Below are 144,179 nucleotides of genomic sequence, written 5' to 3'. Positions count from 1 at the left end.
AGGGGGGCTAAGTTTGTGATACAGTTTAATATGACAATGCTTTGAACTGGCGTCACACCGGCTTTACCCCCACACCACAGAGCACAGGGATAAAGATAAACATGTTTGTAATGGTGTAGATTTAATTCTGTCTTTGGCCTGCATTGCAATTACTCTCACCCACGCAGGATGGTATAAGGAAAAAGCATTCCCAACTGATTAATTCCCCGACAATTATTCCCCTGTCTCCTTCCGTCTGTCTCTGTTGACATGCTGCCACTCCAAGCCGTTCCACTGATTTTTATTTCCCTAACGCAGGCACAATCTAAAGCACTGCATATGTGGTGCGCAGGGTGGGGAAATACTCCGGCTTTTTCCTCTGGAACGGAGTGCCGCTCACAGAGACAGATTGTCATACTGGAATGGGCCACCTAGCCTTACAATCTCCATCTGCTTGGGCAAACCGTGGATGAGCGGGGGAATGAAAGAGGGATGGAGAAACGGGGGGAGAGAGAGGAAAGGAGGCAGAATGATGGAGTGGCTATTAAATATACAGCAGGCAGTGAAGAGCATGTGGGATGTTGTTGGGAGACTTTTGAATCGTAGTAGCTACTGAGCGCTTGTTTTCTTTCATTTTTGGTACGGTTTTGTTGTTTTCTTCCATTTCTTCCTTTACTTATAATTTTTTGCTGGCTCTTTCCTTTACTAGTACCAGGTTTCTTTGTTTTTTGTCATCTTTTGCCCTCATTTGTGATTTCACTTCTATTTTCATGCTGTTGCTCTTTCTGTTCATTATTGTTGCTTTTTACCTTTTTTCCTTTTATTCATCTGTTCCTCATGTCCAGTTATTTATAATTATGCTATCACATTCTTTATCATATGTTTATATATTTATCATTTTTTTCACTTTATATTTTAATAATAATACTATTCTTCTCCTGCCTTTGTGTTGGCTTTACCTCAGTTCCTTTTCCCCTTCTCTTTTATGGTCTTTTTTTTTCTTTTGCAATTATTTCCCATCTACTCTTTCTCCTTTACTCTCCTGGCATGCTCATTGGGATGTATGGCCATCTTTGTAACATAAATCAGTGATGAATCCCGCCACAGGGTTTAAATGGAGATGTTTTATTAGAATAAGTCCTTGAGTCCTTGGCGGCAGGAGCCAGTTCATGTGAATTGAGTTGAGTTGAGGCTAACCTCGATGTTAATTCAACCTTTTATGAAACGGCTCTCGCGGTGGTTGGTTTGGGTGCCGTCTTGGGCTTCGTGACAGCTCGCTAACGCAGCTCCGCTGAGGTGTCTCTGCCACATTTTCTTCCCGTTTGCCATCTAATTCACACTTCCCTGAGGTACACTCCACAAAAATTGGATGGTAAAACATTGTGAAAACATCCTTAAATGACAGTCGAACCATGGCAGCGGATGGGTGGGGCAAGTGAAAGGGTATGTGGGTCATGTATCTGTGTCCAGATCACTTGGCAGATTTTTTTCTTCCCCCTCTTTTTCTTTCATTCCAGCAGATTTCTTCATCAGGTTGTAAGGAGGCCAGCCTTCTGTCTTGAAACACAGTACGTGCTGTGTAGTGCGGGTGGGTTTGGGGAGGATGTGGGTGGGTTTGGGGACGGCAGTGAAGCAGCCTGACTGGAAAACCATGTTCAGATATTTTTAATTCATGGGATACCACCTGGCTAATGGTGTTCTTGGATCCGCCAGTTCCCCGCAAGCCCAGAACAGAACTTGTTTCAAATAATCTGGTCTCCACCAAATGCACCGAAATTATTCATGCAGCCTGCATTATGAGCCGTTGATCATAATATTGGAATAAAAAAACAGTTCAGAAATGTCAGATAGCATTAGAATGCACTGATGGCAACCCAAACAGCTCATGTAAATTACATGGGAGAAGATGGACAGATATTCCTCTCTTAAGATTTTATAAAATAAAATATCCTCTGCATACAGAAATTTAGTCAATTAAAGGCACACAAATGGTATGTATATATATATAGGTATGTATATTTTACATAGCATTTTTATTAATAATATTATTATTGTTATTATTATTATTATTGTTATTTTTACCTCAAGATTATTTGAATAAGACATTTTAAAAAAAGAAAAATAATTTTCTTCTGTCAAACATTAAGAGATTCTGTAGTCTCATGGTTACTGTTAAAAACATATTGCTGTATCCTAAATCCTCCCTCAGTGGGTCATAACAACATTGTGATGTCAACATTACAGGAAACGTTAACATAGTCATACTGAACTTACAGTAACCAGCAGGCCACTGATTGTTATCCTGCCCATTGATTTCCTCTGTGGCCCTAAGTACTGACGGCTTCAGCTTAAGATAGCATGAGACCATAAAAGAGAGATTGACCAAACACAACATCATATGATTTTATGAAATATTGATAAGAGTGGTCTCCACTCCCATCAGGCCTTATGGACAAATAAATGGACAACTGACCAGCGCTGGCTGGACTTGAGCAGCTTGTATAATGAACCGAGGAGCATAAGAGCTAAACAAAGTACAGGAAAACAGCAACTGAAAGCTTTTCTGGAGCAGATTTTTCAGATATATTTCATCTTTTGGCATTATTATTTAGGTATTATTGTCTTTTATGGTTGTTTATTGTGTCATACTAGTTTTTCCATGGCTTTCCAGTTTATTAGTGTAATGGATAAAAAATACAATATAATAAGTCCCATATGTCTATCTCACAATAAATAATGCATACAGTACATGGTACAGTAATTAGATTTTCTTCTTTTCATTTGAATCAGTCAGTTAAATTAATAAAAATAATTATAAATACATGTAGAAGGAAAATGGTAAACTAATACATGTCTTATATTAATTAATGAAATTCTAATGTTTGATCCGGGATGTTTTAAATTGATATTCTGCAGAATGCTGGGAGCAAACTCAGTTTGTAATGTTTTGGATAGCAGGATGAAGGAGATATTGGGGTGTGAAGTTACTGCAGGGAAGTTTCATAGATTTGAGTTGCCCATATGTAAACACATGAAGTCTTGGACACTGTTGACATTTTGTCCATATTGATATTTTGCCCACAACTTCTTTTAATATTTTTGTTCAATTAGGAGACACTGATGCACACTACTCGACAGAGATGCCTTATCAGAGATCTTTATCTTGATTTGTGCTGCAGAGTGTAAAATCTCAGTAATGAAAGCTAGACTTATCAGTCTAAACAATGTTATGTCTGTCAAAGAGATTATCGTCACTGTTATCTGCATTTTATCTAAAGATATAACAGTTGTTTTAAAAGTATAGTACATTTTTTATTTATTTTTATTTTTATTTTTGGCGGGGGGGGGGGCAATGAACGCTGCAGTAATTCTGTAATTTTGATAAATTTATATTGCATTATTTGGAAAGATTTTGAATATGTTTTAAAAACCCAGAGGATATGAGATCTGCACATGCTAGAAAATGACTGTCAGTCAAAGTAAAAACAACTATTTTATTTCTTCAACATCAAAACAGAGATTTTTTTTGTTTTTCGAGCTTTTCAAAGAACGTGATTCATTAGTTGCACATATTCTTTTTTTTCAACCGACAGATAGGGAAAAGCAGTTTTTAACAAGCCTTTAGTTGTTGAGGGGAATAAGTGTAAGCAGTCTTCCATCAACTGCACACATTCCTCTGATGAGACGATAGTGGCTAAGATGTTTATGCAAAGATGCAACCTCACGCTTTCAACTCTCCCAGTCACATGGACGACAACTTGGATGCCATATTAGACGTGAGGCAACAAACTTGATACGGGTATTTACCAACAAAGCTCTATTCTCACTTGTCGTGGTGCAGAGTAAGAGGATTAGTTTCCCGTTTTCTTTTTTCTTCTTTTGCTGTCAGGATTTAAGAAACTACAACTTTTGAATTTAATTGTAGTTCTGTTGTTTTAAACACACAAGACTCTGGCTTTATGCTATAATAAAAGGGGTGAATTTGATAGCATAAATATATTGTATTTGTACATAAACACTTATTTTAGGCATTTAGTGATGGCTGACATTTTCCTTAAGTGAAAGCGCTGTTTTTCTCAGGGCAGAAAAATACACTACATAAATGAGGCGAAAGTTGTTCGACTGATCAAGGAAATCAAAAATTCCAAAGTAATGTTTCTCTGCGCTTTCACCTCGCTGGTCATTCGATTTTTTTTTTTCACTTTTTTGCTTTCTGATCATTATAGAAGTTTATCATTTTTATTTTTATCCCATAGGTTCTATTTGAATACTTCTTTTTAAATGCATCATCTCATAATTGCCTCTTTAAAGAAAGTTTTTGGCTTCCATCAACCACTTTATCATCAGTTTATTATTTAAAAACTTATGTAAACATAGCAGAGAGAAAAGACAAATGAAGGTTGAAGATGAAGAGGAACGGGAGTGAAGAGGAAGAGAAGATGAGGTGGGGTGGGGTGGGCTAGGAAGGAAAAGAGGGGGTTGTGGCAGATTTTTTACCTGAAGGCAAGAGAAGGCAGAGGAACCCGCAGGTTCAGCAGGGAGCAGCCGTGCCCGCCACAATTCCAGGAAGGCCCTCTCCACTATGATCCATTATTCAGCACCAAGCACAATTAGCCTCTGTCAAGCTATTTTTACATGCTCCGATAAGATAGATTCAATGTACAAAAGAATGTGCAACATCTCCCTCCTGCTCCTCCTCTTGCACATCACCACTTATTTATTTATTTGGCACGTTAATGCGTTAGAATGGTATCGATGTAGCTTTTATCCCTTAAGTTATTCATCAGGGCTTTGAAAGAGTTTGTTTAGAGCTGTTTAGTGCGGCATCATCGGCAAAGCTGGAGGGATGAGCTATGCTAAATTGGCTCATCTATCTCGATGTTATGATATGTGGGTATAATTTGTGTGTTTGAATGCAGATGGTTGGCATTCAAAAATGAATTGACCTCAAGGACCTTAACAAGCACTTAGCATCAAAGGAATAACATTAATACAGCCACACTAAGTGCCGCTGCCAATTACCAGGGGAGGCTGACTAGGGTTGAGATGGGTTCAAGTCAAATATCTATGTATGATCTGCTGATGATATCACTGGCATTTAAAATTTAACAGCACAGAGTATCATGTTTACTGACAAACTAACCTTTTAAACTAAAACTTTGAGGTTCAGTGTCCGAAACTTAGATTAAGTCTAGTTGTAGACCAAATATGTCCAGGAACCATGGTGTAAATTTCCCATCACATTTCATACTTTTAAGGAATTCTTCAATGTTTTGAAAATATACTATTTCAGTCAAGATCGCTGTTTGGATCTGCATTAATTTATATTTGGTGTTATGGTTCAGTTCTTGGGCCTCCCCATGCTTACATGCACAAACACAGAATGCCTAATGGGGGGAGGGTACACCACACTGCTGTTTTATGGCCATGTAAGTAAGAGCCTGAGGTGGAATGAGCAGCAGCAAAAGCCCAGCACAGAGCAGGCATCTGTACAAACAAATATGATATTAAGGCTTAAAACGGTTTTATAGTTTCCATATCTGCAAGTCCACTAGGGTCTGCTTGGGTCCCAGTGACGTAAATGTTGTCATTGGACAGTGAGCATAGGGGTCGACACCCACATGATTGCCTGTTTTTCTGCGACCACACAGACTCGTGTGCAGAGATTTTCCATTAGAATGCATTACGCATCCAGGCAGACCATGGAAGGGGATTCAGGCGGACTCCAAAGAAGTATACCGGGAATCACTACTTGGCTGTCAGGTCTTCAGCTGACCATTGCCATGCCCACGACCGGCTGGTGAGTAGTTGTTGGAAGTTGCTGCCAGTCGTTGTGACTGCTGCTGAAGCCCCAGTCACACGCCTGGAGACAAGTTATGACCCCTGTCAACCACAGGAACTGAAAGTGAAACTATGGAAAGCTAATGCAAAGCAGAAACGTTAGACCACTTGCCTTCAAAATAAAGGTTGCACCTTTTGAATTTTTTTTTTTTTTTTTTTTTTTTGCAGTAGCAGCAGTAGGACAAGTTCTACTTATGGTTTCTAGTTTAATTTTCTTCAATGCAAACATTAAATTTGTTGTCAACTAAAGCATCAGATATGCAAAGAGGTTGCTGCACAAAAAACCCCAAAACTCTTTATGACTGATTTTACCTAGCAACAATCAGCAATTTCCAATTGGTTGGGAACACATTTTTTTTCCCTTAGCAACCAGGAGGTCGCTGACTGGTCTCTAGGCCTATGTGGACTAAATCAGACTCAATATAAAACGAGAAGCTGAGGTGGACATGGGTTCTGAAGTGGCTTGCAGGCTTTGGATATTGTAAGCAGGCTAAAGCAACTTAAATTGTGACCCCAAGATGAGATTAGCAAACTGCATAAGTAGATGATGAGCTATCAGGCAAGTTATTAGCTGATGTGGCATCAGTTGATCTGCCAGGGAAGCAGCTGAGGTTGACTTCATGGTCTGCCTGAGTTTACCTCTGTGCTTGACAGAGAAAGATTGCCACTCTAGTTTTTCTCTATTGTGTTTTGAAGAAATGGTAAACTCCAGTTCAGAGCAAAAAGCCATCCCTCTTTCTCTTCTCTTGAAAACTTGATGCTGCTGTCCACTGAGTTGTTCTGTTAAGACTTAGCATTTCTTGAGAGTGCTCAGGATCACTGTGTAAGTATGTTAAATCATAGCATTTCTGCAGCCCAACCAATTCACAGGCGGTGTGAGGATAATTTTTCACATAAGCATACCTTAGAAGTAGTAGTTGGTAGCGATTGCTGCATGGTGTCATTATTCATGAGATGTGCTGCAATAGAGAATAAATGTATGATAAGGTTAGGATGAAGAGTAGAAAGTGCCCGAGCTCTCTCCACATTTCAGAGCTTTATGTGCATATTCCAGACTTATATGTACAACATAATTCAGTCCAAATTGGCTCTCCTGCCATTTTCGAAGAGGGAAAAGGAAATGTTTTGGCTGCAAGACTCTTTTGCCAAATGACACTGGCTCTTTGTTTCATTTCCATCCCAATTTTGTCTAAATTTACCTCATCACTTCCTCTGAAAACTTTGTATTTGGTCACGGCTTAGGGCCTCGGGGAGTTTTTCTTCTCCTGCTTGAAGTGAGATGAGGATTAACTTTGCTGGTGTCACACACTTTTTATCGCTACATCATTTTATCATAATAAACTTTAATTTGATGAGATTCAGTTAGGAAGCTTGAAGATGAGATGCAGTCTGGAAGCTTCTCTATCTATGATCTGCTCTGATATCTTCGATGTCTAGGAATACATTTCCTGCATATTTACAGCACATTTACTGCATAAAAAACTGCTTTATGATTTACTTAAGGAAGAGGGATTAGTTTCAATCACATGACACAGTTAAATATACTGTACAGGTAAGGACCTTGGACTAGGGTTTTAAACTGAGCTAATCCAAACATATGTTCACTAAATCATTTCATTTTCTAGAGAAACAGGACTTTGGTGACTCAAATTGAAATAATAGAGCAGAGTTTTTTTCTGGGGTCATTCAAGAAATCAAAGAATTCAGGTCTGCACCCATATTTTTTCTGCAAATGCAAATTAACCTTATATGGTATTTTTTTTCTCATATCAGCTCCTGATTATAATTGCTATGTATGAATGCATGTAATATACAGTACATTCACCCATGTAACACTAATACCAGGACCCGTCTTGTGAAGCCAGCGTCCTGTGCGGCACTGCTTTAAAGATGAAAAGGTATTGCCTGGTCTATGGATTATTAACAATCTTTTAAGTTCACATACTGCCCCAGTACCATGAATCTAAATATGCAACATGATTAGCTCTCATTAACATGAGATATTCCTTAACAAGGTTGTTAGCACATCCCGGCCAAGAGCCTGGACCCCTCTTTGCAGGTGCTGTCATTGCATCGGATCAGGCAGGTAATTAGTCTTCTTAAATGCGGGTGTATGTAGGGTTTTTTTGTGCGTGTGTGTGTCTGTGTGTGTAGAGGTATTAATGGGGTTCATTAGCCCTAACCCCCACTTATCCACTCCTTTACCCAACCCCAGTTGATCTTTACAAGACCTGCCTTCCTTTTTATTCTTCTGTTCCTCCTCTCTCTTATCTCCAGCAGTGTTGCCCCTGACCCCCTTCAGCCCATTTATTCCCCACAGTAGTAGGATGGGTGGGGTTAGAGGTGTGAGTGGAGGTGGACGGGTGCATACAACGGGGGCGGCTGATCAAAGCCCTGGGGATCCCCAGGGAGGACATTTTCAGAGGCAGGAGGGAATTTAAACAGTGGTTTAAGCCAGGAAATCAGAGCTGAGGTAAGAGGCGAGGGGGTTATTGTGGCTGTTTGTAAGCCAGGAGAGGGGCAGCCCTGTCCTTAATCCCCTTAATGAGGGAGGGGATCTAACCAAGGCTGCTTTCACCTGGAAAGGGTCTTAATGTGGTTTGCATGGTGATAACCTTTGAAAGCTATTGGTTTTTTTAAAGAGGGAATAAGAAGTGTGCGAAGTGAGAAATCTCTGGATTTGTAAGAGCAGCGTGAAGTGTATTAAGGATGACAGAAGCATCAGAAACAACAAAGTGGTCTCCAGAGGCTGACAATATCCTGTGTGTGTGCAGTAGTGTGTGAGGATGCATGTGTGCCTGTCTTCTGAGCTGAGCCTCTTTTTGAAAGTGTTTGTGCACGTTGCAGGATGGGATGTGTGTGCACAGTTTATATGTGTGTGTGGGGGTATTTTTGGACTGTTGTGCATCTGTGTGTGTGTGTGTTCTGTCATGTCAGTGACATGACAGGCGCGAACGCTGATTCAGTCTGGCGGTGGTAGCATCTGAAAGCGCCAGGGAACCTACCGGGAGCAAATGATATTCATTGGTCTTAAACGGTCGGGTTGGCCGGCCGGCCTTGTTGCAACCACCGGTGTCATGTTACATTATGACCTGAAGATGACGGGGGACGACGCTGCTCCAAAGAGAGGAGAGAGAGAGAGGAAGAGGAGGAGGTACAGGAAGGGCAGGGTGAGGAGTGGCAGTCGTACAGCTGAGGTCATTTAAAGTAATAATCCAAAACTTGTAAGTTTTTAGTGACACATTGTTGAAGAATTGTCTGCAGAAATTTGAATACTCTCCATCTGTATTTTCTATTCATTTTGCCTGTTCAGTTGTCTTAATTTTGTTTATTTTGAAATGTTATTCTAGTTTATATTTTTTCTTCTTTTTGAATTATTTATCACATGTGAAACAAAGTAATTTTTTAGAGAACATTGCAGTAAAGCAGAAGCAAAACAGTTTTCACACTGACCCTTCAGTATGCTTTTGATTCAATTAGCTGAGAAAAAAAAAACATAAATAAAAACTTTGTGGGTAAGTAATGCGTCAACAGGGGGTGCTGCACAGCTGCTTAATCCTTTGAGAAAATTTAAGCTGTTACTTTAATAGTTTTTTTTTCTCTCAATGGAAATGTTTTTGATTTATTCTATTTTTACATCATCTGCATCTTTATCTGTGTGTGGCTTTTTCGTGCTCTCTCTCTGAGTTCATGCCTATCCAAAAAAATGGCTTGAGCGATTTTCAAGTGTCTGGAGTCCTCTGCAGTTCTTAATGAGCCTAGCCTTAGCTTTACACTTACAGATTAAAGAATAAAGGATAAAAGAGCCAATGTCTTTTGATTACCCATTTATTAGGCTGCTAAAAGCAGTGTGTGCACAGAGACACTGCCAACATCTGTTTGAAAAGCTGCAAACTTCCTGCTTTATTTCTGTTTTGTGTTAATTAGCACTTCTCTCTCAGAGCCACACACAAAAGAAGATACTTGCAAACTGAGAAAAATGCCTGTAGCTGCTCCACAGAGAACCCACTTTTACACCTAAAGTGTGTTTGAGCTTTGATACTTTAATGAGCTTATTTTAGTGATGAACATGTAGAAAATGTTCCTGGAAATTCAAAGTGTAGTTTTTGTTACAGTTTAAAGTATTAAGTGCATAAACACTGTTCTTGGTTTATTTTAAGGGGATATGTGTGCATAAAGCAATCAGCACAGAGTATGGAAAGGAAAAAACAAACAAACAAACAAATAAGTGAGTGTCATTGTTCCAAAGAAAGAAAAGAAACTGTACAGTTTGGTTGGAAACTAAACAAAAAAGCATCTGTGCCATAGAAGAAAAATATTTATAAAGACAAAACAATGGTGTCAAGCTAAAACAAAGGCAGCATTTATTGGTTTGTGGCACTGAATGGCAGAGGTTTGATTGTGCACAGAGGGGTTGGGGGGTGGGGGGAACAGCTGTGTGGCTTTATAAAGACGAGACACTGAGATCCTCCATTGTCAGTCCATACCTTGGCATAGATCGGTTTTGACAAAGCACCATTATTCGCCGTCACCTTGCTCGCATGGTCAGATAATGAGGATGTTTTCACAGGCGAACGGAGAAAACAGACTGCGAGAGTCACCACATAAAACAATGTCATTGTGGCGTTTCTGTTGTAGGGAGGCAGAATGAATGGATTTGTCTGAACATTTTGTGTGGTGATAGCTTTTTTTTCTGTGGGTTGTTTGTGTCTCTGCCAGTGTTGACAGGCTCAGTTTCATTCCCGGCCTTGGCTCGACTTTCTGCCAAAGCTTCTGCTGGAGTCTATTAAAATGTTGCACTGCAAGACCTATCGCCCGCGACCATCAGTAGACATTTCTGGACTTTGCGGGATATAGAAAACCAAGTGGGATTTCTGGAGATGGAGAAGAAATATGTGTTATACTGGAAAATGAAAGTTTTAATCTGCATAGGAAAAAATTGATTGTAGCTTTAAAGTGTATTGTGAGTACATAATGGAGGAGATAATTCAGTTTTTATGGGCACCCTGGACAACTTTGCATGTTTGCAGCTCCAAATGGCAATAAGAGAGGGTTTGAAAAAATCTGAAATCCTGTAATGTGCTGCTCTGCTGGCATTCAGCAACACTCACTGATGCCAAAGTAAAACAAAGGGGAAGAAAGGCATTAGATAAAAAAAATGTAGCTGTTTATAGATGAGATTATACTTTTAAATTGTTTGCTTTGGAGATTTTGATTTGTAAATTATTGCCGGATAGGATTATGGCACTGATGCAACCGGACACATGGGAATAAGACAAACGGTGAGGATATATGTAGTTGACCATTGAGCGTTACTACATGAATATATATGTATAATGCTATACCATTGTTCTGTATAGCTTTGCTTCACTCTGGCAGATTTGACCTCCATTTCGACCTCCAAATCAGTCAGGTGTATGAGCTAGTGCTACGGTTAGCACCCCAGTATTCCGCTCACACAGTCTGTGCACGTCTAGCACTAGCCGTTAACCCGAGCATCTCCTCGGCACTGCAGCTGCGCCAACATCTGTGCTCACTGTCGTCTTGATCCGCCCCATTCCCTCCAATAACCTGCCCTCCCTCTGATGGGTATGAATAAAGGAGGGAACAATCTGGATACTCTGTTGCACAACATGCCTCTGGGACTGAACAAATATCAATAATAGATTTACCAGCATTCAACTTTTGCTTAGTTTGTTTTTGTATCACATTTCCTGAGTGGTCCCACACTACTGATACTAAATGGTTTATCATTGTTATTATTTAAATCTCTTCTTGAGCCTTTTTCAAGCTACATAGAGTCAAATTAACCTTCTACAATCGAGATGTGTTTAAGGTAACGTAGGCGTTTGTGTTTGAAAGAAGAGTGTACAGAAAACGTTTGCTGCCTTCTCAGGAGGCTGTGATGACGAGTGGCTAGTAGTTTGGGCTTGAAATCCAATGTGAATTAAAGTTTGCATCTTCACGTTTTCTTAGCGTGGCGAAGGAAAGTATTCATTTACTAGCCGTAAGTTGGCTTCTTCCAAATATTGCTCCTAAAAATAAAAGAAGCAGAGTAATAGCAGAAAAAACTGATATTCTTTTAGTTTAATTTCCTTTGAACAGGTTAAATTTCTTGTATATTTGCTGTTAAGATGTACTTATAATGTGATGTCTGAAAACGTTACTGTAAATAAATATATGCAAATAGATCACTATTATTATTGTTGCAGCCACTATTTTGTCAGATGATTGAACACAAGCAAACATCTTGTCTACGTTTTCATTGAAGTGCTAGTGAAGCTAATCCTTAGCTTGCTTATTTTACAGACTGTATTTTGTGTTACTAAACCAGAAATTTCAAGCAAGTGGTGGACCTGAATGAGGGCCTGTGGATACCACACACTCACAGAGCAGACGCTGTGAGCGGGATTTGAACCTGTGCGGGGAAATTCCGTCGGATTTTGAGTCTAACACCTTAGCTACTCCATCACAGCTCCCTGATGTGGCCAAGAAACCCCCAGAAGGACCATATGCTGGTCACAGATTATCAAACATTTTCTGCACATTCCTCTTCCTTGTAATCTTCGTAATGCATACCCTGCTTTACTTTCATTTTAATTCCATAAATTATACAGTAAACATCGTATTGTATAAACTAGGGCTTGACAGTAATTAATGGGAAAAGAAAGTATTTAGTCAAGTCATACATAAAGTGAGAAGTATAATTTTCACATACAGTTACAGTCTTTCTGGTGGCCATGAAATACAATTCAGGATTAAAGCACTGGCGTCATGTCACTTTGTATTAAAGCTTAGCGTGAATTTTTTGGAAATACTGTGTCCTTGAGATATGCTTCCCTTGTATTGAAAGAAACATGTAAATGGTCTGCACACCACTGTATTTTCTGTTAATAAATGATTGCTCATAGGGTGTTAAATGGTTGTTGGGTTTTCTCTGTTTATTCTGTATTATTATTGGGTCTTTACCTCACAATATAAAGCGCCTTGAGGCAACTGTTGTTGTGATTTGACTTTATAAATAAAATTGAATTGAATCCCATTATGTATTCTCTACCATTACTGTTGTGGCACTCATTTGTCAGTGGCACAAAGGATGATTTATAGGTACCTAAAAGCTTTTAGTCAGAACCACTTAAGCCAAAGAGGATTGTTATACCATCTCCAGTCATTTATATTTGGAGGCATCGCTCGTTTTTAGAAACCGTGAGCGTCTTCCTGACATATGTGAAAAGGTCGAGGCAGGGCAACCACTTCTTCCTGCCCTTATAGGATGAGCAGCAGCCAAACACTAGAAAGCAGGCATCACTGGCAAAGAAACGGCATGGTAATGACAAACTGGAGTGTAGGTGGGTTGCAAAGAGGCATTAGAGCAGAAGAAGAAGCGAACACAAGCCTGAATATAAGACACATTGCTTGTGTTATTTGATAAACTAGCATTAGATACATAGAACTTAAAAACGCACCACTTTTAGCGTTGAAGGTTTATACACTTGCAAAGAACTATAATCACTGCTTTCAAAAGTACGTTGATGTAGGTGCAGGAATTATTTAAAAGCATGTGACTGAACTGCTCATGAGCTTTGATTATGACATTGAATAAATGCAGCTGCTGTTAAATCCTATTTGCAGATCTTTTATTTTGTTCTTAGAAGCCAAGAAAAGCACAGTCTCACCCTGCATGATACCACGCTTGGTAAGGTAATATACTGAAAAATCCTTTCCAGTTGCATCTTGGCACTGCACAAACAGGCATGTAGGCGGGACCATGTTAATATGGTGTGAGACTGCTAATGGCTTTATGATTGGATAATTAGAGGAAGGTGGGTAATTAGGAGAGTAGTCTGTGCTTGGCTTCTCTGCTGGAGTGAGTAGGAACAGGAAGACTCCATGCTGGCTGTTGAGGGGTGTTTATGTGTGTGAGCGGGGAAGTGTGTGTTTTTGGATGTCATTGCTACTGGCTAGTAGTATAAATCCTTGCTGTGCCAGTTTAAGATTCCAGACTTTAAAACAGGGTAGCACTGAGTTCAAGAAAAGTGGTTCTTACTGCATATAATGCAAAGCTGGGTGATGCAAAGCCTTTAAAGGGTGAATGCATGACTGAAAATCTTAATGTTCTTAGGAGTTTAGTTCATATAGGAGACGAAAAGACTCTTATTTTCCGTTGTTTTTTTAATCGCATGTCCAGTGTCCACTGTTTAGCTCTTGTTTTAATCACTTAGTATTACGAATACATAATATTATGCTAATTAGCATATTCTAAGGACTTAACTAATGCTATAGGACCTGAGACCCAAACCAGAGAAAACATTCATAAAAAGATAAAATAAAATAATAGAAAAAAAAATTTATAAATATGATTTAAGTCTTTATGTTTTAGAGATCTCAAGTCATACGTTTGTATGAAACACTTCAAAAAGCTTCAGCTGTGTTACTTTTGGCTTTTACTTTACTTTGTATTAAAACATAGTCACATGATGACCTAAATCAATGATCACTCTCCAGAATAAAATAAATGCTTTTTTATCTTGCTCCTCCTTTTTATGAGAATATGAGTCAGGAAATTCTCAAAATCTGGCAGAATTTTACGTTTTCACTCCTTTTAGACCCTTTTAGTTTACCGGTCCACCCTGCTGCTTTAAGAGTGTGTTTTTAATCCTTGAGAAAATGACTGTGAAGCTAACGACTTCTCCCTCCACCCGTCCACCATCTCCAGACATCATTAAAGCTCGGCTATAGCCCCAGGCTGCGCATGAACCCCTTCTTCAAACTGTACACTTTATCCATAATTCAGCTATCTATCCTGAATTATTCAAGCAAATAGTGGGGAAAATAATGGAGTTCACTGAATCTTACTTACACATAAAACTGTTTTAATGTTGATTTGAATTTTTGAGGCTTTCTGATGCGGCAAGTGAGGGGGGCTTAAGTAGCACATGTGGCCTGCTTTGCCTCAGCCCTGATCAGGGCAGGGGAGGATGGGTTGGCTCATAAACACATTAGCACAAGCTCAGAGTGGTAAATGGATGCACATGAGTGTATAAATAGCATGTATAGCTTTAAAGATGCAAAAAAACACAACAAAACAGGTTTAAATGAAGACAAATGTCACAAAAATCCAACCTTTTTGTGCCTGAATAAAAAAGTTGATCACAAATTTCTTGTTTCTTCAATGTGCTTACAAGTAAAGTTTTTTCTTCCCTAACCTGTACCAGTTGACACCACAACTTTACTGTATACCTAAATATTCAGTGCATGTGATGACTGATGGCGTGACACAGTGAGGTTCCCTTGCTCTCTACCCCTGTGTAGCCTTTCCACATGTTTTAAGGAGAGAAAGTGATAAATGAGCAGCAGCCTCCACTTGATATCTTATCAGAAAATGGCTGAATTAACATTAGTTGCTTGCTTACCATACCATAAGCCTTCGTGTTAAATCATTTACTCCCTTTGGAGTGGGTAAGGCCATGCAACTTTTATCGCGGGAAAAGAATCAGAATTCCCCCGGATAGGAGAAGGGTGGCTCATGCATAAATAAAGCATACAGTACATGCGAGCACTATAACCTTGCTCAGGGGTTTCGCTGGAAGCACAGAGCACATTACTTAGAGGTTTTATACTGTATCATATAGAGGCTGTAAGGCTATGCTTTATAACTGGGCCTTTAGAATAGCGGGGCTGAGTTGGAGGAGAATACATTTAAAGCAAACTCAGAAACACGGGACGCACAACAGCATATGTCTGCATACCTTCACTTTTTTTTAGCTTTTGAAAACTATGATTTTTTTTTATATGAGGATATAAACACAATACTGATTTGTTCTCTATCTAACTGCATAACAGAATATTTTACTAACCTTACAGTAGTAGTAATTTAAAAGTTTCAGTGGGTATTCAGTGTTGCTGATTACAGTTCACATAAAACACTTTTAGTACAAAGTCCTGCATTGTTTCATTGTTTTTGTTTTCTATCTTTGTTGGTGCAGTTTTGGTGCTTCTTAGGATGTTAGTCATGGCTGTAGATCAGTGGAGAAGTACATTTATTATAAATCTGTATTATGTCACCTATGTGATTGTGTGTGCCTAAGAACAAATAAAACAAGGGCTCATTGAAATATTGCTCCATTACGCTCCTAGTGGACAAAAAATCCACAGGGCCCCTTTGAACCAAGTGTTTCCCTGGATTAAACATTACACTGATTTGGAGCTGGCAATAAGTGAAAAACAACCACAGGGGTGTGATGAATACATTTACTGCTGTAGCACCTTCATGTTACAGTCTTGCATGTGACTGAAATGATAACACAGGAACATTGGAAGCAATAATGCATCCAAATTTCATCGCTTTGTTTACTGCATGCTGTTCTTGTTTGCCAATTTTCAAAATAAACAACAAAAATTATTTATGAAAGTATATCATAAATATACTACAGCCATGAAGTAAATCAGTAACACAATAATAACGTTGAATTTTTAAATATTATTTAAACACTGGGTCTTCTGATGTTCTATAGTTTAATATTTTATAAGATTTTAAGTATAGCTTATAAAAGAATTGTTTTTGTAATGCTAATGGAATGCTAATACTCTCTTAATCGTCTATTCCTTCACTACGCCTTCAACATTTGGCAGTTGTCACTCAAAGATGAGATGTGAACTTGGCTACTATTATGAAAAATCAAGCGCACATAAAGAAAGATGTCCCGATTTTGTTTGACTGCAGTCCAAAACCAGTTTTCATGGGGATCCATATGTGAATGAAGAACTACACTCTAGGAGCTCTACCTTTCTCCTGCATACCATTTAGCCCAGTCTCTCTAACTTGCTGTGTATGGATGTAGAGGAGAGAAACAAGGGACAGGGTCACAAGAGGAATGGAGACGTGGATGTGGGAGGAGCGAGGGATAGAATGACTGGGGTGTAAAGAGCAGCAGAGAGAAGTGAGCAGTAGATCACAGCAAGGTGGAGAGGAATGAGACCCAGACGTGAGAACTAATTTGACACATTTGCCCAGAATTCCAGCACCGTCTGCCACTATCAACACATTTACCCTCTTTGTCTTGTTATCGAGGGAGATGAGGCCTCTGAGGTCTAGCATAGGTCTGGCAGATCAAAGAAGGCACTTTTCCAATGGAGGCAGTCATCCAAATGCACAATCCCTTTCTCTCTATTCATAGAGGAGAAAGAGAGATACAGCTAAAGAAAAGTGAGACTGACAGTCATTTTCCTGTACTAGGTAGGGGGTAACATGTGAGTACCTTGTATTTCACCATATTGGAAGCATATGAGGTTTTGCTTGGTTTTTCCCCCCTTCCATCTGTTTAGATCACACCAAGTCGTTATCTGACTTACTTTTCTGTCTCTGAATTATTGTCTATTACAGTGTTCAAACAACTTCCAAACTTCAATCTTTAGTGGGGGCTTTCTTTAATTTCCTTCCTTTCGCTATTATCATAATTTCTCCATTAAGAAACCCTCTTCGGAAAGATAATCAGTGATGGTGCTCAACACATACAAGCCTCTGATAGGATGCCACATGTGGATGTGTTTTTGTTTGAAGGTGATCCAACTTTTTCTTTGGATACCGTCCTCCTGACCCTCATATGGTCAGCTTCCTGCTACAAAATTTGCCATACATGCCGAAAAGCTGTCTTTCTTGAAGTGTCAGCTCAACTTAAAACAAGCTGACCAGTATTTATGAAGGCACCATAGGCAGGGAGGCAGCAGATGATGAATGCATGCAGTTTCTACTGGTATTTGTACAGTTGCTTTCAAACATTGCTGGAGTAAGGCTTCTGTGAAGATACAAGGCCAAACCAAGAGAGGCATTGTAGGTAACTGTAGCTCTCAGTGTTCCCAGAATTGAACCTACACTCTAAGACCATGCATGTGGGCACGAGAAATAACTCTGAGATGTGCCAAAAGGTTTACAGAAAGTCCGAATAAAACTCCGCATATTAGGCGCCAGGTTTTTCTCTCCTGGTCTTTGAACTCAAAATTATGTTCTAGTACTAGGCCAGAAATTTGGTTTGTGTGTGTGTGTTGCCTTTCATAAGCAGTTATTCGTTATTTTTCATGTCTCAAACTAGTATAAATTTCAAGCTTTTATGTTGCTAAGTCTTAACTCAAGTGTAACTGACTGGCTCCTTTAATACTTACCAGCCACTCATGATTCACTAATCATTTCAGAAGTCCAAAAACAGTTTTTTTCTGTAAATACATATAAATATTAAAAGAAAGAGCAGAAAATGTTAAATTTTATTTTTTTTATTTTTTTACACAGGGGACTGGACGATGTTAATCCTGGATGCTAGCCACTGTGTTCATTTATTTTTTCACCTAGTCTCCACTTTACAGCAAAATTTTAATTTATGTGAGTCAAGTTAGAGCCATGTTCTAAGAGGATACTTGGTAAGAATGCAATGTTCACCATTAAGAAAATAAAAAAGTGCTATTCAACAGTTGGTGAGAAATTTTCATCAGAGCTTAAAGCTAGTTCCAACACTTGCAACACCATAGTCAGGTAAAATCATCATCTTGGAACTGTGTGATAGATGTATAACATTCCATGCTGATCTATCTGAATTTAAAAAAAATATATATATATACATATATCCTCCGAGACCCAAGCTCTTATTTCAAATCTATTTTTAATTTGTCCTGCCTCATTGGGATTAGTTGGGCATAAAAATTAAGCTTCATTGTGGATCGGAAAGGAGTATAATACGTTTATTTTATATAACATACAGTATAACACAATAAAGTCAACCATTTTTAAGCAAACTATAAAAAAAAATTAATTGGGCAAAATGAAATATAAGGTTCAAAAAAGCCAAAATGTAATGTTCACATAATCAAACATGAGGACCTAGGCTCTGAGTGTCTGGAGTGTCTGAGAAGCTGTATTTTCTAATAACAACAATTTAAAATCTTATCTGCATACTAGTCATTTTGTGGGAACTTTGCCCTTGCATTATCCTTAAGGAACTTAAAAACATTGTATTACAACCCTTTCCAAAAATATCTGCCCTGTGATTGAATTCCATGACTGATTGCATCAGACTAAAACTGGAGGGTTTTGTTACTTCAGCTCCATGTTCTCACTAGCTGAACTGCCTATTAGCAACCTTTGTCTCCCCTAATGAGATATTCTCTGCAAAATGTTAATTACTAAACACAGGGCCGAGTGGCTTCCAGTACTGACCCCATTCTGATTGAACTTAATAACAATTACTGTAGTTCCCTGCAAAAGTGGGTTAAGAGAAAATGAGGCTGTACAGTGACAAGCAACTTAACTATTGAAACAAAGGAAAAACCATGGTCCAATTTCATTTAAGAAAGACTTTAGAGCCAAAGTTTTCTCAGTTCAGCGTTATCTGACAATCATAATGATGCAGAAATTGTGTAAAACACACAGCTATGCATTTTATTTTTGTAGCCTGTGTAATGATTGTTTACACAAGCTTGATCTTTCTTTTTTTTCTTGGATTGCTTGATTGTGTGTTTTTAGCTTAGTGCATATGGCTATATTCTGTATTTGTACTGAATCCATGAATCCAGCGCTGTGTGCTTTTTAATGGCACAGACCTTCTCTGTTGGCTCAGCTATGAATAACAGTAATTGTTCAACCCACTCCCTGTCTGTTCTCTTTGTGCCCCTGCCAGCTGGCATCTGGAGGCCACCGACAATAATATTCACCCTCTGCCACGTCACCATGCCCCCTCCCCCACATACACACACTCACACACACACACAGTATCACATGCCACTTTACTCTATCTACATGAATGGTCACATGACCCTCCAGCTGTGTACACACACGATTCCTCTGTCATCATAGAAATTTAGGCTGCACTTGGTTTTGGTCACACCTGCAATCATATGCACAAAGAACAAACAAATATATTTAATGTAAAGTGTGTACATCCTGCATGCATTGTGGGAACGAAGAGGTCTACTAAGGCTAGTGTGTCACGCTGTACAATATGCATATATTGACCTGTAAATACATAAAAGGTTGCTTAACATTGTTGTGTACAAATCCTGATTTCTGTTGCCATAGACAACTTCACTCGCACATGCCTGCGTGTGCTATCACAGGCGCACACACATACACATACAAAGCTCTCCTCTGATACTCTCAACCCCCAGTCCAGCTTTTTCCAAATGATCTCATCAGATTAGCCCCAGATTGCTACCTATTACAGCCCCGCTACTTATTTAGCAATTTAGCTAGGGGGAAAATTGCCCCCGCTTGATGGCTAATTTTCAGAGGTGACATTTTACCACATTGGGCTGCAGTGCTCAGGGTGCACTGTTGTTGGATAGACAGGGGGTCCAGTTGTAGAGGAGCCATTAGGGCTAAATGATCCCCTCTGACTTGATTTACTGACGGGAGTCTTCACATTGTAAGTAGTGTGGACAGAGCACACTGGAAGGTGAGGGACATGGTAGTGCTGTTGTTGCTTGGACCAAATGTGTTCAAACTTAATGCATCTCAGTCTTGTCTTGGTCATGTGATACAGGTTCTGGTATGTCTACAGGTCTAAATGTTTTTGATGATTTCTTACTGTAACTAAAAAAACCAAAAAAACCAACAACAACCAAACAATGTAATTTTAGAAGAAACTACAGTTAAGATGGATTGGTTACTATGTGGATCAGCTTAATAAGTTTATTTGTAGCACTGAAAAATAATTGGATTGTAGCATCTCTATTCTGAAATTTGTGTGACAATGGGGTAGTCAATAACAAATTCAAATATTTATTAAACAGTGACCGATAAAATTCAAGCTGGGTGCTATGTATGTATGTACTGATACATCTATTTGCAATATATTATCCATATTACAGATAACACAGCCATGACAGAGAAAACACCTAAACTATGAAATTTGAACTTATAACCACAAATGCTGCTATAACATTGGAGTAAAGGCCATTTGTCAAGTTTAAGTCATTTTTATTTGTAAACACCAGTAACGTGGATTGGTGTCTAAATATGTGATATTAATTTTTAAAGCAAAGCAAAAGAGGCCTTAAAAGGCCTGTGGAGGCCTATTGTATATGAGCCAAATTATTTCAATCTGAAATAAAATTGTTTTTCTGCACACATAACTGACATGCTACCTAATTTAGTTTTCATTTGTAATTTTGCCATCTTAATGATTAGTTTCAGGAATCACTTTTTCATTAATTATTATTATTTCATCCATATTTATAAAAAATATATAGATTTCTAACTCATATACATTAAAAAAATGTGCTGTAGCAATAATTTATTGTAACTCCAATTTTTACTGAACATGTAAGGCCCAAAATCTTTCATTTCTGTTCCTGACAGTGGTAAAATGGTAACATCAAGACTTCCCGCTTTAGTGGTTTTGGTCTGCTGCCACCCACACTGAGAATGCATTTCCCCCTGATACTGTAAGGTGCACTGGCTAATAGCATCTGCTGCACCAAATGGGATCTGTTATGCTGATGTGAAAGTGCATCAATAATCCCTGGTGAGTTATGAACTGACCATGATTATTGCCGAGAGACTGCAGGAAATCCGTTTGAGGCTGTAAAATATAAAACCATGACATTGTAAATATGCAGCCCATTAAAAACAGCCAGCTGACATTGCCAAAAATAACCCTAACACACTGTCCAAGGCAGAAATATGGATTATCGCCTCATGCAATACAATTCTCTTTATATCTTTCATGATCTGTAAAACTCCCTCTGCTCTCATTTATAATGAATGGAAAAACCTTATGTACAGCGTGTTTTATGCTATGCTGATGATGTCCATGGAGGGTGGCTTTACTGCTGTGTGTGTTTTTGTGTGTTGCTGAGTGTTTGTCCTTACTGCCTTTGAGAGTTTGTGTCAGTTGAATCATAGGTAGATAAAGACTGAAGTAAATTTAAGGCAGAATAGTTATTATCAAGAGGGGCTACTATAATTTTATTTAATATGTCCACAGGTAATTACACAAAAAAGCGTGAATCCTGCATGACTTTGGCCATATTAATATGTTAAAGTCACTGTGAAAATGAGAAAACTCTGCATTTTTCTATATTTTACCATGTGAAACCAGCGAACGGAGCTACACAGTCAGTTTTAAGGTCTCGGGTTGTTTAGTAATGTAAAATTGCACTTCACCTCACCGCATCTGCAGCATTTGTCCAGGTTAGATGTCTTTTGCACACAGGGTCACACCCCATCAGTGATTGATTGTTCCGGACTGCATTTCTACAACACTTCAAACTACTGTAAGTCATCAAAAATAGGATTTGTAACATGTTCATGTTATTTTATCCTTGAGTACTCCTTTTGCATGTTTCCTTAATAATTTTGGTTTGAAAGCTCATTCCTGGCCTTGAATACAGCAACTGAGAAGACATGTTTACTGCATGGTATGAAGCATAAAAATCTAATTTATTTTTTCTGGTTCAGAAAAGGTAAACAACGAAAACAAAAAGACAAATGTAATCTGTCTTTTTGTTTATTTATTTCTTATACAGTGCAGAGGTTAGAGGGTAATTTGTTAATTATGTGATGTTCTCACATATCACAAGTGGATCAGACTAAAAGCAATGAGAGACAGAAAAGCAGGCACAGAAGTATCCTTTTTGCACACTGATTAGCTGCATTGAGGCATTAGTAGAAGCAAAACAGTGGCATTATGGCCCTAATGATGACCAATTTGAAGACCCCTGAGGACCTCAGCTGTGTCCAGGACCAGACGTATTGCCCCATGATGAGCTTAACCAAGCCTATTTATCCATGCACTTTCTTCCCAGTCTGTAACAGCCAGCCACACGCAAACACATATGCATAATGGAGAAATAATGGAATCGTCTAATAATTTGTTTGGGCCAGGGAGGAAAGTAAAGGGATGGCGAGCTGGAGGCTGGGTTTCTAAATGACATGCCCCTGTGGCCTAACACGATTAGAATTTAAACTATGAAACCGTGGAGCCCTTCTTCAGGGGTCGAGATGAAATATTGAGATTGCTGCAATGGATTTTGCGCTCTTCCCAGCTTCCCGCGACATTCCCTCACCCTGACACTTGTCTGCCAATCAAAGTGATGGACAGCTAACACGGCGGGAACAAAGATGAGGTCCACTGAGCCAGTTTGTTTTAGTCGGTTTGGTGGCGAAGGAGATTGAGTGACACCTTGGTGCTTGGACGCGCTCTGCTTTACTGAAGTGATGTCCCGTAGTTTATTTTTGTGGTTTAAATCATCAAATCAATTCATTCTATTCAATATTATTCCACTCTAAATTGTTTCCATCACACACGTGTCCTTCTCACAACTGTAACTTCACTTTTTAAGAAAACTTTATCTGGACGAGCTGGAGGGAAAGGCAGTGGAGGATAGACTCAGTTAGTTTCTCACTCTCGCTCTGTCTCGCTTGCTCTCGTGGTGCAGTAGGAACCACAGAAACTGTGTTTGGCACAGAAGCAGAAGCTCATGATTATTTGAATATTTTCTCCCTCATGAATAATACAAAATATTGCTTGCTGGACGGGGATCTCTCTCTCTCTCTCTCTTTCTTTTTTTTCACTCTCTATCCCCGTGTTTGCATGAAAGTGTGCATACATGTGCACCTGTGCATAAGCAAGCAAGTATTTTGTGCATTGCAGTCTTTCCCTGCTTTTGCACCTGTGAGTTTATTTTGTGCACATCCTTATGTTTTATTGTGTTTGTACGTGTTTAGAGAGAAAAAGTGTGCAGGGGTTAAAAGGTTGCCAGTCTCCTTCCTCCAGGGTTCCAGACTGCCAATGAACATATGTTTATCTCTGTGATCTCTTAGCCCACCAGCCATATATGCTCGCAGTGTGTGTCCCCACAGACTCTGCTTGTGCCAGGAGAGCAAACATGTTGATGTGGAGTCTGAGCAAAGATGAGGGAGCTGCATCCAAAAAGGAACCATGGCAGCTACTTGATGTAGTGAGGTTTAAACCTTTAGTCTGCTGTTGTTTTACAACACCCTTTCTACTCACCAAGGGTGGTCTGATTTAAAGTTGTGGTCCATATTTTTGTGTTTCTGTTCAATCCAGATCTGATTATAGATCAAGTGGATTATATAAATCAAAAAAAAAGAAAAGAGAGAGAGAGGGAAACTGGTTTCATCACGGAAACCTAACTTTTGTCTTCTTCCAAGTGTTTTGATTGCAACATGGGGAAACACTAACTTAAAATTGTATTTCAGACTTTAAACTGAGGTTAATGGTGTAAGAGTCTGCTGAATAAGATAACAGCTACACCCTGACTGTGACACGTGTCCTTGGGCATAAATAGTGCAGTCTTTATCATGTGCCATGTCTTTGCCACAGTCAGCTGGGTTTTGGCATCTATGTTGCGTAAAAGTTCAGGCTGTGTTTTGGACTTTTTAAAAAAACATTTACTCACAGAAAAATCAAGAAGGGTTATGAAAATGTTATTAATGCAGGTCCTGTTTTAGTGTTACGTGTCATTCACGTTACACATAACTAATATATTTAAGTAATGCAAGCAATGCTGCAGTGTAAACAAGGTTAAGGATAATATCGGCAAATTGAACAATTTCAGTTACAGCTACTCTAATCAATATATGTTAAACAATCAGAGTTGTGTTGTCAGTCTCACTGATTTTACTTTTAATCTATACACTTTTACTTTTTGCTCTTAACAACTTTATGATTTTGGTGAAAAAAAAAAACCTTGAGTGACTCAAAGAGCACATGGAAATATTTAGCAACTATTTTGTGAACACATGGCAACATTTATTAGCTAAAAAGGCCAATATATCCTTCAGATGTTGTCCAGAAAACATCTTAAATTAGAGTGAATGGATTGTGTTGAAACTTCAGTAAATGGTTAAAAAAAGGGGAAACAACAATACTAAATAGCAGCAAAACTAAGCACTCAGAAAGTTGTATTTATATACTAAAAATGTGGGCTGTGGTTGTGTGCTTGCACCACTGAAAGTCCACAAGCTGATTATCATAACTAGCGGGATTTTACATAAAAAATATCTTTTGATAGATCAAGCTTAGTTTTTCTCCCCCCGGACTCATGTTACTCTGTAAAAACAACAGCAGGACAATAACTGCTGATTAACATTTACTGTTACACAAAGGGCTGGAAATGTACAGTAAATGCCAGTATTTTTTAATTCAGTCAGCAGTACTTGACAAAGCTTAAATGGTAAACTTATTTTAAACCCTTTGTGAATATTTTGCCAGAAGAGGGGGTCGGGATCATTGCAGCTGAGCATGACTTGCTGAAATGTGGTCAAAAAATAAACCACCTTAAAAAAGAAAATGAAACCTCAAGGACAGCCTGAACTTTAGCTCCAGTGATTATTTTCTTTTGAGTATGACTCAGTTTATGTCAGTTTATTTTCCAGTTTTCAAGTGTTTAATCAGTGTAGTTATTGTACTCGAGTTTACCGGCCCCATAGGAACTCTGATTAGAATCAGATAAGTCTCGTTTTTTTCCCAGAAGTTCTTCCAAACCCAGGCTCCTGGCCACTTTAGAGAACACTTTGATAGAGACATCCAGCTCGCTTTCAGTGGAAGTCATGTCACATTTGTGCTAACCTGCCCTCAATTCGCCCAGGAAAATAAAAGAGAGAGAGAATGAAGAGAGAAAAGAGGAAGCACATGAGGGAGGGATGGCCAGAAGACAAGAAAAGAGCCATTTCTTATTCATCTGATTCTAATTTGGATGTAAATTGCAGGCTGATGTCACTGCAGAGATGCATGTTGCTGGGTAATCACAGAGGAATCCAGGAGAATGATGCCAGAAAAAAAAGTACTGCTAGACAGGTGCACAACAGAGCTGCTCAATAGAGCTGTCGCTTTATCTTCATGATCTAGCTTGCACACGATAGAACACAGGCGACAGTGCATATGGTGGCACTCTAACACGCTGTCATACAGTACAAGCCTCTAGTTCAGTCTGAAACTTTGGGCATTGAGGCCCGAGCAGCTGTTAACTGCCAACAGCTAACTCTCTTTTCTTTCTTCTTCTCCCTTCCCCTCACTCTCTTTTGCAGTCTCTTCCATTCAAATGAGTCCACATCCTCATTCTTGTTGAACTCATTCACTTGTTTTATTTCCTCTGTTTCTTTTTTCTTTTACACTTCACTGCCACACCTCCACCCATCTCTGGGCAATGTGCCACCTTCCCAGTTCCAGCCATCACATCTGCTCATGATAAGTTTAATTTCACTCAATTGCTGTTCATTAACGAATAATGATCCACAGTCTATTTGCTACACCAGGGCAAAAAATTTGACATGAAATAGCTTGCCTCTTGTAAACATGTGTGATATTGCTTTCTTGTTGACACATACACTCGAACAAAAATTCCTTTGCGTTGTGTCTACTTGATGATGTCAGAGGTTGATTGTGGGTTTTGGTCGGGGGCAGCTTATAGCTAAGTGACTGCAAGAGCGCCTAATAATCCCTCTGTTCCAGATGGGCCCCGCTGGGGCCAAATGAAAGATGTAATGGGATCCCTCTGTATGCCTGCCTTCCTTGCAGGGTTAGAGATTAACACTAGTGTCAAATTCGGCTCTGTCTACCACAGCTACGTCTCTTTATCACTCTCTCTTACAAACCTGAACATTTCACAGGTTTGAGACAAATATCTGCTAACATGACTGGACATTTTTTTACCATCGAACTTTCTTAATTTATAAATTCTACTTTAATGTGAAACTTATCAAAACTGAATTTTGAGCATTATCTGTATTTGTACAGTGTATATATATATATATATATACACCAATAACTCACATATACACAGAGAAGTATCCCATGTGATGTTAACTTGTCTGTCATTTTGGATGTGTCACAATGTAGTCGTGAAGTGACTAGACCACTCGCAAAGGCCTACAGGCTGGTTCAAGACCATCTGGCAACCACCAGTCATGAGCGGAAAATATGACCATTCCCTGACCAGTTGGTAAATCGTTGTTTTTCTTTAATTTAGTGTTAAAGTCCCACTAACAAAGGCCTAGAGACCTATCAGTCTTCACTGGAAGCCACAAGGGAGAAATATGTATTCCCAACCGGTTAGTGAAAACCTTCTTTCAATTGCTTTGGCCGCTAACAGATTGGCATGGTTGCCAGTTGGTAATTTGCACAGTGGCTTGCATGGAAGACACTGACTTGTTTGTAACCACTTGGCAACAAGGGGCAACAAGTGCAACACAAGTGGGAAATGGAGAATTTTGCCTTTAAAGTAAAGGTTGAGCCTTTTGAAAAGTGGTTGCTGCAGCACTGAGGCACAACTTTTACTCTGAAGAATAATGTTCTCTGTCTCCTGTCTTCCATGCAAACTACAAGAGATTACAGCAATTAGCTATAGTGACCAAGGCAACCGTAAGGAGGATGTTGGTGCAGCACCCTCTTTGCAACCACTTTCACCTAGAGACTGCCAGAAACCTCCAGGAACCACTTTTCAGCCAGTCAGGAAATATAAATTTTTCCCTTGCCACCAGTGGTTGCATCACATCCAATATTGTGGACTCGAACAATGCGCGGATGATGTCATATGAGAACCCTGTATGGGCTTTGCTCCTGTGTCTTACTTATTTTTCCAAGTCTGCTTTTTGTGCCAGAGAACAAAGGGCCTACAACATAATTTCCTTTAGGCTGATGATGTCTGTGGGGGAAAAAAAAGAGCAACAAATGAAAGAAAAGGTGCTGGATGACGGCAGCTGATTCTTTGTCAAACTGGCACAAGGTAAAAGTAAATAAACAGGACTGGCTGGCATTACAATCAAAATGTCTACTAACCAGAGCATGTGTGAGGCCCTCCGTTTCCATATTTTAGGTGCCACTAGTTTTAGTGAATAAAAATGTAGACATGCACAGAAGCAGGAATGAGTAGGAGTAAAAAAATACAGTATTACAAGGCTGCCAAAACTCACTGCCAGTAGTCCTAGAGCCACTAAAACAGCCAGCTTTGACCAGTTTCGGTGGCAACAGTGACAGAGTGAGGAGGGGATATTGCTTCCAAGTAGAAACCCAGTTTGCTTCAGTTTGGCAAACCTCTGCGCCTTTACAGTTTGAGCATGTGTGTGTGTGTGCACAGAGTCTCCAGTGCTGGAGAGGCTTCAGAGAAAAGAGAAAGTGTGTGCTTGTGTGTCAGAGCATTGCCACAGTAGTCTGGCAAACAGAACTTGCATACGTGCACATATGGGCTTAGTGGTGGGAAAACTCCTAACACATGAGCACGCAAAAACACACAGACACACAGGCGCGCGCACACACATAGTCAGGAGTCAGCTGTCTACTCCCGCTTCTCAGCTCATTAAACCAAATCCCAGGGACTGGACTGAAGAATTTAAATGAGAACTCCCCTGCCCCCCTCCTTTGAAGTTTTGCCCCTTTCAGCTCACCGTAGCTGGAGCTGCACTTGTAGCCTCTAACAGGTATAACACGCCCACTTTCTCAGTACTCAGTGCTTCTTCATTAAGTACTCCGTGCTGCCTCTACTACACCTTTGGGCATCACACCGGCTGTTTGAGCTGACACTGATGGCCCTTTTTGCTTGGACTCTGACCTTGGGGAGTTTAAAACCCTGAAATCGTATATGTGTAAATCCGACAAAAATCCCCCATCCAACACTCCCACCCAGCCCTTGTTTGTCTGTGCCTTGTAGCTCCAGGTCCCCACGGAAACTGGATAACAGCAATGTTTAGAGAAGCTTGGGATTCATTTGGGATAACAGAGCTTGCCTGACAGGCCCAGGGACTCTTGCAACAGTAACCAGAGAGAGACGGGTGAAAGAGTGCAGATTAGAGACTTTCAATGAGGACTTTAGGTAACTGTTTTGCCAAAGAGTTCTCTTATCCTCTCATTTACCTAACCGCCACTTTTGGTTGAAAACACAAGACAGTAGTGTTTGATTATGCCTACTGTGTTAATGTCAGTGGCTGTGCATACACCAATTTAAGTTTGTAAAAGTGTTAGTTAAAGGAAAGTTGTGTGCACTAACCTTTTTTTGCAATAAGAAGGATATAGAAATAAAACACAAGTTTCATCTGAAAGTTTTTGCCAACAAGTTTTCAAGCTGCTTCTATATAATTCTGACCATTGTAAAGTTAAAAGCAGGCAATAAAAAAAAGGCAAAAACATGCTAATGTTTATTCATTTCTTAAATTTCTCATTTTTGCTTTTTATTAAAACTAACTGAAACTTAACTACATTTAGTTAAAGAACACCATCTCAAAAAGCCACAGAGTTGGATAATTGTGTTAAAGAATACAAAATCTGCTTCTCTCACCACTCTTCATTTGTCACCAACTTCATAAGACACCCGTTCCCCGCTCTCTCACCCATGACCTCTGACCCCAACCTTGATTTGTCCTTTTTAACTATTTGCCAACTTTTTGGGGAAGAGGCCATCTCTGGCTGTTTCTCTATGGAACTATCCTATCCTCCCACCCCCCCTTAGCTAGGCATCATCCAGTGGCCCTTGCTCTCTGTATCAGCTTTTTGTCGGGGATTTGCCTCCTCAATCCCACAAATCAACAGAGGATAGATGCCTATTGTGCGTAATCAAAGCACTTCCTCCTGGGGTAATCCCTCAATTTGAGCAGGAAGAAAAGCCCAGTGAAGGGGGGATGTTCTGGATCAATCCTATGAAGGGCCCATATTATACACTCTTATTTCACCAAAGAGACACAGCCAGGCACCATTCTTAACCCCCTTTCCCTCCAACCGCCTCCAACTGCTCTCCTTTCTGTTTGTGTTTATCTTTATTTTACTCCCCTTCTCTCTTTATTAATCTGTTTTTCCTTCAGTGTTATTGTCAGCGAGTGTCCTGGCATGTTGGCTGGTTAGCACGTGGCAGCTCTTTTATCTCTGCTTGTTTACCCAAGGAACATTGAGGATGATTGACTTGTCGCTGGCGAAAGCTTTTTTGTACATTGGATGTAGGATGACAGAAGCATTAGCCTAAATGTTTCAGTCAGCCTGTACACAAATGCCTAGCCAGCTTTCATCTACTAGGTAACAATGTAAATACATTTGGCTGGTTAGCTTCAGTGTGAACTTATGATATGTCATTTTGGTCATTCATGCTCAGGTAAGAAGAAGCTCTCATGGGATTGATTCCATTTTTGTGCGTATTTACTACCTTTTCCCAGTACCACAATCAACAACAATCTCACCGTGACTCAAATGCCGATAGAGGATTTCGACTTAATTATATCTGTCAGTCAAATTTATTGCCATCATTGGTAGAAAGGTATGGTAGAAAGCCTGGAATATTTACTAAAAATGCAAGGCTAAACAATAAGACTATATATGAAAAAAGTGGATGTAGCTTGGGTGTATAGAGCAATTCAGTTATGTTATTTGTAAAAGTGCTACATAAAAAACACCAGCTTATGCTTGAAACCACATTCATTTGCATAAATAAAGGCGAAAGGTATTCAGCTTTTGCTTCCTGTTTGCTGTTATTTTGGTTCAGCACTCAGTGTGTCCTGCTTGTACAGAGTCCATGGTTATTGCTAATTGGAGGATGGACATAGCTTTTGTGTCTGAAAACTGAAGCTAGCATGGAAGTGCCTTAAAGTTATTCTTTTTAATGACCAGCAGGGGGTGACTGCTCTCACTGCAAAAAGATTAGATATATTGATATATTGAAAATATTTAGGAAACTTTCTTGTTTACACTTTGATCACATTATTGGTACAGCTGCTAGTTTTTCATTATATTAAGTAACATCCATCCATCCATCCAGCCAGCCTCATTTGGTCTTCGAAACTAAGCAAGGCTGGGCCTAGCTAGAGCTTGGGTGGAAGACTGCCTGTGAATACCAGGTGCTGTAAGAAATGAAGTTAATTTTGTAAATTATTGTCATTATAAGAGTCAGAAAGGAGGCTTAGGTTGATATGGTGCTGCTGTAATTGGCACTGGCACCTCACAGCAAGAGGGTTCGAACCTGCTGGTTGACTGGTGCCTCTGTGTGGAGTTTGCATGTTCTCTTTGAGCTTGCGTGAGTTCTCTCTAAGTATTCTTGCTTCCTCCTACAGTCTAAAAACATGCATGTTAGGCACACTGGGGGTTCCAGTGGTTGTTGGTCTCTGTGTGCCGTCCAATAAACTGGTGTCCAGTGCAGAGTATCCTGCCTTTTTCCCAGTGACCGCTTGGATAGGCTTGAGCTTCTCTGATTTGGATAAGTAGTTAAGAAAATGGATTGATAAAAGAAGACAGATTATACAGAGAACAATCACTGGCTAATGACTTGTCAGTCACAAGTGATTAGCCAATGAATGTGCGGTTTCCCTCAGTTCACAGTCAGATCCTCAACGGCCTCATTGCGTCTGTTTTGAAATCGGCAAACTGCTCAGCTTAAGTCTTCATAATGGGACTTCACTAACCACAGTCGACATGTGATTCTTTTATATTGTCTATGAAGGGCATTGGCGTTATGGACAGGCCTCATGGGTCCAGGTCTACTTAATAAGGTCACTGTGCCCCTTCAGCTAAAATCTAATGATAAACTTGAACTATAAGTTTCACTAATTCATACAATTTAGCAATGAGAAACTTAAACACCCATTTTGCCAGTAAGTTATTGTAGTGCAAGCTTAATATAATTATTCAGTTTACAGTAGTTTAGTGCTTCTGCAGCAACTGTGGTAACTAGTATGACAGAGCAGATCAGGTCAGCAGGTCAGGCTTTGGGACGTACCCGTCATGTCTCTTTGAAACTAAACTCATCAGCTCGTGGAGCTAAAGCGTTATCCTACTCAAGAATTGCAAAAGAAATGGAAAGGCATTGAGAATATTGTGCGCTCACGGTCAGCTGTCCTGTTGAGTGCAGAGTCCATTGATTTGTCTCCTGCTTTGCATCTGCAATGTAAAACTGATATTTTTGCACTTTTATAACTGTGGCTACATGTCTCTGTCAGTGTACTGTGCATGTATGGTTGAAATTATGCATAGCGTATATGAGTGCAAGCACATTTTATTTTTAACGTAAATAGCAAAGTGACTTGAGCTGAATGTCCCCTTGTCAGAGTTGGTCACCTGTCCATTTCATATAGTCTCTCTGTCCCTGTTTAGTACTGGATAACACCAGCTATCCATTGCTGGATGATCATTACCCTGGTTTGTCTTTTTTGTCAGATGACCTGTGCTGTATAACCAGAGCCCCTCTGCTTTACCACCTGCACTTTACCAATGAACCAACCCCATTTAAAAGACCAAGAAAGATGTATTTAAGGTTAAGAGACATTTCAATAAACCTTGGTTAACTGGTAAGTACTGTGTGAATAGAAAGTGTGAAAATTTGGTTGTAAACAACAAGCATCACTACTGTTGGTCTCACTCTGGGGATTTATTTTAACAAGTTGCCTTAAGTGGAAACTTTTTACTGGAATGAAATGTTTCATACTGTACTGTGACACTTCCTGATATTGCTGCCAGCACCTCTTTAGTAAATGCCAAAAAACCCCCACCTCTTATTGTTAGATTAGACTCTGCGACCTTGTCGTGGTCTCGGGTTTTCTCAATTAGTTGCTATGTCTAGGCACCAACAGATGTTTCTGCTGTGTCTTGTTAGATCTTTAAGTAGATATTGTGTTTAGTCTTACAGGCAGCTGCTGTTGGTTTCTGTGCTCATGCCTCTCTTGAATCCTTTCATTCAAATGGACTAACTGGGATAAATAGACACAAATGTATCCTAACACTTCACCACTTTTTTTTTTTGATGTCTCAGCTTATAAATGCCTCAGATGCTTGTATAATGACAAAATATTTGAATGTCTTTGATGATCTGCAGATTTATTGATGCAGCGTAACCCAAACTCAGTTTTCCTACATGAGAGTGGAATCAATAGGTGTCATTAAACAAACCTAACAAAACACGACCTTTACTTGAGTTCTGAGGTTACAAAGGAAGTCAAAATAGATGACTGGATTAAGTGAGAGCTGACATCCCCGGAGACTCATTAGAATAGGAGAGGAATAAGGACAGAGAGAGAAATCAGGACCGATCCCAGCTGGACTGACTTCCCTTTATGTCTGACCTCATCACCAGGAAAAACTTAAAAGACATCCATCTGGTCAGGTACACACGCAAGACACCAGAGGAAGTTGTGCTCTGTACAGCCAAATCATATGTGTAAAAGAAACTCTACTGCATGTTTACATTTTAGGTGATTTAATTGGCTTGACTTGGCAGTTGTACTGTTTAAATACAAAAAATTTACAATTCAAATATTGAGTCCAAGATATTATCGGTTAATGGAAATTTTTAGTTTGCTTAGAAAGTATAAGAACAATTCCAACCTCACAATTAGACTGTGGTGTCTTTCTATCCATCTGATGATCCCCAAGTACTGAAGGTATTTTATCAATATTATAATACAGAGAAAAGCGAAAGTGGAACTGAACATGTTCATTTTTATTTTATTTAATTAAAAATTCAAAGTATTTGATTCGTTCTTATAGAGTTAAACTCAAAAACTTTTTTCCAGAATTTTCCCTGTTTTCAGAATTATCACTGACTTTGGAAGCCTTGTTCACAGACATTGTTGCCTTAGCTTCTCATTTATTGTTGCAAATATGTTTAATATTGTTTAATAATTTATTATATTGTGTATACTATATATGAGTAGTTTTACACATTGTATAAGATGAATTACCATTTGTACTTAAAATAAATCTCCTCTTACACAATGTGACAGTATATGGTTTAAATATTGTGAGCTGAGGTAAAAGTAGGCGAGCAAACTGCTGCACTGTTTGTTTTGATTTAAAGTCTGTATGATCTTGGACATCTTTAATAGTCTTTGCTTCCTATACATTTACATTTCAAAAGACTGTTTTTAGCAACCTGAGAGTCCATCCTGCAAAAGTCCATAAAGTCTCACTTTGTTTCAGTCCAGCCTGATGCACTGGTCCAGCGTGAGATGGCAGCAATGTGTGGCCCAGATTGTGATGATGTGATGGATGATGTGAGTAATTCTCATTAACTGGGAAATGGCACATTAACATTTATTACTTCTGAAAGAGGTATGATTACCTGCATTTGCATTGGTTGAGCACAGCCCTGTGTGCAGGCGCTTTTAATTCCCAGATTACGCTATCCTCATATATATATGCCTTGTGAAACAGAACACACGACTTCTTTATTTTCCTGCTTGCTGACATTTCCAGTAACTGCAGTAAATTTTTAGTCCAACTTTTCTTTTCACTGTAACTTGGAAGTGCGTTTTTTTTCTCTTTTTTTCCCCCTGTGTCGGCAACAGGATCAGACTTAAACCACCTTCTACTTTCCCGCTGTCTGCCTCTAAACACCATCCTCTCCTGTAGTAAGTATGGCTCTGCTCTCTGGGGTCTACAAGTGTCCCAATCCCTTCCTCTGGCCTCGGTTTCTAACCTAGATCAAATGTTAGGCTTTAAAAAGCTAAAGTTTGATGTGGATGAGCAACTGCCTATGAAACACTTTAATCCGCAATGCTGTAATGTATTTAATTTCACACCCTCTGATGGTGTTGCCCCTTCTTAGGATTACCCAAGGGAGGAAGGGGTGGGGGTGGGGGCACAGGGGCATGGCGAGAGAGGAGGGGGCAGTCACTGAAGCTCTTCGTAAGAGAAAGCAAGACTTAAGAAAGACAGAAGGAGAGAGAGAAAAGGCAGTCAAGAGCTGTTCAAGTAAGGGAAGAGAGTGATGGCAAAGAAGAGAAAAGGATATGAGAAAAAGAGAAAAATGCCACATATACACCGGGGAAAGAGTAAGAGTCATAAAGACAGGAGTGAAAAGTGAGGTAAAAAAGCGTTTCTAAAACCAGAGAGAAAATCTTGGCTTCACAGAGAAAAAAGGAGAATGCCACTTTACAATTTGGAATGCTTGTATTCAAATAAGAGGTCGGAGCTTTGGAGCCCAAAGAATGCAGCTATATCTGCATTGTCACATCCCCCTTGCTTGGATAAGGGGAAAAGACACCCTGGCAAATCCCATTGTAGAGCTTGGGAGCTTCATAAAAGTTAAGGAGCGATGGATATAGTCTTGGCCCCCTTATGAGATGAGGATCTATCTGGCCTGGCTTCGGAAGCCCTAGACGCATACGCAGGGATATTGGAGGCAATAATTCCCCGGGACGGGAGCACACACAGGCTCCTTTATATCGCCCCCTAATATCCAATTTACGGGCTCAGGCCCTCCGCCAGAGCAGCCCCCGAGAACTTAGAATGCACAAACGCCAGCGTGAGATGGAATTAGGGCCAAGTTCTCTTTTCTTCTGTTTGCCAAAAGTTTGAGGCTTACAGAAATATGAAACTGTTTTTTTCTCTCCCTCAGTCTCTGTCCCTTACTCCCTTCCCTTTCCTTTCCTCTCCCCTCAAACCCCCGCCCTATCCGTTAACCAAATTCATCCATTAAATAGACAAGGAACTGAAAGCAACAAATAATTTGGGCCGGGGATGGAAAATGACTTGATTTTGTGTGGTTTTGGATAATATGGAGCGAGACTTCCAACTCAGTGTGTAGGAAATGGTGTAAACAAGTATCGCTGATTGGAAATGATATATACTGTAGTCATTAAATATATTTGGCTTTCTTTGAAATGTGTTTCTTCAAGGGTATTGTTGCAATGCCAAATTCCCAAGAAAAAAAATGTTTTTAATAATTTAGAAGAAAAATACATGGGGGAAGGAAGTCTATCATGCTTAGATGAGTGGGGATTTATTTAGGTTTTGGGTGGAAAAAGTAAAAGTTAGAAAGTGTATACATGCTTAAGAGGCGTGATATTCCTCCTCTGCTGATCTCCTTATCCTCTCCTTAGCCTCCCTAAGCAGCATGTGGTGCATGCACACACACAGGCACACAGACAGTGACTTTCCCTCTGCTATTGCTGGATGAATCTCCTGTGAACCTTGCCAGCCTCCCTTGCCTGTGGATGTATTTACTCATAACAAGGGCTTAGGCCAATAAGAATATATGGTGATTTATACTGTGACCAGCAGGGGATTGTGTTGCCCTGATGCTTTAAGTATTTTACACTTTGCTAAACTCTCTGACACCTCCAGGGATAAAATCCCCCATTTGTACCAGCCCCATCTCCGCCTCAAAGAAACTCTGCACTAAGCGACAACAAAACAAAGTGGGATCAAACCTCGTCATAGCAACGCAAGTCAGAGGAGATAATAATGTATTTGCTCCATTATATCTTAACATAAGAAAAAAACAACACTGTTCTACAACTAATGAGCATAACGTGATGAAAGAGTCTGCAGCCTTTGGCCCAAGATGATCATTGTTTACGTTCAAGTGACAAAGCCCTCTAGTGGCCACATTAATTATGACTCTGATTCACTAGCAGCAACGGAAGAAGTCAGTTGGTCTTAATATTGAGATAAGTCTTCAGATGGAGGAGGTCTGGGAGGAGGATCAATAAAGCATCAGAAAACCAAGAGGACTGCTTTTTGTTTGGTTGAGAGCAATGATGAAGTAGTTACTGTACCCAAGTCCAAGCTAAGCCTTAATCACAGCAGTGTCCAGGACTAAAGTGTCCAAAATGGCACTTTGAAATGTTGTTATATAATTATGTGACCTTCTGTGATTTCATTGAGGAATTAGATGTTAAAATAATGTCAACTAAGTCAAGGAAAAATGTAAATGGTTGCATTTTCCCACCGCAAAACCGTAAACATGCATTGCTTTCTTCTTTTTCTGTGTTTTTTATCTTTATTAGTTCAATTCACAGCAGAGACTAGGTGAATGGGTTGGATGGCACAAAGTATTGACAGTCCAAAGACTTCTTGATAAACATGCCAAAAAAGTTTAATGGAACTGAACAATTAAGGCTTGAGTCACACAGGCCTAGAGACCTGACCACAACCACCTGATAAACACTAGCTGCTAGGGGGAAAAGTTAGTGATGTTAGTGCTAGTGTTAATGCTGAAGGTTGCTGGCAATCACTAGTGTGAAAGTGATTGTAAAGAGGTATACGGTAGTGAACAGAAATCATATTTGTGATTGCTTTGGTTGCTAGCAGTTGCCAGTACATTGGAAGACGTGGATGACACTGACTTGTCTGTGGACGCTGCAGGCACAGGTAGTGAAACTAAAAAGTGCGACACAAACTAAGAATAGTAAGAAAAGTTTTGACTTTGGAAGTTTGTTGGTTGCAGCAAAGAAACATATTTTTCTTTGAACTTGAAGGTTCTCCGTTTCCAGTTTGCGTTACATTTTTTAAGTTTCACTAACATTTGGAAAGTAAATAGTGAGTCTTTGCAGACAGTTGACATCTTCCATACAAACTACGGGCTGTCGTGGTAATCTGCTAGCAGTAAAGTCTGTTTATTGAGTGCTATGACAGCTTGTTTTACTACAGGGGTTCACTCCGATGAACAGGTTATTAAATCAATATTCCAGAGACTTTTACTCTACGTAATCAGGAATGTAGTAGGAAGAAGGTTCATTATTTAATTGAGTTTAATATAATAGATGTAATAGATTTTATTTAATAGATAATGCAATATGAGTGTTTTACAACGGTTCAAAGAGCATAAAATAGCAACAGGCTAATCAGACATGGTTTGATTACTGTGCAGTTTGCATGGCCACCTCACCACAGCACAATGTATCTCTTCTGCAACCCCAGACAACGCTCATCTTTCTATTGTATACTGAAACTTGGCGTGACGGTTGGGAATGGAAAGTAGGAATCGCTTGAAGGCAAAGCAACAATGCTGTACATTAAACAGATTCAGGTTAGGAACGCCCAATAAAATAAGCTGTTAGCACTGTGGTTAGGTTTATTGTAATGCTAGGTTGTTTTCCTTGCCAGTGCGGAATGCCAGCATGATGTTTCTCAGGTGTGAACACACGTGCACATGGTAAGTGAAGTGTGCAGGCACGAAGCGGTGGTTTGCAGATGATTGGCTTCTTCGCTACATAAAGAGCCAAGATTGCGCTTCCTACAGCCACAATTAAATGCAACGTGTTGACATGTAGCTTTTGTCACGCACTTGGCTTTGTTAGACTTTATTTATTTGCAGGTTTGCGCTGCCACTTCTTTCTAATCTTGTTTCTCTTGTTTATGTAGGACATGAAGGTTATTGTTATATTATTTTTTGTTGATTTTAGTTTTGCTTCTCGCTTCTTTTGCCTGGCTTTTGCACGCCCCGAGGCAACTTTGTGCTGGAAAGATTTGTAAACATGTAAAATAAACAAATAAAATCTGAATAAGTTGTCTGTGAAACTGTTATACTGTGAAATTTATTGACTTAACAATAGATGGCAACATTATTGATTTAAAGCCTTAACAGTAACGTTTTTGCATAGTTGTTTTTTTTTTAAACTAAAAAAGTAAAAAGAAAAAAAGTTAAATGTTAGAAAGCAAATTGTAAAACTCTCAAGGTAGTTTGGAACAAATTGTGATTACTGAGCCTACATTTATTGAGATGCAGGTACTGGTTACTTAAAATAGTTTACACCATTTTAATGACCTCTCATTCTATCGCAGCTCAGCCACTTTCAATTAAATTTATAACATGTGATTAGATACCTTTTTTTTAACATTTGATCGTATTAGAGAACTAACATATGTATATAAAGGATGAGTCATTTAGAGTCCTCCTCTCACCATGGTTATTAAATTCCAGCTGTGTGCCATGTCTCTTTTCTGACATGAAGGAAAAAGCACTCCTGCAAAAAATATACTCATGCATCCTCGATTATACTTCACCCCCACCTCTGTTTGACCTCCAGATGCATTTTAGGAGCCGAGACATCCTTCAGCATGGCATGTTGAGATTGATTTCCAGGTCACAGCCAAGAGGACGGAAGAGACGAGGAAGCACAAATAAGCAATATGAGAAAAGCCTTTTGTGCTTTCAAAAATGATGAATAAGAACAGGCTGATGCCATCTAAAATACAGTGGCAGAATTTTTAATTCAGTCCTTATTGTGAATCCTTATTATGAATTTAAATGAATTTATTCATATTTGCTTGTATTTGCTTCTAAGATGCTAGATCTCTCGAGTTCTGAACCTCATTGGATTAAAGAATCTTTAAATATTATATTAAATCCATCATCTTACACCGCACTTAACTTTGACAACCAAAAGACAAGCGGTTGCAACTTTTGCAAACTTTTCACACAGAGTTGAAACCAAAAAGCAACCTTAGAAAACCCCTCGTACGAGTTATTCGACTCCATCAAAATCCGTCTTTGTCATAAATTATCAAGTCATTGTGGCCAAATTCTCTAAATGCTATCGCATTTGAGAACCCAACGCTAATATTATCCATCTACCTTCCCCGAAAGGTCAAGTAGAGTGTGCCCAAGTCATAAAAATTCCCCATCTCATTATTTGAGCATTTTTCTGGCTAGTGGCAGGGGTGCAGTGCAGTGGAAATGGAATGATATATTGGCGTTGGTCAATAGTCGATCTATAATGACTGTGTTGTTGGGCTTTCACTTTAGAATAATTTATATCCTTCCTGATCAATAACTAATCTTGGGCATAGTCAGCACTGAAATAAAGAAGAGAATGATGATGGCAGGGGGAGAGGCTCTGCTGGAATGTGTGGGAATGTGATGCCCCACCACCCCCCACCCCTCACACCCACCTGCAGTACATGCATGCGCGTGCACACACACACACACACACACACACACACACACACACACACACACACACACACACACACACACACACACACACACACACACACACACACAGGTCTCTTCTCTACCAAGCAGTTCATCACAAACCATATAAAGTATGGGTGGAAGTGTACTTTTTGGAAGTAAATGATTAATTTTGTGTAATTTATATATGTGTGTGTGTATGTGTGTGTGTGTGAGAGAGAGAGAGAGAGAGAGAGAGGCAGAGAGAGATGGGGAGAGTAATTTTACTTAAACAACTATCTTTGTGAGAACTACTTTAAGTTTTAGAGCACTGTGGTGCAGTTCCCATCTCTTTCTCACAGTCCGTCAGAGGGCTGTTTGATGAAGAATACTTGGCCTTAGCATTAGTGTTGGGGTTAGCCACTTAGTTGTGATGCTTAAGGTTACAGTATTATGTTTCAGTATTATGTCCTCACAAATATATCTACACAAGCATGCATGTGTACGTGCTCAAACATCTACATTTCTGTTAGTGTTTTGAACATGAGTGTGTACTTGTCCGAGCATGTCTGTGTTTGTGTGCCTTTAACATTTATGTGTGTACTTGTGCGCGTGTGTGTTGGCCTGTGGAGCTGAGGGGGCTGAACCCTCTGCCCTCAGATTAGCCCCTGGTTGATAGGATTAGGCTCTAATGACTGGGACTTGGAAGACAAAGGGAGTTTCTGCAAAGAGGCTTAGATATGGAAGAATTAACAGCAACCTTGCATTGCTCTTTCTTTCTCTTTTGCTTTTCTCCTGCCTTGTTCCCTCCTTCTCTCTTCTTCTGTCTTCATGACCTTTCCTCTCATTGTCTCTTGCATACTCTTTGTCTCTGGATGTCTTATAACACACTGATGCTTTCCATAACTGCTTCCAGACAAATGCATCCACTCACGCACCTTTGTGCGTTTAGAATACACAAATGCTCACCATTTTTTCAACTTGCATAAACATTCCCTTTAGAGTGGGGACACTTTGTCTTTATATTTTAGCTTAAATGATTGTTTAGATGTCAGTAGATATCTGTGGGGTTTATTGGTATTGTATCTATATAAACTTCAACTTATACATTAACAGTTCGCATAAGTTTTACATTGTCAGACTTCACCATTCAATCTCATGATGTGATATATCAGGCTATTATTATAACTTTCATTGTGACGCTAAATTCTTCAATTTCTGTGTGTGACTTTTCTAAAAAACAATCTTCTGTATCTTCTAGTTTGAGGTCTGAACATTTTATTTTCACAAATAATAATAATAAAAACAGAAAATGACTGTGTTTTAAGTCCTTGGAGACAGAATTCTTCACATTTACTCCAGAAAAACTACCAAGAATTTGAGCTCTCACTGGGAAAATCAAACATCTTGAAACTCTTTGATACGATTCAGTGCCGTCAAATCACCGTCAATACCAAACAGTGCTACAGTGTCAATGGGTCTGGGTTTTTCTATAGTCAGCCTTATTAGTGCTAAATGGTCTGATGCGCCAAGACCCTGCTCAGGTTCTAATTGCCCCGGTCTCAGATGCTCTTTTAGAGGGAGCGCCAGCCGAAACGCAACACAACAACAGCAAAAGAGAGGGATTTAGGAGATTTTCTGCCAGCTTACGTAAGAAGAGAGGAGAGCAGCTTCTTTTGGTCGGAGCAGAGTTTATGTGAGCAAAGATAAACCCATTGGTGGATGAAACCATTAGAAGAGTATTGCTCAATAAGCCTTGGTATTTTAATTTGGAGCAGAGCGTGTGTGTGTGTTGTGTTTGAAAAAGTATTGTGTGGGATGCAGTGCAAGGCCATGCTAGCAGTGTCTGCGAAAAGGAAAAACAATGAGGGGAGAATGATGAAGAACCTCAGAATAAAGCAGGGCGGGGTGGATGTCAAGGTCTGTTTGGGAAGTCATGTATGGCGGTATGAGTGCGAAGGCTGAGTGTTGGTTTACTGAGCCCCAGCTGGGCTCTAATCCGACTGACTTTCATAAACCTGACTGGGCAGAGCAGCCACAAGCATTGGCATTAGCACGAAAGAAGCACTGTGAGGCTGTGTACAAGCCAATCTTCTGTCATTACTAATCCTGTTACTCAGCTGTTTATTTAGTATCCTTAGTTTCTTGCCAAAGTCATCATCTCAACTTCATCAGAGAGAAAATAAAGAAAGCTCTATCTGAACACGTGGTAAAGTTTTATCAGGATATAAGTGACCTACTAGCATTTAAAAATAATGTGAAGATGGTTAATTTTGCACTTTTAATTACTCTGCAGTAGCTTTTACTTATCTCGTTTAAAGTAAAACTGTCCCAAATATTCCTGGAAAGTAATAAAATGGACACAATTAGTGAGTAATTAGCAGATCGACTTGGCCTGATATGTTAATACGTCACAATGATTCTCAGTTCAAAGTCTGGATGTGGAGGTGGGATCAGCGAGGCAGTCTCAGCGCACATGTCAGAACTCCTCCTCAAAGCCAAATCAACTGCATTTACAGTATAATAACAGTGACATCATGCAGTTTTCCTAACTATCCCCTGAGTTATGTTGAGTCCAATTTGCCCTAAAATGCTTGCATACGTATGTATACACAGTCACATATATGAACTTGTGCGCACACACACACACACACACACACACTTACTTCTCTACTGTGCTGTACACCCACAGTCTGTTAGCTTTTATCTTGTGCTGGGCAGTAGATGAGGACCATATGCAGCCTCAGTGCAATTATAGTGTGGTGAATTGGTAGGACAACAAGAGGGCGTTTTAACGGAGCAGTAAATGCAGGTAAGGGCCTGTATTAAGCCAGATCAGGTTCCACTGATGTTGTCAGCCTGAGACAGGCTCTCAGACAGCCTGTGAGTGTGTTTGTAGGTGAGTCCGAGCGAGTGTGTTTGCATGCAGGCATGTTTTATGTGCACGTTTTGATTGAAATGTAGGTATTATTATATCAGAGGAAACCGTTACCTGTGTTTCTTTGAGGAGCAGTTTTGGGTACCGGCAATGTGACTTTCTTCATAAGTATGTGACACACACATATGTAATTTACCTGTCTAAATGGCTGAAGGAAATTGCATGTGATCCATAATGGTTATGGGGATATGACCCCACCAGGCTTTTTTTTTTCTAGTGTCTGATAGGTGAAAGGTCAATCTCTAAATTGTTTGTCTGCAGCCTTGTAATGCTGACTCCCAGGGGAGGCTCGGCTTAACCCACACTGATCCTAAATCACCATTGTATTTAGATTTTTTCTAAAGTTAAGAAAAATAAGGGTATTACAGTAAAACGTAAATCAAATCAATAATTAATATTAATGTTTGCTAATTAGGTTTGTGTAACAAATGTCCAGTGGTAGAGGTAATTCATGGAAAGCAGAGATACCACAGTGCAAGTAAAAGTTCTGTATTCAAAAATTGTTATCATTAAACATTAAGAATAAAAATCTAAATATCCTGAAGAATCTGAAAATGTTAATTGTGATGAATGCATAATTTCATAAAAATGTAATCTAGTAAAATTTGCTTGTGTATTGAAGGATTATTGCTATTAAAAATTAACCTTAAATAGTAATTTGAAGTGCACTACTGTTAATATTTTGATCAAATGTGTTACGACGTAAACCTGCAAAGAATCCAAAGCTGCCTGATTAATGTAAAAAACTGTATAAAGTACAACAAAGGAGTAATTATGTCCAAATCTGCTTACTTTTTCATCACTGTAGATTGAATTACCTACTTTTTTTTGCCACGTCTTCCTAATACTTTGAACACGCTCATCTGATACTAAAAATGAGCTGCAATCAACTGCCAAGAGCATTTTGTCAATATTGTATGGAAGCTACAGATGTATGCACCATTACCTGCAAACTCTGTATCAGTCTATTGATTCTGGACTATTTAGGAGTTTAATCCACATTTATGTTCATACGTTGGTTATTTTTCAGAATTTGGTGAAAATTAAAGGAACACAAATGCCAGCTGCAGTGGAAGTTCTGGTGGTTTGGTGGTGAGGAGGGAATCCAGGCACAGTGTAATCACTGCTCACATGTCAATCCAGACTGATCCGCTCTGTCACTGCTTTTGGATGGAAACAGTTTTTTCTTCCCTGTGTGGAAAGCAGAAGCGGTCAGCCGCAGCTGCCCTTTTCCTGTCTTTGTTGTTAAATGACAGAAATATTTAGAATCTGTTTTCCATTTTAGTTATGTTTATTTAAAAATGGATCATCCGAAATGAAATTTCTTCTGCTGAATGAAACTCACGTCCATCACAGCTTTTTTTTGTTTTGTTTTTTTTAAGGCTCAAACTGATTTCAAAACATTTTAAAATGTAGGACTTGTAGTATTTTAAAAATAAATTATGCATGTCAGAGAAAACAGACATAAATTTTCAGTGACTAAAACATGTATTCCCAGCCGTAACTTCAGAAGATTTTTTTATTTGATTTTGCTGAGGAGAAACCACATTTCTTTTTTCATTTGTTTAACCAATGTATCCATATGGTATTCATGTACATTTCCATAAAAGTTATAAAACCAAGATGCTTTTGCAAACTCAACTTCAGAGATTGACACTTAAACCGCACTATGATATGTCTGTACACAGCTATGGATATGTATCTTGTCTAATGTGTCTTCTTTTGTACCCATATGTGATCACTAATAGAAAATAAAAGTACGGGGAAAAATGAGCTGCAATGATTGCAACTGAGTTCTTATATTAGCATATAAGTGTCAATGGACACTTGCAGATAAGTGTTTCAGTAGAAATCACTGCAAACCATTACATTCCTGGGGACAGTTTAACTGTCATAAAAAATAGTTTTAAAGAAAACCAAACATTGCACAGCAAAGATTAATGATTAATTCTCACCCGAGAGGTGATGCTATACGAGCCTTTTTAGAACAGAGGCTTCGTAATTCACAGGTTCTGTCTGCATTTAGAAATTCAAGGACAAAGCAAGAAAAGTGAGAGGGAAGACTAATTATTGGAGGCAGGTGTGGTATAATGTGTCATAAACAAATGAGGAAAAAGAGAGTGATGGAACAAAGGGTACAAAGATAGAAATGTCAAACATTAGCGTGTGCCAAGTCATCTGTTGTTGTCTTTTGATGGTTATGACACTTGTGATAATTAACAAAAGCTTAGTGGAAGGCATTTACAACAAATCACGCTACCTTGATTCTTTGACAGTTTTCATGTGGGTTTAGAACAACTTTTCCCAGAAAACAAGTTTGTCTCATTCTTTGAAAAGCCTTGGTGGATTTTCTCTTTTTAAATTGCCTCCATTTACTGCGAAGCCACAGTTAGTGCACAGTAGAGCAAGCTTTCACCATATCGCTGACATTTGTTGTTATGACATGAATTTACGCTTTGAAAGCTTCTTTATTAGGATCCTTAGAGTCATACAGTATACAAGGGATCTTAGATGAGATGATCTGACCGCTGACCTCCTCTTGAACTTCAGTAGAGATAACTTTGTTTAGAAGAGATGGCAGTAGGTTCACTAGAAACCGCTGCAGTCAATCAGTATGTTTAGTAATCTGATTCGCTGCTGCAGGGATGAACGAGTGCCCTGCTGCTGAACTGGAGTGCGCACATCTGACCTGTTATGCCAAATATTTGCTCTACATTTCATCTCAACATTTTCCTAACAAATGTGAAATTATTTTGAAGTCCAAGTCATAACGATCATTGGCATATTGACAATATGTCTTGTAAGCTAGTGGCTCTCAAACTGTGGGGTGGGCCCTCTTTTGGGGGCACAGGGCCACTGCAGGGTGCTATTGATGACCTGGGGTAGTTATGGAGTAAAACTGAGTTGAATGAATAGAACTTTTGTAAGGAAATTGCAATGTATCTATATTTAACTAAAGTTAACAATTATGTTGTGTGGGCCATAAACTTTTTTCACTGCTGGAAAGGTGTTACGCCAGAACCTGAAGGCATCACACTCTGAGGAAATCCACAAAAAACAAACTTGATATTTACATACAGCCTGCTGTAAATTGATGTTGTATCTAGTTGTTGCATATGTCCCTCCATGTTTTATCTTAATTAAAACTGTGATAAGGAAAACATCAAATGCTTTAAAATGTAAAGGATGACAAAATAAAATTCAAGATTTATTCATATTTATGTGATGTTGGTTTAAGTATTGTTCTGATTTGACATTTTTACATTATATATGAAAAGTTTTTTCTTGCTGTATTTTTTATTTCGCAATTGCAATAAAAAAAAGTAAAGGGATCTCTCAGAATTAATTCTGAAACACTTTGCAAAACATTTTCTTAAGAAATGAATTGATTTGCTATTAACTGGGTGGCCAAGTGAAAGAGGTAAGTGGAATGCTGCAGCTTTTATCACCTTCATTGACATACCATATGAGTACTTCACAGTGGTTTTGTGGTGAATGTTACAGCTGCATTTTGTAGTGACCATGTGTTTACTGCTGCCTGGGAGATAAAGAACAGCCACAAGCCAACACTGGCCGTGGTTAGGGTTTTTCTATTCTAGCAGCCACTGTGGCAAGAAACTGGCTATCATCTGGAGGAATGGCTGTACAAGAAAAGATTTTTAAAAAGTACAATTTGGCTGGAAAGCCTGAGGAAAACATCTGTATATTTGCTGTAATGCTGTTTAATACTGATACCTATTTAGATTAAATTGATTACCCAACTGTTTCCTTTACTATACGCTGCATTTTATGCTATGGACACAATACTGTTTTATACAATTTAAAACAAAATATGTCAAGGGGACTTGAATTTCCCTTGATATGTGTATTATATTAATTAAATATCTCATAAAACATACAAAAACAAACATGACTTCTAAAATTTCTGAAACGGTCCCTTTTAACCGATTTCCACATGAGAGTAAACTAGCTTGCAATCAACTTTAAACATATCAAGCTCGGACTGAATACTATATTTTGATTTTAAAAACACTTTATATACAGTAGCTTCCTTATAGCTGATGTTGGCTGTTTCTCTACTGGGGTTTCCTGGTTTATTACCACTAGGCTATGCTGTGCTCCCAGGCCTTTCTCTGCTCCGGCCTAAACTCACACCCATCCAGAAAAAGATGAGTCTTCACACCTCTTCTGCAGCCTTGCCTCACTCCTCCCTTCCTATCACTCTGTTTTCCCCCTCCTGGTTTTATAGCTTAGCTCCAACACCCAGCTTTTTCCACTCGCCCTCTTCTCATCGTCATCCTTCATTTCTCTGCTTTGCCGCTCTCCTTTCTTCTCACTTTCCCTCCCTCCCTCTCTTTCTCCCTCTCTTAGGTGCTGATCAATTCACAGTCTCCCTGGGAGGTGTGAGAAAAGCCCCCCCTCATCCTCACCCATCCACCCGCAGCCACCCTTACCCCTCCAACCCTGAATGGATCACCCTTCAGATCATTCATCCCTGGATTTTTTTTTCTTTTGGGTTACAGGGAGTGGGGAGTTCAAGTGATGATGATGATGACGATGATACTCTTTTCCTCCTGCTCTTCAGTTTCTCCTGTCCTCCTTTTTCACTTCATCATGTCTCTTCCTCTCTCTGCAAAAGTGTCTGCGACACCATTAGCACACCTGAAATAATAGTGCCGGTGACAAATGCTGCTGGAAGGGCTGGTTGAGAGAGACGCTGAGAGGGAAAGACAGAAAGAGGGAGAGAGTTAAGGAGGTGTGTCTGTGTGTGATAGAGCGGTGAGCTCTCTATCTGCCTGTGGTGTTAATTCAGATTCTGCAGCCCTTCAGAGTAAAAGTGGAGAAGCTGACCCGGTGACCAATGGCACAATGTGAAAATTGACGGGCAGCATTAGACACAGCTTTTATTACAGGAATCTGTTCTCTCTGTGTTTGCGCACTTGAACGCAAATGTTTAGAGGTTTATATGCCATATGTAAGAGTGCATCTATTTTCACACACTTCTCACTGTATAGGGAAACAGCTGTTTATCACATTATGTATCCATAAGTGTTATGCAGTGTGAGTGTGAGATCCAAGGTGCTCTTGTGTCAGTTCTTGATCAGTCATTTGCAGTTGTTTATCATTAATCCACATGCTAATATTAATTATGCATTGCCATCAATATAATTCATAGAGAAAACAGTAGCAGTTCACTTAGTTTTGAACCTGGATGAAGCTTTGAATAGCTTTCTACATTTTGAAAATTAGAATTTTACACCTAGTAACATCTTGATATAGGGGGTTTATTAAAAAACACAGCTGAGTGATTTGTGCATCACATTTTATCTAAGGTTTGAATACTGAAAGTGTTGATTTGTTGTGTTTAAGACTTTATTTGAAAAGTGTTTCTCAGGTTAAAATGTTACCTGTGACACTTTGACAATAAATGGGCAGATCTGGTTCATGTAATATCAACATTTCTAACCCACCTTAAAATAAAACAACCACTTTGTAATCAGTGACAACGCACCAAAATCCTTCTCACACCATTATATATTTTATTAACATATTAAATTATTCACATAAATAAAGACAAGAAATATGACAAGCCACTTCTTTATAGAGTCAAACAATTTTATTCTGCCTTTAGTCCAACGTGTGGACCATAAAGTGCTCACAGTGCAACAGAAGAACGCGTGAAATTTAATAGAGCCTTTACTCTGCGCGACTTTAGTATGTTATTTGAATGATCTGGTCAGGAATCTTCCCGTCCTTCTGAATCACATGTAATTTCCAACAACTCCGGTAGAAGGCGCAAATGATTAAGCATTAATGTGTGTGAGAGGCGAGAGCAGCTCAGATTAACATTTGGGCCAAAGCGCAGGATCCAGCAGGAGTGAATACTCCCTGAGCTGATTTCATGGTTTGAAATTAATATTGCGAATCGTTTAAATACTGTGATTATACCAAAGTCAAGCTTATATCATTACCTAAGCCAAAGTATTTACCAAGATGTTTGGGCACCTTAATTATACTGCAAACATATTAGTGTCACTCTAGAAAGAAAAGCACCAAGCTTTCACATAAATCACAGCCCAAACACGCTTACAATGATTAAAACGAACTGTAGACCATATAAAAACAAATGCTGCACTTTCATATATGATCAGTATTTTTATAAACGATGTTGGATAATGTGTGTATAATAAATGTGCCTTTTTATAATGAGTCATACGTGCATGTTACATCATATTATTTCTTGTTGCACTAACGTTTTAATCAGATATAAGCAAAATAAATGATTTACTTGTTTAAAAAAATGAGTGCCTTTTTCTGACTGAATAGTTTCTAACTGGAGCTCACAGAACCTAAATGCGCCATAAGTAATCCTGTTGGGTTTTCTGACAGACGATAATAAACTAGTAGTTTCATAAAATTAGATAAACTGTGAAAACTTTGCAGCAGGTCTGTCTGTGTTCTGAAGCAGTGACACAAAGCAGAGAGGCTCAATGGCCTTTTTGCAGATCCCAACATGTTTAGGCGCAAAGCTGCGGAGCTGCAAAAAGTTTGACCTCAGTTTGACTCCGCAGGCTGCCAGTTGCTCCTTGTTTTTTCAAACAGCTACAGACAAGCAGTGATACAAGGGATCACCAAGAGCCGAGCGATGATTCATCTCTCTGACCTGGAGGGGTTTAGTTTGTTATTTATTAGGCTAAGATTCAAATTAGTCATTTTTTCTCTCTTTACATATTTAAATAAAAAGCGAAAAATAATCGCGATTAACTTGACATAGTTTGGAATAAACACTTTGGATACTCCTTCTCTGTATTTTGAGTTTTAACCGAATTAAGTGTGTTTGTAGTGCATAAGGTGTGCAGTTTCTCTTTGTGTTCACTCTGCACGAGTCAAGACGCAGAGGCCGTCTAATAACGCTTTCATTTGTTTCCGCAGTCAAACATGCTGTCAATTTGCATTCAGCGGTTTGAAAGTAATACCTGCTGATTTTATTGAAACGACTCAAAGCATTATCGTCATCGCAAAGCGGATTAAACAGAAGTGACGGTATTTGCCCCCCTGCTCTCTTTCAGGATACCAAAATGCGCTGACCCTTACGAAGGAACAACTACGAGAGAGAAAGTGGAGCTCCAGTTTGCTTTTATGGATGCTAATTGACGTAGCTTAATTGCTTTATAATGCTATAGTTTTTTTTAAGTGAACAAGTGCTAATGTAACCCCCTTTCATGTTTATTTAGCCTTACTTCTTCCCAATGACTCGCGAAAATTCAGTGTAGGTGAGCTGCATTATAATCTTTTCTATTCCAATAAACATAAATTTAGCTGAAAGCTGATTTTAACCGCAACATCCTCTTTAATTAGTAATAACTGAACGTGAATATTTATGTGGCATTCTTACAGCTAATTATTTGCTTTGCCGTAAAATGAAGAAGAAAACTGCGAAAATGAGAACTTCTACTCACCATTAAATAAATAAATCAGCAAAGTGGACGAAAACAAGTCAGCACAGTTTATTATTTGATCCCGTGTTCTGTGCGTAAAAGTCCGTGCCTTCTGGCTTCCCTGTGTCCGTGCCTCGAAGCCTCAGCGGCCAGACTGCGGGAGCCTTTGATAGTCATTTCATGCCTGTAAAACTGTCCCATCGGATCCTAACGCTCGGGTTTTACCACAGGAATCACCGCTGAATGTGTGAAGCCGCATTATCGTATTATGACACCGTTTCTGGCATCGGGGCAGATGATCGATGACTGGACGCACTGCACGGGGAAAAAAGAAGAGGGGGAAAAAACTTAAAGCAGGCTGTCACAGACCAGCAACACCTTAACACCTCATGAGCATAATCAGGAGATAAAATGGATCTTTTAGACACTCTCCATTCATGTGTGATGGGCTGAAAAATAAATGAAAAAGTTGTGTCCGTCATCGTCATGTGACAAAGAGTGACAAAATCTGCAAATATCCTTTTGTAACTTCAAGGGAAAAAAACTAATAGCTTATCTCTTAAAACTAATCATGTCCGCCTTAATCCGTTTTTATTATATTTCTTCATATGCCACGGAATATCTCATTAATATTTATGTAGAAATAGGTAATCAAAGTTCATTTTTAATTAAAAAATATCAGCTAAATTAAATAAGATTTGTAGTTCTTCTCCTCCCGGTGAGGAATCATATATAATAAGATAAAATAGAAAATTCAAACAATTTGGTTAATTTATAACCAGACATTATTCAGTGGTATCATTACTTTTCTGAAATTCTTCAAGAATCCAAGTTCCCTTTCATATATTAAAGCTCATAAATATTTGACCAAACTTTTATAATCTCTGTACGGCAAATCGTGAAACTCAAGTGAACGCTTCATTATAAAAAAAAGACAAAAGTTAAATTAATAAGGACTCCGAGAGGAGAGACATTATCATATCTTAGGAGTAGTTCTGTTTGGTTAGGGAAAGTTAAGTGAAAGTGTAAGTGCGTTTAGAGGGACGTAATTAAGTTGGAGATGTGAAAATTTGTGTGTGTTTGGTAGGGGGGTAAATGGAAAGGTAGAGAGGAAGGGGGGTGTCTTGGTCAGATATTTTGAGTTTTGGCTAAATTACGCACTATATAAGCTGACAGAAGCGTAAAGTGTGTGTTATGTATCCGCGGCCGACGTTTTGTTTTGCACCTCCTCGCCAATGTGGCCTAAAACCGATCAATCAGCTCGGGATCGATCATGTGGGGAGCCAATAGGGGGCTCCCATCTCTTTGCCTCCCTGCCATTGGACAGCCCGGGCTGACTGGAGCGACCCATTCGGCACTACTGTGGGGGAGAAAGGTGGACAACGTTTACTGTTATTTAGACATAAAAGATGCTTTGACGACGACTTTAATGTTTTATATACTTATTTTAGTATCCACTTTTCTCATGACGACTCTCATCAACATCCGGACTAATTAAGCTGCTTTTGGTTGAAAAGCAACTAACTTAAAATAAGTATAAATGTTCCAAATGACGTGTTTAAAGTTGCTTTTATTGTTCTTTCTATTTAGACTGCACAATTTCTCCAAGGTTTTTATATGCTGTTTGCTTCCAGTCTTTCAGTTATAAAGTCAAACACGGGAAACAAATCGACCGCACAGAAGTCGAGCTGCAAGGCCGAAAACCTGCAAAACTGGATGTTTGGCTGCAGTGGATTTCATGCATAAAGAATGATGACAGCCTCTCAGAGGCTTCGGTTGACTGCAACATTACTGGGATGAGCTCGACTTATTTTATTCTAGAGCTCATTTTCTTTCATTATAAAAATATTATTAACTTACAGGCTCTTAATAACGTACCTGACAACAGCTCACTTCAGAGTAGAAAGTTGGTTCAGTAACTCGTTTACAAACTATAAGAAGAGAAGTGGGTGCTGGACGTGTCAGTTCCGAATTCACATGTTTTCCAGACTGCAGAATAAAGTCAGTTTGTGAGGATGAGACATGAAGTCGAAGTCATAGATGAATATTCTGTGTTAAGTGTTGTTCCAGCTCGCAGTGCGGCTGGCTGGCTGGCTGGGCTTACAGGGTCCTCCCACCCCCCCTCCTCTCCGCACGACTTGCTGCAGCCCGGTGCGTTGTGTAAGAGACGCGACCTGTTATGGCCACCACTACTTCCGGGTTTCGGCAGTCTGGTCCAGATCCTCCGCTCCTCCTCAGCTCAACACACACATCCATTGTACACAAACGGGCAGGCGGCTCACGCATACACACGCACTCACACACATGCAGACGCATACACGCGCACAGCATCGATCGTGGCTCCTTTAAGAAAGCCTAAGCCAGAATTATCACCCCACCTCCTCTTGATCTCCTCTAGACGCTTTTGCATAAGAAAATCAAGCCGGGAGCCGAGAGTGATCAAAGAAAACGAGGGGAGAGCTGCTTCATTTTTTAACTGTGATTGTGACCATTAACATTTAGGTGGTGCCGATCCCGTGGAGACGCACGTCGGACCATCATTCATCCGGTACTTTTGACAAGCCCTCGCGTTTTGACTGACAGGCGGAGTGGCAAAAAGCCATGAGAGTCGCCAGTTTTGTTTGAGGGGCTTTTTTATTTTCATCCTGGTTTTGGAAAAGGAGCCCGGTGCTGCCTGCCCGAGGATAGCCGAGGACCTATTTGCCGCGCCTGGGCTAAACTTGCACAGAAAGCGGGAGCTGGCTTCATCGTTCCGTGGAAAAAAAAGAAAAGGCAAACGGGATTTTGGCTGAAACATCTTCTCATTTATTTGGATTTTCTTTCTTTATTTCGTCTCCACCCTGGCCGCAGAGGGGATTTACCTAAAGTGAAAGGACGACCAGGGAGTGAGGAGGGTTATGGCGCAACGGGTACGTAGGGCAATCCCCCCTAAAAAAGTTTCTCCAAGTCTGCTGCGCTTGAATGCTATGCTGCGCTGTAACGTGGCTTAATGACACACATACCCACACGGACACACATTCGCGGCGAAAGTTTCTGTCGTCTTCCTGACACACGGAGAGACGGTTTCATGTTTGGCGTGTTTTTGGCCCGGTATTACGCACGGTCGCTCTCGTTTGTCCCACAAACCGGCCCACTGAGAGACACTGGGAGCGTGATCATATCTCACATCGGCTGTGTTTTTTAGATTAGTTATGACAGGCCAGTTACTGGAAGCAAAATGGGGGAGGGCATGGAGGCAAAACAAATCTCTACTTTTCTCTGTTGACTGCTCCATCAAGCTTACTTATCGAGTATTTACGATCAAAATAAAAAATTCCGTCGGTTGTTCGTCAATCGACGGCACGTCGTAGAATGCGTTTAAAATTGCAAAAAATTAAGCCTCGAGCAAGTAAGGCACTTTTTCCCTAATAACGAGGTGATGACAAACGCTCTGATTCGCACAATCCAGGGACTTCTTTAAAGCAGCAGCTGAATCTTCACACGGATAATAAACAGCGTAAAAGCGGGGATGTTAGGGACACTGGACACATTTAGCTGCAGAATTTGGCACTGGGGCTACACCACGCTGGGGTTTGCACCTCTTTGCCTTTAGGGTCGACATGCTCAGCCTTAAGTGATAATGCATTTTACTCTTCCACCGGCACTTGTTTGTCACGTCTAAAAGAACGTCATTAATATTTCAAGCATATTTTCTTGTATATAAAAAAAGCAAACCTCAAATAAGTTGCTCATTTCGACCTTTATCAGACCAGAAGCAACATTTCTGAGTAGTTACAAACCAAAAACGTAAAGGCTGGGTGGTAATTCACTCAAAAGCGACGCATGAAAAAAGTTTGAATATTCAGTTTCGGTTAACAACATATGAAAAACACAGCACGCGACTTGTGTTGTGTTTTTTAGTTTTGTTTGCACTAATCATAGCGTGCTTGATAAGTAAGAACATGCTGCACAGTTATGAGCCTTTAAAATGAGAAACGCCGCAATTAACAACTTTAAGACTTTTGTTGTTGTACACGGTGACAACACAGGACTCCGGGTTTATGGTGTTAAAGCCCAACAACCGCCTGGTTAATGGCGATAATAATAACCGAGCCGTGTTGCTACAGTTTTTGTACTCCCAGTAATTTCGAACATATTGAATAATTCATATGTGTTTTTCCTCCGGGCTTCAAGGGTCACTGGGAATGAGTCGAGAACAAAAACTAGCTTGCACTTCAGAATTATCAGTGCAGTTTTCTTACTGGAGACGACTCAGTTTTAGACTCAAGTCTTTAAAACTTTCCCTGATTATAAAATCAAAAACACAGACGTGAATTTGTCTCGCTTTTGCCTTACATTTCTTTTTTTCTCCCCTCCTCAATTTTTAAGAACATTTATTTTTAAAAGGGCAGCTAAGCGTAAGTGTATCTGAAAATTTTGGATTTTTTTTTTTAAAAACACGTTCTTAATTTTGTAAAATTAATTAAATTATTTCTCCAGCTTGGCCGAACTTTTTCTTAGAAGAAAAAACAACAACACTACAAGTGTCACTTCTCCTGCTACTCACTTTTACACCTCGCTGTTTTTACACTAAAGTTTTAATCAGTCTAATATAGTCTTGTACATCTATATTCACTGTTGACCCGGGTGTTTGTTGTGTGCAGTACGAAGACTTGCCCCACTACGGGATGGACGGTGTGGGCATCCCGACCACCATGTACGGAGACCCGCACGGCGCCCGGTCCATGCAGGCGGTTCACCTCAACCACGGTCCCCAGATGCACACTCACCAGTACCCGCACACCGCCCACACCAACACCATGCCTCCTAGTATGGGCTCCTCCGTTAACGACGCTCTCAAGAGAGATAAAGACGCTATATACGGGTAGGTGCACGCCTTCGTTCCGTGGGGAAACTCACTCTGTGGCGGGCAGGCGTGTATCCAGGCCTGGAGGGGCCAGCTGGGGTGGGCAAGTGGGTGCAAAATCAGCCTCGTACTAAAGAAAACACAGGCTCGATGCCAGGGACAGCAATCTGTCCCGGCGAAGAGTTTAAGACACACTGGAACCCAAACTGATGCAGAGGCGCTGGGGAGGAGAGAGGCTTAGCGGGCTTCTCCTGTTCTTTTATTTTTTTGGCATAATTTGGAGTGTTGTACTTTTCAGTCCAGTCATGTCTGTTGCGTGTTTCTATTGGGTGAAAGATATAGCAATATTTTTTGTACTTGGAAGACTCGCCAATCTCCCGTTGTTCACATTATTTTTTGACTTTAATATTTCTGAAACAAGCTCACCTATACGCAGAGCCCTTTTTCCACCTCCAAGTTTTCCCGCTTATATTTCATTTAAAGCTTTGCCGTTTATTATAAGTAAAAAAAGTACAAATAAAAATACATTCTGCTTTTTAACATTTTGAATTAATTGTATTAATTTGCAAAGCTTCAGCAAATTAAAAAATGTTTAAAGAAAATCATTTATTAATTTACGTGAGTTTATTAAAATCTAAGAAGAGCGTTTTCAGGCCAGTTGCAGTTTTACCACCTTTTGCCACAGTGGCACAACTTCAGGTAGCGCGTTCACCTCTGCATTACCAGGCTGCACATATTTATTCTAAGGACTTGAACAATAAATAATAAATGTGTGCACATTTAACCGTCGAGTTTTTTTTTCTTTCTTTTTCTTTGCCAAACAAACACACGCCTGTGATGCAAACGGAGACCTGTGCAAGAAATTGTTTGACAGGCTCTAAAGCTTTTATGCTATTAGGCGCGCCTAGATTTAATCACAAAAGTCTGTCCGCTGTTTGAAGCCTTTCTCCGAGCCTCTGCATAATATAATAGCATGGGCTGCAGCAGCAGCAGTCCCCATGGGTGAGTTGTTGAAGAGTACCATGGCTGGCTAAATCTAGCCTGGAGTAGTCTTGACCCCGGCGCTGTTCTCTCTGGTGACATTTGCTATTGTGTGTGTTCCCAGGCACCCCCTGTTCCCCTTGCTTGCACTGATTTTTGAGAAATGTGAATTAGCGACTTGCACCCCCAGAGAGCCCGGGGTGGCGGGAGGAGACGTTTGTTCATCGGAATCTTTCAATGAAGACATAGCAGTGTTTGCAAAACAGGTCAGGAAACTTTGACTCTTCTTAATCTGCATGCTGGAGCAGCGTGAGCTCTCACCTGACAGTCCGAAATGTGCAATTCTGGCTTTTGTGCTTACACTTAATTCTGCACTGAAATGAATTAAAGAGACATCTACCATTCAAATTAACGCAATTTTTACAATGTTCTAATTTCATATTGTGCACTGTCTTTGCGAAGAAGTAACAAGTGTTCCGTTTAATGCGTGTATGTGAATTTAATATTACATTATATGTTAAAAATATCCGTGTGACGTTTTATATTCATATATTTTATAAAGAAATGTTTTGGGTTTTAGATTCGGGCAGAAAAACCTTTATTTTCATCGAATCCAGAATTGGATAATCTGGTAAGCTCTATATTTTATTATTGCACAAATGACATTTTCTGCATTTTCATACTGCATTTTTGAATATACCAGCTGTTGTTTGGATGTGGCGGGCTTTTCATCTGTGTCAGGCAGCCACGTGGTGCTGAAAAGTTAAAGCAGGATTGCAGCTGATGTTCCCTTTTTTTGGGCTGTTTGATATCATGATGGCCCCCGGTTGTATCTGCAGATGAAGGGCTGCTGTCAGACAGCTGTCACACACCTTTGAACCCTGCCTGGAAACTTATTCTATTCAGTCTTTCCACTTTGTTCAGTTTGATACTTTAAATGTAATGTTAGAGTAACGCTTCCCCTCGACTAGTTGGTGACTAATAGATCTCTGACTCTGAGGCTTATTGCAGCTTCAGTCTGTACTGTACGCCTGCTCTCCATATTGCAATAACATCCAAGTTTAATATCAGTTCCACATAAAATCCATTCATATGAATATTTTCCTCATCTACAGTTACTTGTATTGAGAAAAACGCGTCTGTTTAATATCAAGAGATGTGAACAGCTCATTTTTTATTGTTATTTTAATTTTTCAGATGATTCAAGCCATTCAAGTTTTACGATTTCATCTTCTGGAGCTGGAGAAGGTAATATTCTCTCGCCATTTCTGTCCAGTGTGCCACTTCAGACCTATGGGCTGTATTTGCATAAATGTATTTTTGCTAGTCGGTTATAATTAGCGTCAAAATCAATCATGGGGCCATTTCTCTTCCGCGTTTAATCACGACGCAAGCTGTTACAACTGGAACAGATATCTCTGTGCCCAGTCTCTCCCATGTTTTAATGAAGTTTAATGCTGGCAGAAATTGCGTGCAAGGTGAAACATATAGGCGAATTTTGCGGGTTTTTAAAAATGATTCTTTGTGGAGGGCAAAAGGCCCCAGGCAGCCATCTGTGGATAGAGGCAGTAGTGGGTGTAAAACTCTGATTTGTCTTCGTTTCAGATGGACTGCGATAGCCTCTAAAGTCAACTTTAGCCTAAACTTTGACATTCTCAAACATAATCAAAGCTGTTAAAAAGTTTCCGTTTTTAAACTTAATCTCCGTGCATGCACTTCTTTGCCCACAGATCTTGCTTCTCTACGGAAAGCTATATATTCTGGACATATAAACTCAGTAGCCTAAATAAAGTTTGAAGTAGTATTTTTTGCGCATGCGTTTGCCCTTTTTCTGTTTGTTTGTTTCTCAAGCAGTCGGATGCGTCACATTGGCAGTGATAATATAATAAGTTGATGAAATTAAACAGTTTACCTTAAATGTCAGTCAAGCGGGTCACCCTCCTCTAATGGCCACTACCCAGGGCACTGATGATGAATTTAACACGGGTGTTGAGTGCGTTGTAGCCTCAGAGCCCTCTTGTCACTGTCAATTTTCGACGATATCTCTATTTTGAGAGGAGAAAAAAAATGAAGTTGACTATTCCACTCAGGACAGTCCACTGCCACACAAGGCGCGGGAACCTTATCCTGAATCCAAAGTGATCTTTCAGGTTTTACAGACGAAAGAAAATCAACAATTTGTAAGTTAATATAAATCCGTAAACATAAGTTTAAAAAAAGTTTAATGATTTGTCAGAAAACAACGATTGATTTCCAGTGATAAGTTATCACTTCGTATATAACGTTTAAATACAGATTCACAAATGTAATTTTTAGCTGTGTCAAAGTGCACAAAAAGTCTTCGGGGCACTTTTGCGCGTCGAATCGGTGTCGTGGTTGCGCATGGCACTGTCGTGTAGTTTGGGTGAGTGTGTAACACCTCTGCCTTCTTTCTCCCTTTAGGTGCACGAGCTGTGTGATAATTTCTGTCACCGGTACATCAGCTGCTTGAAAGGCAAGATGCCCATCGACTTGGTCATAGACGACAGGGAGGGCGGTTCCAAATCAGACAGCGAGGAAATCACGAGATCGGTGGCTCTTGATCAGGTACATCTTTCCATCTGCGCGCGTGTGTGTGCGCGCGCGCGTGTGTGTTCTCCCTGCTGGCCATTTAGCTATTCTGGGTCACTACTGTGCTGCGCTGCTATTTGCATATGATTAAAGACGGTTTCCATTCCATCCATCGGAATGAAAAAAGAAAAGAAAAATCGGAATAATGTTGCTATTATTGGCCCATTAAGACTTGAACCCGGAACCGACCTGGGAAGATTAGCTTGAAAAAGCATCGCCATAAACTTGACCTGTTCCATGTCGATTTTAATTTAGTTCCTCTCTCCATTTCTCCCGCTCTTCTCTCTTTCTCTTTTTGAACCTAAAACCTTATCAGCTCCTCTCTGTTTTGCAGCCCAGAAGAGAGCAGCAGCAGCATGGGCTGCACACTGTGGTTTAGATGCCTTGGTTTCTCCACTGTAGCTAGAGTTCACGGTTCATTTCGCGTCTTGTCAGTATTTTTCCTTAGACATGAGTGCACACTGCTTATCGAGACCCCTCCTCTCCCCCTCTTTTGTTTCGCTCAGAGCGCACAGATTCAGCGCCAATAAGACGGTTTATTTTCGAAAGCTATAGAAGCAGGGGGCATTAAAGGTAGATTAAGAAGTGTTTCCTTTTGTGCAGATATCAGAGATAACCACAGCCTTCATTATGTGCTTCACTGACTGTTTGCACTCCGGGGACATTGTAGTGTGCGCACAGGCATGACCCTAATGGTCCTTACACTGCCGTTAAATAATGATAACAGCAACCGATCATTATAACTATGCAAATCTGGACTTGCGGCCATTAATAGCTCACGCCCTTTATGCAGGAAAGCGAGCTGCATGCACGTTTCGATAAGTTATACCAGAGTTTTAAGAAATTACTTCGGAGTGTGGCGGCAATAACCTATAGACAGCACGGGGGAGGGGGAATCAAGTGTCCAAATTAAAGGGATTAGTTGGATAGTCCGACATAAAAAGTAATGAAGCGATTAGGCTAAATAATTTAAATCCGCGGACTTCCATATGGTTGAGTGGCTGGTCTGAGAAGAGAGAGAGACAGCCACAGGCTTTTATGTTCTGTGCTGAATGGGAGGACTGGGAGCCGATTGGGGCCCAACTGGGAAGAGCCTCACTCTGCTGCGCATGCACTCCTCCATCCCTGGCCCTTATGTCTGATTATGGAAATGAGAAAGATCACCCAGAAGATAATACTTCATTTAATCCAGGAACAGAATTAAATAACACAGACAGCACTTGTGCTTTTAAGTGTCTCTTTAAACAGCCTGTTGTATTCTCTCAGGGATTCAGTTGTCAAATTTTTTTATAGATAGGTCAGAACATGGAATGAAGCCTTATGGTATATAGATATTGAAATAGTGTGTTAAAACCCTTGGGATTCTAGGTATATGAAGAAAATGATGTTGTGCTTGCGGCACTGATGCAGATCTTTAATTGACTGTAAGATGAAGACGTGGCCTATTTTAATATAATGATGGTTGCCTACATATAGCCAATTCAGGCCAAAACCATACAAGCTTATGTTTACGCTGACAGAATCGTATAAATGACCTACAGGCACAGTTTGTATTAAAACACAGAGCAAACTTTTTTGACAGATTTGTAATACTGAGGGATGGGCTGATGTTCTGGTAGGATGGCCTAATGTGGAGACTGTCCACAAGAGCAGTCTGTGTGTAAATGAGCATATCCAAACAGGCAGAGGGTGCATGCCTCTCACCGCTGAATACTTACATTGTCAATCCAATGGCACTGCACTTCATGACTTACTTGTGGCAGAATATATATATTTTTTAAATTTTTATGGGCTATTTTTGTGTGGCATCTTATCTGCAGTTGTTAGGCGGTGACATCCTTAACGAATTTGCATTGTGTGTGCATTATCTCTTTCCATATGTATTTTTAATATATGCCCTCGGGCATAAAGTTGAAGTGGACTGGAAAAAAATGCTGAGAATTTGCACAAAAGAACAATGTTAACAAGATGGAGAAAGCAGGCTCATTTATTCATAAACCAATTTATTCCAGTGAGGCGACTGTAGCAGAGGAAAAAAATGTCAGAGGAAAAAACTACTTTGAATTTATTAAACTCAACAATTCAACAACGCTGACTTTCTTGCTGCATTATGTACCCTTGCGTCATAACAGTGATTTTTCGGAATATTCTTTACATGTCTTTACATTTTTTTTTCCTTTTTTTGTTTTCGGGCCTGCCTATGTGAGGAAATATGAAAGGACACTGAGCGCCTCTTTCAAAAGAAAGCCGAGCATAGCTGAGAGGTGAAAAAGTCAGAGGCTCTGCACTGGCTTGTGAATGCAGCCCAGCCAGTTTGGGCATACCCTCCTATGTTTGTGTGTGTCTTTCGGCGTGGGTGTGTGTGCGCGCACAAGCTCTGTGCATGCATCTGTCTGCAAGTGTATGCATATATGTGTGTGTATTTGTGCGTGTGCTGCTGTGTGCGTGTGTGTGTGTGTGTGTGTGTGTGTGTGTGTGTTCAGACTGGCTTGATAAATGCAGCACCCCCCTCAGGTGCTATGTGAGTGGAGTGACTGGTTAGCACCAGTTGGACTTTCTTAACTCTTTCCTTGCCGGTCTCTGGAGAGCTTTCCACCACATTCACGTTGATTTCCTTCCTTTGAGCTGCATGTTTTTGCCCCATTAGATCTACTTTGAGCTAATCAGTATGCAGACATAAAAAACACAAGAAGTTAATTTTGTGAAGGCCTTTAATGTGATCGCAAATATTGCCGCGTCTGTCTCAATCTTCTTCTTGCTGTGAAAATATGGCAAGAGTTACTCTGCTGATTGTGTCCCTATTTGCCTGGTGCACACGTTCACCTCAGTCTAAAGAAGTGGGGAGGTATTTCCACGCTGCTGTACGTCATTTACACATTTGCCTTTAATTGCACAGAGCGTATGGGGAGGGGTGCAGCAATTTGCTAATGAACTCTGAGGGCCCAGGCTCTCTGCTGTAGAGGAGAACAGTACTAATAGTGATGAGGACTCACTACAAATCTCAAGAGCTCCTCTACTTGATTGAGCTATGCAGGCTGAAGTGGGACTGGAAATAATTGAAATTTCCTTTTAAAAATATTTACTGCCTGACTTTTTCTTTGATTATGAATGCTGAGTCTTTTCCTGAGAAGTTGAAATAATGTGAAAATAAGGTGAAATTGGCTGCAATCTGAAATAGCATCTACAGTAGGGACCCGTTGCTGTCGTGCTTCTATCCTGCACAATCTTTTCTAAACAAACCCGGCTTGTTTGAGCTTTGTGTTGTGGTCACTGTGTAAGAATTTGCTCCTGATAGCGCTATCGCGGTATCTTTTTCCCAACAATTGGCACTGTTATGCCATACAAGTACGGGTTTCCAGGTCAGTGAGACCCAGCAGTGTTGGTTTAGGTAACTCTGGCGGTCAAAAAGTGACCCCTGCTCCCTCCCCACTCCTAGCTCAATGGAAACCATGACTGCCAGGGTCAGCCACTATTTTCCTAATCAGTACACCGCTATCGCTAATCTATCCGCTTCTCGTTGAAGTATGGATCGAGTTTCACCCGACTTAACAGGCGCACACACTCGCTCTGTTTTTTTCATCCCCCTCTCTCTCCTACAGTGGCACACTGCTGTTCTTAATACAAACTTTTGAATCATTGTAGTGATTGTTGGTAATAGCAGCTTTTGTAGTTGAATAGAAGAGAGGTTTGACCCCCACTCACCCTTCTCTCCTCTACTCCCCCTTTGCCTAAACTCCCCCTTTTCTTCCATTCGGTAGTGAATGCAGGGCGGCTGTTGGGGATTCAACAAGTGATACAAAGAGGTGACCACGTGACTTGTGTGTTTCTTAGCCTCTTTATAATTGTGGTGGAATAGCAAGTAGGGGTGATTATGATTGAGCAACTCGAGACTGAAGTAACTTCAAAGAACTAGAATGTCAGGAGCCTCTCTCATGCCTTCATAATTTTTTTGTCACACATCTAAAGTGCTCATGTTTTGTTTTTTTATTTTGGTGTTATGGCCTTTTTTTGTTAAAGTTGATTTATGAGTTGTTTTTAAAACTAGTGCTTAGCGCAGCCTCACTGTGTCACAGACACCCTATGATAGTCAGAATTTCCCAGTTACAAATAAAGTTTTTGGTTTGTGTCTGCTGTTACTTATGATGGGCGGCCATGTCTGTCCCTGAGGCCTGCTGTGGTTTCTTTGGCTAAGTAAACAATAACCTGGCTTAACACATGTGTACTTAGCTAATGGAAAGTTCCTCTCCCCCTTAACCCCCTGCAAGCCTCTGACAATGGCCACCATCACAAACAACCCGTCTCCAAGGAATCCACCGAGAACATCCCAGCGCAGTGGCTCCAAGTCAGGCTAGGCTAACGAAGAAACCACAGCAAAACGTGCCGTTAACTAATAATGCCCACCTTTCCATTGCTTTGTTTGGGGTTCGATGGCGTGGAGAGGGGAAAGCACTTGAGCTAATGTTTTTGTTTGGATTTCAGCTCATAGAGGGTAACCAGGGAGTCTATAGTAAGAGCTGCGGTAGAAGAGGCCACAGAGGAAGGGAAATCAGTTTGTCAGTTTCCACGAGTGTCATCTAAATGGACTTTGAAAGCTCTGGTAATTATCTTAAACATGTAATTATCTTTGGTTGTCTCTATGAGGTTAACCCACCGGTTTTAAAAAGCCGTTTGAAGAGTACCTGACGGCTATTGAGTGTAGCATACTTTACTTACTCAAGAGACCAAATCCAGTTTTCTCCCTCACCCCCTTTAGCAATTATAAGGTTATTTCTTCTTTCTTTGTCTATTGTGAAGAGTTAGGGAGGAAGGGGGAGTGTTGAACAGAATGGGAGGGAGTGAGGGGTCTTTTCTCTCTCTACACCCCCCCCCCCCTTTTTTTTTTTTCCACACGCATACCATTATCAGCCCCTCTTTTCATTTTGGAAGCACTAATATTGCAACAAGGGGAGGAGAGGGGTGGAGAGAGCACAGAAAACCGAAGTAGTCGGGCAAGCACTTGCCTGGCAGGTTATCAGAGAGGCAGATCCTGCTTTATCTAGTTACAGTGAAAAGCAAAGTAAACAAGAGTTTACAATAGCTGGCCTTTCAGCCCCTTTCACTTACAGCTTTCCCACCAGCATTCAGCTGAGTGGCAGAATGTGTCTGGAGTTATTGCATGCCATCTTGCTGCTGCAACATATGGCATTCTCGCCAGTTTCAACTTGAGAAAGCAGTGCTGTTGCAAAGGTCAAAAATGGTGTTAAAGAAAACTACCACAGAGAGTAGATGCACCAAAGAATTCTGGGGGATGGAGTAGCTCAACTGTCATCTTTGATTCAGATGTACCACCAGTGAAGAGTGTATGTGTGGGGGGTTATTTGGATATTTATGTCTGTGCCTGTAAGTATGCACATATGATTATTTCCGCACGCTCACTGGCACAGAGTGAAAAGTAAATATCCATATCATCACAAAAGATATTTCAGAGTGAAGAAAGGGAGAAGCGTAGGTGGGGGGGCAAAGCACAACAACCTTAACCATTTTCTTTATTATTGCAAATGAATTGGCAAGGCAACATTTCTTGCATGAGTGCTTGTATGATATGGGGCCTGGCACAGCCAGAAAGGGAAGCCCCTCTTGCATCTAAGACGCGGCACAATGAGAATGCATTGGATTGGAATGCCTCACCGATCATAGCGGAATCAGAATTTCCAGCAAGGAAAATCTTTTCATGGCGAATTAGGGTGGTGTAGGGAAGAAAAATGGTAATGAAAAAAAAGGTATGCATGGCTCAAAAACAGGGTTCCCACAGCTTGGCGCCACCGTTTTAAGAACTTTACCTAAAGATAGGCAGAATAGAATGTGGAAAATTGAATTTACTAAACAATTAAGCAGTGAATTAATGTGCATCCTGCACAGGAGACGGCGGGTAAAGGGAAGTTAGAGAGAGGGGAACGGAGAGGTAGTGAGAGACTATGGCGGCTCATTAAGGGACAGAATAAATCAAGTGTGCTGCTATGTGTGCAGAAGGACAAGTCTCTCCTTCTCTCCACTACCTCAAGCTTTCTATTTATGCATCTATTCATCTTGAAAATTTACATACCCCATATTTTGAAGGTGAAGATCTTTATTGTGTGCCGTAGTCTTGCTGGCACAGGGTGTGCATTGTTTTGTTTCCCTGTGTCTTGCGGTCAAGGTGTGTGCTTTTGTTAAATAGAGGCTGTGGGTATGGCGGCGATGCGATGTGTTTGTATAAGGTAGATGAAAAGCGTGTTTGTGAGTGTGTGTGTGTGTGTGTGTGTGTGTGTGTGTGTGTGTGCACAAACCAAGTGATCAAAAAAATGTACTTGTGACTGGGTGTGTGTGCAAATTTACTGCATGACCTGTGCGCACTGCTACGAGTGTTTGTTGGTCGTGTGGTTTCAGCCGTGTGTGCATTAATTGCGTGTTAGATCAGTGCTAGGCCTTTTCCATCCAAGCGCGGCCTGCGATTATAAATAAACTCCTCATCCCCGCGGAGATGCCACCAGGTCCTGTCTCAGCCCCGCCCCGTTTCCCGTGGGGCCTCAGTGGCCACCTCCCAGCAGGCAAAGCGCTCTTTTGTTCAATTACAGCTAATGCAGTAGTTTGCCATTTCCCCCTCCACTTTCTAATTATATTTTCAAATGGAATTTGTTATAGAATTAAAACAAAAAGAACATGGGGGGGAAAAATATCCTTTTAGCAAGCTGAGGCTCTTGGGTTTTTAATACTTGCCGTTCGACATCCCTGGGGTACTGTACTATTCTTTTTCATTGCGCTCTGAATAAACAAGTTCTGCTCATATTTTAAATGCTTCACTTTTGAAAAAATTGGCAAAAGCCAGAGTTAACTTTTTGCTCGCTGAGCATGTGGTCTGGATTACCTCACTTCTGATGTTCTCTGGAGTTAACTTGGTCATGCACGGGTGTTTCATTTTTCAATGTTCCACGGTCAGCAAAAAAGAATTTGTAAGAGGTGGAGAAGGGATCCTTTTGGTATCTTATCCCTGTTAAAATCAGCGTTTATCTAACCAGTCGCCATCCTAGTCATGCCTTTGTGCAGTGACTCCCCTCTTTATTGCAAAGCCTCAAAGCCTAATTTGGAAAACAACAATTATATTGTCCATGTAAGCACTGGAATATAATTTCATAGCCCAGGAACATCAAAAGAGCTCTAACAGACCCCAAATGTGTTGAATTTGCTGACTTTTCTTTTCTTTTCTGTTATTCTATTCCTTCTATATTTTGTTTAAAACAAACCTGAGTCATGAATTAGTGTCTGCCTTTTTATAATGCTAAACTCAACTCGAAACCCTCTTGCTGCGGCAGAGCCAATTGTAGTATCCCAATTGAAACCAGTTGTTCCCCAGTGTGCTCCTCTCGTCTCCTTCCTTGCTTCCTCCGTGTGGGTTTCTATCAGTCATTTCGTCGCAAAGCCCTAAAAGCGTGATGCAAACACCACATTGCCCCTTGATATCTCCTTCATTTGATTTCACCGAGCAAAGATAGGCTCATGCGGGCGGTAGAGGAGGCTCGATAAGTGTTTGTCTGCGTGTGTTTTGTTTGTTGCGTTGTTTTTTTGTGATAGCAAACTGTGTGTGATAACACATTAGATTCCATTTCCTTCTATTCTGAAGTCTCTTTCTCTCCTGTCCTCAACGCTAATGTTGCTTTTCAGAGGCACTCAGAGATAAGAAGTAACATCTGGTTTAGTTTCAATAGTACGCAGCAGCTTTGTATGGGGCAGGGTGAGATTTCTATGTGTTTTCTTTGCAGGCTGTATGCACAGTATATGTCTGTTTGTAAGCATCGAACCTGTATATATGGGAGAAAACTTGACTCCTCTATTTTTTTTGTCTGCCTGCATCTGTGGACACTATTTTGTGTGTGTGCGCGTGTGTGTGTGTCTTTGGTTTTTACTCCTTTCTGGGCCATTAGCTCTCTACCATCCAGTGTGCAGCTGACACTCATCTGGCCTAAGACACACACACACAAATAACTATATATAAATAAAACCCTGTCTCCTGAGTCTCTCTGTCTAGTCAGCTGCTTGTGTTTTGATGACACAAACTAGTAAGAGTAAAATGAATCTCAGTCTGCTGTCAGTCAAGTTTATCTATTTAAAAAAACCCTTATAGAAAAAGGAATGCATTTTTATACTTCTGCGATGCTTAGACTTTTTCATTTCTTTAAAATCAGCCTTAGTTTGGTTTGTCATGCAATATTTTTGTTTCTTTTCTTTTTTTTGCTCAACTGTGGGAAAACTTTAGCTTATTTGATTATGTCTCAGTCTTGGCTCTGCTGCCTCAGATGAAGTTTAATTCAACATTAGTGGGACTGGTCATCCATTTTTTTCCCCCCTTTCCCTTTTGGACAAAAGAGAGGAATTATACTTATGTAGCAATACTTTGAGTTATTTACCTCGTGCTCTCTCTCCCTCCTTCTCCACTCTGCTCGGATGACATCACTCCCTGGCGCTTGCTGAAGCCTATCTTAAGTTGTAGCTGTTTTGTATTTTCATCTGCTAGTGGTTTGAGCCAAATGGAGGCAGCCGCAGATTGCATGCCTCAGAAAGCTGGGAACTAATACAACATGTTCACTTTCTATTTGTCTGAGCTTTTCTCTTTATCAAGCCCCAATAATCCTTATTCCATAAGACTGTTGCAGGGCCTCACACACACTGGATGACTGGGCTGAGAGTTGGCAGAGATTGATTTCATTTGAGTTTGACTGGCTCTCTTGGACGTAATGGACACTACATGTAGACCAGAGTTTTCAAAAGACGATAATGAAATTTGGTTAAAAATCACAATAACACTTAAGTCAGTGAAAGTTGAGCATTAGATTAGCTGATTAACCATTTCGATTTTGTCTCTTTTTCTCAGACGTCCTGGAACAGAGATCATGACGACACGGCGTCCACGCGCTCTGGAGGCACGCCGGGACCATCCAGCGGGGGACACACATCACACAGTGGTGACAACAGCAGCGAACAAGGTAAGAGATCATGTGACAGAGGACAGGGGCACCGTTTCTGTGTTGACCAAGATGCAGAGTATATTATACGACATCCATCAGAGAAAACTTTATTATGTGTGAGGACAAAGTGAGAGAGGCCGATTCAGAGTATTTGGAGAGGGAATTGGTTTTTGCAACAGAACTCACAGAGGGGTCAGAGGTCACGGTCAAGTATGTGAAAGCTCTTCTGGGATCTGGTAGGGACTTTTCATTTTGCATAGGAACACATAAGCAGTGTAGACCTATTTTGGTAGATAGTCTTTACCTGAGTGCAGCAACTTTTTGTTTTTGTTTTACGCTCCTTTCTTTGGGAATTCATGCACTTGAAACTGTTTAGATCCTCAACAGAGAGTGTAAAATCCCCCACATCAATAACTTGTTAAAATAACTTATACTATGAAGCTTGAGACCTTTATTAGAGGTTGCTTATATTTACAACAGTCTTTGCATTCATGCCGCTTCTATTCTGAACTAATCTGGAAGAATATTGCATGTAAAACATTCAGTCTGATCATAATTTAATCCTATTTTTTTGTTGTTATGGTGCATACACTTCCAATACATACTCTCCCTTCCACTGGACAAATCTGCCAGAGTTTGATGTCTACATGCAATCAGAAAATATGCGTGTGCCTCTGAGTGTGTTAAAGAGGCAGTGAGAGAGAGGCAGCAGTGGGAAAATGGTGGTGGTGGGGAGGCGCTGCAAACAAACTGTAGTCAAAAAAGCAACTTCATATATTATTGAAGGCGATGTCAAGGCGAGCAGTTTGCAGGGTTGCCAGTGCCAGGAGGCAGAGCCTGGGTGGGAGCAGAGAGCGCCGCCATGCCTTCCACTCCAACGAGCAGCCATTTATATAGTCAACACACACACACACACACACACACACACACACTCTGTCTCTCTTTGTCTCAGTCTGTCTCACACTTGGTCTCGTTGTCTCTCCTTTTTTTTTTCCGCACACATTTTCTGTCTTGTATACTATATGTGCTTGACTCTCCCTTTTCAGTAATGCCCAGGACTGAGAGGTCAGACAAGAGTTGAGATAAAATTGAAATAATATGGAGGAGGAGACCAAACTGATAAAATAAGAGTGAATTACAGTAAAACAGGGGAAGACAAAGAGATATTGTGGAAATGTGTGTGCACTCTGCCTGTGATGAGTAATGGTCTGGGGCAACCAGGCGAGATCTGATTGGTCGCTCTAATGAGTGTGCTCTGTGCAGAGTTTGGGCTCCTGCTTCTGTGACCTTTGCCCTCTATTGACCAAACTGACACTTCATTTTTCACATCTTTCCAATTATAGACCCACTCCTTATGTCTGCCCACCTCCTCCGACTCTCTCGCATCACCCTCCATCTCTTCATATCTCTGTTTCCCCAACTCCTTTGCTGAGCTGTTGCAGATTTTTGTTTGTTATTAAAGTAATTACAGAGTATAATTCAGGGTGTTGTGTGTGTGTGTGTGTGTGTGTGTGTGTGTGTGTGTGTATGTGTATGTGCTTCAGCAAAATGAATGAGGTGCTTTGATTGGTCCAAGTGTTGCAAGATGGCAGCTAAACATATGTGTATGAGGGCATCAAACATGTTTGCTAATGTTTTATTTACTCTATTTAACCAGGATGTGCAATAAGACACATCAAACTGTGTAAAACTCCATCAAAGTTTGGTGGAAAGGCTCTTGGAAAAAGTGGAGGCTGTTGCAGCATGTGATTCTAGTTTTAGCCCATTGGCCTTTCAAAAATGGAAACTTCTTCCCTCAGACAAAAACTCCAGAGGTTGATGGTGCAAAGTGCTATTATGATATATAGTTTTTGAAGTAAAGTGATGTTGCACCGCCATGTGAATAAATGCATGTAAAATTGCATAGCTAATTCCCTTCTAATTGGAAAGACCTATGACTGTGCCAATGTTTCTAATGTGTTTAGTTGGTTTTTGGTTTTATTTTCCTTGTTACAACTTGTCAGACTTGTTTTTGCTTGTTTGAAGGGAAAGCACTCCTATATGTCCTTTCAGGAATACTTATTGATGGTTTGAGATCTGAGGCACAATCAAGTTCTACTGTTTAGTTGGAGAACTCGTAGGGATGGTAATGTGTCCGCATTCATTTGGACATGTTGTGCATTTTTGCTTAATTTGTATTTTTTAAATCCAGGTAACGTTTAACCAGCTCTTATAATATCTTTTCAAAGCTGACAACTATCCTGCTATGTGCCCGTATATGTAAGTCCACATGTATGTAGCACACACACAGTGGTGAGCATTAGGATGCAGTGACAACAGTAAATACTGGAGGACATCTTGGACCAGTTTCAGGTTTATATGGGTTAAGAGCTATCAGTGCCACGTCATATTGGCTCTGGCAAATTCTGTGTCAGTCACTTGGTAATCCCAGTAAGCTGGTTATTTATCTGTTTGGCACTTTACTCACTCTCTCTCCCCAACAGCTTCACCCCCCCTCTCTCTTTCATCTCAACATCCTCCCTCTCTTCTCCAGTTTTCCCTTGTCTCCCACCTACTCTCCTGTCTCTCTTTCATTTTACTGTCAGTCGGTTTCTCTCTCCCTCCTTGTGTATCCTTGTGTTTTTCTCTCTCTCCTCCCTCTTTTTTCTTCCTTGCCTCCCACTCGCTCTAAAACACCACCTTTGTTTATCCTTCTTCTTTCCCGTTCTCTCACCTCTCTTTGTTCCTTTTGCGCTCTAATTCTTCCCCATCATCCCCTCTTACATTTTTCACAGCTCTGTTTTCCCTCTATGTTGTACATTTTGCCATGCTTTTTGCTTATCTTTTCTTCTGTTGCTATTTCTTTCTCCACGAATAATACAATTTTTCAGATTTTTACACTCATTTATTCTGTCTGCCCCATTTCTCAATTTTCACTTTATTTCCTCTTCTTTCTGCACCTTTCTTTAACCTTTTTCTTCCTTTTCTCTTTGATCACTTCTTTGTGTTTCTGTTATTTCTGATCCCTTTCCTTTACCTTTTCCTCCTTTCTACCTTTTACAGATTGCTTTCTCACTGACCTTTCTCTCTCATGTCTCTTTCTTCCCCACTGCCTGTAGAGCTGCACAGCTAATGGCCATCTTTCTCTTCTTTGCTCATTCCCTCCATTTTCATTTCATCTATCCTTCAACTCACCTCCTCTACTCCAGTTCTTCCAAGTACATCAATCCATGTCCTCACACTTTCTATACCTCCTTTAGCACTCAATCTTTGTATAATTCCTTGTCTCTGGTCTTCTTATCGTCTACCCCACGTTCATCTCTTCTTAATCCTCCGCCTATAGTGGAGCAAAAGAGCGATGCTGTCTGGTTGAGGGCCTTTAACTAGTGAACTCTCCTCTCTCTTCTTTTTCTGAGGCTATTCCTGTGACAAACACATGCTTCATTCTTTCCTCTTTTCTTAAGGGTTCACTGGCCACTGGTATAAAAATTTCTCTCTATCAGGAAGTGTACTCGCATTCCCAGATCCAACAGTGTAAGGCTCATGAGAAGGGATTTGCATTATATAAAGTTGGTGTTCACCATGTGAATCTTGTTGAATTCATTTGTGGGAAAAAATTTTTTCAAGGCAAATTAAATGATAATTATATAATGTACTTTTAATAATAAGCTAGTTAATAATAACTCTTAAACCAGCAGATGTTTTGCAGTACTCTCAGTGCCACAGTGACAATGTGAAAAAAACAACCCTTTTTTATTTTTGCGTGTGGTGACAATGCTCACATGCTGCGTTCTTAGTTATGGTGTTTATGCTTTGACCACAATGCCGATGGTATTTTTTAGCACTAAATTCCATTGGCAGTTTTAAAAAAAAAAAAATGGAGGGAGGATCACATTTGCTTCACATATGTCATTAAAATCAGTCCTGGGTGTCTCCTTTCTCCCTAAAGAGCAGACAAAGAAGAAAGCCTCTTATTTTTCTCCTCCCTTTCTCTGGGATGTCTTTGTAAACATCCAGCAAGCATCGACAAGTAGAGTCGGAGAGCGACCCTGTAGTTAATTAGTCCCGCTCTATTAGCCCAGCTGTTTGCTCGCTAGTTCCTACCAACAGGCTCCTTTGTTTAATACCCAGAAGCCCTCTGGAGAAGCTTTTCTGCAGCCTTGGATCTTCCTTTTCTGTGAAAAGTATAATGCTCGAAGGGCAGAGGAAAACCTAGCAGATCATATATGCCTGCGATGGAGGGGTGTCCCTCATGGACATGAGCGGGCCTTCTCATTTTCTCCCAGTATAAAATACTCCTCTTTGCCTGTGTGAATTTGTGAGGACACCCCTTGGCTTCTCCGAGGGTCTGGCGTGCAAAGGAAACAGAATAACATTCAGGCACTGAATTGGGCAGCTGCAGCGATGTGGTATGTGAGTTCAGCAGAGGAGCGGAGCAAAGTGTTTGCTCTGTTTTTGAAAGCTACAGGGTTTCCTTCTCTGCTTGTCAGAAACATCCAGGGAGTGAGGCGATGACTGGTGATATTAGATATGTATCACCAATTACCCAGACCGTTTGTAAAGAGTACAGTGTGCCGCGCCAAGACAAATAGCTCCCTGTAAGGCTATGTGTTGGTGTCTGCATGCATTTCAAGTGTCTGAGTAGTCGTCTGAGATTTCGGCATGTTGTGTGATGCCTAGCTTTTTTTTTTTTTTTTTTTTCAATTGGCTTGTATATTTGGAATAATTTAATTTATGCTCATATTTTTCTGTGTAACTAACCGAAAGTCTGTAAAACCAAGTCTAAAATGTTTTCATAGTCCAATAAACCAGTTCATCTATTTCGCACACGCTGATGTTTAAACTAATGTTTCTAGTTTTCACTTTAAAATTCCTGTATGCTTATTGTACATTATGATTAGATGTCATCTTTGTGAAGTCTGCGAGCACTAATGAAGGCAACATTTGCCCAGTCCCAGCTGGGTTTAGCCTGGTGAAGGATGTGGCATTTGGCCTACCACTTCTTGAGGATGTGGCTCTAAAAACATTTGGATAGTCAACTTTGCTGGTTTGATATGTATTTGAATGAATAGATCATCCTTGCATTCACTGTTAATCACTGCGTATAACCTCCAGTGGCCGCAAATTCCCATTGATCAATGTGGAATATTCCTGTTGTTGTGATCCATTCATTTATCCATTTATTCACCCTCCAATCTCTGTGCCCTCCAACAAGGTCAGGCCACACAGGAGCTGCTGCTTTCCGTTGTCTCATTGGGCAGTCTTCAGTCCTGGGGTGGGCAAACAGGGACATAGACAGAGGTGCCAGGCAATCAGCAGCCTGCTCTCCTCGTCCAATCATTCAGCTTCACGTGGCGCCCTCAAAGTCACTGATTAATTGGTCCGATTGTCCAGTAGACTGGAAGAGAGAACTCTGTGTGTCTGTGTGAAATAATCCCCTCCCCAACTTTCTTTTCTCTTCCAGGAGTTCATAAATGCACTTTTCTTTTCAATTTTTTGTTGCAATAATGAGCTAAAGACTTATAACTGAGGGAATCAGATGCACTTTAATAAATAAGTCCCGGAAGGCAGTTACAGTGTATTTACAACACAGTCGCACAGTGAAAACTTTAATAGTCAGTGCTTTTATTCATTGATGCAAAATTTGTAGATTCTTTATAACCAAGTATTAAAGAACTTATAGACATACCTTAAAAAAACTGTATTTCATTTTGTGAATGCATATATTGTCTAGACATTGTCTAGACGTTATCGAGGAAGATCCTAGGTCCGGTAATTGTCTTACTGGTGTCCAGCTTTACCGGTAATCTTTTTAAATGTGAGGCTCTGTGGGTAGATAAAAGGTTTGTGGCTCCCTTGATTAGACTGCAGTCCGTATTACTGGAGGTGTGTAAGTACAGTAGCTGGCAGACACAAACAGGATTCAGTCTTTGATATCTTCAGAGCGTGAACACAGGGAAAAGAGGAGAAGATGAAAGTGGAAGAAATAGACGGCGAGAAACAGAAACGGAGCAAAACGAGAGAGTGCGATGAGGAGGAAGGGAGAGACTCTCAGGGTGAATGCTGGGAAACCATCTTGATGCTTTGTTGTGTGAAAAAGAGGGGCAGAACAGTTACCCCTGATTAGTGTGTTAAATGATGCCGAGTGCTGTTTGGGAGTCTATTGAGAAAAATACGCCACTGCTAGCAAATAAAATCTTCAGTCAGTCCAGAGGTGAAAAAGTTTTGGCCGTGCCATCTTAAGCTTGGTCTTTGTCCCTTAGGGGGTCAAAGTAAAGTGTGCAAGCATGTGCTAACGCGCCCAAAAGAGTTTCATATCTACAGGGTCACATGAGCTTAAAGTTTCTGTTTAATAACATTAATGTATGAAAGACTTATATAAAGGGTAATTGCATCGCAGAACACAATGGGGAAACATCCTTCAACAACTGAGTGTTGCTGGTAGCTATGTTTATTCAGTCTAAACTGGATTACTGCATCATAAACATTATTATCTGTGGTTACCTGGGAAAAGGGATGTTTGGCCTCTTGGTGTTCAATCACAACCTTCCTCTCTCAGATTCACAGAGATCTTTACAGCCTCGCTCTATCTCAGCGGCTGATGCGTCGGCCAACATGTTATGACTCGCCTTGCAGAAAATGATAGCCCTTGATGGCTTTTTATTGCCTCATAGGCAATAAGAAAACTCGGAGTGGCCGGAGTTTTCCCCCCCTCAAAAAGAGGAAATTGTATCAGGTTCCCACAGTGAGAGGCCAGTTTGCTTTTAGGATTAGGGCTGGTGTCACACAGCCGCTGAGTTTGTGAGGAAGCAAGGGTCTGAGGTATAGGTAAACAAAGTCGTCTCCTCCCCTCTGCATCGTTTCACACGTGAAATGATCATCTACTTTGTCAGTCAGCTTCGCTATCTTTGTTTTATTGGCACAAATGTGTCTTGTGTATAATAAAGTAATAGTTATAAAACCTTTTTGATAAGACGTCAAAACCTTTTTGACTCCTTGACTCTGGGAATTCTGTGCTGTGTGTTGCTGAGTGTGGGTTTCATATTTGTACATATTGATATTTTTTTTTCTACCACTGCTTCTGTCTTATTTAATGGAGACTTAACTTAAAGAAACGTTTTTCTTTTGCATTCGCTCTGCCTGAATCTCAGCCTGTCTGTCGGTTACATATGACCATGTTTGCATGACCAAAGAAATGCAAAGTCTAGAAGCCATCGCACAAATACATATTCATAAGTGACTTGCATGCACACCAACTAGCTTCTCTTTCCCTTCACTCCATTGGCTGTTATGTGCCTTCACTCAGTCTTAGTGCTAGTTCAGGATGTGTTCTGCTTAAGTCTTTAAAATGACATGAGACAAAAAGTGCTCACTTAATGCATTGCTTTTGATTATTTTAAAGTTGCCTGTGTTGCATTTTATCTCTCTCATTTCACAGACAAATGCACTTAGGTCAGATCATGTAGTTTGCTGTCGTTTCATGAGAGAAAAGGGTTCTACTTCATTTGTTCCACAGAGGGAGTGCAAGCGGGAGGGAAATGTATCTTTAGCTCCCATGTTATAATTGTGGCACACTAATGATGTAGACACATTCTCACTGTCTGTTTACAGGAAACGCTCTTCTTTAATTTGTGACTGGCGTGAATGCCAAATGCTTATATCTAATTACTGGTATTTGCTAAAAGATACTATTTACTCACCCCTCTTTGCCTTGTATGTGTCTCTTGTGTGTCAGGGTGGGGAGATTATGATAAGAAAAGTTAAATATATAAAAGAGGAAGGATATTTTTCTGTGGGTAGGAAATTAAATTCATATAAGAGAGAGATTTTTCACACATGCCTCAAGTTTTCAGACTTAAATAGTTTTGAATCAGCACCCATAAATCCAAGATTTTGTTTGAAAAGTGTCAATTGAGAACTCCTTTTGGGTTTATTTTTTGCAAAGCACCATAATTTGCACAATTGTAGTATCACTGTTCCTTAAAAAAGATGCCACTTTGGTTAAATTGCTATCTTTCTTTCCTCTCGCTATCTGTCTATATATAGAAAATGTATATATATATATATCCCCTTTCATGTTTGATTTGCAAACCTAAACCAGTGGAAATGTGGCAATGCACTTGTCATGCAAATGAATGGGGGGGGGAAGTTAAAGCATGCTCATGCACGTGTGTCTGTGTGTTTCTGTGCATGTGTAGGGGAAACTAGTAAATCCAAATGGTGACAGAATGTCTTTACGTTGTGCATTCCTTACAGTTTTCTGTTTTCAGTTCAGATCAAAATTGCATTAAATCATACAGAGACCCACAAACACAGCAGATTCAGGACCAAACGCACACCAACAAGCTCTTAGGAGCAAGAGCATGCCTCGGTTCTTAATCGTGGTTCACAGAGAGTCTGACAGTAAAATCACAGCAACTCATCGCTTATGTGTCACAACACATTATATCTGGCCCAGAAAACGACCTTAAACTCTCTCTGCTTCTGTCTTTGCATTCCTCTCACTGCTAACTCTTTCTCCCTCCTCTTCCTACTCCTCCCACACCTCTTCTTCACTTGAAAAAGAGCTGAGCTCAGGGCCCAGGAGGCCTCTGATCAGATAGACGTTAACTTTTCAGGGAAACCCTGATAGCAGACTGGAAGACCACAAAATTTAGTCATCTCTGCCAGTAGACGCCAGGAGTCAATAGCCAACTGAGTTTTTTTGAGCATTTTATTTTTGCAAGTATTGGAGGAAAAGCTACAAGTAACATCTCCTTTTTAAAATTTTGTTTTAGGTATGTCAGAGACGTAGTTTGAGCATTCACTTGTGCAGAATTATAGAAAGGGAGAGAAGGAAAAAAGCAAGGAGAGGCAACGCAAAGCAAAAAGTTATTAACGCTTTGTTCAAGGGCGAATCATTGTTTAACTCCTTGGCATACACAAAAACACAGTAATGGGCAACACACACATGAACAGAGCACATTATTTATTTAAGCTTTTGATAAAGAGATTAGCCCCGTCATCCTATGCTCTTAAGCTAGCCAAGGGGTCCATGTTCAGGAAATCCTGGCTTTCCTGACACACAGGCTTATGAGGGAATCTTGATCAAGTAACGTTTATATGATAACAATGCATTTCATGTGGGTATGTTTAGTATGATTTAGTCTTTGAATTTGGGGTGATTAGTCGAAATAGTATTAGGAGCTAAAAGGGAGTGGTGAAAGAGAGGCAGAGAGGGGAACAGGAAGTTGGCTAGAGAGCGAAAAAGAAGGCAGAGGATGCAAAGTACTTGTGCCAACTGAGCATTTTGTTTTCCTTTATTATTAGCCCCATCACAGTGGTTAGAGTCCAGCTTAAAGCTACAAACAGTGAAGTGCTAATTTTAGCCTCCAAAGAGGATAAGGATAACTAGCTTGCTGCCAGTATGCCATATGTTCCCCTGCCGAATACATTGTGTCAGGAATATTTTCACCCCACACCCACACACCATTTCCCTAAAACACATTTCTAAACAAACACACGTGCATATTCGATGTTTCAGCATTTATGAAGTTTGGAGCTTCGCTTTTAAAAGACTTAACAAACGATCAAAACACTTTAACATAGACAAGTTGTTTTAATTACAGTTGATATCTTTGTAAGAATAGATGGCATCAATCAGCTTTCTTTTCCCCCCCATTAGCATAGCTTCCTGCTGCAAGGTAACATGTGGCCTCCACTGTAATCTTCTGCAACTTGGCTTATATACTCACTTGCAAATATGAGGCCTGTAGAAGAATAAAAATGAGCCTCTCTCCATCAACACACATGCATATGTTCACATGTAAATGCAACTCTCTATTATTCCCTCGCTCTCTGCCTCAAATTGAAATAATTCAATTTATGGACAGTTCCAGACCTCCCTGGCTAAGACCATTATGCATGAAGCTCACCCCCCTCTTTTCTAACAAAAGAAGGGGAGAATTTACCAGCCGGCTCTCCCAACAACACCCACACAAAGCCAATTTCATGCCAGGGAAACACCAGTGAAGCGCCATTTGTGGTCACAACCTGCTTCCCCGTGGAGGTTCTTTATTATTAGATATAGGTCGATGCTACTTTAATTTCTGTTGAGGCTCATTTTGTAACCTTCATATGACACATGCAATGGTTCTATCAAACCTGTATCCACACAGACATTCATCAATTTGAAAGTGGAAGAGTGACTGAAATAACATATTGTATAGTCACAGATTTGATTGCTGCAGCAAACTGTGTCTTTTTGCCACAGTATTTCCTGCTGTAGTTATATTGAACACCTACAATTCAAATTATTTGTTCAACTTTTGGCGATAATTGTGTTTAAGAGCATAAAGGTGTGAAATACCATGGCTGAGGTGTCACGCTGTGAGTCCAGGTAATCTGGCATGTGGGAAGCTGGAAGTATAGAATGAGAGAGCTAGGCCAAAGCTTGACCCAAGGCTGACCTACACCAAACATGCTGCCCCCAGAGACCTCCTCCCCTTGGTCCCTTTGACATGTATACCTGCTATAGGGATTTGAGTGAGAGATAAAGACCTCAGCAAGCTTTTCTAAGAGTTTAGAGACAGAGAGAGGAAAGAGAAGGCTAGATAACAAATACTTGTAGAGCAGCACAAGAGCAGCAGGGTGGGCTGAAGGGAAACTTGGGGGTTTACTTAGTGTGTTTGCAAAGCAACACAAAGCATCCCACTTGTGGTACACACACTTGTGAACACATACATTTAGAGGTAACCCAATCGTCCCTTCCTACTCCAAACTGGTGAAACTCAAAGAGATGAGCAGGAGTTGGGGCAAAGATTCTCAGTCGTGATAACCTTTAGAGAAAAAGCATGAATGGCGGTGTTAAACACACAAACTGCCAATATATTGTACACATTAGCTCCCAAGGGCTCTCCCAGGTCTTTGTTCCTCTGAGATTCTCTTTAGCAACAAAGAGGTCATACTTTTACAGGAAGTCACCCCCAGAGAGAGCTGCCTCTTTCAGGAAATGACTTGGTGGGACTGTGCGGCGAGAGTGCCAGCATCCACGGGGGGCATATCACTCCTGTCCACATGGGCCCATGCTCCACAGGAAGTAGGCTGCTGTAAACCCACTCACTTCCTCTTCCTCTGTCCCTGTCCCAGAAGTCTTATCAGGGCTGTGTATGGGTCGGCTGATAGGACTACAAATCCCCCACATCTCCATAGCACCACATCCTTTCCCTATCAAGGACATGACAAGAAGTAGGAAGTGGGGATGTAACATTCCTTCATAGAGAGAATCTGCAACGCATATTTTTTTTATTTTTATTTATTTATTTATTTATTTATGTAGGAGTGTTTAAGAGGGCATCCTATCATTAAAAAAATTCATACACTCAATCTCTCCTACTCCTTTTGCCCTGTTTACTCATAAAAAAATAAGCTAAAATCCTAAATAGATCCTAAATAATTTAAATAGAGTAGGTTGTAGCTCAGATAATAAGTTATCCTGTTTTCAAAACCACCCCTTCAGTAACCTGAGCTTGTGGGCGAAGAGCATATTATACTCCCTCATAATACTGAAACCGTCTGTTATTCCCAAAAAAAAAAAAAAAACCCTCCTGGAAGCTAATGCGCTATTATTAGCACTTACCACCGCAGGGTTAGCGTGCCTGTATTATCTAACTACATGCAGTTTGGCTGGTGCTGATAGGTTAGCATGAGTGGGAAAATCCATGTGTATTAAAAGCGTTTATCAGAGGCTGTGTCATTCAGATAGTTACCATGTGGAAAAATGCAGACGCAAACAAGTGCTAAACACGGAAGTCTGAATAAATAAACTGAGAAGCTTCAGTTTGGTTAGTAGAACTATACCCTGATCATAAAGACAAGATTAAAGACAAAACAAGCTAGTTGTTGGTGCTGAAATGATATATTTCCAGACTGATGGCTTGAAGTTAAACAAGTTAGCCCCGCAGTAAGATGTAATTTTGCAAAATGTAGCGTTTTTATAAAATATAATTTGAAAGGATGTATTTTCTGTAAAGTCATGTTGGCTAAAAATTACACCTTGATACTACAGCTTAGTAGAGAGCTCTTGAAAGAAAGATGTAGTTACTGTCACTTTAAGTTTATTGAAAGTATATTTTGATGGTTTAATAGCAGACTTTAGTGAGTATAGGTTTTCTCCTGCTGAATATATATACATTTACTGAGTTTAAGTCCACAACAAAGTCCAATGGGATGTTTTTCCTTGAGATTAGCTAAAGGTTCCTTCTCTTTGTCCCGCACATACATTGAAGGACTTTGGAACGCCCTTCAGCACATCAGCTGACTTTTGGAAAGGACTGCCGTGCCATTGTGCTGTTAAGTGCTCTTAGCTTTTGTTATAGTCCTTGTCCTCTCTACAATCCCTTCCCCCCTTCCCCTCCTCTCTCATAGTCCATTTGACTCTCCCCTTTTCTCTCTAGCTGTTCACTGTGAGCTGAGTTTGACTGAAGCTCGGTGAGTCGAAGGTGTCAAAAGCCACGTGAGAGGCAGTGAAACAATTGGAAGTGAGTGTTAAGAGTGAGAAAGAAGCAAAAGAGGCAAAATTTCAGGAATGTTACCCTTTTGTGTGTTTGTGTGTGGGTTTTTGAGGACTTCTCTTCCCCGACTTGAATGCGGAACCCCCTTACAAGTGCCCCCATTTGAACTGAGTCTGGCCTTCTATCTCTAGGTTAGGGAAAAAAAAAGAGAAAACTTCAGCACAAAGGCAAGAAGGGAAAAATCAATAGTTACACAGCAAAAGTGCTCGACATGAAAGGGTGAATTCATCGCCCTACACTTTCATTTTAGCTTGTACTGTCTGTCTCTTTCTCACTCATTCTTTCTTCCTCGACTGATCTGGAAGTGGGAATAAAAAGCAGTCGGTGTGTGCGTATACGTGTGTTCCTGTGCGTGGAGGCATACTGCAGTTTAATGTCGTGTCGCTGCCCTGTGCTTGAGGCAGTTTCCAGCGTGTCGGGCAGCCTGTGGTGATGACCCTTTACGGGAAAATGGCACAGAGAGAGCAGTCACATTTACACTGACATTTTTGCCATCACCTATGGCTATGTCAACAGGCCTGATCCCTCCTTCCCCCCCAATAGCCAAGAGTGGATGGGTCTCAGCCATAACACACAGAAGCACAGGAACACTCTCAGAAAGAGTATGACCATTAACAAAGGTCTAATATTCAGGATGTTAGAAAAGGTTTATCATTTGGCCTATAAAACGCCACAAAACTGCGAGAAATACCCAACACAGTTGCCTAATTTGAAATCCACATTGTTTTTGTGCACCGACCAAACCTCGTCGGTCTGTCCAACTTTACATTTTTAATTCCATCAGTACACATGGTAACATGAAACACGTGAGAAGGCGAGTATGAATGGAAACTTACATTCCGTATGATTACTAATAATGCAACACTCCAGTAAAAAGGCACACGAACCTCCACAGATTTGAGGTTTAAACAGTTTTAATTAACTGATTACTCTGATAACTGCTCTGTGCTGCTTTATTCGTTGTTGTTAAACAGATTCCCTGTCTCTGACTTACTGATACCCTCCTCATCGGATCACCGCAGTCGAAATAATTGCAGCTAACTTGGCTCGGAATCTCACAACAATAAGTCTCTAGTGTGTTTTAATTACAAATCACCCTTGTAAATGAATCACTAGTTACTGTCATTATTGAATCTGTCAGTGCTGATCCACAAAACTGTCATCATTCAAAGTAACTGGCTTTGTTATTGCAAAGCACTCATTATTTACTGTAATTACTTCAATGGAAATGTCTTTAATTGCAGGAAGCAATTACTTAGCCACCTCCCGTTTATTTACCTGGAAAGCCTGATTTTTTTTAAGTTTGTAATAATGGCAACTTTTTTTTGTCTGCCTAATCTAATAAGGCCTTATATGAATGTTCTGTACAGATTAATACAAGCTTCAGAGTGCTATGATCGAGATTCAATTACTGGACTTTAAAGCAAAGACCCCAAAACAGTAGTCTCTCTGGCAAAAGCAGAAGGGAAGTCTAGACTAGCCATATTGTTTTGTCGACAGCGCATGTCATTATCCGCAGAATAGTCATGGGGATTTCTCTCCGTCTCTCCTCCTCCTCGGGAATAAAAGGGAGGCGAAGCAGCATTGGTCACAGAGAGTGTTTTGTACTGAAGTGTGTGTGTGTGTGTGTGTGTGTGTGTGTTGGTTTAGAATACTTCAGTGGTCATTATTGGAAAGATGCCTCATGATAGATCATAGGAAATGGGTGCATGTGAGTATGTTCAAGTATGTGTGCGGTAAAGGGAGAGATGCTTTTGAAAATGTGCCCCTAATTGCGTCGCAAGGAATTCCTGCATGTTCAGGATATCTGGAGGTGGGAGGGGCCCTTCAGAGCCATGCAAAGGGAACCCCCCACTGCCTGCAAGCCCCCCTGTACTCCCCCTTCCTCACGTCTAGAGCTTATGAATGGCCTGAATACAATAAACGCCACTTTTTTTCTTTTTCTCCCTCCCTCTTGCAAGCCCTTCTTTACCCCTCTGAGGATTTCTGGGAATGTAACGTATGTGTATTTGTGTGAGTGTCTTGTGTGTGAGTGCTAGAGAGAAAACGAGTGAGGGCACTATTGTGAATGTACATCAAGAGTGTCTGCACTTTGTGTGTGTGTGTGTGTGTGTGTGTGTGTGTGTGTGTGTGTTTCATGTTTGGAGTTTGTGTATGTATGTATGAATTTCTCATCTGCCCAGTATGAAATGTGTGGATCCCATGTGGAACAGGATATCAGGTCCCTGAGGCCTGGGCCTTGCCTGGGCAACCAACCCAGGGTCATGTGAGCTTTCTGGGGTGTGAAACTCTAGGACGGGCCTATGAGAGATCAGCTTCAGGTCACTCACACTCTCAGCAAAATACACTCTCTCCTGCAAGCAATAGCCCTTAGACTAAATGCAGTGTCATAAACTCAAAAACCTGTCTCCACTCCTTTTCTTCTCAGTCCATCCACAGCCTATAAAACCTAGCAAAAACATCACACAGTATGTTCCAAAAACGTTTCGCCATCTGTGAATCATTCCTCGCACAGGATCCCACTCATGACATCTGGCACAAAGCTAATATTCATAACCCTTACTTCTCATCTCAACGGTGCTTCTACGAAGGAAAAATAAATTATTAGAAAGCTAAATGTCATAATTATCTTGCATTGCGCTAGAAGCGACACGTCTGACAGTACTGCTATTCGCAGATGAATGACTGGTAAGTCTGTGGCTGTTAATTTGCCAGGCAGCAGAAAAGTGGCTGACACCTCTGAATGGCACGTGTGCCCGTGCACAGGGGGCAGCTAGTACCAGTGTCTGTCCTATGCTGAGAGATGGTTTATAATCAGATCATAACAGATTAGCCTAGATACTGCTTGATAATGTCACGGTATGCCTTGAGACAGATGTAGAGGAGCGATAAAGACACAAGAGAGGGAAGTAAAGAAACTGAGAAGTGGAAGCTTAATTTCTACCCACAAGTTGAAGCGGTACACTTTTGATTTGCATAGGAAGACAAAAAAAAGCAAAAAATGAAGGAAAAATAACAATGCCTCAGTCTTACACCGAGCAAATACTGTGCAGATATCCTCCATCCAAACTCCACAGTCCAGCGGACAGAGAGAAAGAAGAAGAAGGGTAATGAAGTAGGAAGGGAGGGAATGCAATAATGAAACAGAGTGGCAGAAAGACTTAAATAAAAACCATTGAAGCTGAATAAAACAGACTTTAAGTCAGTTTAGCTAGTGCTAACAAAGCTAGTGAAAATGCACAAAGAAAGCTAACCTAATTTTTACGTCATTATCTGTTTGCTTGCAGTGTGTGTGTGTGTGTGTGTGTGTGTGTGTGTGTGTGTGTGTGTGTGAGTGTGTGCATGCTCGTGTGTATTTGTGTATACAGCGTGTGAGGGGACTGATAAAATATTCCTTCCCTCGGTTGGCCCCGGGGCATTTCAACTGCCCCTGGCTCCTTCCAGTCAGTGGCCTGCTCCTAATTGCCACACACACACGCACACATAGAGACAGACAGACAGACACACACACACACCAGGAAACACACATGAATAAAGAAAGGCAAAGATAGACACACACATACAGACAAATGCACATCCATGCATGCAAACATTCTTAACACACAAACATGCACCCCCACTGTCCTGCATTGATTCACCCTTCTCCATCTTCCCAGCACCCCCACCTCACCAATAGTTACAAAGATGTTGTCATGGCCGATCAGTAGGCCCCGAGTTGTGCCTGTGGGGAGACTGGAGCTTGCTAGCTTAGCATCCACATGCTGTATGCATGCAGCGCAGGGTTAGAGCCTGCTGATGCTCTTAATAAGGCTCACAGCCTGTGTATGTAGACTCACTGACTTGTTCATTGGTTGAGTGGTTAGCTAGTTGCATGGCTAGAATTCTAAATAACTGATTGACAGACTGACAAAGCACACGACTAGCAGGGCTGCTTTATGACTGACTGTTGTGCTTGCTCACTGGCTTTATAGGGTGACTAGTTGACTGGATAGTTTAGTGGGTGACTGAAAAGCGGTGTGAACAACCATCTGACTGACCACCAAAAGGGCTATTGGATAAGTGATGGACGGATTATGATGTCACTGTGGCCACTTCTATACTAATGAAGATGAATTTGAAATCAGTGCTTGCATAGCCCATGTTTTCTGCCCATTCAAGCATACCAGTGATCCATACTGACACCACAAAAGACTACAGAAATGTTTGCATTTGGTCTATTGAGTATGCCCAAGATGCATGAGTCATCTGCTTTGAGGGCGACATGCACCAGTGTGTAACCACATGTCATAACAACAGACCCATGTTTTTGTTAGCCTCCACACCAGCCACATCTCGACATGTATCGGGATATGGCAATGCAATACCATATTTCCCAGCAAGAAAAATGGCAGTTTTATAGTATTCACTCCCCGCAACTCGTATGTTCAGCTTGGGCTACAAACATCAGTTGACAAGCATTAAATGATACACTGTACTCTGCTGATGTTTGTTTCACTGTAAGCCAAATTTGTATCTATTTTAAAGCACACTTGTCTTTATAGTGAAATGGATGGTACAGAATGTCTCTGGAGGACCTTTTACTGAAAATTTCAGTATCAAGTGTTAAAAAATGTCACCTTAAAGACCCAATAAACGAAAAATATAGATCTGCATTATGAAAGCTGACAATTCTGTGTATTATTATCATTATTATTATTTTCCAGCTGATTTTCCAGTGCACCACAGCATCTTTTCCCTTTCTTACCAATTATTTTCTCGCTCTGTACTGCTCCAGTCAGTGGCTTGAGTTTGGTCTTCCACTTTTTCATTCTCTCTTTTCCGCTCTCACTCCATTTCCCCTAACACTGCCTCCTTCTCTTTTCTTATGGTCCTTCACTATCTCTCCCTCACGGTCTCTCCCTGTTTTAGCCTCTCTCTTTCTCCGACAGGCTCTGGTAACACAGTTGACATTTCCTCAACATGGCTGCCAGACACAGCTTCAGCACCTTTCCAGTTTCACCCTTCCTTTCTCCCTTTTTCTCTCTTCCCACCTCCCACTCTTTCCTCACTTGCTGGGGTTAAAGAAAAGCAGAAATTAGCCCCAGACCATGTAGAGGTGATTGGTATCAAATTGCACTGAAAATGGAAATGCCAATAAAATTGACAGCCCTTCTCCAGCCCTCTTTCCTTTCCCCCTTCTAGGTAAAAATAAGCGTGTATAGGTCAGACTCAGAGGTATAAGCAAAGGGAGATAAGGGGGGATGAATATTGGTAAGTGTTAAGGTTTCCCTGGCTTAGGGTGATGGGTGACAAAAAAAAAATGCAGCAAGAAGACACACAGAGAATCTTGCAGTTTTTCCGAGCATACACTCTTTTAGTACTTTTGTACTTCATTTGCTCCCCTTTTTGTATCCTCCCTTGCTTTCCCTCCTCTCTATGCTTCTCATGATTCTCACCTCTTCCCTGAGATGCCATGCACACCAACTCTTTCCCACTTGCTCACCTGCATGAATACTCACTCACTCGCTCACCCACACTGAGCTGGTACTCTGGCCGTTTGCTTCTGTTTTCCCAACTCGCATGGGACAAGCCCCTGGGTTTGTTATTGTAGGCTTTGCTGAACATGAGCCGGTCTTTACAACGGATTGAAAGCATTTGCTTCCAATGAAAATCTGGTCTTAGATTACAGGGCCACGGCTCGGCTCACCCCTCTTTTCCACCAGGCAGAGAGATGTAGACAGAAGGGTGGGTGTATTTTAGCCCTGAAACAGTAGGAAGAAAAAAACTCACTTGTTGAGCTCAGGCTGCATTTGTCCCAGACTAATGATGTAACTAAAGACCACATTTAAAAAAAAAAAAATACATTTTTTTAAGGACAGAGAGGAAGAGAAGATACGTTTAATGGCGCTTGAGTGGTTAGTCCGTTAATCAATTAATGGATTGGCTATAAGTGATTAATTGGGTAAAGATTATTTAGTTCTGGTCTGATGTGTGGCTTAGTTTGTTTTACATCATTGTAAATTGAATATATCTGGGGTTTGTGCTGTGGAAATAAACAAATGTAATATTATTTAAGCTCTGGAACATTTGTGAGCATTTTTACTAATTCTGTTTTTATAGCAGATTTTCATCCTATTATCCAGTCCATAACATTATCCAGTGACTAGTAGCTCAACCTTCCACGTGGTTGTTTCCTGAAGCACTTCTTTACATTTTGGTGATGTGACAGTACAGTTCAACCAGCTGGTTTACCTGCCTCACAGTGGCAGGTGTTTGCATCACTGTCAGGCCATCTATAATAAGCTGTCTCTTGTTTTATCCCTTCTTCACCCTCGATAGCATCCCCTCCACTTTCACATGAGGTTCATTAAAAACCCTTCAATATGTGTGCATATGTATCTCCTTCTGCTAGAACAGAGCGAGAGAGTGAGAGCTAGCTGAGAGCGTTGTTTCGTATGGATCGTTGAGACTCTCTCTCTCTCCTAATGGTGTATATAATTCAGGTGCCCTCCAGGCATGCTTTCAGGAATTCTTTTGCCTGAGGTAATGGGGAGCAAAGGCCTGGGTTTTAGGCCCTTGATTATTCCATTGATGTGGCAGGCTGGAAAAAAGTCATCTCCAACCGGATTAGCGCCAACATGCCTATTAATTATCGATGAATCGGGGCTTAGGGTTTAGCTAGGTGCTGGGTGTCGCCCTCTGCAAGTTAGTGGAGCGCAGGCCCATTTCATTGCAGTTATCTATCCCTGCCACAGTGAATAGACCTAGAAGCTTTAGAAGTGCTTTGTGTGTAATCAATAAATAACTGGATCCAATTGTGTGCACCGCTTCAGTGTTTTTTTTGTGTGTGTTTTTTTTTCTCACATTTTTATTTCCCCTCACTTCCAGTCGAGAGAGGCGATACAGGACAAAAGTCAGTTATTTGCCTCTGAAATGTTTAGCAGTGAAGGTGCCACTTGTTTACTTCACCTCATGTTTCTTTTATGATTATCATCTTCATTGAGGGTGGCTCACATTTTTGAATAATGATAATAACAATTAGGCTTTTCACAGCCACGGATGGGAAGAAGCCCTTTCTCTCCACTGGAGCTGTATAGAAAACGTACCATAATTGGGTGGTTTTGAATATGTGCCGTGTGTGTGAGTGTGTGTGTGAGTGTGAGTGTGAGTGTGAGTATGGGTTCATGTTGTTGAGTCTGAATGCAGAGAAAAGGCCCGTGGAGCGCCTTCCTTTCTCTCTTTCTCTCAGTGCTCAAATACGCTGAGCTGTCTCAGTGTTCCCCTTAGATGAGGTTAACTGGCCTTAATAGAGTCTTATCGAAGCCCTACAGGTTGCTGTAAGCAGCCATGACGCCATTGTTATGAAAAGCAGTTAGCTTTGTTAGCTCTGTATGTGCCTCTGACTTCCTTTTTTCTACCTATTTTCCTTTTATTTTCTGCCTTCCCCCTCCTTGCAACCTTGCCTTTTGTAGTGCCGTGTTACTCTTTCCACCTCAGGTAAAATGGCAGAATGCGCTGGGGCAACGCTTCAATAACTATTTTCCCCTCAGGATAATAAAGACTAAATCTCTCTGTCATTTTCAATTCTGCGTGGGCTTGGATGGGAGAGTGGGGAAATGCGACCTTACAAGTCCTTTGTGCTCCCCTTCTCCCCGTCTTTCTCCCAGGAAGATGCAAGCGCTTGCTCTGTTTTCAAGTGACGGGGGGAGCAAAATGAAAGGGAGGGTTATTTATAAATGTATTAAAAATGAATGCATTTATGAGGTGCTGTTTTCCAGCCATTCTCTTCTTGCCATTGTTGTGTCTCTATATCCATCCTTCTGTGCATACAAAGCCCTCCAGAATTCCCTCGAAATCGTATTTATTCCCTTTGAACACAGAGGCGAAGCAAATGCAGGAAGTAAACAAACTGTGTGTCTGATCTCCACTGTCTCTTCCTGTTTCTTGTCATGTGACAGGTGATGGTCTGGACAACAGTGTGGCTTCGCCGAGCACAGGGGATGACGATGACCCGGATAAAGAAAAGAAACACAACAAGAAGAGAGGGATTTTCCCTAAGGTGGCCACCAACATCATGAGAGCATGGCTCTTCCAGCACCTAACGGTGAGTTGAGCCAAACGCCATTCGTTCACTCTCAGTTTCATATCACGAGTGCACACTCAACTTCATTTTACAGCCACGGGCTGTCTGTACTGTTATACTCGCACATAGACACACAGACACGCTCTGTCTTTCTGCACTACTCAAAAGAACACACTGAGCCACTCTTTCTCTCTCTCTCACACACACACGCACACACACACCACCACAGCCCCTCTTCTTCATAGTGTATCCTTGTTCGTACGGTGCACACTTCAAAGACAGAGGCCTGTGTAATCTGCTGGCGATCTCTGCAGCCTGCGTTCTCACTCCTCATCTGCTGAAACTGAATAAGGTTGAAGCCAAGGAGAGATGCCCCTGGCCATAACTGCAGATACATAGATGAGCCTTATTAAAAACAAATCTGTCATTATTTAACAGATGCCGGGGATGCTGCAAAGGCCTGTGGTTTGGCTCCATTTTTCCTCAATTATAGCAGAGAATACAAATGCCGTTAACACCATCTGACTGCATCACAGATTCTTTGTGGGGAAAAATGTATTTAGACAATGGAGGATACCAGTGTGACTGCTGGGATGGAACCAACAGTGAGCTGAATGCTCCCTTGGCCAACACAATTTTGATTCCGTTCAAGCCGAATCATTCGACTTATTAAAGGAAGAGACTGAATATTAACCTGTTTCGATGTCTACTTAAAGAACAGCGTACCATAGTTTGCATGGTCTCTCATGAAATCAGAGGAAAATCTTCAGTATTATTTTCACTTATGCCCTGCTTGAGCTTGAGCGTTGATACAGCTTACTAACTTGGAGTGATTATAGTCTCCTTAGTCCCTGTGACTGCATATGACACAGCTAGTATCAGCAATAATCACTGCCAAGAATGAGAAGCTTTGCTGTTTTTATTATAGTTTTAAATGGTATTTTTAAAAAAAGGTCTGATATGTATTCAGTCAACAAATAGTTAATGTTTTCCTTAACGTTGGTTTGAGACCTCACCTCCCACATCTGTTTTTGTATTGATTCAGATGAAGTATGAACAGGGCACAATATGGCCACCCGGAATTAATATTAGGCTAGTCCTACACCGTACCGCTAACCTTTTAAAAATATAAAAATACAGTAAGTGAAACTGCTTTTTTGTGTGACAGATTAAGTCTTTAGTTACATTTTTCATTTCAGCATACACAGCTACGCTAGGGAAAAACCTTGCGTCACACACATTCTGCCTATGTCAGGGGTTTGTGGAGAACTTGATACGCTCTGGCTTTGTGGGTGTTGGTTTGAATTGCACAACAGTGATGATGTTAAAGAAAGCAATTTGGTTGTTGGATGATGGCTATTACATGGGCTCAACTTTTTATTTATTTGTAGCTTGTCTTTGATGTCGATGGTATTCATCGCTCAGTGCATTTGTTGGTTTTCAACAGTTACCGGAAAATCAGAGGAACTTTTTTACCGTGTCCAATTGTCTGTAGGTATGTAGGCAACATTGTGTGTATGGTGTGTATGCGTACGCAGACTCTATATACTCTCAAGACTTTTTTCCTTTGTACTCCCTGCTTCCCATCTGACTATCACCAACTCTTTTCATATACCACCAGTTCTCCATCATCCTGCAAACACACATCATACACACATACTCCAACTCCCTGACCTCAACCCATACACTCCCAAAACCTTCGGGGCCACAGAGGAAAGGTGTTTGAAACATACACACATCCTGTCTGTGGAAATACAGTTCAACACACACATGCCTAGTGAAAACACACCCGGCAACACACCTCCTGTGTCATATTACACCGTGAGCACGACTTATGGGAAGCTCCTACTCTGTTAGATCTCAAACAGTGAGAAGGATATAAGTGAGTGCCATGGGAGCAAAGGAAAGGAGAAGAAGGTGAGGAGGTGAAGACAGGGATAAGGAGGATTCATCAGTCTTTTTCTTTTCCAGAGCAAAATGGAAAGAAGCGCAAAAACATGCAGGCACACAATGGGACGTGGCCATTTTACTTTATTACACAAAAGAAGCTCCTTCAGTTCAGCCTGCATTGAAACTGAAGTAAACTGAAAGGTTGATGGAAAAATCACTTCCAATTTGTTTATTCTCTTCAATAAAGCCAAACAGAAATGAAACCCAGGCAGAGAGGAGCCAACATTTTCTTTGTTTATGGGAAATGTGGTCTTAATTTTGGGAAACACTGGCATTAACAATACCGCTGGTGTCAGATAAATGCTTGCTGTGGTTTCATTTGCTTACTCTTCAGTGTCACCATTAATTTATTCACCATATGTCAATGTTTACGAATGCTACACATAGCACCTCTAATGCAAAAACATTTACAGTTTTTCTCACACTGGTAGTATGCTTCTCTGCCTCTGCTGATAGCAACATAAGCATGGATAGCTGATCCACATTTCATCACGGCTTGACTCTTTGTTTCAAAGACAGAGGATGAAAGATGTGCCTGACCCCCTCAGAGATGAACACATAGACATATACACAATATATGAAGGGCTGCTGTAGCGCTACACAATCTTGAAAAAGCCAATCAGGGCTTGCTGTTTCTTAAGAATAATACATCTAAAAGTATTTGACACAGGTGCACAGAGACCACAAAACAGAATATGGTGAATTAGGAATGGATTATAGTAGAAGTTTAGACACCCAACCTTAGTGTTCTGTAATCCCTTCTGTTATTCGCCCTCACACTTAGACCCTTGGGAGTTCTCATTGTACTGAAGCGGAAAGGAAGGTGGGTGGCACACTGAGGCTGTGAGTACACCAGCAGGGTAGCTGGTAGGTGGCATTGACACAGCTGTTCTTACAGGGTTGTTTTGAAGACTTTTATGCATCTCTGCCTCCTTATCCATCAAGGATGCTAATTTCTTATATCTTGTTCCACGTGGAAAGGGTAACATTTGGATACGGAAAACTTCTAATTCCCAAGTTTGCTACAGTGTGTTACATGGGTCAAAGCCACAGTGTTTTGGGTATATGCATGGTGACAAGGGTATGTACAGTGTGAGGTTTAGAGTAAGGGATAGAGAGTGGGCATTGAATTTGTGATGATGACAACAGTTGTAGCTCACTGAGTTCTCTCCAACACACCCAATGAGCTCATATGTTGTTGACGATGCTTGTGGGACAAGTTCAACGGAAGAATTTGGCTGTGCTGACTTGGAGCGACTACAAAACATTAGCGTTTACCGCCTGTCACCAATGACCAAACTCGCTGCCAGCTTGACATGCAGCTGTAAACTTGGTAGGGAACCAAAGTAAAGGAGAGGGGAGGGATTTTCCACTTGTGTCCTCATCTCCTTTTGATGTTTGTTTGCATTTGACATCCTTAATTAAACATATGTTGCAGCTACTAGCTCTCTGTTGGTTTTACTGACTAAACTAAACGGGATATTTGTAAGCGTAACCTGCTTTCTCTCTTTCTAGATGTGTTTGACATCAATAAGGATGTGTTTAAAGATGTAGATATAACTCTGAAGTGTGCTAATGACTTTTCCCTGGAAATAACTATAAAATGTGTTTAAGAAAATAATTGCAGAATCAATTCTAAACTCATAACCGGCTGAGCTGCCTGATTGCTTTATGTAAGAGACAAATCTTGAAATAAAGAAAAAGCTTCTCTCCAATCTCTCTTTCTTCCAACCCTCCCATTGTGTGGTTGGAATACACCCACATCCCGCCCGTACCCTCCCCTCCACACAAATGGTATTTTCTTGTTTAATTTAACAAGAAATGAGTAGTAAATGAAAGCTCAAGCCTCAAATCCCCAACGCGCCCTGTGCTCTGCTCTCCACTCCCCTATGAAAAGGCAATTTGTGAAATTATGTGATAGAGTAATTAGATGGAATTCACCCCCGCCTCCCCACTATACACAGTACCCATATTCCCATTTAGATTGCTGCCGTGCTAAACTGAAGTAGGTGTGTGTGTGTGTGTGTGTGTGTGTGTGTGTGTGTGTGTGTGTGTGTGTGTGTGTGTGTGTAAAAAAAGAAAGGGCAGAGGGTTTTGGTATTTTTAGTGTTCATATTGGTATATTCACAGATTGGGACACACACTCTCACACACATCGCTAACACCCTCTCATTCTGGCTCTCCTCCCCTCCTATTTGTACACAGATGCAGTGTAACGAGGGGCAGCCATGATCGCAGCTCATAAAAGAAGCCAACCCGCAAACCCTCAATGAGCTGCCTTTCTCCCCCTCCTCCTTTCTCCTCTTAAAATGTGTAAAATGCAGAGAGAGAGCGCATATAAAAAAATCCAACTTGAAGGCATAATCCGCCGTTAATACAATTAGAGTCCAATTTAACCACTTGCGTACGCAGATGTAGCTTAGCTTGGGGAGCGCTGTCCCCCCCCACCTTCCTTGGAAATGCTTTTTTACCCTCAACACAGCAGCGTGCAGTGGGGGTTTGAGCAGAAACAGGTGTGAAAAGCGATATAATTCATTTCTGTGCTGGCAGAGGAGGCCAGGAGCCTTGCTGTCGTGGGCCCTGGGTGGTGGAGTAATCTAGACTGGGTGTGCAGGGTGGGAGGCGAGTGAGAGGAGTGGATGGATACATGGATGGCTAGCTACACTACTCATTAGAAGCAAGATAATTTCCTCCTCGTCTCAATCGCAACTCCTCGTTCGGGTTGCGATTGAACCAAACAACAGGGCAGAGTTGTGCATAACCAACATTTAGATTTAATATTTAAATTCACAGCGCTCTGTAAACTAAACACTTTGCAGTTCCTGAATTTCTCACCTAAGGGAACACAAACCAGATACTCAAAGCCTCATCTAAACAACAGAAGGCAAAGGAGGGAAAAGCATTTGAGGTCAGAGTTCGCCCTTGCCTCAGATGCCATTATTCTTCGTCTGTTTATTGCTGGAGCCTGAATATGTCAGCACCCTGGTCACCCGCTGCAGCCCTGACCCACCGCAGCAGCCCATTGCTGGGATGGTATTTTTTTCTTCTAATTCTGCCATACTTCATACTTTTTAATGCGTTATAGTGATAAGAAAACGCAGAATAGCAAGAAATACAGTACGACAAAGGTACGCCTTTGAATTAAATTCAGGAAACCGGCACTGACATGTACTTTTTCATATTTATGGCTATGGGGGTCTCATGATTATTGTTACACTTGTTTGTCTTAGTTATATCTTGCACAACTTAAGCTTCTCATGAAAAATAATTTCAATTAACCATTGAAGCCACCAAGACGCCTTGTTAATGGTTTTGAAAAGACATCAGGAAGCAAGCTAAAAAGGAAGACATCAGCTGACTTTTTATGTGTTTTCATTCATTTATTCATAAACGACAACAAAGGCATGATGTCCATCTTGATACTATAAAGTAATATAGTGGCCTATGTGGCCTGGTGTCTCCGATTAGGTCTTAATTCAATCTTAGCGGCAGTCAGAATCTTAGGCGCCACTGCATTGGGATTTCAAAGAGGTCCTAAGAGACGACAGACAGATGGACAGATCTGCCAAAGGCCTGGCGTGACACTGTGACGAGACAGGGTAGCAGAGGAAAACAAGAGAACAAGTTAGGCTTATTCTCAGCATTTTTATTCAGTTTCAGATACTCTATCTCTGGGAATGGAATTGGCTTTGGGCTGTGTGTTTGTGTGTGCATTTGTCTGCGAGGACCTGTGTTTGTGTAATTGTGGGTGTGTGATTGCTCTGGTGTGTGTTTGTACGAGGGCATTTGGAAGCAATGACTTGTCCGTACCAATCCAAGAGTGGTTGGTGTCAAAGAGGGAGGCAGCTGAGTCAACCTGCCTACCCCCACTACACATTCACACACACATGCACACACATACTGTGCCCCAACCCCCACATTACCCCACACCTTGTAATGAAAACATCATCAATTATCCCTCTTGACAGGCCCCAGGGACCAAAGGCAGACAGCTCTCTTTTGGGGCTTCTCTTTGTGGACTGACCCTTACAGACAAATAGATTTGCTGCACACAACACTTACACTTTGCGACCATTTCATGAAGGACACGTTTGATTTTTTGATTTTTATTTATTTATTTGTTTATCTGTTGTATTAAAAGGTGATGGGCTAATGATATGACCCATCTTTGCCAAGTAGATAGTGGGTCTTGGGAGCTGGAAATAGCGAGACCAGTCCATCTGGTGGAGGTGCAGGGGGGCAGGAGGTGTGAGCGTGTGTATATGTATGTGTGTTATGTGGGAGACTGGGAGGGTGTTGTGTGGGGGTAGTGGTATGGCTAGGGCAAAGGAAAGGCATCAGTCCTGACATGGACTCCTGAAAGGCCATCTGTGTCATGATTGATGGATGGATGAGCAGATGAACAGATGGATACAGTATCTATCAAAAAGACTGACACATGGTTCATCTTGGCAGCTTAAAACATATATATACTTTGCTAAAATATCAGCCATTTTCACATGAATTTTACCATCACTAATAGCAATAATCATATGCTGGGATGCATTCTTTAAAGGTTCAGAAAATCAAATCTTCATATATGTTTAATCTTGGCAGCAAATCTTTAATTCTTTCCATGTGAATGGGTCGTGTTTTCTCACATATAAGATCATAAACTTGTTACAAATCAGAATACAGTTTGCATTTATATCACAGAAGCGTGACCCTTTTGCTGAGAATTGATATAAATATATAGAAAAGAATCCAGTTAGACAATCCTCTTTTTAAAAATTGTTATCTAAGGATATTCTCATTATTCCCATACTCTAAGCAGGCTGAAGAATTTTTTGGAAATACTCATATGAATTATAAAAGGACCTGCCTTGGGTCAAAGTCCATTTACATTTCTGACAATACTTTAGGTGTACCTTTCCTCCCATTTTCTCCCCTCTGCTTCTTGTATCGTTTTACCCCTCTATTTAAAAGCCCTCAAGGGCAGTTAACTTTTAATTCATGTCACCTTTGATCTTTTCTAAAATGTCTGCCATAGATCTAGACCAAAACCACGCTTATGTGTGTGTGCGTGTGTTGATCTGGCTTCAGTCAAGGGGTGGGTCAGTGTGTTTCCTTGAGAACGTGAGAACTTTACAGACCCTCAAGGTCGGTCAGTAGCAGTGAAGGAGATCACGAGCCTCAGAGCCCCAGCGTGGCTCGCAGGACTAAATGCACACACACGCACGCAAACACACACAGAATCATCTGCTTAAACTGTTCCAGCTTCTTTTTTAGTTTAGCATTAGATTAGATTTTTTTGGAGGGGAAATTCAAACATGTTTACAAGTTACACTTAAAGGTTTCTATCCTATATATAGAATCTCATTCTCACTGAACAACATATCACTGGGTGTTTTTCAGTGTATTAAAATGCAATATTTATGTCAATGACATTAAATATCTAGTTAAATTGAATACTTAATTTGAGCCTTTATACATCATTACTGTTATTACTATCTACCATCTGTTCTTTTCTTTTGGCTAAACCTTCTGCTTTTCTTTCTCTCCTCCCTCCAACTCTCATATAATTTCATAGTTGGGAAACTATGAAACAGTTCAGTGTGTGGTTTCATTGTTGCATGTCACGATGATTGATGGCTTCATACTGAACCTGTGTTTCACGCTAGTTCTTTTTTTCATTATCACCTGCATGTGAAGAGTGTTTGTGTGTGTGCTGGGTGGATACAGGCCCAGTAACTCAGATATGTGAAACCATTCTTGGTTTGGTACCCACTAATCAGTTTACAGTGATCTGTAAATCCAGAGAAGAGGTTCGCTCTCAGCTCTAAGTCGCACACAGACACACTCAAGTTGCACACTCTTTTACATAGGACCACATCCATGACGTCAGTAGCTGGGTAGGGTGTGGAGTTCCCCACCATCACTGTGGTATTTATTGGAGAGTGAGTGGCAAGTTGACATATGGAAGAGTCAGGGAAAAATATTGTCATAAATCTGTGGTTAACTTGATGAAATGCTTCTATCCATTGCTTTGCAAGAGATTAGCAAAGCTAGCCTGTCATGCACTCTCTAAGCAAATGCATAACCTCCGAGTGGCTTTTGTTTAAAACTCCTCAAATGAGACTTTTGGCAGAAAAATGTTCTCCGCCCTTCAAGTAACCGAGTTTAGCATAGGCTCTGTGTAGCATGATTTTGTCTAGCCAGTGATATATTAACTCTGCTAAGTGTGAAATCACATTAGCGCTAGCTGTTAGCCATTATCCATTAGGCTGTGTTTGGTGATCCAGAGGATTGTGGGATATTTTCTGGCTGGAGTCAGCAGCTCAATACCTTTTACTTACAGCAACTGCTGCAGCTTGCCCTAGATACATTTGGTGTGGATGTGCGTGTGTGTGTGTGTGTGCGCGCACGCCTGTGTGTGATTGCATATGCAGTTGTGCAATTATTTGTATCTGTCAGCCTCATGTCTCTTTTGTAAATGCTGAGTGAGTGTGTGCATGCCTTTGTGTCTCATTCCATGCGTGTGCTCGATAGACGTTGTGGCTTTGCCATTGTGGTAATCAGTTTGCGCGTTGGCTGAACTAATTTATCAATTCAGTTCCTCCCACTTGTATTCTCTCCCATGCGTGAACCCTCTCTCTTTCCCCCACACTCTGTGTCCCTTTCTGACAAAACACTTCTTTCTGAAAAACCATAACGGTTTCCTATCTTTTATGCGTGCCTTCTGCCTCCCTGACTTCTCCCTCCTTCTCCTCCTTTCTTCACTCCCTTTTTACTTCCTTTTTTTTCTATAATGTACAGCTGTGTTTCCTTACATTTTAATGGTCTTGAACCCCGATGTCATGGAAATATTGGTGCTCTTGTGCTGTTTCAAAGGGGAAATGGCACAAGAGCATGGGGGAGAGAACCATGATTTATAGATGAGATCTGGTGATATCCTAATCACTTGTCTCATAATCCTTTTTTTTTCTTATTTTTACATTGGGGAGAAAAATAACCCCTGTCAGGATTATGATGCATTAGCGGCAGGTGGTATGGATAATATGGCTATAGGTTGGTAGTGTACTATTGACCAGCTGATCCAGGGTGCCTCATAGAGCGGGACAGTCAGGTGTGTTGTACGCTCATCTGTGACGCGCACACCCACAGAAACAAGCATGCATGTGTACGTTTATGTGTATTTTCTGTGGTGCGTGTATATTTGTGTGTCCATCGGAGTGAGGGAAATCATAGCTAGTGAACCAGGTGGTGAATGCAGACAGGCAATAACTCATGGTAGAGGAGTCGAGCAGAGCTGAGGGCTGGCAGAGAAGATGTGTTGGGAAAACCTACACCAATGCACATACCCTGTCATTTTTCTCACTTTTCCACTGACTTGTCTTTCTTTTACGTCTTCTCCAAACATATTTGTAACACAGAATAAGACCCTCATGTGTTTCTGTACTCTTGTCTTTAAAGTCACCCTTTTATTTATATGCAGCGTATTTCACACTATATTTGCCGGCTTTCTTCTCTTATTGCTCCTTTCACTCTCTCCGAGGCTGTCTATATTGTTAGCAGAACGTGGACAGGACTGAGGATGCTGCTCACTTGTTTGTTACAACAGATTAAGTCATTGATTTGCAAAAGCGGTGCACTGATGGAGAAGGCCCTCTGCTGCTGAAGATGTGGAGAGAGAGAGATGAATGAAGCAGAAGAAGGAAATTGGGGGGGGGGGGCATTTCACAAAGGAGAAAGAGAAGACAGAAAAGATGGGAGCTAATTGTAAAGGGAGAAGTTAAATGAAGGTGGGAGAAAAGAAGGTAGAAACAGAAGCAGCCCCAGATAGTTAAGGAAAAAGCTAAATATAGAACAGAGGGATGGAGGGGGTGGTGACGGGTGAAAAGGATAGGAAACTAGAGGGACTCGGAGAGGAAGGAGAGAGGGGTGTAGGTGTACTTTGAATGACAGAGATGTCAGAGGGAGAAAGAGGAGGGAGGTGAATGTGAAAGCTTCATCTTATAATAATAGTGGCTGTAACCTTCCTCTATCTACTACCTGCTTTAAAGAGCATAAGGGAGCAATTGTGAAATACCTTTACCTAGTTTCAGTATTCCCCCCAATCCAGGTTTTTTTCACCCCCCTAGGGGCCAGTGGTGAGTTTCTAATTAAAACGTTGGGGGCAAAAGGGTAATTATGATAATAACATAATAATATCGCCAGGGTTATTAGAATGTTCTGTGGTCCCCAAATTGCTTCCTCTGAGAGATCAGATTTCAGTGGCATTACGTAAAGTCAAATTTCCTTGAAAGTCAGGTGAAATGAAATGTATTCCCCCATGGTCGAAGTGCAATCTGAGAATCTGATTCCCTCTTGTATGTCATGGACATGAGTCTAAAAAAAGCTTTACAGTTTCTCACCACAATGACATGTCTCTGTTCTCCTCTTACCTTCATCCTTAGTTTATACTGAGGGTTTATGTGTTGAGAAAGTCTATGTTTTAGTGCAGTAGTTTTTGTTTTCTTTCTTTGAACTCACCTGTAATAGCTCATAGTTTCTTACAGCCCTGTGCAACAACTTCCATGTATTGTAGTTGTGTATAACAAGAGAACATTTGTTTGCAAGCTTAGAGATCAGTGCTAGAATGGTAGCTCCAAGCACTGCAGCTTGGAGCTAGCATGCTTGCGCTCCAAGGGGCATCCCACTGGTTTCTCTCAGCTTTCTATGGTACCTTACTAGGATGATGCTTTTTTGGATCCCTGTTACTCCCTATTTACACACCCCCTCATTCCCAGGCAGCCCTGAGGCAGCCCACCTCCAGCTGTGGCTGCCGTTCTCTGCACCGCTTGGTGCAAGTGCCGATTGCTTTGGAGTGCCTCCCCTCGCTCAAATAGGCGGTAATTACGGGCTTAAAGAGGTTTAGTGGTCCAGCAAACTACATAATCACCCCTTGAATTAGCCTCAGCTCATCAGCCTCAGTCCAACGAGCAGTGCTTACCACTAGCATTAGCTAGCATGCTGCACTCCCTTCTCTTTATTGCACAGAGGGAAGCACAGCAGCAGGTGTTGTGCAACATCCGGCCCCCTTAATAAATTTAGCCTTCCCTGTGCTGGAATAGGGAGGACTAATGAAGCACGCCTTCATAGTGAAAACAACCAGAAAGTACACACACACACACACACACACACACACACACACACACACACACACACACACACACACACACGATTCTTTCCATCAGCACCAACAGACCTCACCCTTTACATTATACATATATATGGTACTTTCTAAAGACTTGTCATGTACCTACATGCTATAAGCGTAAGTGTACACATACGTTAGAGGCACACCCTACTGTACACAGCACACAGTTTTTTTTTAACACCCAGTTATATTGCAACAGCAGTTACACAGCAGTGGCTGCTGTCCTGCATTGTGCCCTGAGAGTTTTACTAAAGTGATGAATGATACTAATCATCAATTATCATTCTGTGGAAGCTGGTAATGCTGTACATTGTCTAATCCACTTTGTACCGGAGCTTTAATGACATACTTTTCACCCTTTGCGTCACCAGCTAACTAGATTTATCTCATTCCCATAGGCAAGAGCGCTGTGAGATTTCCCTAAATCAACAAAAGCTGTTTTTTGAGAGGGCAATGCTCATTAATGAATAAAAAACCCAAGAACATCTGCTTTTCTACATTTTTTTTCATCTCGAAAAGAGATGGAGAGATTTGATGACAAAAACAGTTTGAAAGGGGGTTTCTTTGCAATTTATGGTGCATATATCGAGCCCCCCCTCCCCCCAAAAAAGGAAAAAAAAGGTTTATGAATTATTCATACAAGCTTTGAGCTAGTTTACTGAAGACCAGTACCATAAAAGAGGCTGTTCCTGCTTTTTTTGGGTAGCGCTAAGAAGGGGACATTTAATTTTGCACAGACTTTTCAGACAGAAGAGACTCTGCATCTCTCATCTCGTAGTTGGTTCATTTTGAGTTTCTCAAAAGATCTGTTTTTGCACTGTTTAGTTATTTTGCGTCGGAGCAGCCTGAATCAGAGGAAATTAGGTTAGGGGTGCTTTGTTTTTCTTCTGTTGTTGTTTTGTTCACTCTCACTCCCTTTTCTTTTTTTCTTTAATCCCCCCTTTCTCCCAGAGCCAGCTTTGTTGCTGGGTCCCTGCTCCCTAATGAAGTCAAAGGGATGTCAGTCGATGCCACCTACACAGAAAGGAATTTGAAATGGCGTAGCTCTCACAGCACAGCATGACACACACACACACACACACACACACACACACACACACACACTGTAGATGAAACTTTGACTCTATGAGCAAAAAAAAAATTATAAAATAAAATAAAACTGGGAAATTGGAAGCTTGCTGTATGAGATAGAACAGGCTTACAGTTTGGAACGCTTGTTTTAAAGTCTGCTCGTGCTCAGGGTTCAGGGTATTTGTTGTTAGCATAACAATGTGCTCGGCTCTCCAAATATTTAAGGTAATCTCATGCTCGTCTGTCAGGAGCAAGGCCACACTTCCAGTAAACCCTATGTTTTAGAGTGTACATGTGTGCATGCATGTTTGTGGAAGACAGTTTGGTTTGATACAGTGATGCCCTTCTAGCCAAAAAGGCCTCCGGATTAGCCGTCAGGCATTCCTGATAGGCAGCTCGGTTTCCACAGAGATTTGACCTGGGAACAGTGAGGGGAAGAGATCTGGCCAAGTCAAGGCTGTTTACTTTTTACCTTAAGTGGTACATGCAAGTCGGTAACCGTCCATTATTTTGTTGGTGTTTAACCTGCTTGGTTTCAGGTCAGGAGAGTTATGCTGCTTTCACAAGTCTGCTTACAAATATTTCCGAGGGTATCTTGTTGGTTACAGTGGTACACTTAGGGGAAAGTGTTGCATATTACCAATTTGTTTACTGTTATCATTGCATTTTCTAACATCTTTGTGCCTTGTGGCCTTCTGCAACCATCTGGTGGTAAAATAAGCTAACTGAAAATACCACTGACCCATGTCTGTTATCCACAGATTGTGCGGTGTCATGGCCTCTTTTTTTGAGGGACGTCACATGGCTGTGACAACATATGATTTTCCTCTCTCCTCTTCCTCCCTCCATCCTGTTTCATGGTTGCAGTTTTATAAAGCTAATGTGGCATGTCAAGCCTTTTTAATGGGAAGCGCAGAGGCTTGGGAAGTGTAGCTTTAAATAGAAGTATATGCAACGATAACGCCCTAATGCTAATGGCAAAAGAAGAAACACAGAGAAGTGTGGCTACAGTGAAATTGGTTATGAAGGGTGTAATCACACATGTTTAGTAAAGATGCTGAATATGTGTTGTAAGCTATATATAAAAAAAAAAAAGCAAACAATTGTAGATACTAATACTCACAACCAAAATGGAATAGCTGACGTTTGGCAGCTAAAATCAAATTTCCATCAAAATTAAAAAAGGAAAGAAAATGTTTTTATACAGAAGAGGAAAAAGCAGTGAGACAGAGATAATAACAAAGAATTGTTTTTGTTGAGGAGGACAGATAAAGAGAGAAGAACAACAGCACGATAAAGACATTTTTAAAATGTCCCTCCTTTCATGGTCATATAGTGCTTGCCCAACAAAAGAGTGAATCAGACTACTTTTTTCCCCTCTTATTACTACCAACAAATTCAGGTGAGACTTGTACGGCACAAAACAAGAATTGGGGAGCTGTGACCTTTTAGGAATTCTGTTCTTTTTTTTCTGTCAAAGTTTATCAGAGTTTTTACTCCAGCAGATGAGATCAAGAGACTGTTTGGACACTTTGTGCTGTAAAGGTCAAAAGTTCAGTCATCATGAAGAGAACTAGGGAATGGCACCAAGCAAATACTTGTTCCCATATTCTAAGCTACCATAACTTAATGTTTCTCAAAACTAAATGAAAGTGTGGGACATGAAATCAGACAGGGTAGCTAGTGTGAAGCTTAGGTCGGGTAACTTTAAAAATCTAAGTCTTTAAAAGAACAACTTTTCATCCCTTTCATAATATCTTAATTAATTTATTATGGCTACTTTACGTCACTTTTAGATCTGTGGAATTTTTCCATCAGAATCCTCACAAAATTAAAATTTTACTTCAGTGGCATGTGTTCAGAGCCTTATTACCAGCTCAACCTGATGATACTTTATTTCAAGTGTTTTTAAATTATTTAATATATTTTTAAATATCTGGAAAAAGTAATATAAGTCCTATTTTGTTGTATGTTTAATTGTTAACTATAGCAGTTTACTTCTTTTTTTTTTTTTTTCCCTACAGTCATGCCTAGAATAGTTTTCTCTTGGGTTATGTTTGGGACGGGGGAGTAAAAAGGGGTCCTACAGAATATTCATGCTCTTATCTCTTTTTTAAACCCTGGGGCTCCAGATATCCATTTCCATGTCTCCTCTCCTGCCTCCCCCTTCACTCTTCCTCTTTCTTTCTTCTATCTATCCCGCTCTTGTTCTTGTCTGAGGAGGTCAGAGAGGAAGACGGTCAGACAGGGAGGGGATGTTACTGATGCTCTGTTACTCACCCACACACAGGTCTGCACGCAAAGATACATACACACTCATACACGCACCATATTCAGACCATGCACATCTAAACTTACTTGTAAACCATGCAAGCTCAGTGGCTCAAATAAGAACAAGCACACATATTCAATTCTGTGCACATATTAACTTGCAGGGCAAAGCAAAGTAAAATCTTTGACTCTACCGGACAAACAAAATGTACAACAGAAATGTACACCCATACTCTTACATACTCAGACTGATAAGACACGAAGAAGAGAAGGAAGCAAAAACGCACACCCCTCCTGGCACCCACATGCTCAGAGCCCAGTGGAGAGCAGGGTGGAAATTCTCATGAAAGGAGCTGTATATTTGGAGAAGACATATCATTAAGATAGGCGGAGGGAAGAGGGAAGGGAGGGAAGGATGCGCAGAAACTTTCCATCTGCTCTTTTAAAGAACATGTTATTGCTTTTCTCACTAAAGGCCCCTCTCTCTCTCTGTCTCTTTTTCGCTCTCTCTCTCAACCCGCTGAACCTCAGCCAAAGGCCGTTAAGACACCAGAATCGCTCACAGACAATATTAAAACTGGCCGACTTGTTGCTCAGCAAGAAACTAAATCACAGTGTTTTGACAGATAGGAGCTAATTTGGAGGTTTAGGGAAAAAAGGAGGAGAAAAACAGTTTTAATGTACTGGCTTCATGGCTATCTCTTCCTCTAAACTCTTAAATTAAGTGAGGACTTTTTTGTATGTGAAAACTTGTAAAGGAGTTTGCTTATGTAGAGTAGGAGTCTCAGTGCTAAAGTACTGAAGTTCTAGTAAATGTCCTGGAAGTTGTGTTATCAGCATAATATGCGTTTAACTGTAAACAATAAAAATGCTCATAATTTTTTTTAAAATTGACACTGAATGAATGAATGACGTTATTTCTGACTGATTTCTTTTAACCATTTTTAATAGATTTAATTTAATTATTGTATAAAAATTAAAAGAACATCAACCTTATGCTTATTTATTCTTAAGTAAATATACTTATTACATTATACCACTAGCAGCATTTGTGTCAAATGAAATGCTGTGAGAACATTTTTCTTCCAGCACTGTAGGCTGAGACCGAGATAGTCACACACACTGTCTGTTTGTGTATTTTATTTATGCATCTGTCTGTGTAAGTGCGTATCTGTGCTGGTAAGCTAGAAGGAAGGGAAACATTGAAACAGGGTGTATTTGTGCTGTATTGTGGCCCCTGGCATGGCTGCATCCCCCTGATATCACGAGGCAGACACTCACAGATCTGTGACAAGCAGAATAGACACATTGATCTTTTCATGTTCAATCATCTTTTTTGTTGCAAAGGGAGACATGTTTTTCACATGATTAGCTGAGATTAAAATGTCAGAAGTGTATGTGCAGATATGATATATAAAGCAATGCATTGGGGCATCGGATGACACAAGCCGTAAGAATAATGTTTTCTCACTTTCACCCACAGAGGAAGGCAAGTGCTGCCTCAGATTTTCTGCAGTTATTTTCCTTCGGATTTTATCTGATTGGGCAAAAATATGGAGGCAACTTGCACGCACACTGAAACAGCACTGTGTGTATGTGTGTGTGCATATGTATGGGCAGTTCACATGCATATATGCACACTAACACACACACGTACACGAACAAAAATGGTTGTAAAAAAAGAACTGGACACAAATTTGGCCAGAGGCGACATGCAATTATAACTTTGTGCATGAAATTAGCCTCCTTGTGTTCCCATTCCCCGCAACCAATCACATGGACAAGGGAAGACTGGGAAAAAATCAGTCTCCCCTCGCTGTGCTGGGTGGTTCCAGCATTAAACACAATCCTGTTCATTATGCGCTGAAAAAGCTTTAATGAAAAAATGAAAAAGCTGGCGCCGCACTAATTTTGCACATCTGATTGACTAACAAGGAGACATACCCTTGATAGATGTACTGCAAATATTATACAGCAGCCATATGTGTGATGCCTGTTTTTGAACACAAAAACTTGGGATTTTAGCGAAGCACATGTTAGCGCTGCGAGTAACTCTAAGCTCGACTCGGTCTATTTTTAAGAGAGCAAATTAAGCTAAAAAATATTTGAATTTGTTCTTTAAAGTCAGTAGCATAACATTTTTTAGACAGTCATTGTTAAATACTACTACTTAATCATTCAAAAGCAGTGTGCTAAAATAGTGCTGACTGGATCATTAAGCCATATTTTCCTCATGCTCTTTAGTTTTTGATGTATCCCTTTTGTAAATGTATACACAGCCTTTTGGATTATAGATAGCTCTCCAGTTTGTGCTAGCCTTTCAACAATCTATTCTCTCCATCGCTCCCTTTCCCCTCCCTCCTCTTCTCCTCTTTTACGGCCTGCCTATGCCGTACTGCACAGTCCATGTCTTGTCTGAGTCATGAACAGCACATTGTACTCCATGAACAAGGCTCCGTGCAACTGTGATACCCCCTACTCCAATATAAATCAACACACTCCCCAAGTTAGCATTTATCCAGTTTATTCATTCTATATATTTAAACAGGTGGCTCAAATTTAACTGTTCTCAGCTGGCTTCTTGATAGGAGGGGTCACAGTCACTGGTTTATATTTAAACACTGACTTTAGAAGTCACTTCAGGCTGTTCGTGTCCATGATGCATTTGTTAGTCTTCAAATGAATAAAAAATCATTCAGATTCCGATTTGGATCCTAAAATAAGGAGGAAGACTCTTTTATCTTTTACCTGTGAATATTATTGTTGCACAAATGAGTGAAAAAGGGATGTCTTCTAAAATCAAGGTGATGCAGTTTGATTAAAACATATATAAGACTCGACACAGCATTGAATGATATGTTTTGGTGGCATTCTTTAATTTTGGGGATAAGAATCATATTGTGCAGTTAAGCTGTAGAAATAATTGCAACAAAAAGACAAACTTAACAGAGTCATGTTATTGTACACACTGTAATAAGGATAAAAGCAACCAGCAGCAATAAAGACGCGAGTTTTACATCCTCTTGTCTCTATTCCATCGGCTTAATGTTACATATTCCCCACTCTCTGATTACATATGCAGCGGGGTGAAAGGGGGGCCATTGACGCGAATATATTTGTGTAAGAGGCTGCCTAATTACTAGAGCTGGTTCTCCACTTCACTTAACTTTCTAATTGGCTTGCCTTTTTGGCTGCCATTAATTACAAGATTTCATATTCCATTAATGATCAGAGAGGGTGGCACATTAATGTGCACACACTCAGATGTACTTACAGTATACATAGACATGCACACAGGCACATACTGACACCTATGCACCAATGAGCACGAGCACACATCTCATTTTCTAGGTCTCATTACAGCGCATGGTTTTGTATGTGCGACTGTATATGTGTAACCTGTGCCTTGCAACATCTCTTTCCCTGCTAAAAGGCACATCAAAGCCTTTTTAAAAAAACAAGAAGCTTCATTAAACAATTTGTGGTCAGCCTTTTCTCAAAGTGTCTCTGTCTCCTGCAGCATCCCTACCCATCGGAAGAACAGAAGAAACAGCTGGCGCAGGACACAGGACTCACGATCCTACAAGTGAACAACTGGTAAGTCATTTCAGAGTTTACATGCAGTCGATTTCAGGAGTTTGACCCCCCAGGCTATCCCAGTTCTTGATGATTAGAATTAATGCCTCCACTCCACCTCTATTTTCATCACACACACACACGCACACACACGCACACACCATTTACTGAATCATCCTCACCTAGATCAATCCATCTAAAGAGATATGGCCTGGAGTGATTTTCCAAACCAACAGCCTAACTCGGCCCAAACATGAGAATCCATGTTAATTAAGAATCAAACTACTATCTGAAAACATCCAATAAAATCATCCAAGATGCACAACTTATAAAAGAATGATTACTTGAAAAGTGGCTGCTCTGAGACTAATTATAGGGTTTTACTTTGGCTGTCTTATTTTGGGGTTTGTGGCTTTTTGTAGGCTTACCTTTAACTGTGATTAGCATTTGTTTTAAACACTTGGAGAACATCATTTAACATTCATCCGCTCTTTGTAAATTTTTAAAACGTACATTTATTCAGTTTATACACTCTGTTATCCTGAATTTTTTTCTCTTTTTTTCTTTTGCAAATTATACTGAAGTCTGTAGTACTGCAAATTATTTGAAAAGTAAAGTATGAAAAGGAAACACTGTATATTCTGATTTGGATAAAAAAAAATCCTCTAAGAAGTTTAGTTACCTTTGTCTTAACAACTCAGTTCAATCCAATACTAATGTATTTGTGTAGCTCCAAATCCCAACTATGGTCACCTCAAGGTGCTTTATATACTAAGGTATGGATCCTACAATATTAGACAGAAAATATCAGAAATCAGACAATAAACTCTCTTTTAACATGCAAGTGAGGAGAAAAAGAAAAGGGGGAAAAGAGCACAAAGAGACGAGGATAAAGCACAAACTATGGAAGAGAGCAGATAAAGGTTAATGATCCAATAGTGGCATATAAATGCATCAAGAGTGAAAATAAGTGAGTGGAGAAGATGGGAAGTCCCCCAGCAGCCCAAACCCGCATCAGCATACTAAGGCATGGGCAGGGTCACCTGCTCCAGCCCTGTGATTAAAAAGAAAAATTTTAAGGCCTCTCTTCTGAATTTAAACTGGGAGCTGATTCCACAGGAGAAGAGCATGATAGCCAAAGGAACTGCATCCAATTACTTTTGCAAACTCTGGGAACCAAAAGCCTGCAGTCAGAGTACAAAGTGAACGAAAGTCAGTCAGAGAACAAAATAACCATATATTATTGTTATTATTTAGTACTTCTTTTTTAACAAGGCATTTGAAGATGTCCTTGTTAGCAAGGAGCCTAGCATATTAGCGGACAGGCTGATTGCTAACTGGCCTCTGCAAATTACTGCTCTGTAAGTGCCAACTGGCCTGTTAATTGGGCACGGACTGAGCCATAAAATAAGGTTGCTAAGTATCCATTTTAACCTTAGGTAACACTGTAAAAGGTAAAAGGAGGCCCTGTGTCCTTTTGCGGCTAGTCTTATCAGAGAGATGGCTATCAGCACATGCTTAGTGTTATTAGCCATGTCTAATTAAAGGGGCTCGAGTCTGGGTAACCAAGGCAAGGCCCTTGCAGAGGGTGTTTGATCTAAGCAGCCCTTAAAATAATCCTTGAAAGTATCAGTGAGTTTGCTTGGTAGGAGCATGAAAGTGGAGACTGCAGAAAAAGCAAAGAGAAGGAGTGAGAGTTGAAGAGGCAGACAGTGAAAAATAGATGAAGAGAAGGAGAAAGGGAGAAGGGAAGAAAAGGAGATGAGACATGATAACTCCCCATTACTAGTGGCCTAATGATGTTAACATTATTCCCAGCCATTGTTCAATCTGAAACCTCAGAGACAGACAGACGTTAGATTAGGGTATGAAGTATCAGTCTTTGGAGAATTCATTTTATACCAGGCCAAAAACAATACACACACATACTGGTGAAAAAAGGTCTCCTGACCAGGGGGAATCCTAGAGGTTATCAGATCACGTGACCCCTCTGAAATCCATGGGGATCAATCCTTACAGCTGAGATAAAGCCAAACTCTGTGTGCACACACGCCTGCGTCTGTGTGTGAGTCAGACACAGTCACATGAACAGTAGCTTGGTCACTTAATACTGACTGTGTGTTCTCAATCTGTTTGTTATATTTATTGGTAGGGGAATAGCAACACACCCCGAAGGTGTGTATGCATGTGTATTTGTGCAATACCAACACACACTGTGTAAATCGTAGGAGGTTAATCTTGGTTTGTAGAAGATGTGTGTGTCTGTGTGTGTGTTTAAAAGAGAGGGACCGGGGGTGGTTAATCTAAGGGGTATTAGCTGTTAAACCCTCCATGCTGGGATCCCGCTGCCCCCTCACATTTTGTTGTATACGTGTGTGTGTGTATGTGTGTACACGCTTGTCCACAGGCATATTTCCACGCATGGTTCGGTTGTTTGAGCAAGCGAGCAGTACAGTGTGGCATGGAAGGGCGATCAAGGAAAACAATAAAGTGAAAACATGGAGTGACAAAGAGATAAAGACAAAGAAACTGACCAAAAAAAGAGAGAAGAGAAAAGGAGGATGAGCAGAAGTGGAAGAGGGAAAAAGATGATAGAAACAAACGAAAGAAAGACAATGACAGAGTAATAGAGAGCGAGGGGTTACGTTAGGGGAACTGCCATTTCACAGTCATGTTGTTGTGCTGGTTGGGAAGCCCCGTCATTGGGTGTCTCCATAGCAACCCCCAGTGATGTTACCTCCTGACCCACTGATTTAGTGAAGTCAATTTTCCTAGATGTGATTCTGTTTGTCAGTGCTTTGGAAAACTGTACTCACAGACATATATACAAATGAGTACACAAACGCGCTTCACATCTCGTGTGTTCGCTTGCACCAGGTCAGGTCTACAACTGTGAAAATCAGACTAAAGAAGACTTCCGAAAGCATAAAACGCCTAGTGGGGGTGTGTTTCACAGTCACATGCAGGCCATGGACAATGAATTCATGTTAAAGAGCTCAGGATGAACCGGGGTCATCCGTGATCCGTGTTGTCCCAACAGGGGACGACTTAACAACTGACAGAACAAACTCAAGTCAAAAACTCTTGACAGAACATTAAGAACACACACTCTTCCTTTCTTCCCCTGCATCAACAGAGACTCATACAATCTCTTTATTGTACTGTACAATGTGTGTTACCTCACATATGTTGCATAATCGCACACTGCAATACAACCATATACTCTCCCTCTCTCTCACGCACCATAGATGTGTTAACACACATGTTGGTGTGCATTATTGATGAGTGAGCACGCGGTAGGGCTCAGCAGATTAAATAAAAATGCTAAAGGCCGGCAAGGGGCGCAGATCACTCATGAATTATTGGCAGAAATACGCTGCACCAGGGAATCTCAATTTGAATGGCAAAAGTGTGTGTGTGTGTGTGTGTGTGTGTGGCAATACATGTTCACATTTACAAAGCAGAATCATATACAGAGAATTTAAGAATATTCTATAGCACACGGAAATCTCTCGCACCCCCTGGCATAAACGAGTAACAGAATGATGTACATTAAAACATAAGTGCAAAGTCTCCCATAGACTTTATAGAGCAGTATAGTATGTCACAAAGAGCTCTCACCCATGTGAATGCTTATGACGTTAAATGTTCATTAACAAACCTTCACTGTAAATTCTAAAGAAAAAATAAACCGTTTTTAATATTTTATAGTATGCATTATGTTGTGGTGTTTTAATAAAAACAAAAACAAAGTAAATTTAATCTGTTTTTTGTTCCAGTATTATTTTAGTCTCCTAATAATTTGGGGCTACAAAAAGTTTTTGCTTTTTATCTCATCTTATTTCACTGAGCTGTAAAACTTACACACAAACTGCTGCCACCTCACAGGCCTGGTGTTGCATGACAAAAGCAAACAGCGTGATAGAAAAGAGATAAAATCTGTGTGCAAAATCAAACAAATCTTTCAGGCTTTTATTTGCATTGCAATTATGATACTGAAAAAAAAGAATTCAAAAGGCTCTCGAAAAGGAGAAGTTCTTTTGTCTCTTCGAGTGCATGTACTTTAGGAACACAAGCGCATATGTTCTACTAAGTGAGAGCTGGATTACACTGTCCAAACTGTTTGGTTATGTGTTTCAGAGGCATGTCAACAAAACAAAAGCAATCCTGGGAAGGAGCCATAGGGGGAAAAAATTCTCATGTCTCAAGGAGACGAATTCATAACTGACCTCTCCTCAGCATGCAATACAAAGATAGCTGGATCAGTTGATTGGTAAAGAAAGAAGTCGAGGAATAATTCGATTTAGATCTGCCGATAGACCCGTGTTTATATCTGTCAGCAACCATAGTATGGACATGTTCTTTCACAATACAACCTTTTACCTGCTCAAACAATTACATCATTCTGGACTGAGCCAGGAGCTAAAAGCTTCATGCGTAACATATAAAATGTCTTTTTTTTTTTCTCTCTCTCGCTCTCTCTACTCTCTGTTTCTCTGGATACAGTCAGTATCTCTGTGCTAAGTTCTCCTAACGCTCCAGTGATGTAAAAATCGATGGCGAGGTCATCAGGTTTCCCTTGTTGGCTGCCCCTCCCCTTCCTGCCTGCAATTTAATAATACCCCTTTAAAGGCAGTGTTTAAGCCCCGCCGAGCAATTGTTTTGTCAATAAGACCTCCTTTTACGAACGTCTTAAAAGCATGCACAGAGTGAGAGTGAGGGAGAGAGAATGAGAAAGAGAGGTAGTATTTAAAAGGGCAGAGTGGACGGACGTTCGGGCTACTTAGGAAAGGGGGGCATGGCACATACATATGCTGCTTATCGGGTTTCTGAAAGCACAGGCAGGGGGAACAGAGAGGAAGAGGTGAAAGAAGGGAAGGGGAGCGAGCAAGTAAGGGAGGAAACATAGTGGAGTAAGGTGAGAGGAAAAACACGCAAAGAAGAATGACAAGAAGCACTTGCTGTTTATTATTTTTACCTAATGAATTGGCTAATTCAACTTAGGTTGAAGATCTAATTTTTTTTGTGTTTTGTTTTCGAGTTACAGTAATGTTGCTCTGGAATTGAGATGTTGTTAGACCGCAAAAAACGTTAATGGAAGAACAAGAATGTCAGGTTAGGTGGTGTGAAGGCCTCTGAAGCAGATGAAGATTTAAATCTAGGTTTAAATCTGGCCTCTTGTATTTGCCATGCATATTTCCTGCTCAATAAGGCATTCACATTGTTTGTCCAGTCTGTTTTGTCACTACTTAAAGTAGTTCAAAATGTCATTAATGCATCTGGCAAATGTTGCCATCAAATACACACAAACACACACACGAGAGGACTCACTTTGAAGAAAATGCTTTAATATCTGGAAGAATTGATTACCAAAATGGCAAAAGATCCACCTTTTGGAAAAAGAATAAACTGTGTTAAACAGTTGAAATAATGTGAGCAGATGACAACACGTTTCAGTGTTCTGCAAGCTGACAGGCTAAAGAGAGAGATGCTGGAACTTGTTCACAGAAAGTCTTCTGAGGTGTGTGTTTGTGTGTTTTGGAATTAGCAGGCCAAGTTTCAGTCTATGCCCCGAAGCTTGTTTCGTACACTGCAGCTGTGTCAAGCTGCTTCAGCCTGAAACTCCTTGACATTACAGGAACCCCCCCCCCCCCCAAAGACACACACGCACTTGCACACTTTTCACTAAATGTGACCTCAGCCTAAGATTTCAGCACTGAGGAAAAATGTGAAAATAATTTCAAGAACAATATTTTCTTCCCTTGGTTTGAAGTCTGTTGCTAACAATAGTTCCATACAGGAAACTTTAGCCTGTGCAGACACAACCCTGTCTTTACTGTATTATGTCAACAAAAGTGTGTGTAGACACACGTGTGTGTGTGTGTGTGTGTGTGTGTGTGTGTGTGTGTGTGTGTGTCTGCACAGTCAAATAGGTGTCCATGTGCAATGACTGACTACAAAAAACACCATTTCTCCTCACCCCTACTGCCCTCTTTCCCCTCACTTTCTCTATTTCTCTTACATCACAGCACGCTGCCCTAGGCCAAACCTGCATTTCCCTTCGTTCGCCCCTCTCCCTTTCTTTTTTTATTCCCTCCTTTTTTTATCCCCACTCCTCTCTCTTGCTTTTTAAACCTCCTTTTGTTGTAGAGGAGGGGGTAGTCGAAAACATGAAAGGCGGCGCAATGTGAATGCCAGGGATCTGTGTTGAAGCACACATGGTCGCTGTCGTACTCGCCACCATTAGTCAGTTGTTGTTGTTCTCACGCTAATGTTTTCTCATGTTGATCAAACACTACTGTGAAGTGAACCAGCAGGACGGCGAGCAAGTGCTGCGTGCCAAAGTTAAATATCGAGGAAAATAGGACAGCTTCTCCCACAATTAACAGACAGAGGACTGACAGTGATTTTATGCAATTAAAATATGTGACGGTTCCATGTAGGGGATTTGTTGACAAAGCATAAAATGAGAATGTTTCTGCCGGCACTGACACACGTGGCAGTTGCCAGCCAGTGTTGATGAGATGAACTGGATCGGACACCCATGTTTAATGATTATTACAGTAGTGGTAAAATGTTCTAGCAACTGGATTTTTTTATTTTTTTATTAAGTCCTTAAATTGTATATGCATTTTCTAAAGTAGGTAAGCTGACATTATAAAAAGGTAATATTTAAATGTCAGTATGTAAATAAAAAAAAATGCATTAGAAGCTGTCATGTCAAAATATTGCTCCTTTTCTTTACTTTCACTCCCTCCTTTGTGTTTGCTGACTGTAGATGTCTGCTGCCTCTGCTAGTTTCTGGGCACTCAGAGGGATCCCCATAGCGATAGCCGCTGTGAGCCAGCGGGTGGAAGTGACACGCGCAGAGACAGGATATGACACGGGCAGTATGGGGGGATTTAGGTCAACCACTGTGTGTTTGCAGCAGTCCCCACTGCAAGCCCTGTCAGCAATACTGTCTCTGTGTGACACTGTGGTCATCTCTCTCTGACTGAGATTTTTGTGTGTTTGTGTGTGTGCATGTTAAGTTGGTGTGTTTGTGTACACGGTGAAGAAAAACACACACTGTATTTGCTTTTTTTAAAGCAAATACATATGCAACCTTGCCCATGAAACCTTCATAAACACAGAAAAGTGGAGTGCTGCTAACAGAGCATTGCACATTCACAAAGAGCAACATGCAGAGACTCACACACACACACACACACACACAAACACATTTCGATCTAAGCCCAAAGGCTAAAGGACACATGCTCTGTCCACTGGTGTTTGCGGAGTGGGCAGTGTGCAGGACAGCCATGTTGTTTCTGGGTAAAGCCAGGCTTCAAGCCATACCCTCTCTTTGGCATTGATGGATGACTGGCTCACTGAGTCCAAGACTGTCTGAATGTGTGTGAAGGGAAGCAGGAACAGAGATAAAGAGAGCGACTGGGGTCACATGTGACAGCTGCAGACTCCCTTTTAATTTCTTTTCTCTGTCTTTGTCTTGGTTTTTTGTCTTCTGGTATTGTGAAACACTTCTTTCTTAATCCTGTTTCTCCCACCCTCTGTTTAGATTTTGCCTTTTGGCAAGTCCTATTTAGAAGTCGACGGGAATTGCAAAGCCAGCAAAGTCAGAGCCAGTGAGTTCATGTATGTTTTTCAAGTGGCCAACATTTCCTTCATATACGTCTGAGAGGCACCTGGTTGTCATGGACACACACACACACACACACATAATACACTAAACACACACAGCGCTCCTCTCCAGTTTGTGTGTGAATGGTTACCCGTCCTGTTGCTCCACTCTGTAAAACCAGCTTTAGTGCTAGATTCATGACTCTCTTAATGGACACTGGGCTCTTGGGGAGGAGAGCAACAGGGAGTGTGTGTATGTGTGTGTGTATCCTTACATGCTTGTATTTTATGTGTGTGCCGTAATGGGGATTAAGTGACCGCATGGCTGTTCTCAGTCTAAAGCTCCTTTTAAATTTCACACTGTTTTCTTAAGTTTTCCTCCATATGCAGCACTGGATCCTGCTAATCCACCTCATGTTATTAGGGGCTGTATTTGCAGACCTGCATTTACTTAATGTGTATGTTTTTCAGTGGGTGTGTCTGTAAATAGCTGTACATGCATTTGGAGACTGCCTCCTGATAAATACTTATATGTTAAGCTGAATCGAAATACAGGCCTCCTAATTAATAACAAGCAAGCTACAGGCAAACAATCTGGTCACATTACTCCTGCGTGACCTTACTTCAACCCAACTTGTCAGCTGTGTGTTTTATATTGTTTTTATATCTCCATGTTCATCGTAGTGTCACAGCTAACCCCAAGGTTATGTGTAAGTTAACGCATCTTCTCTACAGACACAGTGTATAGGGCCTTTAGAGACAGAGTGTAATATAATCATTATACTCTGAAAGCCACACCTACACGAGAAGAAAACATTGGCCCTGCAACAAGCAACGCAGGTCTCGAAACTCAAAAAACACCTTTTGCTTTCACAATGTAAGGAACATTAGAAAGCTAATATTAGCTATGTGTTTGCAAACTGCTATAGTTAGGTGGCTGCAATGTTTTAGCTTTTCAGAGTTCTCTGAATGATGCCCAATCCACTACAATACCAGACGCACGCTGTTTTAGCTTAACTTAAAGAAATGGAGTATCCTAATAGTGTCCTATGGATATTTGAATTATCAGTGACAAAATGCTTGCTGCACATGTAGCATACTGAGTGACAGCATCCCAGAGTTTTGCCCCTCTTCTTGGCCCACGTTGTCTTTGCAGCATTACTCAGTTTGGACACCTGTGCATTTTTGTTTGTGGGTCTCTCATCTTGTTGGTAGTTCATGCAACCACACAGAGGTGCTTTGACTGTGTTTTCTGAAGGGTCTGCATTAACATTTCTGCCTACCAGCAGTGATGTGCCGCTGTTGTTTTCCTCTTCAGTTTGGCCATTTAAATGATGGTGAAATACACAAAGTGTTGTGACCTGGCTGCAGGTTGCCATAGGTATATTTTGCTGGTTGAGCTGTCTGAGCAGCATTAGGAAAAATGGTGCAAATAAGACAACGGTGCTTTGAACTGGCAAGTGGGCACATGCAGGGCAAGTATTGCTATGCATTAACTGTGTGTACTCATGTGAGTGTTTGTACTTGCTGAAAGCTGCACAGACAATTAAGACGAATCCAGTCATTTTGCACAATATAAGGCTTACACATAGATACTTGCAGTACCCTTTTTTTCCTTTTGGCACAGTCTAGATCTTAGCTCAAAAACCTTACTTCCCAAGATAAACTGTACCAGTCCCGGTTCCCTGCAAGTGGTCTCAGATGCACCTGAGACGACTGCAAGACTGATGGGATAAGAGAGAAAACAACGTGATGATCCTAAATGCATCGCTGCTTTGTGAATATGTCACTATTCCTACAAGGAAACATTATTTTAAGGCATCACAAGTACAAAAATAAAACAATTGTAATTATGAATTTTTTTTTTTTTTTTTTACCTTTTTTTTCTGCAAATTTTTAATAAGACAATTTTTCTCAATGAACTTTAATATTTACCCAAACTTAATCTTAACCTGTGCCACCACTCTGGGGATTAATGAAATTCACCCTTCATTAAGTATCGTCTGTGCTTATTTAGGGGCATTAGTCCATATAAAAGTCATGTAAACACAACAAATAAAGCTGCGTCATATTTGAATTAGTCTTGCATTCACTGTTTAAAACTGTTCCCATGCTGTAACTGTTTGTGTTGCAACTAGGCATTTTGCAAGCAGCTCCGATAGTTTATTTAAACTAATCTGAAGCATCTAATCCAAGCATTTGACCCGAAAACGACACTGAGGAGGAGAGAAAGAGAAGGCGGGATGGAGATAGAGTGTGGGGAAATGAGAAGGAGGTGATTTATGAGTTAAGTCATCAACCGAGGAGAACAAAAGGAAAAACTCATAACTGTAATTCCCTTGCACACCCACATGCAGTATACTCACACACATACACACATACAGTGCAGGTACAAGCACGGGAATGCCCTGCCACCCCCGGCTGTGCATAAGAGAATATGTGAGCTGTATAATAAAATAACTAATTACTTAAGAAGATGGTGATGTGCTGGGACATAGGATGGGATAATAAAGTTCTGCAGAAATAAATGCATGGCTTAGGCTGGGATAACTGTTACTGAATTTATGTATGTGAAAACGTGCAAATATTTTTGGGATAATATTAAGCAAGAATAATGTGTTAAAGTCACTTTTTAAAAAACAGCAAGTTTTGAGCAAACAAATAAAGGGTTAAAAAAGGGATTTTTTTTACATTACATGGGTGAATGAGAGAGAGAGAGAGCGTGCGCGCACACCATCAGTATGTATCTGAAGGATATATGGGCCACGCGTTAATTGTGGTGGAGCAGGAGACAATCAATGGTATCCATGCAGTGACAGCCTGATGATAAGCTACATGATTCTACCCGTCAAAGCTTGCTTTCTTTTAGTGCGTCTAAATCACATTGATTGGCAGCTAAGAGGAGTGTGTGGTTACAGAGTTATTTTAAGTGGCTGTCAGATTTGAATATGCATGTAAACCTCTGTCGGCGTGCGCAGAAATACACCGCTGGATCCTGATGAATGTATGTGATGCTGAAATATCCAGCGGTGTAAAAATATGAGATGTGTCCAGGCCGCGTGTGCAAAATTCTCTCAGATTACTAATGTAATAGCATAAGTGAGTGTTGAGAACGTGGGGTGTATGTGTGCGCTGTATGTGCGTATTTGTGTGTTTCTGTGCGTCTCGTATTACTAATATAATATCGGTAGTTGGCTCAGGAGATATGGATGTGTGAGTATGTGTGCCACAGATATTGAGAACTCCACATGAATTTAAATCAATGAGCTTGTGGAGTAACCTTTTGTATATCCAATCTGCATCTTTCCACTGCTCGTTATTAAATTATCCCCTAATTGGTCACGCAACAAAGGCAGCTGATGAAAAAGACAATTTCTTGCTTTTAATTGGGCATTTCACGTGTGCTTCGTGTACACCTGTGTGCAGCTGACTCGGCTCAGTATGTCTGTGTATGTGTGTGTGTGTGTCGCACGTAATGAGAATAGGACATTAGCAAGGGCTTGGCAGACGCCGTCGTAATCAGTTCCACTCTTTCTAGAGGAGGAGGGAGAGGGGTAGGAGAATTAATCCAGACATTAGCAATCTCAGAAGGAGAAATGGATCCGACAAAAAACAAAAAAACAAAAAAAAAAAACCCAAAACAATAAAACTCTGTCTCCTTAAATGACTTTAGTGCCTTCAACTCTGGCATAACACGTGGCCGACATGCGTCTTGATCCACTGTGTCATGGGTGCATGCATATGTCAAACATGTGTGCTCTTGGTGTGAATCCAGCTCACATCCTGACGGTGTTCATACCATGTTGGATTCCAACAAATTTTATTTCAAGTCATGTTCTTTCCTTTGCCCAACTTTAGGCGTACCACCAGTGGTGTGTCACGCCAAAATAGCTCAGCTATTGTTGTACTGAGTGGAGCTGAATAGTGCAGCTCATTGTGTTGTGATGGGAGCCAGGGGAATGAACAGGCCATAACACACAGGCCCTATAGCACCCAGGGGTCGTGAAAAGGTGAAGCCCCACTCCATTTTTTCTCTTCGCTGTTTCTCTTTTTCTTTTCTCTCTCTGCATCATTCCATCTGTCTCCGAGTTGTCTCTTTCTCTCTTATTTCGTCCATCTTCCTTTCCCTCCATCTCCCTCACCCTAACCCCACCAACCCCCCAGTCTTTCTCTCTGTCAGCTTATTAACGGTCACAGCAAGAGTGTCTGGTTTGCAGACCAGATCCCCTTGCTTTTTTTTTTTTTTCTGATTCTCTCACTCCTCCTTCCCTTCCATTCTCCCGCTCTCCATCGCTCCGTTCCCCTGGCTGCTATTATGAGAAGCATTTTATCCTTTGTTCCAGCCCCCATGGTGCATCTGGCCTCAGATATAGGGACGACAGGGACAGGAAACCGGCAAGAGTTTTTGAAAGGAGGAGGGGATTTGGTGGGTTAGACTGTAGATTCGTTGCTGTGAGGTGGGCTGCCAGTTTCCACCACACAGGGAAGGAATGATAAGAAGGGAGAGCAAGCTGGAGAAGGAAACAGATATAAGAAAGAGAGGCATGGACACTGTTGTTCTTTTAGGAGTAGCAATAATAACATCACCTGTAGGTCTAGTAGCAGCAGTAGGAGTAGGATTATTATTTCATTAACACATTGCCTGTTTAATCCTTAGAATAAATAAATTCTTTTGCCATATTTCACATCAAGTTTGAAGTCCACATATGCCTTAAGCCCTATTGTGCAAGGAATGACTACCTGACTTTCTAAGAAGTGTACACCTATTGCCGAAAAATCCTCCTTTGTTGCATCAGTGTATGTTTAAAAGAGGTAGAAGCCATGTTGGAAGAGGAAAACAAATTGACAGAAAAGAGTCAAAGAATAAAAATGGTGACAATAAGACAGCTGTGGATGACAAGAGGAGGGAGAGATCAACAGTGAGCTTGCACTGGCCTCCAGTTAACCTTGTAAAGGGTTTGGAGAGCAGAGGAGAGGAGAGCAAAGTTAAAGGAATGCTCAGGCCTCCTCAACCCTCCTCGCCCTCTCCCTTGCTCCTCCTCTCATATCTCCCCCAACAAAACAGGGCAGTGGGGGAGGAAGCGGGGGGTGGTGGTGGTGATAAAACTCCAGACGTTCCCTCATTTGATGGTTCTCTGCCATGTCAGTGCATTCTTGCATTCCTCCCTACCTCCTTCTATTTCTTTCTACCCCTTGAAATTCCAAGGTTGTATACTTTATTGTAACAAATACAGAAAAAATGCCCCAAAGCTTCAAGTTCAAAGGTTGACAGAACCTCCGCAACTTTTTTTTCCAATGTAAAAAAAAAATTCACTTCATAGGAAGCTCTGCCTGCATCCCTGCCAAAGCGAACAGTTTTTCTAAAGCAGCTTGCAAAATATAATGGAGCAATTAGGCTGTTAATCATTTTATTTTTCTCTTGGTATCTGCCTTTGCCACCTTGTTTGTTTATTTCCCTACAGCGCTGTCCTTACAAGATAATGCAGGATACATATAAGGCGAGAGGCTTCCATTCACTAATTAACAGACGCAGCATCCTAGTGTCGTTTTGCTTCTGTTCCCCTGCTGTCCTTTCCCAGAGCTCTTAACTGCACTGCGTTCCAGCTTTAGAAGTGTAGCAGGACTATTGTTTCCTTAAAGTTCAGCGAATGCTCCCTTTTCAGAGATGAAATAGAAGAGTCCGGTGGGGTAACAGCAGGAACACATAAATCAAGTCAGAAGCCCCGAGAGTCCTCTGTCCTTTGGGTCACCGAGGGTCAAAGGGTCATTTCACAAGAGTTTAAGATGACCAAGGCCGGAGCGCCACCTATAAGTGTGTATGTGGGTGCGAATGTATGTGAATAAATGTTAGGAGTGAGAGAGGGATTAAGAGTGTGTGAGTAAGTAACAGTGTTTGTGTGTACGCAATAAATGGCCTACTTGCTTTTGTAGGATGTAATGAAGTATAAAAGATTTTAGTCTAAGAGTATACAAACCAAATTTTTGTTCTTGTGAGCGCACGCACACACGCGCACACACACACACACACACGCACACGCACACACACGCGCACACACACACCTCCTGCTGTCACAGAGTAACAAACGGTCACCTGTCTTAACACAGTATCACCCAAAACAGTGCTTCTCACTGGTGGCAACATGACATGTTTCTGTCAGCAATACTTCCCACACTGCTACACTCGAAGCCAAGTGTGTTAAACAGTCAGCAATCTCAGCTCGTTGTGAGGTGGAACATCTCCAACAAGGCAAGATGGGTTAAAATGTTTCAGAGGCAGGGAAAAAAATCGCAGCTAAGCCTCGCCCCACAAAGACCCCAGTGTTCAGGCTGATGTCTGTGTATATGCCGAGGCTGTGCAAGTTTGTACAAGTTGTAGAGTTCTGCATTTTCAAAGACAGCTGCCTTGATTATTAAGGTTGTTAAGATGTGACTTTCGCTGTGCCTCTAGTGGGGCTTTACCGGGGATCAGGGATGCTTATGGGAGAGTAATTACTCCATATCATTATTATGGTTAGCTAAGAAAGAGAGGCTGATTTGGCAATATGTTTGTTTTCGTGCTGTGTGCCAAGATTTTCTAGGTATTAGTCAGCATTTCTGCCTGATCTTGTTTTGAAAAATACACTAACTTTGTTTCTGTCTTTGTCCCTTCTTCCTTTTCTGCCCTTTTCCTCTCTGCTCTTTATCTACTTCAGGTTCATTAATGCGAGGAGGAGAATAGTGCAGCCCATGATCGACCAGTCAAACCGTGCAGGCAAGTCTTCTATAGTTACTGTATTCAAGTCGCGCAGGCGAAAGCCATCCACACTCCATGCACCCGGAGGCCCCTCATCTGGTAAATACAGGACCGATGCCCCGACCCTGGAATGTCCAAAAGTACCAGGGGCTCCCCCTCACTGTTGTGACTGAGCACTAAAATCAAACCCAAAATGTTACAACATTAACAGCATTCATTAATCAACTATGACATGGCATTTGGAGTGAAAGCTATTTATTAATTATAAAATATAATTTGGCTGAAAGCAAGTTAATGATAAGTGGATTTATTTTTCCTTTTATCCTCCAAACAAAACTAGCTGTGTTCTTGGTAAGCCTTGCTCTTAACCAGTCCCCCCCACCCATCCCACCACCAACTTTTTGTTTTTTTTCCAGTGAGCCGAAGGAGTTGAGGAAAGAAAAAAAAAAAACACTCGGTCCTTCCTCCCTGGCTCAAACCGAGATACAACTACACCCCTTTCTTTTTTTGGGTGACCGTTGTTTGGCTTTTTGGCTCCAGATCTGTTTTTACACACACACACACACACACACACACACACACACACACACACACACACACACACACACACACACACACACACACACACCTCTCGCTCCTCTCAACACCCTCCCTCTACCCTATTTGTGGCTGGTCCAGGGAGCGAGGGAAGTGAGTGAGCGGTCCCTCTGGTGCATGGCTTGGTTTGGGCTGCCGTAAACTTTATTACCTGTAATAGGGGTCAAAGGTCAGGGTGGCATTAGGGGCGCAGTAAAGTTCAAAGACATTCAGCGGGGCCGAGGTCTTGCTTTTGCTTGACTGACCCCCAAACAGGCTAAATCGAAGGTAAGTGGATTTCTATGAAACCGGGACAATAGAAGTGAGCAAAAAGTAGGAACCCTATCAGGTTTCGCTTGTCATTCCTCCCTAGGCAGAGGTAATATTTGGGCATTATTCAGCAAGAATGGCTTTCTATTGTTCCAAAGGAAAACTGATTAGAGCGCTTTTTTGTTCTTTAAATGTGTGTGCACAGTAACAATGCACTGCAAACACTGCAGTGTTAAGTGTCAAAATTACTTAGAGAAGCATAAAATTAGTTTGAGACCTTTGAGTCTAAACTGTTCAGTACTTCAGTATTAAAAATCAACGGCAGTATTTTCAGGTCTTTACAGGATTTCAAAGTTCCTAACCACAAATGTTCTACCCCTTAAAACTTAGCCATTGGTTTGTTGAGCTCTCAAAACTTTGACTACTAAAATTCCAGTGAAGATACCAGTTTCCAAACATGCCAAATTTATCAGTCTGAATTTTCCATAAATGTATAACATAACATACTAGAAATGAAAGTTATTCCCATGTTATGAATGTAAACATCAAATGGACAAAAACAAACTTATGGACGATCCCTGTGATACCCCCAGAGAGCAAAGTGCAGTAAAAAGACGAAACAACCGTATGTTATGGGCTAAAATTTAAGAGTAATTTTTATTTGCTCTAGCCCAGTTGAGTCATGCTAATATGCTACATTGGTTTGTAATTAGCCAGTCTATAAAAGCAGCTCCTCAACTCCTCCAGATGGTCTAAATCTAGTCTAGAAACAACAGTCCTTGCATACGTGCGCTAAACACCCAGTCCAATCCTTTTTAGAACATTTAGACGTATTAAAGTCTACCAGGGGCTTACAGTGGAGACTCAGTTGCAGAGACATGGAGCAGAATGACGTTGAAAGACAACGGCGGCTTCCTGTGCGTGCACCAGTCAACAGATGATCCCGCCTCGGCCACTGAGCCTTAATTAAAAGCACTAATTGACCACTCTGTTCCCTTCCTCCCTGTCTTCTCTTCCATCCACAGTAAGTCAAGGAGCTCCCTACAATCCAGATGGCCAGCCGATGGGGGGTTTCGTCATGGACGGCCAGCAGCACATGGGAATCAGACCACCTGGTAAGGCTTGCGCTGCATGTCTGTCCCTTTCTTTCCTCTCTTGCTCTTCCCATCTTTCCTTTCTCAGCTCATCTTCTTGCCTTTGTCTTCTCGATTCTTATGTTACCAGCGTCATTCTTGACTTTTTTTTGTCTCTGTTTGCTGTTTAGTATTTTAAGTTTATGCTGTGCAATACTCATACACCAGAATGAGGATACATGCACTACATACACAAACACACTGTTATCTAGCCCTCTCCGAATACACCAGAACAGGTGTGGTCAATCACATTACACAACCATCTCCTTCCTCACTCCCACTCCTTCTCACACAGTCCCTCTCTCTCACGCCATCAGGTTTAATCCCAGAGTTTGTCCTTAAGCTCCTCTCCTCCTCCTCTATCCCCTGTTTTCTGGGATTCTCCCAAGTCCCTAACCCTATCTCACCCTCCACTCAAAGTCAGCAGGTTTGGATAAACTGCCAGGCTACTTAACCACCCCTCACCCCTCCCCATCACCTTCACACACCTCAGCACGGCAGATCCAGCATGTTGTCTGTCACAGTTAAACCATCATATTATTTCGCTCAGGGTCTGCAAACCATTTCCTAGTTACACCTGGATTAAATAAATAAATAATTAACAACTTATCTCTGTTTCTTAGGACCAATGGGTGGAATGGGCATGAACATGGGCATGGAAGGTCAGTGGCACTACATGTAGCCCTACTCCAGTGCGACCAATCACAACACACAGGGGGATGTAAGTAATGTGCTCACTATGTCACACACACACACACAGGATTTCTTGACCAAGACTTTCTTGGACTTGGAGTATATTATTCAAATACAGTTCACCATGAGGAAGTATGGAGGGTGCAATTTACAGCAAGATGTTCATCTTGTAGAAATACTATCCCACCAGATAATTACAAAAATATAAGTACTATGGGAGTGTCTGTGAGATGTCATAGGTCACTGTTTGGAAAATGGCTATTTTCCAAACTGATATATTTAGGCTTTTTTTTTTAAGCAAATGGGTTTTTGTTACAAACAGACTCCTTTTCTTCCCAGGCTGATTTTTCTCTGTTACTCTCTGTCTAACTCTCCCACCCCTTGGTCTGGTGATAAGAGCCTTTGATCACAACCTTGTAACTCTTTGTGTATGTAATGCCTGTGCATGTGTGTGTAGCTGCTTCACTTTCTCACATATCCAAAAGCTACAACACCATTTTTTTTATATGTCAGGCAGGGGAGATAAGAGAAGAAGGTTTAAGGGGGGGAAAAAAAGAATGAGAGAAAGGAAGGCAGGTGAAAAGCTGCCATGCAATATTCACTGATGGTAATTACAAAAAAAATCAATTCTATATGAACTGTTTTGTCCACATTTTTTTTTTTTTTTTTTTATTAAACATGGGGCAGAGAGGAGGAGAGAGGGGTGACGAGGAGGAAGGAAGGTGGGGATGGGTTGGGACAGGGAGTTGGTGGTGCGATGGGGTGGGGGAAATTGGGGGGGCAGGTACGACGTTGCTATGGCAACAGACTGATTGGCAAAAATATAAGCAGTTGTGGTGCAAGGAGAGGGAGAGAGAAAGAGAGCGAGAAGTGAGCGCCCCTTAAGTGTCATAAATCTGCCGGGTTGCTGTTGATGCATGAGCCACATTAATACACACACTAACCAGCTAGAGGAGCCACCCACACCCCCCCGTGCCACCCCCAACCCAACCCAACCCTTCCCTTCCCTCTGTCTTTCTAATGCTTGCTCTGTCTCACTCCCTCTTTGTGGTTTTTCTCACTGTCAATTTTGCTCCTCCATCTCTTTCACACAACACCTTTTTCTCTGTTTCTCTCTAATTCTCTTGCCCTCTCTTTCTTTCTCTCACCCCCCTCCCCCCCAATCCCCCTTCTCTTTCCTTCCCTCTCTTTCCTTCCTTCTCTCTTTCGCCCCAGGGCCAAACAGACTCCCACATAATTCTGGATGTATACAGGCTTGGTGTTGTCACAGTGCACAGTGTGTATAAAGTGGCTATGGGTCCAATCGTAGTAAACATCATTGTTATATGTGTGTATGTGTACGAATTAGCCCGTTTGTACGCCATATGTGCGTGTACCTGTGTGTGCCAGCCTTTGTGGCTACATGGATACTATACACAAACATTGTGAAATACATACATGTGCTGAATGTGGGTGTTTATAACTGTGTGCATGTATGTGCATGTGTGTGTATGGTAATAGGATTACTCCTGGCACAGGGAGGGGACACAAACTAGTGCAAAAATGGAGGAGGTAGCCAGCAGGGTATGGAGCTTAGCTGGGCCTAATTGACTAGATCCAAATTAAATATGCCATCACTAGAGGTGTGACCAATGGATTTGACTTATTCAGTTTACAAAAATAGAGACCATTAACCCTCCACACAACGTGTGTGCATGTGTGTGCTATAGTGAAAATATATCACCCTTGTTTCTGTCACAAATGTCCACAACTGAAACAATGGCAGGCATTTTTGCGTTAAATGGCATATTCCAGGTTTGAAAAGCTGGAAGACACTGTAATAGAAAGAGTATGCCTCAGAATGAGACATGTGTGTCTGTTTATGTGCAAGTGTGTAAACATCAGGGCTGGTTCGCTGTGTCCAAGCAGCGTCTTTCAAGCAGCTGCTAGCCTTCCCAGCAGACCTTGCTTTAAACAGCCTCAATTTGCCTGCTGAATCTCGTAATTGGGCCACCAGAGGAATCCTCCACGAGACAGGCAAAGCACATAGAAGACGAGTAGACAGAGGAAGGAAAAAAAGAGAGAGAGAGAGAGAGAGAGGGGTAGGCAGAAAGAGGGAGGGGGAATAAAGAGATGGCGAGAGAGAAAAGAGTAAATGAAAAGAGGGGAGGGGTAGAGGGAGTAAAGGGAGGAAGGAAGGAATGAGGGAGGGAAGAAGAGAGTAGATTGGAGAGGGATGGTGACAGAAATATTTCTACTTTTCTTCACAACCAGACGTTTCTTTACAGCTTCATCAGCTAGCCACTGCTAGCTTCTAGCTTGTCTCTGTCAAATATTGCTATTTTCCTTTCTAGGTCAATTAAATGTAAGTGATGTGTTATATTCTTTCATGACCAATTAAATTAATAGGTTATTACATGAGGGGGGGAAACGGTTATCTTATTTGATTAAGAGAGCACAGGTTCATTATATTTTATAAGCAATTTTCATTAGCAGAGTTGAGATTTTGTTTCCGCGGGGCTAAATTGAGCGGTTATTGTGCTGAGGAGTGCTGAGCCTTGATACAGAAGGTGTGCCTAGCAGTCACATTGCAACATTAGTTAAAACTAAAGCCAATTAGTCCTGCTTAGTGAAGAGCATTATGCTTTCCACCCAATGATGATTACAGAGCTTATATCCCCTTGCGAAACAATACACCTGTCAGCAGAGATGAAGCCCAGCAACTGAAGCAGAAGTGAACTGAGCCTTTGATAGTGACAAGAGTGACTCTCAGATGACCCTTACCCCCTTTCCCTTCTTCCTCCCCCCTGCTTTTTCTCTTCCACAAAATTAGCCAGGGGTGGCCCCGGAAAACTGTAATTTTTAGTTTCATGACAATTAATTATAGCACAGAGCGTATGGAATTTGCCATACTTGGAGCTTTTCCCAAAATGTCGGGCAGAATGCTTGAGTGAACACTGTCTGTAACCCCTTTGCTGCCAGTCTCGGCTGGAGACCCTTTGTCCCAGGATTCATTGCTCCAATCATTAAGCACAAATTTGTTAACCTTCTACGCAGAGGTCAAGATCCCTTCCCTCATCCCATCAACTACCACAGACCTTCCCACTGTCAGCCACCCCACCCTAAACTTATTTTTCTGCTGGATGAACTTTTACTACAAACGAACACTGGGGGGGGGGGGAGAAAAAAAACAGGTCCCAATGGGGATTTTGCGCCCCCTTGTATTGTCCATGTGAATGTGTGTCACTGTTGATTTGGCCCCTCTGGAATCCTTCTCAGAGGCTAAGAAATGAGGGTTACAGCTCAATGTATTGATTGGCTTATTAACTGAAAAACCTTATTAGCAATGTGTGCTCTCTCTCAAGCACGCATACCATTTATTAGACCCTTGACATGTATTTACCGCAGTAATGAGGACAATCTTGTTAACCAGGGGGAGAATATGTAAGAAAGCCAAACAAACTAAAGGCGAGAATCAACAGATGAATGGATTGTTGTCCTGTGGTTTTAGACATACAGTATGCTGGTAAACCTGCAATTTCTGCTTTCTGATTTCTACTACCCTTTTCTAAAAACTGCATCGTAGAGATTTAATGTTATGGAAATTTCATAGATCATTTCCTTAACACTGGCCTGTGCTGCTTTTAAAGTCGCATCTATAATAGTTTGATTTATGGTAGTGCCACAGGTTATGTTTCAAAATAGAAAGGTTACAGGCTGGATGCCACTGCCTGTATAACCCCTACCACCCCCTCACTTGAAAACAAGGTAAATGAATCTAACACAGCTAACATAATGGCTCACCTTTCCCTTACGCAAGTAGCGCCTTTTCTCTTCAGGTGAAAAATGAGGGGAATAACAATCGAGGGCCCTTGCGTTCACTTCTCTATTGTCCTACTCCCGCTGCACCTCCTTGTCCTTTTCCCTGCCTTCCTTTGTGTCATCTGTAGTGGTCCTCTTATTTGTGTGGTGAACACGTGGACAGGCCCGGGGCATACTCAGGTGACAGGCGACTGCGAGCCTCACCTCTCCTTTGGTTTTTGACTACAATGGCCGCAGATCCTCAATGGAGACTTTCCACTCACTAAGATAGATTACTGCTTTTGTTGGCTTTAAAGAGAGGAATGCAGTGAGAGGTGCCGGTAAAGATGGTTTTCTTTACATAGTTTTTCTATTGTATGAGCAGGTTTAATGGCGTGCAGCAGGTTGCACCAGTTTAAGTTGTTTTGGTTAATATGTGACGCAAACAAGTCTTGTCCAGGCATATTACACTTTAAAGCAAGATTAAACTGCATGCCATGTTAGTACTGACCTGAAATAGTCTTATGTAGTCATCATTAATCAAATGTTGACTGGCGAACAATCAAAAGGTAATTTTAAGTTTTCTCAGAGTCCAGTTAAAGAGATTATCCAGGAAATGCTAAGCACTGGCCTTGGTATCACTTCAAGTCGATCATGTGTGTTTGGTTTCTAAGTCCTCTCCTACTGTTAAAGAAGCATTACTGCTGGTGTAGGATTAACTCACTAAACCTTCCAGTGCTCTCCCTCTCACTCATATAGCCACACAGTGTCAGTGAAGGCCACAGTTTGGTCTCTTTTTTGACCCAGATTAACACTATGTTGAGTTTGCAGTAGTTGCAACATACAATACTGTTTCAGTGTTCACATACTATAAGTGTAACGTGAGAGCAAGTATGATGTGATTCAGTGTTGTATTAAATGAACAGTTAATGTCAATTTCATATATTTCGTAGTTAAATATTTTCTGCCCATGTGGTGGAGCCAATATGCTAACTCGCTACAGTCTTAATATTTTTATGACCTGACTAACATTTCCAAATATAGTGGAGTTTTTTATTTTTTAACTTTGTACAGAAGACTGTGTCTTTAGTGGAAAACCATTAACCGTTTTCATCTTCTCTTTCCATAGACGCGCAGGGCAAACCAGGGGATCTTGTGTCTCACAGAGGCCTATAGAGCTACGGAGGGGGACTTCCGGACTTCCTGACGGGGACAACAAATGGCAATCCCTCTGTTCACCTCCAAGATCCAACACATTTTATTTGGCTGGTATCTGCAGCATGGGAACTTCCATGACTGCCAACAATCCTCGTCTATATATCTAGGTGATGCATAGAAAACCAAACTTCACTCCAGTCAGATGAACCCCTGTCCTGACAGACTCCTGCTTCTTCTCTGGAGGGCACCAGACCTCGCCCACCCTGCTGCTGCCCACCCAGTTAACATGGATTCCTCCATTAAAGTGATTGTGATTGCAAACGTACATGACCCACAAGACATGCTGGGCTATTTGCCTGTACCCTTGGTGAATGTGGCACCTGTTGATTTAGTCTTGACTCTTTGGCAAACAAAAGAGACTTCCTGTGAGGAGCACTCCACTCTTTGGGACGATGGAATTGGACCAAAGAGAAGCCAATGTCTGTATCTGATAAGACACTAACAAAGCAAAAAAGGTGCCCTTTAAATAATATAGTGGATTGAAACCTGGAAGGAGGGAAAGCAAGAGAAATGAAATTAAAAGTATAACTATATCAACCCCTAGTATGGGAAGCAAGTGGAGAAAGAAAATATACTGTATACTGTTGTAAAATTACGCTGGACTCTCACAAGAACTGGGAATTTAAGTATTGTAAATGCTATTGTATTGTTCTGCATATTATGTTGTTTCTAATAGATTTTTTTAAAAAAGGATGTGAACTTTTTTCTCTTTTTTTGTTTTTTTCTGTTTCTTTTCCACACTGTGTGTGAGCGCCGTCTCTCCATCAAATTTGACCTCCTGTCCCCTCTCCCTACTCAATCACACTGCATTTTAAAAAGCAAAAAGTAAATAAATGAACAATTCGATCAATCCGTCATTTCTTGAAGGGCCTTTATTTGGATTGTTTGGAGTACAATACTGATTGAGATCTTTTCTTCCTCTGCATAGGACACACAGCCCTTTCATGGAACACATAGCAAAAGCTGGTGCAGCTAATTGTATTTATGTTACATTGTCTACACCTTGTCACTCCATCTTTTTTTTAAATCATTATTATTATTTTCATATCAGTTTATTATATCCTCCTCTACTGGTGGACGGTTTTTATTGGTATAAAAAAAAATTTCTGATGATGTTTGGGGTAATCAAGCTCATTTAATAACCAACCTCAGTGAACTCGAGCTACACAAAATTTCTAGTAGCTAACATTTTGGACAAACGAGATTTTGAATCTGGTTGCCATTGTGCTTTTTTTTGGTTTGTTTTATAAAGAAACAGTGTAATTGTAAAGATGGGTAACAGACATGATACACAACTCCTGTTTATGCTCACAAACAATCTAAAAAAATCATTGTGGATGGGAAAACTACAAGTGTGTGTCCCACAAACATGTTGTTTCCTGTTTTTCTCCGTGTGTCTGTGATTGAGGGCTTCTGGAAGTCTATTTGCAGTGTTTTAGTGATGTTTATGTCACATGGTTGAACACTGGCATGGCCAATGGATTCTCTTCCCCTTTTCGTTTGATGCAGCCTGATAACAGGGAGAGGTAAAGGCTATGGGGAAACACCATTTATGCCACAGTCCATTCATTTTGATTTAACCAGATGATGTAATGCTGATCAACAGACAGGAGAGAATGTAAAAGTCACTGTGCGTGTCAGGATGCATGTGAGGGGTACCGTGCATGTATGAGAATGAGTGAGTGTGTGTGTGTGTGTGCGCTATCAATGCTTCCATTATCCATTGCTTCATACATGTATTACGCACATCTTTAAGATTCATTTGAAGACCTGTTTCGTATGCTTTTCCTTTGAAGGGTGTATATGTACATCTGTGTTGTAAATAAATACTTTTTGTCAAATAACAGAATTCCTAACTAGTCTCAAATTATCTTCCAATACACAGGTATGACATATAAAACACATTAGTCGTTTAGGAGTTTTAACAAAAAAAGCAAATAACCTCAACTGATTTTTGTTAAACTAGATTAGTCACAAACATGTCAAATGCCCACTAAAGAAAGGTAGAGGATCATTTATACTTAAAGAACATGCACTTAAGTCAACCCTCCTCCCATTGCTGCGGATAATGTGCAGCTAATGCATGCGTTATGCTGTAATTTTCTCACACAGAAGAGAAGAGAGGAAAGAGGGTCTCGATAAGAAAGCGAATTATCCTTCATTTAGCATTAAAATTCATTTAGGTAAAATTGCTACAAACGTGTAAATGGGGAGATTAGTTCTCCCTCATGCCTTGTTGCCCGCAGTCAAAGGGCTCCGCGTGAAGCCCGGCGCTCTGCAGCCGAGGTTGTCTCCGGGATACTACGCGCTTCAGGAGAAAAAGGCTGAGCCGATTGAGCAGGCGAGCGGGTAAGAGCCGAGCGAGTTCTTTTTCTAATTGATACATTTCAGAGAGCAGCCCTGCATCCCAAAGTCAATGTCTTTCCCCCCCTCATACCCGCGAACAAGAGAGAGTCTGTTTTATCCATAACAATATGTGTGTATAAATCAATACTCTACCCTTCTTTCTCTCTATCACTCCTCCGAGCAACTATTGTGTTTTTACTGCCTTTGCCGAAGTGAACGCTATTTACACTAAAGAAGGGAAAAAGGAAAAAAGACACGCTCTTAAAAAACCCGGGCGACGTTTTAATTGCTTCGCCTCTCCACCATGGCTGGAAAATCCGAGGCTGTGAAATGTGAATTCCTAAGCCTGTAGCCGCTGGGAGCTGTGGAGACAAGAGGAGAAAGCCCATGCTTGACTGCCCTCTTTAGGGAGGCCTGGTAACTGTCCGGGGCAGGGACGTTTGGAGATGGCGCACAGTACCACATCTCCTTTTACGCACGGACGCAAAGCGTGCCAAAACACGTTTGGGCGACGTGATAAAAGTAGAAAATCAAAGACAGGTTACAAGGAGCGCGTGGCTGCAACAAAAGAGAGCACAGCAAAAGTGCATTCAAAATAAATTTGTTTTGAATAAATCAATATCGTACCGTGCCATCCCTATGTTTAATATGAAAATCTGATGTTTCTTATTATCTGTATATATATACATTTAAGTACCAGGTGACAGAAATAACTGTCGCTGACAATCATCACTGAATTTAATTCCAGTATTTATATATAAAGAATACAGTTGTCTTAAAAAAAAAAAAAACAGACAAGTAACGTCTGATTAATCGTAAATATTTTTGATCCAATTATTGAAATAATTTTTTAGCTTATCTTACCCTGTTGACGATTTAACATTTGTAAATATTTAGAAGATTCGGTGCCTGACGTGATAAAAACGTGTTTACATAAAGGTATCCAGAAATATGTTTCTCCACTGTGCGCACTAATAGCCTAAATTTGTTCTCTTTTTTTAGGAAGTGCAAAACGCCTTTACATTAAAGAGATTCAGTGTCTCTCTGAATAATTTTGTCACAGCTGACCTATATATCAAACTCCTGAGATTTGAATGCAAAACGCCTTCTGACTGACCTGCTGTCACTTTTTTTTTCTGAAACCACGCGAAGTTTCGCCTGTGCTCATTTTAAAAAACTGTGAGTTTATAACGTAATTGGTAGCTAATGATGATTTTAGGCCTAACCACTCGTCTCTGTCTTACAAACAAAGTCTGACCGCGAAGTGAATCGTCAGAGTAATGAATGGAGCAGAAATATGTTCCAGAGCATGAGGTGTCCGGGCAGGCCTGTCTTCCTCCCACAACGCAAACATTTATGTGTCTTTATGTTTGAAGCAGGGAACAAGCAACCCCGTGCCTCTTGTTCCGTGCTACGATACAAGCCATGACAAATCTCGGCGGCAGTGTGTGTGTTTTTCACCCTAAAACACCTTTTAGTCACTTATTCCTAAACGACGACCTTGCCAACATGCATTTCTCGATACTTAATGAGATGGAACTAATTTTATTTTTATTTCATTCTAAATTTCTTCAGTTAAAGCGTGTACACAAACTGGAAATTAATGGAATGTTTGTGGAAATTTGGTTCTAAAAATAACACAAGTCTTGAGGTTTTCTTTTTAAATAAATTTATCTTTTAAAAACAATAAAACAAATAAAAAAACAACTTAGGCCTTGAAGCCATAAAACTAAAAATACTTGCTTAAAATTAAAACACTGCACGTTATTTTTCTCTTTCTTTACGCGAACCAGGTTTTAAAATGCTGATTAATTGAGTGTCCTTTATTACCTTCGTCTTTCACAAGCACAGGTCCCAATTGGAAGGGAAAAGCTTAAAGAATAGATATGACATTAGCTCCTAGCAATGCAATACTGCATCAATCAATTTTCTATAGTTTCCAAAGCGAAAATCATTGCACAGGAAATACATATATAGCTGCGGTGATATGTCAATATCTAGCTATTTAATGAAATCAATATGAACAAGAACACAAATTGCACCGCAGTTTCCAAACTTTCCAACACCCCCTCCGAAAAAAACAACACCAAACACCCCCCCCCCCCAAAAAAAAACCCCCTCCACTTGCAAACGTCGCGTGGCAGCTGGTTTGGAAACAAAAGAAGGAAGAAAAAGGAGGGAGAGAAAAGAAAAATCTGTTGGTTGGTGGGAGAAAGAGAGCGAGAGAGGAAAAAGAAGAGAGGATGACTGTTGAGCAGGGGCCATTTTGGATGTCATCTGTCTCCTTGGCGACGGGGCCCCGGCCCTCAAAAGCCCCTTGGGCGCACGGATTGTTTGAGAGGAGCCCGCTATTTTCTGCAGCATCATTTATCACTGTCACCACATAATGATTCCCCTCGCAGCTCCTTATTGATGTTTGTAATTGCATTATCTCATAAGGGGGGATGATCAATGGAGCCGAGAGGAGCATCGAGGGGTCAGGAGATGCCGGATTGCTGTTTGTCCATTTAATGCAACCAGGCTCTCATTATCTGCAGCCTCTCTGCTTTCAGAATAAGTAACGTTCTCGTCTGCTCCCCTCTGAGGTTTTACATAGCAGCAAGGAAGAAGAGGAGGGGAGAAACTGCGCGTTTCATTTGTTTAACCCTAAGCCACAGCAGAAAAAAAAAAGAAATAAATAAATACAAATGCAAAGGAGAGAAAGGAGAGTGAAAGTAACGCGATTAAGCCTTTTGTTATCAGTTCCATTACATCTGACAAACGAGTCTCTGAATTTAAGCGCACAGCTCTGGGCTTTTGGGCATCAGTCTTTAATAGTCATATAAGTTTTGGTGATTAAACTTATCTATAACAATCTGCTCTCTTGGTTTGAGCGTTCAAATCGACCTTAAGCGCGTGCAAGAAACAAATGAGAGAACTATATGAAGTTATTTCAGGCTGCATAATGTAGCTGATGATGAAGTGCTGTTTGCTCCGTGGTCAGAAATCGTGACTTTGGTATTATAAAGTTTGAGATCTCGCACTAGCTTCGGTTCAGACGATGCCTTTAGCAGAGGTTCTTGTCGGGGGGTGAAGTCATGAGATCCGGTTTCAGAGCTCGACTGAGGCCCCTGCGTCAAACAAAATGCGATACTAACCTTTTCCAAACAACCTTAAGGAATACCGACATAGTTACTATGACGTGAAGAACTGGCGTGGCCCCCACCTTTACGCACAGGGCGAGCAAATTTGCTATTACGTGCATCGTAGTTAATAAAGAGCATAGGAAAATTCTGTTAAAAAGCTCATTTTGATTTTCCAAAAAAACCCGATTTAAGACAACTTTTAAAAATGTTTTGATTTTATTTGTACAAAAAACATTTAGAGATTTTCATCTGAAAAATAAATCACCTGTTCAGAGGGAAAAAAATAACTAAAAAGTTATGAAAAAAGACGCACTAAAGTACGAAAGTTGTCGAAAGTTTTCTATATTTTCAGCTGTCGCACATATACAGTCAAACGTTAGAATTATCTGGAGAAAATTGGAAATGACTCAAGCATGAATGTAAAGCTTGCTTCGCTTCTTTTGAATATTTCACTGGCTTACAACAGAAATATACATATCATTTTCCAGGCTCGTTGTAAACGTCCTAGTTTGGTTTCTGTGGAAGACGTGACAGCTGCGACTGCTGGATGAAGTTCTGCAATCTTGTAGTGAACGCGCTGCGCGTCATGGCGCACAGGGAGGGCTTGTCAGCAGGTATGAGTGTGGGTATGTGAGCCAAGAATTAGAGACATGCGTGCTAGAGTGTGCTAGACACAGGCAGTGACAGAGAGCCTGGCGCAGAGAGATACAAGGTAAATACTTAAGCTACTGGTTTGCGGAGAAACTACACAGCTCATTCAGACCAGGAATCTTAAGTTCTGGATCTCTTGTGGCTGTGTGGTGTGTTTCTCTTCTCTGCAGCTTATTACCAGAGACATCCGGTGCTTTGGATATCATGTTTTTGGCCTCCGTGTGTTCCCTGCTAGGTGCTCCGGCTGCGGGGAAGGGGAGGCCGCTGGCAGCACACCTTTCCAGCGGAGAGAAGCAAACCGCGACTAGTTCATAACCAGAGATGTTTCTGTCAGCACCTTCCTCAATACTCACCTCTCTCTCTCTCCATCTCTGTTTGGAAGGTCACCTTAGCAGCATCAGGCAGGGCAGGTCATATGAGCCAGAGGAGCACTGGGTTGGCAGGTGGGGGGTGTCGACTCCTCACAGTTCACCTGGTGCGTTCTGATCTAATAATGCGACCTGCCGCTCCTCAAGCACACGCCCTCCATTGCCCATGCGCTCTCTGGCACAGAACAGGGCAAATACTTTAAAACCATCCGTTTACTGCCTGTAAAGTACTGCATTTAAACTCAACATGTTCATTTCTTTCTTCTTTTCTTTTCCACCAATTCAATAGTTAATTAAATTTTTCTCCCAGAATTTTGATCCCCTGACACATGAAACTGTGAGCCCTTAATATCTAGAAGTTCGAGACACCGAAAGAAGAGACGTGGACACAGTAAATGGTACGCGGTGTCAGGATAAAACACTGTTTCTGGATGCATGTCAAAAAGCACCTCACCATTGCCCTAATTTGAAAAATCTAAAGAAAACGTCGATTATTATCGAATTATTATTAATATTATTATTAATAGCAGTAGCAGTATTGCACAACTGTGCATCGTTGTATTTTTGTTGCGAAGTCGCCCTCATTAATAAGCCCGCGCATGACTGCATGGATGAGTTTTAATTCTGTTGTTTTTCAACGTGCTGCTCTGCCTCTCTGCACAGGACTGAGTGGCTGCAGGCGCTGACTGCTTGGCCTCTAAAGGTAAACAGTGAGGAAGCGAGTCCAGACAGGACAGTGGGGCTGAATTCCAGCTTCAACACAATACTGATAAAGTACTGGCCCCAAGCCACTTCTCTTATTAGTTTACTTATATATTGAGGCCGCTCCAGCATACATCACACAAGCCAATCTGCACTCTAATCTCAAGATGTGTTTTGGGCGGTTGTTGTGGTAGCAAGTGTTCTTTAAAGGCTTTTTGGGGCTAGATAAAATACTTTTTGTAAAATAGTAGACTTGATTATGTACAAAAATGGATGTTCAGTTCGTTTTTAAGGTTTTCTGCTACTTTAAAGTGCAGCGCAGGAAAATAGTAGAGATGTGGATTCTCTTACTGTCATACTGATAAGAAGAGATACAGTGACATTTTTTTAAAAAAAATATTACTGCCAGACATAGTTGGCACAGATGCTACCGTTTCAAAAGAGGTACAAGAGGTGCTTTTCATTAAAAAAACAAAAAAATCTCTAATGTTGAGATTGGAGTCATACTATAAACCAGGACATCTGCATGTAATATCTGGTCTAACAAAGCTCTAAAGTGAAATAGTTTGGAAAAAATTGTTCCTCCCATTCTCACTGTAGTAGCTGATGGATGCAAAGCTGTGAATGTGCTATCCGTCTCACATATTCATCAGTCTCACATCAGTGATGGGTAAAGAAAAATGCCAGCTCTGCACGCTGTCACCCTGTCAACCGATTTCCACCCTCCAACTGTGACAATGTGCGTCTTCATCTTCGCTGTTATTTTGTCTGTTTCTCTGCCTGCCAGAAATGCAGGCTCAAGTGTGTGTGTGTGTGTGTGTGTGTGTGTACATATGAGCAGCATTTAGAATGAAAGCTGCCTTAACCTAAACAATTTAGATTTAATATGTCAAGATGGACACATTATTATAACTAATCTATACTGTCAGTTAAAAAAAAACCAAAAAACCTTCAGTCTTCTGCAGCAGGCCATTTTCTCTGTGTCCCCTGTGATTCAGCTTTCTTTAAACTTTTCTCTGTTAAGTAAAACTTTAATTGCTGTAATAGTTTCAGCAAGCTCAAACTCATGTGCTCGAATTTAGACATTCATCAGTTTTTTTCTTTGGCCTTGGTTCTTCATAGCTTTAGTCATGATGTTAATCATTGATTTGGTTCAGATTACACACTTCCAGAACAAAAAGCATGTTGATTTTCAACAAGAAGTTTTTTTATAGAGCTTCTTTAAATATATTCTGTCAAAAAAGAAAGAAAGAGAAAAGAAATTATTCATATGGCAAACTTTGAAAACATGAGTTTTTAAATGTTGGAACTGCATCTTTCAGTATCATTCAAGTGTGTTTGAATCCATGGAGTTGTAAGAGAAAAATAAAAGCCACACAAATACACAAAGAAATTTAGCAACAAGTCCTCTAACACTTTGAATACAAGTGCAAATAATACTTAAAGTCATGGTTTGGGTTAAAGTGCAACATCTGGTTTCATAGAATGATCATGTTCAGTTAATGTTTACAATAATAAGACACACTTAATGTTACAGCACAATAATGGCTAAAAGTCAGCAGGGCTTTATCAACCCGTCCAACCACCCCAGCATCCTCCCCCACCTGTGACTGTACAACTACACCTCTCTCCTTGTAATTCCAGATAAATTGGAATTATGTGTCGGATTATACTGCATGTGTACGCCCACAAGGACAGTTGTTTACATGGACAAGTACAAGACTCCATGGTCACAACAAATGCATTTACAGTCTGATAAAATAAATAAATAAATAAATAAATGGATGCAATTCCACCAAAGTAAACGCTTGCATACTGGCAGATGAGCAACTATAACAATCACATAAGGTTTTTCAACATGTCAAGCAGCAGTGTTTATTTAAAATGGAAACAGCTTCACAGAAATATTTACTTGATTCTGACGAGAGGCTGAGCATACTTAAGAGAAATATATTAAAATAAAGTATACATATGTAGTCGAATTACAGAAAAAAAGGATTCTTTAAAAATTGTGGTATTGTGCAAAAATACTTTTCATGGAAATGCGACTATAAAGCATAATGTGGAAAATAATCAAACTACTACTAATGCATCACAGAACTACCGAACCCTGTTTGTTAATCGTGCACTAAAGCTTAGACTCTATTTATCAACAGTAAAGATATACAGTAGATTTTTCACTGAAAACTACACGTCAGGTCTGCAGAAGTGTAAGACTGTAGACTCATTTATCACTCACTCACAGTGAAATGGCATGTTTACAACTTTTCTCCACACCAAGCTATCCCTGTCTTTTCTCTAAACCTTGATCTCATTGCACAATTTACAAAGCAAATCTCACTCAGCCAGCGCATAGAGAGAACGAAGAGGCAGGGGCCCTGAACGTGCATGTCCCGACACAGTGCAGTGTTATGTTCGACGCGGCACAATTTATGGACCATGGACAGTTTATAAGAAGCAATGCAGTCTATCAGAGAGGCAGGCGAACTGAGGACAGGGGGGGATCGTTGCCATGCAGGAAGCTGTGTTTTGGAATAATATACTCCATGATAAAGATGTTTCCCTCGTGACGTAAAACAGCAGGAAGCACCAATGGCCACTTACTCTTCCAACCAAATATGAAGTAGTAGCTGTGAGCTGCCATGTTTTTTTTTGGTTTTTTTCCCCCCAGTTTTTTGAGCCTTACATGAGATGTTAAGATTTTCAGACTCTGGAGATTTTGGCTGTTCCCTCAGTTTAGTATCTAAATGAAATCTTCAGCGACATTTAGGCCAAGCAGTAAAATAACTGAAAAGTTAAATAACTGAAAAGATCAGGACATGGATAGTTTATTTATCATACAGCAACGTTACGGTGTGAGAACACAGGTGCAAGCCCAATTCAAGCATAAAAAACCCCCACAGGCACCACCAGTATCTGCTGTCACTATCAAAGACTTTTTCTACCACACGGTATTTATTACCACAACACTGCAAGTCTTATTTAACTTACAAACAGTACAGTGGGGATGTGATTTTCTAATACAAAATCAGTTGGATTTGTAAAAAAACTTTGTTTGAATGTTGTAGGATTCAAACAAAGGAGTAAAAAAAAAAAATCTCTACTTTCCAAGATATACTGTGAGAGGTGTATATTAGTTGAAATGCAGCTTTACCTACACATATCATCATAATGACATTTTCATCCCCGTGAGTTGTTTTCTGAACTCAAATTAAAACATTTCTTTTATTCCAATGAAACATGAAACAAAAAAAATCATGTGATATTCATGACTGTAAAGTCACCCCTCAAACCCTGACGACTGCAACAAGACCTTGATGAGACAAGGTTCACCTCAAAATAACAGTTGTTGCAAAAATGAAGCTGAAACAAAATTGGCAAAAAGCTTCGAAATGATGGAAAGAGAAACTTTGCTCTCAAGCCTGACATCTGTCGAGGCGTTGGTGTCAGCAGGCTGGCTTGTTATGCAAATGGTTGATGCAGCCCCTCGAGACACTGACCAGCCATACTGCTAGCTATCTTGACATCAATCAAGAAGTCGCTGATCACACGCTCCTCCATTCAACCATTGTGTGGCTTTTAAATAAACCAGCACTGGTGTCAGTGAGAGAGACAAATCTATATATTGGGTCATTTTTCACCAACTGGTTTTATGTTGCCTAAAAAAAGTTTAAGGGGAGAGATGGAACAGAAAAGCAAGAGGACTGAAACAGAACTCCTAAACATTTAAGTGTTTCAGTTCAACCTGCTAGTGGCTGAGGGTTGTTTATGTATATGTGGGAAATTCTTGGCAGCGGAGATATCAAACACATCCATCTGATAAGAGGTATAAAAGAGAGCTGCAGGCCCTAAGATACACACACACACACACACACACACACACACTCAGACACAAAAGCAAACATACACTCAAAATTTAACACATGAACACATACACACTAGAGCGCACACACAGCAGGTCTGCAGGCTTCACATGAAAAGCTTTTAGCTGTGCAGAAGGAGCTGAAGACATGGCTATTGTTAAGCTCCATGATGGATGAAGCAGAGGCATGTCAGCGGTAACAGACTAAAACAGTTGAATTTATTAGGGTATGGATAAGGATCGTCATCAGCTCCAAATGATATTCAGTGATGTACACTTTCAAGGCAAATATGAAATGCTTGTTTGAGAAGGTAACGTTATTATACGAGGAGGTAACAATATTATTTTCAAGCATATAAAAATGTAACCATTAGTTAAAAAAATAACATGCCATTTTTACAGCTGTGTATTGGGGAAAGTTTTAATATGGGTGACATAATGTCTTACAATAATTTAAAGCATATGTATATCATAATGATACACTGCCAGCAAGGCCATTTTCCTGTTTTGTAACAATGTAGTATCTTTTTAAATATACTGGGTGGTCACATGTGAATGTCAAGTTAATGGTGTCTTACTTTGCCTGTGTTCAACCTCCAAACAGTTTCATGAAAATCAGTTTAAACTCTGCCTTTTTAGCACTCATAGTGCACTAAGTAATAATAAGCAAGGAGGGGTTAATTCCTTACAGTTATTATGCATATAATAATAATAATGCACACATTTAAACTCCTCAGTTGTATTATGTGGCTTTCAGGAAATTCAAAATTAAAGAGAAAATGGAAATAATTAGTATTTACTTTGTATTTGCAGCTAGAAAACCATTAAACGAAAGAGGCTACAAGCTTTCTACAACTGAAAACTATCATTATCATCTTTGCTCAGAAACAAGAAGGAATGTATCAGTGCCAGCGTAATCAGTGTGGAAAAAATGAAATCCCAACTCACATGATTTTGTAAACAAGTTTTTGCACTAAAACATGATGAATCATGACATTCCATCTCTTATCTCCACAGAATGGGTAATCAAGTGCAGTGAAGACTTCAGTTAAAAACGCTGCATACTCCCATGATTCAATAACACATCTTCTCATGCCATTTGGGAACATGTAGAATGTAGAAGTGCCCTTCAAAGAATGCAAAGCCCGAACCCTTCAGCATGAGACATTTGATTCTTTCAAAAGCGTCTTTGCTGACGTTACATCTGTACAAGGATGGCTCTTATAAAAGTCACCTATGTGACAGATAAACTTACACCGGTTTACTCCATTTTCTAATTCCTGCATTGTTTTTAAACAATCACACTGCCTCTGCCAAAAATGCTCTATGATAAGCTTGACAGATCATTTAGTTGGTTTATACGGATTGACAGACTCCACCTTAGGCTCTTATACTTGCTTTATAAGAGAGTCGGGCTTCAGCATCACACTATTTTCATACAATAGCACCATTACATTTATAACTCTATTCTTGTTAAGACACTGAAGAAATGTACTGGGAATCCTTTCATACAATTACAATTTGGCATATTGGACAGAAAAATATAAGTGATGCACCTTCACTGTGTCATGTTACACTTATCTGGGGTAATATGCGGCTCAAACGAGGGAGAATTTAAGAAAAAAACAATGTGGATTCAGAAAATAATGGACCTTTATGCAGATGAAGTTTAATTTTTTTGAACAGTTGTCTTAGAAATATTGAATTAAACTGTTCCACAGTTTAAAAAAACTGCATATCCTCAAAGAATAAACAGAAAATGTGCGTGCCACCTTTATCAACAAATGAGTCTTTAAAGTTTAGAAAGGAGAGGATGTGTCTACATGTTATGGAATATTAGTTATAAATTTTAATTAATCATCACATGATAAGTTAAGTACTTGGAAGGTGGCTATGGAAGAAGATATCACTGACACAGACTGGAATTGCGCCTGTTTTAAAGTATAAACACAGATGGTAAATACAAGATTTCAGATGAGTTAAACTACATCATATGTGTGCTAATATTCCAGATGTGTCTGCTAAGTGCCTGGATGAAAAAAGGTACTTTATTTAATTGTCTGTGGCAATTTCCAAAGAAATAAAAATATTTTGGAAGCACATGAAATGTTTGTCAGAGACATTTCATATGAAAATCCCTTTATGTGGAATATATTCAGATGACTTCACAGTAACATCAAAACAGACCAGACTATTGGACTCTTTCAAGCCAGGAGTTACTGGACTGTGTTGGGACAGTATGTGTGCACCACTGTTGAAAACATGGACATGACAGGTCTCATGTTGTATTGTTCTGGAGAGACTAACTTACAATGTGAAGGAAAAGCAGGAAGACTTAGTCCAGACTTAGTCTTCTATAAACATTTTCAGAAATGGAAATGTGGCTCCTGTCTGGATATATATGTCTAATGTTTGTAATACTAGCTTTGAAGGAACTTTTTCTATAATGATCTGCTATAAGATTATAGCAGAAATGAACTCCCTATGGTTTCCAGAATGTTGCACCAAATCATACTCAAGAAAAATGTTATAGTGTCACTTTTAGGCGAAAGCCCTGACCTGCCCTTTAGTTCTTAGTTAGTTTAATTTCCAAGTTAAACACAAAATACACAGGCAAGGCAATAATATGAGACCTGACCTGAAAGCCCTCTCTGCTTACTTTTCCCTTATCTTTTTCGTAATCTATCAATCAATTAATCTGTTACTCCACCTCAAGAAAGGAGGTGCATTTTTTTTCTGCATACCTTTCCCACCATTCTCCTCCTTTTTTGTCTTCCTCTGTGACCTTGATTGTGCAGGGCAGTAGCCAGCCTTGGCTTCCCTCGGTTATGGCAACAAGGCCGTTAACAGCGTCCGTGAGTTGTGGCTTGGCGTTAAACTGCGCTCCAGCCACAGTCAATGTTTATGTCTACCAATCAAATGCAATGTGTTTATGTTATATGGCATTATGGACAAGGAGACTCTCTAAAACAGAGAAGAAGGAGTTCTGCCCAGGACACGGGGTTTATGGTCCATTAAGCATCAGAGAAAAATGAAGCATCAGTTGAAGGATAAAAATTGAACAGAAAATCTGGCTTGATTTTGTCTTTAGATTTACAATGCAGACAAAATTTAAAGCTGGACAAAAAGAAGCAAAAACTGTTGAAAAAAAGGGGAAACATGAGACGGGCCGCTGACGATTAACCCATACTGCTCATTGTGTATATCTCAGCTGTCTTAAATTATTTTTACCAAATGACTGTTGAGTCAGGATCGTTTTTCTGTGAAATAAGCTCAAACCTAGGAAAAGCCTTTGAATTGCCCAAATTTTCCACTAATGATGAAGAACGAGTTCGAACTTTTATTTCATTTCAACTACAATTTATAAACTCCAAACAAGAAAAGCACAAAGCAGAAACCTTGAAACTCATCTCTCTGAAAGAAAAAACTATTCTACAATTCTTCATCTTTTCCAGTTTGACTCTAGTGATTATCAGATCTCAGCATTGTAGTAAACAGCAGCTCTGGCGTTAGTTTATTTATATCTCTAAGAACACTGTGTGTGTGTATGCAGATTAGCTGAAATGATTTGCCATTTCCTCCCAAGGAAATCTTCAAGCTGTTTTGGCCTAAGCACCTCGTGTGTACGCAGAGTAAACACACACTTAATCCTCCTGGATACAGAGACTTGACATCAATTTGTCCCTGTAGGGGAGATGCCCCAGGCCAAGTTTCCCAATCCTCATGTCTCTCTGCCTCTTGGCCAAAACATCCTTCTACCCTTGATTTTTTTCCCCCCCTCAGAACATCTGGATGGAAGACCCAAAATTGCACGTTTTTCTCTCCTTTCAGAACTACTTAACAGCCCAAATTGGTTGTGAGTGCTAAGAAGACGACTTTGGTTATACTTAGCAGCTTTGAATGAGCCAGTATCCCTCTCCTCTGGGAACATATCTGTCACACTGTGGCTGTAAATGAGACTGTTGTTTTTTTTCTTTTAATTGTCTAGTCTGGAGACAGCCATAGTAGGAGATAATAGATGCAGTTATACAGAAGTTAATTAATGACAAAACATTTGAATAAGAAGGAGAACCTCACAGCTGTAGGTAGTCTGGACATCAACTGTGCTTACTTAATGGACACAACACATTTTACATTAAAAACAACCTATAACATGTATGTCCAGTGACTGTAATTGCAAATATAACCAGAGTTGAACATCATGGCAGAGGACCCACGTACCCAAATGATCTTAAAAACTACCATATGGGTGGAAAAAAAGAAAGCCAAACTTTAAGCTTTGTTTATATGAATAGTGTCTCTCATATGGCTTTAAATACCTTATAGTAATACAATGAAGCACAAGTCAAATAAACATAATATGAAAGGTCACAGGATTGAGACTTGTTATAAATCAAACTTTTACTGTTGGGGGGAATAGCAAAAGTATTTATTGCTGCTTTAATATGGGTAAGAACCACATTCTTGAATTACATCAGGAACAAGAAGGTAAATTAAAAAAAAAATCATCTTTTAATCTAAACACCAAAGTTCTTAGGTGTATGTAATCTACAGCAAACATGTAATCTGTGCTGTTGAATTTATTTTATGATGGATGGCCACTGCTTTTTTTAAATTATATTTTTCATTCTGACAAAGTGTTTTATTTTATCATCAGTGAACATTAGGTGAAACTAACTTGCTGGGGATGAATTCTGTACAAATCATGTAGGAGAATCCTGTCCCATAATTGACAATCAGAGCATCAAGCTTTTTGGAAACATCACAAAAGTTTTGAGTTGATGATTTACCTTAAGGTAGTGGGTTGTTTTTTTTGCCTTCTACCATGCTATAGTGGGTCTAACTAAATACACAGCCTTCTTTTATTCTGTTTCAAATAATTTACGTTTGTAGAAATATTATATAATATTGCTCCACTTCCTGTTTTCCAGAAATGCTTTCCTAGAAAAGAAATACCAAGGATCTGGTGGTTGGAGCAACAGATGTAGAAAATCACATGAACCATTTGGCTGAATCGCTGTTGTTTTGTATTAGCTGGTGGTAGAAAGTAGCAAAGTAGACAGATATAAAGGATGAGGGGACTTTTTCTGTCTGACTCATTTCTTTTATCATTCTTTGTCTCCACTATCTATAAAATGGAAATGATAAAAGCAATGGGTTTTCCATTTTTCCCTCCTAAAACGCTCCCATTTATGAAAAACATTTAAAGACATCTGTTTCGGAAAAAATCCCAAAGTTCATCGGTCAATATAATTCAG

At 40.7% G+C, this 144,179-nt stretch overlaps 1 protein-coding gene and 1 long non-coding RNA gene across 2 annotated transcripts; one reads left to right on the top strand and one right to left on the bottom strand.

Moving 5' to 3' along the window:
- Positions 1–43,790: 43,790 nt before the first annotated feature.
- On the bottom strand, positions 43,791–51,867 carry LOC120443297. Its single transcript, XR_005615323.1, has 3 exons — positions 51,670–51,867; positions 49,813–50,106; positions 43,791–47,069 (listed from the first exon to the last, which is right to left on the bottom strand). It is a non-coding gene; the product is annotated as an uncharacterized LOC120443297 (long non-coding RNA).
- A 193-nt stretch (positions 51,868–52,060) lies between these two features.
- On the top strand, positions 52,061–129,716 carry meis1b (Meis homeobox 1 b). The gene is made up of 13 exons (XM_031745600.2): positions 52,061–52,700; positions 54,435–54,655; positions 55,743–55,884; positions 56,199–56,249; positions 56,816–56,866; positions 58,061–58,204; positions 67,113–67,224; positions 87,674–87,819; positions 105,789–105,865; positions 120,157–120,215; positions 122,069–122,158; positions 122,800–122,897; positions 127,779–129,716. The coding sequence occupies exons 1-12, from the start codon at positions 52,689–52,691 to the stop codon at positions 122,856–122,858; spliced, it is 1,164 nt and encodes a 387-aa protein (XP_031601460.1). The 5' UTR covers positions 52,061–52,688; the 3' UTR covers positions 122,859–122,897; positions 127,779–129,716.
- The last annotated feature ends 14,463 nt before the right edge of the window (positions 129,717–144,179 follow it).

This window comes from Oreochromis aureus, linkage group 13 (assembly GCF_013358895.1).
Source record: "Oreochromis aureus strain Israel breed Guangdong linkage group 13, ZZ_aureus, whole genome shotgun sequence".
Lineage (NCBI taxonomy): Eukaryota > Metazoa > Chordata > Actinopteri > Cichliformes > Cichlidae > Oreochromis > Oreochromis aureus.
The sequence above is the reverse complement of the archived record's forward strand: the minus strand, read 5'-3'. Positions and strand labels throughout refer to the sequence as shown.

Excerpts from the sequence above, each read along its gene's own strand:
- meis1b (XM_031745600.2), top strand. Across the intron at positions 55,885-56,198 it reads TAGCAGTGTTTGCAAAACAG|ATTCGGGCAGAAAAACCTTT; the intron begins GTCAGGAAACTT and ends TTTGGGTTTTAG. Across the intron at positions 120,216-122,068 it reads CGACCAGTCAAACCGTGCAG|TAAGTCAAGGAGCTCCCTAC; the intron begins GCAAGTCTTCTA and ends TTCCATCCACAG.